Source organism: Mustela erminea, chromosome 20 (genome assembly GCF_009829155.1).
Source record: "Mustela erminea isolate mMusErm1 chromosome 20, mMusErm1.Pri, whole genome shotgun sequence".
Taxonomy (NCBI): domain Eukaryota; kingdom Metazoa; phylum Chordata; class Mammalia; order Carnivora; family Mustelidae; genus Mustela; species Mustela erminea.
Window position 1 is genome coordinate 29,189,374 of NC_045633.1, and position 141,542 is coordinate 29,330,915.

Here is a 141,542-nt window from a genome sequence, read left to right on the forward strand (position 1 = left end):
GATCAAGGGGGGCATGGCCTTCCAACTGAACCAGCCAGGCACCCCTACTTCAGAATTTTTTGTAGTGAGAGCCTGTCAATGGTAGTAAATTCTTTCCGTTTTTGTATCTGAAAATCTCTTTTTTAAAAAGTTTTATTTATTCATTTGAGAGAGAGAGCACAAGCAGGGGGAGTGATAGGCAGAGGGAGAAGCAGGATCCCCGCTGAGCAAGGAGCCTGATGTGGGACTCAATCCCAGGACCCAAGGATCATGACCTGAGCTGAAGGCAGGTGCTTAATGGACTGAGCCACCCAGGCACGCTGGGATTTTCTTTTTTTGTCTCACTTGGGATTCACTGGGATTCCTGAATCCAAGAATTTAGATATTTCATCTGTTTTGGAAAGTTCTTAGTAATTATTTTTCTGAATATTGTTTCTCTCTCATTCTTTCCATCTTTTCTTTCTTCTTAAATCCCAATCAGACATTTTGTTTCTTACTCTATTCTCTGTCTCTTTCATGTTTTCCATCTATTTGCCCCATAAATTCTGTTTAATTTCTTCATATCTAACTCCCAACTCATTAATTCTCTCTTTAGCTGTGTTTAATCTGCTTGATTCACCTACTGAATTTCTAATATCAATTATTATGGCTTTTATTTATAGCAGTTATATTTGGGGAGTGCCTGCCTGGTTGGCTCAGTCAGCAGAACATGTGACTCTTGATCTTGGGGTCACAACTTCAAGTCCCACATTGGGTGTAGATGGTTTAAAAATAAAGTCTTTTTTTGAAATGTTCTATTTGGTTCTTTTTCAACTATGCCAGATCATTTTTTTATACTCTCTTGGTTCTCATTCGTATTTTTCTCCTTTTATCTACATAAACATGTTAAACACATTTAATTTTTTATCCTGTGTCTGCTAATTCTAATAACTAAAGTCTCTGCAAGTCCAATATTGCAGTGTCTCATTTCTGCGTTTCTAATTCACAGCGGCTTTCTCCTTGTGTGTGGTTTTTTGCTTTTTGCTTTTTGCTTGTTTTGCAGTTGTATTGAGATCTCTTATTCTTGGAAACTTGCCTGTGGTCATTCTTTAGAGTCTGAATTTAAAGTGCATTTCTGGGGGTGCCTGGATGGCTCAGTGGGTTAAAGCCTCTGCCTTCCACTCAGTTCATGATCCCAAAGTCCTCCAGCTCTCTGCTCAGCAGGGAGCCTGCTTCGTCCTCTCTCTCTGCCTGCCTCTCTGCCTGCCTCTCTGCCAACTTGTGATCTCTGTCTGTCAAATAAACAAAATCTTAAAAAAAAATGCATTTCTGGGGCACCTGAGTGGCTCACTCAGTTAAGCACCTGCCTTCAGCTCAGGTCATGATCTCCAGGTCCTGGGATCGAGCCCTGTGTTGGGCTCCCAGCTCAGCGGGGAGTCTGTTTCTCCCTCTGGCCCTCCTTCCGCTCATGCTCTCTCTTTCTAGCTCTCTCAAATAAACAAAATCTTAAAAAACAAAATAAAGTGCATGTCTCTTGGTGGTTTTGTTTTGTTTTGTTTGTCACATAAGTATTATGAATTCCAGCCTCAAACTCATAGGTGGGTAGGGTCGTGTTGGAAATTTTTAAGGGAGGAGTGCCTGGATGCTCAGTGGGTTAAGCCTCTGCCTTTGGCTCAGGTCATGATCTCCGGGTCCTCGAATCAAGCCCCAAGTTGGGCTTTCTGCTCAGCAGGGAGCCTGCTTCCCTCCCCCCCTCGCCTGCCTGCCTCCCTACTTGTGCTCTCTGTCTGCCAAATAAATAAATAAAATTCTTTTAAAAAAAAAAACAGAATTCTCAAGGGAGGGGGGCCTGGATGGTTCAGTAGGTTAAGCTGCTGCCTTCTGCTCAGGTCATGAACCCAGGGTCCCGGGGATCAAGTTCCACATCAGCCTCCCTGCTCAACAGAGGAGTCTGTTTCTCCCACTGCCTGTTGCTCCCCCTGCTTGTGCTCTTGCTGTCTCGGTCTCTCTCGGCAAATAAATAAATAAAATCTAAATTTTATTAAATAAAAAAAAAAAGGAATTTGCAAGGAAGGAGTGCCAGGGTGGCTCAGCCAGTTGGGTGTTGGGCTCTTGGCTTCTGCTAGGGTCATGATCTCAGGGTCATGAGATCGAGCCCCATGTAGGACTCCATGTTCAGTACGGAGTCTCCTTAAGACTCTCTCACTCTCTCCTTTTGCCCCTCCCCTTGCTCACTCTCTCTTTCTAAAAATCAATCAATAAATAAATCTTAAAAAAAAAAAAAAAGAGTGATGTCTGGGTGGCTCAGTGGGCTTCTGCCTTCGGCTCAGGTCATGATCTCAGGGTCCTGGGATCAAGCCTTCATGGGGCTCTGGGCTCAGTGGGGAGTCTGCTTCAGGATTCTCTCTCCATCTCCCCCTCTCCCTCTGTGCCTCCTCCCCAACTCAGATAAATAAATAAATGTTAAAAAAAAATTCTCAGGGAGACTTGTTTTAGCTTGTTTGTTTTGTTTTGTTTTGCTCCCTTCACCCAGACCCAAGGCTAAAAGAAGCCCTTCACCCTCTGTGATTTCCACCCTGGTGTACCCACCGAGGGTCCCAACTCTTGAGGGCCCTACTTTATATGCAGATCTCCAACCCTAACCCTCTCCCGTACTGTACAGACTTTTTCTCTTGTGTCCTTCTGAGCCCAGAACCATCAATACAAGCCTCCAGGGCTGATTCTAGATCCAGGCCTTCTATTCTTCTCTGGATTCTCGCTCTTTTATCATTCTGATTTTTGCAATATTTTACCTTTCTTCCAGCTCAGCTGTGTTGTGTAGGTCTCTCCCCATATCCTGACCTCCCTAGCAGGGTAGCTGGAGTCCTCGCAGAGCAGCCCAGGCATCCAAGAAACACATTTCCCAAGAAAGGGGACAGGGAAACTGCCAGTCCCCTTGAAAGCCAGGTCCTGAGCCAGAACAGCATCCCTTCTGTTCAATTCTATGAATTAACTTGAGTCTCAGGCGCATCCCAGAACCAGGCAGAGGAGGACTCCTGAGCACATACCTACCAGGAGGTGTAGTTACCGAGGGTTACCACACGAGGTCGCTCTCCCCGGTATCTTGCCAGCGCGGAGGCTCTGCCCAGCTCCGGACCCCATCTGCTGAAATCCCCGCCCTGCAGCTGCCAGCCTCCCACCTGCCAGGGCTGGTCCTGAGAGGAGCACGTGTTGCCTGGTGCGGTGAGGCCTTTGCATGGCCTTCCAGCTCCAGGGAAGCTAGCTAGCTCTTGGGGGAGGGTGGGGAATGGGCCATTGCTGCAGGCTCAAAAGTTTTAGGGTAGCCCTGGGAGCTAGACATGGTCGAGGCCTCTGCCCACATATCTATGTACCTGGATTCCAGGTGTTTTCAACCAAGGCCCTACCCTTGACATAACAGACTCATTTTGGTTGGGCAAGTTAAAGTTTTCATAACTGAGTATCTCCTTTCTGCTAGGGGCTGTCTGTGCTCCACCCACCAACGGGGTAGCCACAACCAGCCAGCTCCAAATCCCGCATTCTAATCACCTGCTTTCTTGCACCCCTCCCTGTTCCAGCTGTCGCGCGATGGGTTCTCCAGAAGCATCCACTGCCGAGACAGGTCGAGGAATGACAGGAAATCTATATCTGTGAAAGGAAGAAGAAGAAACAGGACAGGGCATGGAGAAGCCAAATGGTCACACAGGCTCCGCAAAGCTCCGGCCACAGGATGGGAGTTCTGGACTAAGTATTGTCTGCTAGAATGTCTCAAGTGAACTGGCCAAACCTTTACCTCCAGCTCATTCAGTCACCGGAAGCAGATATGGGTTGCCCCATGGAAGGGGTGACCTTAGGTGAGGTGGCCCCCCCATAGGTGAGGCCAGCCCAGAAGACACTGATTGCAGGATCTTGACCACACTTCCTACACCTGGGCAGCAAGCTCTTTCTTGCAAGTGTATCTGGGATGCTGGGTGGTGGCGGGGGTGGGGGGTGGGGGGGGCGCACATCTCTGTGAGAGAGAAACAAGTCGTGCAGAATAGAGGGCCAGAAGCTGGTCTGCAAAAAATCCTTGAAGCCAGTAAAAGTGTGAAAGGGTACGTGAGTTCTCTGAGTTAAAATGGAAATTCTCTCCTGCGTGAATAGGTGCAATTATACAGCTTATACAATTATGGACACATGATTCATTTTCCTCTTACACTTTTTCATCCAGTAAGCCTACAGAGCTTTTAAGATGGGGTGCGGGGGAAAATCTCTCACAAGGGAGTGTCATTTCAAAAATTAAAGGAAATCGCTGGCACCCGAGGGGAAGCCGGAAACCGGCAGGGGGAAGTTGGGGAGGGGTCGGGGTCCCGCGGAGGGAGTTCCTGAGCCGGCCCTTCGAACCGGGGCTACGCTGGGCGCGTCCCCTTTAAGGGGCGGGGCAGGGGGCGGGGCCTGGCAGCGGCCTCCCCTCTCCCAGACTGCCCCGCGCGCGCCGGCAGTTCGGCCACGTCCCTGGCCACGTCGCGCCCGCTCTCGCCATCTTCGCCGCTTCCTCTCAGGGGCCGCCGCTGCCGCTGCCGCCGCCGCCGCCGCCGCCGCCGCCGCCTGAGCTGCCGAGCCCCAGGCCGCCGCGCCGACCGCCGCCGCCATGAACATCTTCCGGCTGACGGGGGACCTGTCCCACCTGGCGGCCATCGTCATCCTGCTGCTGAAGATCTGGAAGACGCGCTCCTGCGCCGGTGAGCGGCGGGCCAGGTCCCGGAGAGGCTCGGGCGCCAGGCCGGGTCGCCCCGCCGAGCCGCGGACGTCGGCCGCCCCACGGCCCGCGGGCCCGCGGCGCCCGACACACCCCCCTCGGCTGGCCCGGCGGGGGGTCGGCCCGGGCGTGGGGCGGGGGGGGACCCTGCCCTGCGGCCCCTCGGGGTGGGCGCGCAGGCCGGGAGGGGTGTCGCGGCGCTGGGCCCCGCTGGGCGCTGGGTGGGCTCCCGAACTTGGGCTGTCGGGGCGGGGGAGGCGCCAGCGGGAATACGCGGGACCCCATTCTGTCTGAAAAGTTTGGATGGGGCGGGGGCCGGGGGAGTCCGGCAGGCTCGCCCCGGTGCCCTCGGCTCTGATGGGCGCAGCTCCGCGCGCCCGGGCGCCCGGGCGCCTGGGCGGCGGGTCGGGAGGTGCGGGGAGCCCGCGAATCAATGGGACGGGAGGGAGGAGGATGGGCAGGACCGCGGCCCGCTCGGCCTGACGTGGCAGCCGGGCCAGCCCGGGAGGTGGAGCGGGAGCGGGAGGTCACCCCGCTCGCTACCCTGCCTCTTCGAGGACTGGCCTTTAGGTTAGGGTGTCGCGTCAGGTCTGACCCTAGAGTTCTGTGGCCTTCACCCCAGCTCTGGGGTTTATGATCACGGCCGCCGCGGGAGGAGGTGTGAGGAGGTTCCTAAGTGAATTTCTTGGGGGACCATCAGTGCTGCTTTGAAAAACGAACTAGTCTGTCGAACTCCTAATGCCTCCAGCTAATAACGGGTTCTCTTAAACCTGCGGCTCCGGGGGCCGCCGAGGTCTCCTGTGGTCTCCTGTAATTCCTCACTCCACGTCACCAGTGAGTTGGCGACTCCCTCCTCTGGAGTACACATTTCATGCATGCATTGTTGGGAGGCAGTGGGACAGATCTTTCCCAGATAACAACTGTGAAGTTTTACATTTCATTAACCGCAAAAGTTTCAGAGGGGCAATTTTTTAGATGATTTCTTGAAATGCAGTGTCTTCTTTAAACTTCTTTTTGATGCCACGTTCGAGAGCTTCATTTTTGCAGAGGCAGTAAAAGATGGATCTACCTAGGTGGCAGAGATCCCATTTCCCTGATCAGTCTCTAAAGATTTCCATATCTAGAGTAACACCCCACATCACTGACTGCTGTCTTTAGGACTCACCTATCTCCCCAGAACGTACCTGAGATCGAGGAAGTAAGCAAAAACAAGAGACCTTTGAGCAGTCAAAATGGATGTTCCAAAGTCCATGTACTGAACCCAGTGTTGTCTGGCTTGGAGATGATCTCTCATTTTGTACACATTCTGAGAGATTCAGTCCTTAAGTTTTCCAATTATAGAAAAGTAATTGTGGCAACTGTGACAGCTGATGATTAAGTGCTTGCTGTGTTAGGTAGTGCACTAAATGCTTTACGTAGCTTTTTCCACCTAGTCTTTAAAATGATCTTAAGAGCTAGCTGCTATTGTCCCCATTCTGTGGAGGAGGGAACTGAGCCTGAAAGGAGATGGGGAAATTAGTGGTAGAGCCAGGATTGAAACACAGGCAATTTAATCACAGTTAAGGATTTTGAATCAGTATCTATTTTGGCCAAAGTAATTTTAGTTTAAACTCTGATGTCAGACTAGTAGTTTAGGTCATCTTTTTCATTACACTCAGGAAATGTGCCCCCCGCCGTGGACTTTATTGAGATATAATTGACATATAATGTTGTATTAGTTCTAGGTGTACAACATAATGATTTGATATATGTATATATTGTGAAGTGATCACCACAGTAAGTTTAGTTAACATCCATCACCACACGTAGTTAGCCATTTTTTTTCTTGTGATGAGAACTTTAAAGATCTATTCTCTAACCAACTTTCAAATATGTAATATGGTGTTACTGACTATAGTCATCCTGCTATACATGACATCCCCAGGACTTAATTTATTATATAACTGGAAGTGTGTACCTTTTTTACCCATTTCACCCACCCTCACTCAGAAAATGTTACTTTTATCTTGATTTTTGCTCCAAAACTTTTGTATGAGTCTCTTCATTTTCTTTTGTGTATTTCTCAGAATCCTGTTCTCTGTCAAGTCCTTAAGTATTGAAGCATGCTGTGTCTTAAACGGGTATCTAAACTAAGATTTTGGGGAGAAGCTACTATACCTCCACGTATAAAATTCTTAAGGGAACCTTGAGTAATGTGGAGAAAGTGAGAGGGTTTGCTGTTTTGTTTATTTTTTTTATTTTTTAAAGATTTTATTTATTTATTTTATTTATTTGACAGAGATCACAAGTAGGCAGAGAGAGAGAGAGAGAGAGAGAGGAGGAAGTAGGCTCCCTGCCAAGCAGAGAGCCCGATGCAGGACTCGATCCCAGCATCCTGGGATCACGATCCAAGCTGAAGGCAGAGGCTTAACCCACCGAGCCACCCAGGTTCCCCTGTTTTGTTTATTTTTTAATATTCACTATCTTCATTTGAGAGATTTAGGAGCATTTAGGAAAATAGAAAATACTTTAGCCAAAATAGGAAGGAAGATAGGTATGTTTGTCAAGATGGGTTGTGTGTTTGTCAAGTATCCCAACAGTTAACCTGAAGCACTTACTAAACTATTCTCTTTGTCAGATTTAGGATCATTTTCGTTCTTATACATGAGATTTCCTGGCCTTTTAGAAATCAGAATCACCAAGATCATTTATTCAGAATTAAATGCTAAATTTGATTGGCTGCTTTGTTTTTCCATTCTAAATTATGAAAGTTGTTTAGAGGCTTTTGAAAGAGTAAGAATTCGATATGAGTTTCTCAAATAACTGGAATAAGAGACTTGTACGTTCAGGTTGTGTTTCTCACTTTGACAATACTGGTATTGGGGTTCATTTTAGGATTTGGGCACCTGTTATGAACATCCCTGCAGCCGGAACCATGGGGCTTTTTTTCCCTTAGGGTAAGGGATGAGGCAGATTAGTATGGAAGCTGCAGATTCTGTTTTCCTGACCATCTGATTTGAAGATGGCTACCTATAAGGGCCTGTTTTAATGTGAGGACAGGAGAGCTGATCTTGGTTTAGCTCTCTGTGTCTTTGTCTGCTGTTGTCATTACAAAAGGGTGCAGTTGAAGTGTGATTTTCTCAGATCCCTGAACTGTTGCTGCAGCTGGATCCACAGCACGCTCAAGTTATCACTTTGTCCTTGTCCTAAACACGACCTGGATAGCCTTGGGAGAACAAGCCTTGGTATGTAGATGAAGAACTTCCTAGCAACATTTTTCTGTAGGCTGGCTGATAGTTATTAATAGTGCTGTATCTGTTGTGTTTAAATTACTAGTGGAGTCCTTTTGAGATCCGTCACTCCCAGGCGCCCTCTCCCAGTCTCTCCCCTCCTTTGCTTTGATTGTTGTTAGGTGTTGTTATGTTGGTTTTGTCATAGACTTTTTATCCTTCCAAACATGACAGGAACATCCAGCGTCCCCTCCATTTCTCATAATTGGACAGCATATAATTTTGAATACAAAATCTCATCTTTTTATTGAGGTCACTGAGTACTTCGGGAAGCTATTGTATCACATTCCCAGCTCCCTCTTTGTAGCAGCTGTCTCCTCTGTTCCTTTGAGTGCCAGTCTGTTGGCTAATCATTGCTCTCAAACATCTGTTGGCCACCCATTGTGTGCAAAGCACTAGGATTGCAATTCAGAGAAGCACCTTGTAGCTAGCAAAGTCTCTGGTTTGAAGAAAGTTGCAATTTACTTGAAATAATAAGACATATATAAAAAGATAATCATAAAGGGTATTAAATGTAGATAGTAAATCCTGTGGATGTGAAGTGGCTAGAAGGATCCCAGGGAAGGCTCCCATGACTTCCCAGCAAGGTGTATGTAAGACCTCTGAGAAGAAAAGTCTGGAACTTTGTTAATGGACATAGAAGATGACCTGACGTATCTTTATAACCGTGGTTCTGAATAGGACCAGATAGGCTGTTAAGGAGGCAAGATGATTCATCTCCCCAAATTAACTTACTGATTCAGAATGTCATCAAAATTAAAAGAGAGTAAACTGAGAGAAGTAATCTGCAATATATCTAAGCGACGAAAAGCTCACATACATAATACACATAATATACATAACACACATAATAAAATACTCCTACAAATTTTTTTAAAAAGGATAGAAAAATGGGCAAAGTTGACAGTTCACAGAAGAATAGCAGAAGGCCCATTAAGTGTGAATGACTGCCCAGGCTCACTATAGTTAGGAACTTTGATGGTAAAACAGCAGTGCATACCATTGTTTCCTTACTACGTGAAAAAAGTAAGAGGTTAACTATGTATAAGTAAACTATCTATAAGTGTAAAGATGTTCCTTGTACCTAAATAACTACAGAACACTTTTTATAGATAAAAGGATATTTGTGTAGTATTCATAAAAACAAAATTGCAAACAACCCAAATGTCCGTTAATGGAGTGGTTGCACAAATGTGGTATGGTTGCACTGTGGGAATACTGTGTAGCTATAACAAGAAGGAGCTGGAAGTGTTAACAGGGGAAGATAAATCTGAGAGGTTAAGATTTAAAAAAAAAAACAAATTGTAGGGGCACCTGGGTGGCTCAGCTGGTTAAGCATCTGCCTTTGGCTCAGGACATGATCCCAGGGTCCTGGGATCAATCCCTGGAGCAGGGAGGCTGCTTCTCCCTCTCCCTCTGCTGCTCCCCTTGCTTGTTCTCACTTGCTCTCTCATATAAAATGGTTTTTTTGTTGTTGTTGTTTTGTTATTTTGTTTTGTTTTAAAAAGCAAATTGTAAAGCAAAAGATTCTATGACCCCATTTTAAGGGGCAAACGTATATGCAGGTACAGATGCAAATACATATATAAAAGGAGCTTTTTTTTTTTTTTTTTAAGATTTTATTTATTTGAGAGAGTAGGGGGAGTGGCAGACAGGGGGAGAGGAAGAAGCAGGCTCTCCATTGAGCGGGGAGCTCGATGTGGGGCTCTGTTCCAGGACCCTGGGATCAGGGTCTTAACTGACTGAGCCACCCTGGCTTTTGAAAAGCCTGGAAAGTTTCATTTAAAATGGAGGTGGGAGGGATGTTGAAAGGCCCTTTTGGGTTTTTTTCCGTATATTTTAGCCCAGTTGGAATTTTTAATTAAATAGCATGTATTTCTTTGAAAACAAGAAAAAACAGTGAAACAGTACCTAGTAAGAACTGTCATTTATCAAACATTTCCACTGTGGCAGGTATAGTATAGAGCACTTTTTCTTTAACAGTCCCATAAAGTTGTCATAATTTGTTCCCATTAGACAGATGCAGAAAGTGAGGTTGTGGATGGGGCACAATGTATGTAATGGGCCCAGGCTTACCGTGTGTGTTCAGGGGCTGAGCTTAAACCCAGTCTGTCTGGCTCCAGAGCCTCTCTTTCCCTAAGTCACAAGAGTTGTGTTACAGGTCAGCTCCTGACTCTTAGGCTGCTGGTTCCAGGCACCGTTAATGGTCTTTACGGGAGTATCCACATCCTTAGGGACAGTGGGTTGGAGTATGGTGCCTGGGACCCTTGTTGAATGCTGCCTGTTTGACAGCGCAGACTGTCCTGGTGGTCTGACTTAGAGAACTTGCTTGTAGCTCAGCTGTTACCAGGACAAAACTAAGTCGTGAAAGGCTTTTCTGTTTGGTCGAGGGTTCTGTTCTGTAAACCACTGGAAATAAAAGAAATGCAACTTTCAACCCTCGGCATGATTTAAAGTAATACACACTGTAGTGTATAGTTATAGGATGGTATTAAACCTAACTTGGCCCAATAGGAAATGACAGAAATGGTCTTGGGTTTAAAGACTGATTTCCATTTAAAATGGTATACTCATTAATATGAATATTTGGTGCATTTGGTATTGGGATGGCCATTTCAGAAACATTTAGAATGAGTATTCTTTTTTTTTTTTTTTAAGATTTTGTTTGTTTATTTATTTGACACACACAGAGAGAGAGAGCACAAGTAGGCAGAGGCAGAGTGGCAGGCAGAAGGAGAGGAAGAAGCAGGCTCTCTGCAGAACAGGGAGCCCGATGTGGGACTCGATCCCAGGACCCTGGAATCATGACCTGAGCCGAAGGCAGCTGCTTAACCGACTGAGCCACCCAGGCGACCTAGAATGAATATTCTTTTTTTTTTTTTTTAAGATTTTATTTATTTATTTGACACAGAGAAAGAGAGATCACAAGTAGGCAGAGAGGCAGGCAGAGAGAGGTAGGGGTCGGGGAAGCAGACTCCCTGCTGAACAGAGGGCCCGATGTGGGGCCCGATCCCAGGACCCTGAGATCATGACCTGAGCCATAGACAGAGGCTCAACCCACTGAGCCACCCAGGTGCCCCTAGAGTGAATATTCTTGATAGCTTGTTAACTGCCAGCCTTCACATGCTTTGTTCCCAAACAGGGAGAAAGTGACTAGGTTCTCTCTGGGAAAGAGATTCCTGCCCCTGCCCTCTCGGGCTTCAGCTGGGATCTCTGCCATCTGTGAAGATAGGACAATTTTTCTGTCTTAAAGGAAGAAGTTGCTGCTTCCAGGATTCCAGACCAGGAAGACTAGGGTAGAACTGTATAAGCACACTTAGATTTCCAGCATGGCAGTTCCTACCTTGATTCTGCACCATGAGACAAGCTACAGGCCACATACTGCCTGTCTCTCGCTCCTCTCCTGCTCGGGGGATTCTCCCACCCTCTGGTTGGCAGTAAATTAGGGCAGAGCCCAAAGACCATTGCCTATTTATGGTCATAGGGACAGAGTATGACTTAGATACTCTTTGGAAATGTTATCCCAAAATACCACAAAATGAGAATTTACCCCATGACATAAAAAGAAAATGAATTCTCTTTTTTTCTTTTTTCTTTTTTTTTTTTTGGACCATTTGTTCATTCATTCGGCAGATATTTTCTTAGCCCTGCTGTGTGTCAGGCCCAGAGCTGAGCACAGAGAATACAAAATGGCTAAGACATGACCCTAACCTTTGGAGATCTCATTGTCTGTTGGGAAAGTGGGGAGACAGGCAACCAGATAGTCGCAGTGTATTTCATAAGACCGTACTAGGAGCTAGGGCAGCAGCTGGTGGGAAGTTCCCATTATGTACTTGCTGGATGAATAAACATCACCAAGGGGGAGGTGTCTTCAAAGATGACTTCCCCGAGAAAGTGGTATGTGAGTTGGGTCTCAAAGGGAGTAGTAAAAGCGATATGATAGTCCTGAGTTTGTAGTCTAAGAATGCTGAAAATGAGGAAAAATTGCAAATCTGTCTGGCTTCCAAAGTTCCATTAGAATAAAGCCTTTATAACAGATTTGCCTGTATGTATTCTATAATTTTTTTTATTTAAAATACCGTAGGGCCTCCCCCCCCCCCATGGGGAATAAATAAATAAATAAATAAATAAATAAATAAATACAGCGCCTGGGTGGCTCAGTGGCTTAAAGCCTCTGCCTTCGGCTCAGGTCATGGTCCCAGAGTCCTGGAATTGAGCCCTGCATTGGGCTCTCTGCTTCTCCCTCTCTCTGCCTGCCTCTCTCTGCCTACTTGTGATCCCTGTCAAATAAATAAATAAAATCTTTTAAAAATAATAATAATAAAAATAAAATATTGGAAAGAACCAGATGGGAAAGGAACTGGGAATTTTTCTCTCAAAGCTTCAACAAACACCAGAGGTGAACTGCATGCTCCCTGTCTTTTCCCTTCATCTTATCCTCTCTCTCTCTCCCACGTCTCTATGTGAATGGCAGCCTCATTGTTCTCCTTTGGAACACTGATCTCTGATAAGAAAAAAAGCTCCCCATTACTGGGGAAAACTGAAAGGAGCAAACTGTCTATATCTCCACCTTTGACCCTTGAAATTGGTTACTATTGATTGACGCAGGAGGAGAGAGTCAACTTTTTCTTCAGGTTTTGTTTAGGTATTTTTGTGAATAGATGAGAATTGCAATTATTCATATGTAGAAAGTAACATTCTTGGGGTGTTAAACCTCTGCCTTCGGCTCAGATCATTGATCTCAGGGTCCCGGCATCGGAGCCCTGCATTGGGCTCTCTGCTCAGCAGGGAGCCTGCTTCCCCTGTCTCTCTCTGCCTGCTTATGATCTCTCCTCTGTCAAATAAATAAATAAAATCTTAAAAAAAAAAAAAAGAAAGAAAGAAAGAAAAGAAAGTAACGTTCTTGTATCCCAGCTTTTAGTTTTAACAAGCCACAAAATTATGTTGTAAAATATCATTTAAAAACAGTGTAATTTTCACATTCCATGAGACTGTTGCTAATAATTTGGTGCAGCAACATTTCTGCAAAATACATGCTTACCGAAATGTTTAGTGGTGTGAAGTTTGCAACATAGAGGAAGGTGGGTGGATTCTGACTGGGTAGTCAGATTCTGTTTCCTTCATGAATTCGCTCAATTGTCATCTGAAACCCATAGTTCACATCCTTTGTCACATAAATATTTGGCCAAATATAGATGTCAGAAAAGCTGAGTACTCGCACTAAGTGACCTTCAACACTTCCGCAGATGATCTCCACATGCTGCGGCAGTGCTGTGGAGGAGGGCTGGTGGCTGGAGGTGGGAGCAGATTTAAGGCCGGTGGTTGTTGGGGTGGGGTTTTGGTGGTGGTGGTTGTTTTTCTGTTTTTTGTTTGTTTTTGTTTTTTTAAAGACTGCTGCTTCTGAGGACTGTCATAGTAGGTTCCCACCCTCTTGTTGCCGTGGCATCCAGAGCAACATTTTTATGACTGTGATGAATCTAAGAGATGGACTTTTTAAAAATCTTCACCTGTCCAAGAAATGTGCGCTTAACAAAGCAAGTTACCTTGGGAGGCCATACCTCTGCCTTAGGGAGTGACGTTACTGCTCACCGTGAAGGGCAGCAGTGTTCCTCACTGGGTTCCTTGTCTCCTCAATCAGATTAGACCCCCAGGCGGTGAAGGTTTGTCACCTTGAGAGACATTGTTTTAAAGTGGAAAGAAAGGGGCGCCTGGGTGGCTCAGTGGGTTAAGCCGCTGCCTTCGGCTCAGGTCATGATCTCAGGGTCCTGGGATCGAGTCCCGCATCGGGCTCTCTGCTCGGCAGGGAGCCTGCTTCCCTCTCTCTCTCTCTCTGCCTGCCTCTCCCTCTGCTTGTGATTTCTCTCTGTCAAATAAATAAATAAAATCTTTAAAAAAAAATAAAATAAAATAAAGTGGAAAGAAAGATGCTAAAGCTAGCAAGCAAGTTAGTATCAGCAGAAGTAGTGAAATTATTCTTACCTAAAGTATATATTTGGAAAATACAGCATTCAGAGGCACTTGGGGGGCTCAGTCTGTGAGAGTCCAAACTCTTGATTTTGGTTCACGGCATGATGGTGTCGTGAGATCGAGCCCCGTGTCGGGGCAGAGTCTGATTGGTCCCTCTCCCTCTGCTCCTCCCCCATTTGCACTCTCTCTTTCTTTCAAATAAATAAATAAAATCTTAAAAAAAAAAAAAAAAGGAAAGAAAAATACTCATTTGAACAGTACATCCTGGCATACTGGTGTTAGCATGATCGAGGCAAGTCACCCAGCGTGATGAGACTGCTGGGTTCTTAGAGCCTCCCCCCAGGAGCATGTTCAAGAATGTAAAGTGTAAAGTGACTTTGTGAAGTCATCCCAGATACCAGTCTCTGACCCTGGAACCCGCTCTCCGTATCTGCGCTTCCTGTAGTGTTCTCTGCGGGAAGGGTTCAGCTTCTCTAAGAGAGGCTTTTCTAATACTTTCCTTTTGTTTCCTTAGGTATTTCTGGAAAAAGCCAGCTTCTCTTTGCACTGGTCTTCACAACTCGTTACCTGGACCTTTTTACTTCATTTATTTCATTATATAATACATCTATGAAGGTATGGTATGGCATCCAATTAGAATGCATTTTATCCATAATTCACGGGCCTGTGGCAACTATTAAGTTTGTGTCAGTTGTGTACTTAGACATCTTCTAGAATAATGTCTAAACATGCCATTCTTGACCTAAGCACTTTTAGACCACCTTGTACATAGAAGTGGGAGTAGTGTTATCATTAAGCACATTTTCAGTTTCAGAGAGTATCTGTTTAATTAAAGTGCTTTGCAGTTAGAGATTTTTTAACCTTAAGTTCCTTGAGTATGATAAACTTCTAAAGCTCTTGATAACCCTGTAAGAAAGAGGGATAACTATTATGTTTTCAAGCCGTGCGAAATTACAGACTCCCTGGGAAACCCAGCAGGGTGGCTCAGCACGAGGACTGAAAGCCGGCTCTCCTTGCTGCAGTACCTCGTTTCGCTGTTGTGGGAGAGATCGTGTGTAGGCTTCTACTTCTTTTCTTTCTTTTCCTGCGAAGTCCATGTCCTATAAACTTCTTTGTGTGCCATCTTTGTTACTCTTCCCATGCCTAAATAACAGCTGTACCATAACTTGTTTAATGTGTCTCTAAAACCTTTTAACTTGTCCTGAGCCTTAGTATCCGTGGCTTCGGTGTCCTTCTGTTTTTTCTGAATCCACATGAAAACCTGTAGTTACTAAAACGCAGTGTGTTGGCGGACCACCTCACATCTTGTGGACCCGAGGTGGCGCGTGCTTCCCGCTCGCCAAGGCCTCAGTTTCGCATGGTCCTTGAACTAATACTGAGCACCCAAAGCGCCGGGCACTTCCCTAGTGCTGAGGACGGGGCCGCAAGCAAGCAGAAGACTTAGTGTCTGGCTGGGGAGAGTAGACTGATCATCCCAGTACTCAGTGGGTGACGGCAGTTTGTGATGGGTGCGGGAGGGAGAAGTATGGCACTCTCAGGGCATGAAAGAAAGGCCTCTCCTTTCTTTCATTCATTCGTTCTGCACAGCTTTCTGAGCACCTGCGTGCGGGGCGGTGCCGTAGGCCCTGGATATTGTAGGCCAGCTGAGGATGTCATGTCTAACCTGAGGCCTCTTGGTGTTGTACTTACAAAGCATTTTTTATAAGCACAGGTCAGAGTAGACAAAGCCATATTTGGGTCTGTGGTCTTTACTGAGAAACAAACTTGAGTTACCCAGAATCATTTCATTCTTCGTCACTAAGTGACCGGAGCCTCGTGTCCAGGAAATAATTAGCCTCCTTAACACGGGTAGGTCCCTGCTTGGTGTCCAGGCCAGTTAAAACTGCCGGGATTACAAGCGTGTGAGGGCCTCCTCCGTGGCCCTCAGGATACTTGGCTTTTCGGAAAAATCCTTCTTGCTTGGTTCTGGTTTCCAAGCATGTCCTGAAAGTTAGAGGAGTGAGAGCCAAATTTTATGTCTCGTTGCTTTGACTTTAAATGCCAAGCACAGGGAGAAGGGGAAAGCAGCTGCTCACTCCCGTGGTCGCCTAAGCCGTTATGGACAGAATCTTGGCCGGCCATGTTCTGGGCGCTAGGGAGGGACCCCTGGCTATACCACATGCCTTGGCTAGATGTTGTGCTGGAGGAGACTCTGTGTAAATGTATGTGTATTTTATTGATACATGTAGATTATATGTTATTTTATTCATATCCATGTATACATATATTTGTATGTGGAGAGAACTCTAACAATATAAGGTGTTAATCTCAATTTTTTTTTTTTTTTTGTAGTTTGGGTATGACCAACAACTTTAATACCTTGCCAACTATTTATTTGCAAATATAACTCCATGATGAGGTGCTAGGGATAGTTTAGGATCTTTACTTTGTTTTTAAGCATAGGAGGGCTTGATGATTGCTCTCATTTTCCTGATACGTCATTGGCCCAGATGTCTTCATTAAGTTTCATGAGGTGCTTTTCCGAAGGAGTAGTAGCGGGTAGCTCGACTAATATCCCACTTGTTTCCATTCAGAGACTCAAACTGCCCTTTGGCTCTTGGGCCTAAAATTCTGCATTCTGAAAATTGCTGTAATTTCAGAATAACAGACTTTTCCTTTGGGTCACGTGACTATATGGTGTTTGACCTTTTGAATATGAAAGAACATAACTTGACTGTAAGCCTTTGAACACTGCACTGCTATGTGAGCTCCCTTGTAGGTGGCAGTGTTAGACAAGTTATCCCTTTTGGTTTTGCTTTTGGTATGCTACCAGACAAAATTTTCATAGAATTATCTGAATGTTCTGTATTAAAGTAACACAGTGTAGGTAAAACTGATCATTGTAAAGTTAAACGTGAGCTACATTGTGTCTTTTCTTTAGAGAAGCTGGAGCTAATGGCGCCTGGATGGCTCAGTCGGTTAAGCCCCCAACCTTTGGTTTCAGCTCAGGTCATGATCTCATAGGTTGTGAGATTTATTCCCCACTTGTTGAAGAGTCTGCTGGAGATCCTCTCTCTCTGCCCCTCCCCTCACTCTTTCTCGCTCTCCCTCCCTCTCTCTCAAATAAATAAATACATCTTAGAAAAGAAAAGGGGTGCCTGGGTGGCTCTGTCCTTAAGCTTCTACCTTCGGATCAGGTCATGATCCCAGGGTCCTGAGATGGATCCCCACTATTGGGCTCCCTGCTGTGAGGGAAGCCTGCTTCTCCCTCTCCCACTCCCCTTGCTTGTGTTCCCGCTCTCACTGTCTGCCTCTGTCAAATAAAAAGGAAAAGAAAAGCACTGGCTAAGAAATATCCTCATGCTGGAGGGAAGTGTACTGGTTTTGAACTCCATTGAACTTGGTGGTGTGGTTTTTTTTTTCCTAACCTGCTATCTAATAGTTGTTTTTTTGTTTGTTTGGTTGGTTTTTTTTGTTGTTGTTTTTAAAGTGAGATTAAAAATAAATTCTTGGGCAGTTTCTTATAAAGTTAAAGGTACTCTTTTAACATATGATCCAGCAATCCCATTCCCAGGTACTTACCCAAGAGAAATGAAAAGTTCAGTTCATACAAATGTGTGTGCATAAAGGCTCATAGCAGCTTTTTCCGCAGTTCCCCAAGCTGACAGGAATCCCAGACCACCTGTCCCGAAGCTAGTGGTTCACCTGCACAGTGCAGTCCTCCTTTTACTGCAGTAAAAAGGAACCAGTCATTAATACACGCAATGATGTGGTTGCATCGAGAATGCGTTACGGTAGTTGAAAGAAGCTGGGCTTACAGGGACATACTGTATGATTCCATTTATTTGGTATTCTGGAAAAGGCAAAAACTGCAGGGACCAGGAATATATCAGTTATCCAAAAAGAAAAAAAAAAAAATCACCAGAGGTCGGGCCTTGGGGAACAGCTTGACTGCAAAGGGGCAGCATGAGGGAGGTTTCTGGTGGGAGGGGGTCACACGATAGGACTATTCTGTGTCTCGATTGTGGTGGTGGTTATATGACTAGTAGAACTATGTACCCCCAGAAGTGAACTTTATTGTATTTAAATTTTGAAATAAAGAAGCTAAGGAAAAAGATCTTGCTTTTGTGAACATGTGGATGCTGTAGAAAGCCAAGGCCATTGGAGCCGTTGTAAAGTAGGGATGACTTGTGCTTTTCTTCTGTCCTTAGCTCATCTACATTGCCTGCTCCTATGCCACAGTGTACCTGATCTACATGAAATTTAAGGCGACCTACGACGGAAATCATGATACCTTCCGAGTGGAGTTTCTGGTGGTCCCTGTGGGAGGCCTCTCCTTCCTGGTCAATCATGATTTCTCTCCTCTGGAGGTTAGTTGAGAGGTTATTTAGGGAAACACTCGGGCTTGCAGGTAATGTGGGTGGTTCTGGTTTGTTTGGTTTCGTGATTCGGCAAGCTTCTGGTGCAGCATACACTATTTGGTGTAAATAAATCACAGTCATTAAGCCCCCAGCTATTTGGGCATCTGTTGGCAGATTATTGCTGGATTCTCCTCCAGAGAATAAACCGACTTCTGTAGTAGCAAACACAATGCCTTGCCCGTCCCAGTGCTTAAAGAACATAGTCTTTCTGCAGTCGGACCCAACTTTGTTTCTTCTTTACCTAGGGCTGTTGCACATTGATAACTGTGTGCCAATCCCCTAAGCAGTGTTGCCATACGGCAGGTGTGGAGGAAAAGGTTTGCGCGGTGCCCTGCACTCCTGGGTGCCTTGCCCTTCCCTTAGCATCCTGGGGAAGCTGCTGCTTATGGATTCAGAATGTTCCCAGGGCTACCTGCAAAGCTTTCTGTCGTCCGTGTGAATCACGTTGGGCAGAGTGTTTGCATAATTACAATTCGCGTTACTTGTCCCTTTGATTTAACCACACCAGGAAAGCCCAAAGACTAAGAAAGATGGTGGAAATATTGAGATAGTCTGTGAAGGAGACCAGCTGATAAGGAAAAGCAGCAGTGGGAGCGTAGAAGGCTCTCTCAGCCTCGTGCCCCCGGCAGAGAGCACCCTGGATTCGGAGTGGCACAAGCTTACCCTGGAGAGACACATAGGTAGATTCACAGAAAATTGTACCGGGAAGGAGATGTTGGAGAGATGGGTCACGAAGAGTCACCGAGGCAGAGGTGTCCGGGTCACCCAGCTTGTCATTGGGAATGTGCCTCTTCAGTGTCACTCCGTTTCTGAGATTTATTCCGTTTCGTACTCCGTTGCCCAGACTCCTCACTCTTTGTGCTGCTCCACAGTAAAGCGGGAGTATTTCCTGTGAGCTCGTGGCGGGTGCTGGGTGCCGACTGAAGCCTCTGGTCTCTCTCGCAGATTTTGTGGACCTTCTCCATCTACCTGGAGTCCGTGGCTATCCTTCCTCAGCTGTTCATGATCAGCAAGACAGGGGAAGCGGAGACCATCACCACCCACTACCTGTTCTTCCTGGGCCTCTACCGTGCCCTCTATCTTGTCAACTGGATCTGGCGCTTCTACTTCGAGGGCTTCTTCGACCTCATTGCTGTGGTGGCCGGCGTTGTCCAGACTATTCTATACTGCGACTTCTTCTACCTGTACATAACAAAAGGTACCCCGGGCTGCCTCCTCCCTGCTTTGTTCCCACAGCCCTGTGTTTCTAGGAGCTCCCTGGCCCAGCATGGTCCTAGTCTGGCACTAGGTCATCAAGCACAGCTGGTTTCAGAAAAACATTTCCAAACAAACTCAGGGTTTTCAGCCTTTTTTCTTTTCTGTAGCTTTATTGTTTTTCTATAATAGCACATTTTGATTATAAGAAATTTTATCTGCTTTTATAATTTTGAAAACAATCACCTGAAGCCCTGCTGCTCAGATCGTAGTTAATGTTCCGATAAACATAATTCCAGATAGGTCTATGCATATATGTATATGTGTGTGTATGTGCATATACACAGACACGGGAGTTCAACTGCACATGCTGTTCTATAATCTGTTTTCCCCCATTCACAGTTTTTCAAGTCAGTAGATAGAAATCTACATAGTTTTCAATAGCCATAGAATATTTCATTATGTATATTATATCATCATTTACTTACTCAGCCCCTTGTTTGTGGGTACAGGCTATTACTGATTTGCTGCTATTAAAATCCAGTACTTGGAGCGCCTGGGTGGCTCAGTTGGTTAAGCATCCAGCTCTTGATTTCAGCTCAGGTCATGACCTCAGGGTCATAAGATTGAGCCCCGTGTCGGGCTCTGTGCTGAGCATGCAGCCTGCTTAAGATTCTCTCTCTCCCTCTGCCCCCACCCCCCAGCTTGTGCACACTCACTCTCTCTCAAAAAACAAAAACAGTGCTTAGATGAGTATCCTTGTGTATGTATATTTTCACGTTTATATGAATATAGGACATGCAGATGCCACAAATTTGATGAAAACTGTGGTCCTCATTTTTTAAAAAAAGGCATATTAATGCATGTACACACAAATGTATGCCTATAGTTTTAGGGGATTCAGGAGGCCCTGTAACCCAACCACAGACTCAGGCTAAGAACCTTTGCTATACAGTATAATTCCTAATGGTAGAATTAGGTACCTACAGGAGATATGTATTTTCTCTCTTTTTTAACATCCCAAATTTCATAGATCTCTGTACATATTAACAGTTATATTTTACTATATGTTGATTAGGGGGGAAAGTAATGAGAAGAAAATGTGAATTTAGTGACAGTTTCAGTCGAATTTGTGTTTCTTAAATTTAATTGCTGTGACATCAAGGCCCATGAAGAAAATTCCAGTATATGTGTACATGACATACTCATAGTTCATGGGGCTTTTTTTATTGACACCAAAGTCCAATAACTTTTGGTGCCAAAGACTTTCTTTGTACCTTATTCTGTAGTGTCGTGAGTGTGACAGACCTCTAGGAACAGGAAGAAGGAAATGATCAGCTAGTCAAGACAGTAACCTTTTGTTTTCTCTTCCTCTCTTTCAAATTCTAGTACTCAAGGGAAAGAAACTCAGTCTGCCAGCGTAAGTGCCAAAGACCGTCACCAGCATCTGTCCTTCAGGGTGCTCGGACAGAATTCTTACCACAGCAAAGGCACAAGATGCTTGATACGGAAAATCAGAAACTTAACTCTTTCGTTGCAGATAGTCATCAGTGGCTCTGTAAGAACCCAGAGGAAAAGAACCAGAAGGTTTCTGTTTAATGCATCTTGCCTTATCTTTTTTTATTACTATGTACAAAGATTTTTTTACACAAAGAAACTTAATGCTGTATTAATAAATTCAGTGTGTAGCTTCAATTGGGGTAGTTCTAAAAGTGAAGATTTTGTGAGGAATAAGTGCAAACTTTTTTTTTTTTTAAATTCTTTGAAACTGTTGATTCTTTGTGTCTGCAGTGAAATTGTACTCCTTGACAGTTGGTAGATTATATATTCTTCCATCTATCAAATTTGCATTCCACTATATTTATTTTTTGCCAAAAGATGAGTTATATTTGTTTGAAATCTGAGACACTATGTTCAATCTGGTCTATCTTCGTTCAAATCTCTTCGCACCGAATGTGGAAATCCTTCCTTGGACGTCACAACACTACATGTAAGGCCGGTAAGGATGACTCACAAGCTTATGGTTTTCATTACCAAAATTTTCAGATTCTGAATGTAGATGGAGTCTCGTTTAAGAGTCACCAAAGGTGCCTGCCCCACTCTCTTGCTAAGAAGAGTGACTTTGAGATTGTGCCAGGGGTGTCAGAGAACTTGGATGGCAGGGGTTCTGGGCTGCTTGCCATCTAAATGTGGGGTGTGAGGGATATTAATGATTATGTTGGATCCAGGACTCTACTCCTCTGAGGACTGGAACACAAGTTAGTCACCTATCACTTGGATTAACAGTTCCAAAAGATTACTACAACCATGTCCCTGCTCAGATTCAAAAGGTTTTTCGTATCACTTTCAGGTAGTAAAATGATTTACATTTTTTTCTTAATTGGCAGCACCAATTGCCATTCCTTATACTCTCTGATTATTTTTTGTTTTTGTTTTGTTTTTACTGAGCTCTTGCATGATTTGTCTTGTGTTACCATCCTAAATAAACATTTTATTAAATGTAGAATAAATTGTCTTTTTTTTTTTTTGTGAATTAGGCTGTTGGAACATCCTATGTCAGGATGATTTTTTTTCATTTTTCAATTGGCAACAGAAGCTCTATATGGGGCCGCAAACGTTTATTGTCCACAAATTTCTAAAACTTGCTGTATTTTGAGGGAAAATTATAATTTTTCCTCCTGATTTTGCCATTTTATTGATTTGCTACATTTTTTTGATTTGTGCAAAAGCATATGACTTTGTTTTTATGTGATGCACCATAAATGTTGAAGTGTTGAATACTAACAGTGCTTACTACAAGAAGGCTGTAGTATTTTTGCTTGCTGCATTAAAATATCTTGTGGAAGAAGGGAGCTAGATGGGTTTTATTTTTATCTAGTGTGTCTCTTAACATCTTTCTAAATTGGCAGCGTGGCTGCATAGTTGAACCTCTTGTCTCGATCTCTCACCCCCCCCCCATGGTTGTCCTTTTGTGGATCTGTATCTTCCCAGCATTCTCGTCTCGGTTTAGTTTCTGTTTTCATCCTCCTTAAAAGATTCTGAGATCGTGGAGGAAGGGTAGGAAATCTCAGCAGAGTGGAGCAGTCTGTGACCCACACTGGGGGCGGGGTGGGGGGCTCGCAAGGTTTCTGTGCATGTAAATTAAACACGAGCTGGGATCATTGTGGGAGAGCACAATGCGGACGACAGGGATCTGGGACCTCAGCAGGCTGCCTGACTTTGGAAGTACCAGTGTCTTCTCTAGTCATTCTGCCCATGTAAAAGTGAAGCTGGCTAAGGTGTTACCACCATTCTGTGGCCAGCCAGGGTGACATCTTATAAACTGGGTGGCCGAGTGGGAGTGCGGGACTGGGGCAGCGTCCTCACACACATAGAAAACAAAGGCCTTGTATGATGCGCCTTACAAAGCACTGTTTCAAAGTTCCTTTCACTTCTCCAATAAAGGTTGTCAGGTAATGAATATTTTTTATCCAGCTGTTTTATTCGTGTGAATTTTTTTTGATAAAAGCATGAAGAGAAGGAAAGTTCTATGAACTGGGCTAAGTTGGGGGTTTACAGACACCAATCCACTCCCCCATCCGGTTCAGTCAGTGTCAGAATAACGTTTCCTGCTTCCTTACAAGCTGGTCAGGAGAGGAGCAGGTAGGGAAGTAGGTGACGGGGGCCAGGGGGGAGGTTGGGGAGAAAAGGTTGTAGGTGGAAGGGAGAAGATCCTGCCCAGCCTTTCCAGAGGTGCCACTAGGTTGGACGACTTTCTGGAAAGGTCAAGCAAAGATTTTTGTTGCAAAAGAAATCGTGAGGGGCGCCTGGGTGGCTCAGTTGTTAAGTGTCTGCCTTTGGCTTGAGTCATGATCCCAGGGTTCTGGGATCGAGCCCTGCATCTGGCTCTCTGCTCAGTGGGAAGCCTGCTTCTCTCTCTCCCACTCCCCTTGCTTGTGTTCCCTCTTTGTGTCTCTCTCTGCCAAATAAATATATAAATTCTTTAAAAAAAAAAATTAGAAATCGTGAGTGAGTGGTGGGAACCCTGAGTAAGGAAGGCATAATCTTTGGGGTCACTCCTCACACCCTAGCTCCGTGACCCTAGATTTTTTTTTTTTAAGATTTTTTTTATTTATTTGACAGAGATCCCAAGTAGATGGAGAGGCAGGCAGAGAGAGAGAGAGGGGGAAGCAGGCTCTCTGCTGAGCAGAGAGCCCGATGTGGGACTTGATCCCAGGACCCTGAGACATGACCTGAGCCGAAGGCAGCAGCTTAACCCACTGAGCCACCCAGGCGCCCCCGTGACCCTAGATTTAACATGAGTCTCCATCTCCCTCAGTTCCCTTCAGAGACTCCTACCACAGGAGTTTCGTGAAGGTCAAATTAGAGCTTGAGGCACAGACAGTAAGTGCTTCCCCCTCCCTTTGTGCTTAGTTTGGGACAGCTGCCTCCAAAGCTGGCTGGAAACTACTTCTGGCAGGAGACCCTGTGACCTACTTGATGCTATTGATCGAGTTTGCCCTCTTTGGGAAAGTACCACAACTGTAGACATTGATGGCTAAGTACCTCCCCAAACCACCTGAGTGACCTCTACTGAGGGCTGATGGGACTGGGGCTCCAGGTGGGGTTTTCCTGTGTGCCTCGCCCTCTAGTGACTGAATGTGGAAATAGCAAGGACCCCGCACTCATACAGGCGGCCCTCCTTCACCCCTCTCTCTGACCGAGCCTATGTCCTGTGGTCCTGTGTGGGTGCTGTGGGCATTTCTCCTGGGGTTCTGAAACCATTCCCTCTTAACCCTGCCATTTAAAATCAGGTTGCCATATAATACAGCACGAATGTCTTAATGACAGGGATACTTTTGTATCATACTAGGATGCTCCAGGTTTCCATCTCTAGTTTCCCCGTGGGCACTGAAAAGGGGAGAGCCTCTAGGCAAGTGCTACACTACACTTGACTCTGTTACCGAAACAGAATGGAAAGACAGAATGTATTGATTCCTCCAATAAGGGATCTAAGACAATAAATGGTTGGGTAATAAGGAAACTGGTATGTACTGAAATGAAAAAAAGTCACTTGTTTACTTCGAATTCTGAGAACTGGAGATCCCAGGGCTGTAAAGAAGGGCTTAGAGAAACAACTATCCAATTTCCTGAAAGATCGCCTAGCTAACACTGCCCCACCTCCACCGGACAGAGACTAAATGCAAGGATATTAACTTTACTCGGGACACAGGCATTTACTCAAATCAAAGAAAATTAAGTCCCAAAGGGGAAAATAGGGGAGGAAATGAACCAATTGATTTGGAAAAATGAAAGAGTAAAGATCACAGTTTCTCCAATAGGAAGATAAAATGAAAAGCCAGGAAAGTATCCAAAGAATACTTAATGCATTTTGCAAATACACAGTGAAATTAACCAGAAAGAACAAGTAGAGAAGGATATCGAAGAAATTTTCTTTTCTCCAAAAAGATGGAGCATCCATGGTAGGATGTTATCCCTTGTTACATCCGGTTGGTAGATCCTTACGTGTCAGGCATCTCTGTATTTAAAATCTTCATTTAAAAAAAGTGATGATGGCCTGTTTACCTTTTCAAGAGCTGTGCTTTGGTCTTTTGGAAGTGCAGTTGACCTTAAACAACATGGATTTGAACTGCATGGGGCCACTTATACACAGGTTATTTTCAATAAATACAGTACAGAACTGTAAATGTATTTTCCTTACGATTTTCTTTTCTCCAGCTTACTTTATTCTAACAATACAGTATACAACGGCTCCCGGTTGGCTCAGTCGGTTAAGCATTTTCGCTCAGGTCATGATCCCAGGGTCCTGGGATTGAGCCCCATGTGGGCAGACCCCCTATTTCTTTTAAAAAAAAATAAAAGTTAATTTAAGGGCACCTGGGTGGCTCAGTCAGTTTATTGTCTGCCTTCCGCCCAGGTCATGATCCCAGCATCCCAAGATGGAGTCCCACATCAGCGGGCTCCCTGCTCAGCGGGGAGACTGCTTTTCCCTCTGCCCTTCATCCTGCTTGTGCTCTCTCTCAAATAAACAAATAAAATCTTTTTTTAGAAACTATTTTTTAATAGAAGATTGAAAAACTTGTCTAAAATAAGGAAATTAATATGTTCCGTATGAGATACTAGCATGATGGGATAATGTTTTAAAACAGCTCTAATTCAATAAATGGAATAATGTTTCAAGGAAATAGCAAAACATACTCGCAGAGATTAGAAATACATAAAATACAGGGGCACCTGGGCGGCTCAGTTGGTTAAGCGTTTGACTCTCGGTTTTGGCTCAGGTCATGAGCTCAGGCTCCTGAGATTGTGTCCCCTGTTTGCTTTCTGCACTCAGCACAGTCTGCTTGGGTTCTCGCCCTCTCCCCTGCTTCTTCACCCCCACACACAAATAAATCTGGAAAAAAAAAACCTATACAAAATACATTTTCTTTTCTTTTTAATGTGTATGCTACCTGTTTGAAGTCATAGTTTTGTGGGTTGTTATTGTTTGTGACATGAAGTCATCAGTATCTTTATCTTTACTAACATAAGCTTATGTAGAAAAATTAACTTAGTGGTAAGCCTTACAAATTCTGTCTGCAAAAGGGAACTATTACATTTGAGAATATTCAGATCATAGGCACAGTCCTGTAGCATCTGAATTACTCTCTTCCACTGAACTCCTTTTCTTCCTCCAGATCTCATTTTAGTATCTTCTTCAGGGAAGCCTTCCCTGACTTTCTGAGTAAGTCACTTCTGGCCAAACCAAGTACCCAATGAATACTTATTTTATAATGAATGGTTCTCTTTTCTGTAGAAACCTTGTAACTTCCCCATCTACAATTCCCTGTATGATTTCCACAACCATCAATATAATTTCGATATTATTTTTAACACTGAAATCCTGCCCTTTAGCAGATCCCTGAAGGAACTTCAGACTTAGAAAACCTTGATAATCGGGGCGCCTGGGTGGCTCAGTGTGTTAAAGACTCTGCCTTCGGCTCAGGTCATGATCCTAGGGTCCTGGGATCAAGTCCCTCATTGGGCTCTCTGCTCAGCAGGGAGCCTTCCTCCTCTCTCTCTGCCTGCTTCTCTGCCTACTTGTAATCTCTGTCTGTCAAATAAATAAATAAAATCTTTAAAAAAAGAAAACCTTGATATTCAATGAGTTTGTTTATTCATTCATCAAGTATTTAATATGTGCCTGTAATTTGCTCTATTATGTGCATAGCAGTGAACAAGACGGACAAGGTAAATTGCTCATGCAATTTACACTCTAAGGTGGAAGGAAAGAGGTAATAAACATGCTACAATGTCAGGGAGTGATTAAGTATCAGGAGGAGAACTGAAGCCGGGGGAGGGAATGGGAACTGGTGGGTGTGCTGTTCAGATAAGGTGGCCAAGGAAAGCCTCTTTGCAACTTGAGCTGAGCCCTGAATGACCTGAGACAGAGACATGGAAATAACTGAAGAGGAACATCCCTGGCCGAGGAAACAGAATGTAAAAGTCCTGGGGTGAGAATGAGCTTGATGTACTTGTGGGGTGAAGGGTGGCGGCAGGCAGTGGGATGGAGAGACAGAATGGTAACCCAATCTCATGCACAAAAGTGCAGCCTTGCAAGATCCTAAACGGAGGATGGGGCTGCTCTGACGGTTCAACCAGGTTGCTCCGGCTGCCGCAGGGGAAATGCACTGGGGGGGGGGGGGGGCTGGATGGGGGGGCGTGCTGGCGGGAAGCAGGGCAGAATGACGGAGCGCAGTGGGGAGACCCGTGCAGGCACAAAGGGGTCTCGGACTGGGCTGGGTCAGAGTGCAAGGTGCTAAGTACTCAGTGCCTTACGCTTAGAGGATAAGGCTCCTCCCCACGCCCCAGCCCAGCTGCTCCGTGGTTTCAGACCCTGAACTCGAGAGGCGTCCTAACGCGGCACTCCTGACCTGGAAGGAGCCCACAGATTGGCCATCACCACCCGTGGATCTCTGGGGTGTTCATTCCTCCGGGCCCCGAAGTGTCCTTATCTACAAAACTGGAATATTATCAGAAAGGACCTCGCACACACAAAAAACAACCACCGTGCTGATCAGCGCCATCCGGGTCAGCGTCTCTGCGCAGGCGCGGAGGGGCCAGCGGCGGCGCGGGGCTCAGTGCGCGTGCGTTGGACCGCATGACCCTCGCACGCGCCTGCGCTGAGTCGCAGTTAGTTTGGCGTTGGATCCGGGAGGGTTCGGGGCACCCAGTGGCTACCGGCGCGCGGAGGGCCGGCCCGAGGCCGGGCAGCAGGACCTCCGCCATGCCCGGGATGGTGCTTTTCGGTCGGCGCTGGGCCATTGCCAGCGACGACCTGGTCTTCCCGGGGTTCTTCGAGCTGTCCCTGCGAGTGGTGTGGTAAGGGCGGCGGGCTGGGCGGCCGGGCGGGCGGCCGGGGCTCGGAGGGAGCGGGTTCCAGCCGCCCGCGAGGAGCGGCAGTGTCGCCGGGTCTGTGCGCGCGGACGCGGAGCCCACGTTCCCTCGTCTGGGCCTCTCCACCGCGCGAAGCTTCCGAGGACGTGCGTGCAGCCGTTCTGCCCACTTCTGGGAGGGCACACTGAGGCCGGGTCTGGGGACCCCCCGGTCGGCCCCTGTCGCGTGCGGCGCGGAGGCCTGGCTCCGGGAGCCTCCGGGACGTGGTTACGGACCAAAGGCCGTGCCCTTCGGGATCAGCTTCCTGGAGCCAGGAGCAGCCACTTGGCATTATTCGGCGCTCGGCATGGAAACACAGGGCATGCAGGGTCAACCAGAGGAAAGAATGGGAAATAGTAGCCTGCTTGTCGTTCCAGAACTGAATTCCCTGAGGAGCAGCCAGGCTTGGCACAAAGTCTGCAACCGATGGGAAGTGGAATTGGGCTCCTCAAGTCTGCCCCCAGAGGGGCTGAGCAGGGAATAAATACAGCACCACTGTAATCGAAGAGTGCATTCTTGAGGGGAAAGGAATATAAAAACGTGAAATCCTGGAAGCAGCTTCTCAGTAGTTCCATAGTTTTCATAGCCGGGTCTTTCTGAGATTATTTCCCATTGTTATTTCCAGACCCAAAGTCCTAATATCACAAAACTGACAAAAGCATAAAATGTTCTCTAGTCCCAATTCCACACCTGGGCTTGAATCCTTCATGCTGCTCAGCCATTTCCTGAAATACAGCCCTTTGGTGCTGTCTTTCCTTGTTTTGCACTGAATTACAAAAGATACCACGTCTGCAGTACCTGGCCTTGCAAGATTATCAGTGTTCCCTGTGGAACATCTTGGCATATCTTGATTTACCACTTCCCGGTTTTTTGCATTACATTTTTTGCATTACACACAGCTGACCACAGTGTGTGATTGTCAGTTCCTTGTTAATCCCCAGAAATAAACATATCTTGTTAATATTTTAGCAAGCCTGCATTTTGTTGGTTTACACTTGTGTATTTCTGAGTCATGGTAGGGCAGCTGTTTTTCATCAGCCCGCATTATAGTTGCCTGCTTACGGCATTAAGTGCCTCTTTGGTATGAGAGCAGGCATAGAATTAGGAACGATCATTTCCGCACAGGAAGTATAAAACTCATTTTTTAAAAAATTGGCTTTAGGGGCACCTGGGTGGCTCAGTGGGTTAAGCCTCTGCCTTCGGCTCAGGTCATGGTCTCGGAGTCCTGGGATCAAGCCCCACGTCGGATTCTCTGCTTGGTAGGGAGCCTGCTTTCCCCTCTCTCTTTCTCTGGCTGCCTCTGTCTGCTTGTGCTCTCTCTCTCTGTCAAATAAATAAAATCTTTTGAAAATTAATTAATTAATTAATTAATTGGCTTTAAAAAAAAAGTCACACTCTTTAATTGACTTAGTAGATCTTTTATTATTTTTCTTAGTAGGTCTTTTATTGGAGAAAATTGTATTCCAAAGCAGACTTCACCTTGCCTTGGGAAATTAACTCTTTTTAAAAAATTTTAATTAAAATTAAAAAATATATATTAACTCCTTTTATTTCTTTCTGTAATTAAAAAATTTTTTTAGAAGATTTTATTTATTTATTTGACAGACATGGGGAGAGAGGGAAAAGCAGGCCTCCTGCTGAACAGGGAGCCCGACTCAGGGCTCGATCCCAGAGATCACGACCTGAGCCGAAGGCAGACCCCTCCCAATGACTGAACCGCCCAGGCGCCCTCTGTAATGTTTTATAATGTAGTACCTTGGTTTCCATTTCTGACCCTCCCTATCTCTCGGCAGGTGGATTGGCATTTTGACTTTGTACCTCATGCACCGAGGGAAGCTGGCCTGTACAGGCGGTGCCCTGCTCAGCAGTTACTTGGTCGTTCTTCTTGTTCTCCTAGCAATTATTATATGTACAGTGGCCGCCATCACGTGTGTCAGCATGAAAGGTATAGGGTATCCTTTTTTCTTTGATACCTGTTCTTTTTTAATTGCTTTATTGAGATATAATTCGTGTACTGTACAATTCACCCATCGGAAGCATCCAAGACCGTGATTTTTAGTATATTCCCAGAGTTTTGCGGCCTTCACACAATTTTAGTACATTCTCCTCACCCCCAAAAAGAAATCCTATGCCTGTTAGCAATCACTCCTCATTTCCCCCCAATTTCCTCAGCTCTCGCCATCTGCTGACCTATTTTGTCTGTAGATCTGCCTGTTCTGGGTCATACAGGTGGAGTCATCCACTATGTGGCTGTTGGGTCTGGCCTCTTAAACTTAGCATGTTTTCTGGGTTCATTCATCTTTTAGTGTGTGTCAACTCTTCATTCTTCTTATGACTGAATAATATCGGCTCAGTTGGCTAAGCATCCGCCTTCAGCTCAGGTCATGATCCCAGGGTCCTGGGATCCAGCCCCACATCAGGCTCCCTGCCTAGTGGGGAGCCTCCCACTCCCTCTGCGCCCTGCCCACCCCTGCTCCTGGGCGCTCATGCTCACGCTCTCTCTCTCTCTCAAATAAATAAAAATTTTAAAAAAAATTTCATTGACTGGTTTGCCGCATTTTACTTACCCATTTGTCAGTTGGTGGACATTTGGATTATTAACACTTTGGGGCTATTCCAAATAAAGCTGCTGTGAACGTTCACATAGGTGTTTTTGTACAGACAGAGGTTTTAATTTCTCTTGGATGTGTGCCTAGGCATGGAATGGCCAGATCATGTGGTGACCCCATGTTTAACCTTCTGGGGAGCTGCCAGACTGGAGTCCAAGCAGCTACACCATTTCTCTTTCAGTTTATAAAGAGTTTCGGTTTCTCCCCATTGTCAGCAGCGCATACCTTTGTCTGACTTCCTGATCCTAGCTGTCCTTCCTGGTGGATCTCTCTGAGGTGGTGATTTTGCAGTTCCTTCGTGAGCATCCTCTTGTAGCTTACTGGCCATTCGTGTATCTACGATGTGTCTACTTAGATCCTTGTTTGTTTGTTTTTAAGATTTTATCATTTGACAGATGGAGATCACAGGTAGGTGGGGGTGGGGGGAAGCAGGCTCCCTACCAAGCAGAGAGCCCTGTGTGGGGCTCCATCCCAGGACCCTGGGATCATGACGTGAGCCGGAGGCAGAGGCTTTAACCCACTGAGCCACTCAGGCGCCCCTGGCCTCATTTTAAATTGAGTTATTTGTCCTTTGTTATTAATGTTCAGTAACAATTCCATCTATTTTTATTTTTTAAGATTTTACTTATTTATTTGACAGACAACAAGAGAGGGAACACAAGTAGGAGGGGTAGAAGAGAGAGAAACAGGCTTCCTGCCAAGCAAGGAATCCAATGTGGGGCTCGATCCCAGGACCCTGAGGTCATGACCTGAGCTGAAGGCAGATGCTTAACGACTGAACCACCCAGGCGCCCTCCATCTATCCTTTTTTCTTTTTTTTTAAATATTGTATTTATTTGACAGAGAGATCACAAGTAGGCAGAGAGAGAGAGATGGAAGCAGGCTCCCTGCTGAGCAGAGAGCCCGATGCGGGGCTCGATCCCAGGACCCCGAGATCATGACCTGAGCCAAAGGCAGAGGCTTAACCCACTGAGCCGCCCAGGCGCCCCCCTCCATCTTTTCTTAATGATAATTTTTTCTCCGTATTACAATTTTCGCAGTCACTTTGCTGAAAATGTTGGGAGCCTTCCCTGTGAGTGCTCAGGTTCATAGGAGGAGCTGAGCACTGTGGTGCATTAGAAACTAAAAACTCGGCAGTCAAAGGCAGGGCTAAAAGGCACACTCCCCTCCAGCACGTTTCATCATTGCTTGAGTGGGGCTGGGGGAGGCAGGCTCACACATTCCAGATGATGATGAAAGCACTGGGAAGAGCTGACAACACTGGGCAGCAGTCGTGATCTCGGCGGTGCATAACCAACTGAAACTGAAAAGTGGGGGTAGCTCGTGGGGCGTGATGGAGAAATGTTAGTGGCCGAGTATTTCATGAGAATGACCACAGGGTTTTAAAAATGTCTAAGAGGTGGGGGCATGTGCCCACTTAAAGAGACATGTATGGAAAAGAGAGCGCTCTGTGTTTGAGCATGCCCGTGAAAACACAAATGTGTGCATGAATGTCTAGAGCAAAGAAGATCCCAGTTCTGTTCTGTGTCAGTCCCTACTCTGTGGCTTTAGCACTGTGGAGTTGTGGTTTTAATGTTGTGTTTTTGTTGTTTCTTAGAGTGTGTGGGTGGGGGTTCGCAGAGGGAAGGAGAGAACCTCAAGCAAACTCCGCACTGAGTGCGGAGCCCGGTGCAGGGGTTGATCTCACGACCCTGAGATTATGATCTGAGCTGAAACCGAGAGTCGGTCGCTTAACCAGCTGAGCCAGCCAGGTGCCCCAGCGCTGTGGAGCCTTTCGTGAAGTCTGAGTTTCTGCAAGGGGAAGTATTTGGGTTGGTGTCACTTCATCTGTGGCATTGTCTCATCTCTTGGTCCTTTCTGTTCATGTCCTGTTCTGGTTAGGAGACTCAGTGTTCAGATCTGAAGCAGGAATATGAGGTTTTTTTCCTTGAGTATTTTTTCTTCAGATATTTTTGGTGGTGTTGGAGCATGTACATTCATGGCCGTGTTTGCTTAGGCTTCTCCCCTTAAGCTCTTGTGTAAGGCCTGCACCGTCTCCCACTCACGGTCAGAGCTCAGAAAACATCCGATGGTGTACGTGTTAGGCGTTATGTGCCAGCAGTTTGTGTTATGGGTGGGTTGCCCGTCCAGCAGCCTCTTCCAAACAACCCAGTTTTATTTGGGACATCCCCCATCCCTCACATATGAAGTAAGGGTGTCAGAGAAGCCAGCTCCCCACCCAGCTCAGGAATGATCCTCCCATGTCAGTGACTGGTTCCGGAACGGACATGTGACCCAGCTGGAGCCAGTGAAACTCAGGAATTTTCTGGAAGGTTCTGGGGAGTCTTGATCCTCGAGGAAAGACGCAGAAGTAATACAGTGTTTTCAGCCTGGTGATTCTGTGGAGGGAGGAGCTGCTGAAATCCTGGTGTATCTCCACTCACAGCCAGGACGAGCTGACAGACAGGAGGGCAGAGTCGTGAGAAGCCAGAGAGCCGGGACGCCTGGCCCAGCGCTGCACTTCAGTCCCCGAGTCAGGGCATGTCCTGGGTCCTTCCTGTTTTTCAACTTTTGTTTACTTGTGGCAAGAGGTGCCACAACTGAACTAAACGCAATATTTTATGAATCACGTTAGTTTAAGTGCCAGCCCTGAGATCATGATCTGAGCCAAAATCAAGAGTCAGTGCTTAACTCCCTGAGCCACCCAGGCGTCCTTGTTAATTTTATTCTTGATACGTGGGTAACTTCTGTTGCCCCTTTTGTTCCGTGAGGCGTCTCAGTAATTAACCTGTTGCTCGTGCTGGAGGGCCATGTTTACGTAGCTTTGGGCTGGTCTTACTCTCTCGGAGAGACACCCCAAGCTGCAGGGCCACATGTGGGACCAGCGGGGTTCGGTCATCTTGATCTAGGACACTGAGGCGCATGCGCTGCTCTCTCTCCCGGTCATCAGTCATCGGTGCAGCTGGGGAGAAGCTATGCTGCGGTTTCTGGTGTTGACCTGAGAACCGCCCTGGTGAAACCCTGCTGTTCCTACCATGGGGGAGGCTTAGTTAAGGGAGGTCCAGCCTCACGACTACCCCGTTTTCACGGCGGAGCACCCTCAGCCTCCAGGGTGTGCCGTTTGCTGTGTTTGATGCGGATTCTGGGCCGTTTCCTTGCGTCACCTTTGTGCTCGTCTCCCGCCAGGGAAGGTTGGGGCAGTGTGTAGAGCCGTTGAAGCCCAGATGCTGTGACACGGGCCTGCCTTCTGTGGTCTTCTCATCAGAGTCTGTGTGGTGAAGCCCCAGAGGCGCCGCAGTCTGTTCCGCGAGGAGGTTCTGCTCCGCGGTCATGGGGCCTCCGCGTCCCCGCACCCCGGGAGCAGCAGGTCCTCGCCGGGCCCTCCTTGCCTTGAGAGGAAGAGCTCTTATCTAAGTAAATAACCATGTTTTCATTGGCGGGCTTGACTAGAAAGGAGGTTTTTTGCAGTATCTTGATTTCTTTTTGGAATCTTAGAATTCCATTTTCCGCTTCCTTATTTACAACTGTATTTCACGCGCGGGGTGTTGGAGTGCCGGGCCGGGCGCTGTGGGTGCTGCTGGGGGCGGGCCCAGCCGGGCTTCCCTGCTGCGGGTGGTCGGCTGATCGCAGCAGGCTGTGGGCGGGGCGCGGGGATTTTAGGCCCGCACTCTTAGTCCCTCAGGGAGAGAGAGTTGTTTTGGTTACCTTATATTTTGTCTTTGTGCCAAACAGAAACTTTAGAACATGAGTCTAATTAGTTACCCAGTCTAATGGAAGGTGATTCTTGGAACATAAAAGCTGTTACCTCCGGGCGCCTAGGAGGCTCAGTGGGTTAAAGCCTCTGCCTCCAGCTCAGGTTGTGATCCCAGGGTCCTGGGATCTAGCCCCGCATTGGGCTCTCTGTTCAGCAGGGAGCCTGCTTCCTCCTCTCTCTCTTTCTCTCTCTCTCTCTCTCTGCCTCCCTCTCTGCCTGCTTGTGATCTCTGTCAAATAAGTAAATAAAATCTTAAAAAAAAAAAAAAAAAAAAAGCTGTTTCCTCACCAGATCATTCTTTACATCTTAAGATTGTCTTCACTCATGGTTTTGGGTTTTTGTGGGTTTTTTTCACTGTTTTGTTTTAATCATTTGGCATTTTTGTGTCACTTCAGTTAGTATTTATCACACCTTTTCCCAGAGGGAGAGAGCTGAGGTTTTACATGGAGAATTAAAGCACACGGACCTCAGTAGGCCACTTGGGTTTGTGGGAGACACATGGTGAAAAGGTGGCGTCTGTGTCTTGGGTTTCTCCACGTGTTCCCACGCGTCAGAATTGTTCACTTTCCAAGAGTGCGGACCCTGGTGAACTGGAGAGCCGGGACCATGGAGACCTGGATTGTGGGGTTTTGTCGTTGTTGTTGTTGTTAAGATTTTGCTTATTTATTTGACAGAGTGGGGGAAGGGGCAGAGAGAGGGAGAGAGAGAATCTCGGGGAGACTCCCCGCTGAGCACAGAGCCAGAGGTTGGGCTCCATCTCATGACCCTGAGATCATGACCTGAGCAAAAATCAAGAATCAGAGGCTTAATCAACCCTCTCCCCCAGGCACCTCTTGGGTTATGTTTTAGAAAGTAGTTACTAAGCTTTCTTAGCCTCAGTTTCCTCATTTGTAAGATGGGGCGGTAACTATCTTCAGAGCTGTGAGGATTACAGAATAATGGGTGTTAAGTGTTTCACGTGGTGCCTGAACGCCATAAATCTTGAGCAGATGGCAGAGTTATTTTCTAGAGTCGGGTGACCGTGTATCTCTGTATCTCTGCTGGCCCGGGACAGTTCTGTTTTGTGCCCGATGTCCCAGCATAATTATTCGTAGCACCTCCTTCCTCTCTCAGAAGCGTCCCAGCTTGGGCAATGATTGTGTGGCCATCCCAGTTAGAACGCTGGAGTCTCTTGAAACCCTCATAAGTCTAGGAAATGAATCTGAGGCTGTTTGCCCTATTTCCACCCCTCACTTGGTCACTTGCTCTCAGCCTTCGGCACTGGTTTCCAGTGAAGAGTAGAAACCATCTACAGTAGTAACGGATGCTCTCCGCCCTCTGTTTCTGTGGAAAGGAAGTCTCCGAGGAAGCCAGGTGCCCAGTTTGAGTATCTTCTGTGTTTTAGGAACCATCTGTAATCCGGGACCACGGAAATCTATGTCCAAGCTGCTTTACCTCCGCCTAGCACTCTTTCTGCCAGAGATGGTCTGGGCTTCTCTGGGGGCTGCCTGGGTAGCAGACGACGTTCAGTGTGACAAGACGGTGGTGAATGGCATCATTGCCACTGTTGTCATCAGGTGAGGTCTTCCGTCTTCTCTTTCAGTTTCTTGTCTCAGATGCATTTGAGATGTAAGGAAATAGACTTTTCTGAATCACTGCAGATAGCCCAATGTCATGCGGGCTTCCTCAAATTGTTAGAAATTGGACTTCTTTTTTTTTTTTTTTTTTTTTAAGATTTTATTTATTTGACACAGAGAGCACAAGTAGTTAGAGCAGCAGACCTCTCAGCAGAGGGAGAGGAAGAAGCAGGCCCTCTGCTGAGTAGGGAGCCCAGTGTGGGGCCCAATCCCAGAATCCCGGGATCATGACCTGAGCCGAAGGCAGATGCTTAACAACTAAGCCACCCAGGTGCCCTGAAACTGGACCTTTTTGAGTAAATCATAAAAATTGAGACATGTATTTATATGTAAGGAATCATTTATCTCCCGTTAATACATTTATTGATCACATTTTTTTGCTTGCTGGTTCTTGTTCTTCTCTGTTCACTCTGTTACTAGAAGGAAGAAAACCCAAAGACCAAATCAAGGGCAAAAACTAAAGGCAGGATGAGAAGAAACAAAGTGTCAGGAATTGTGAGGGACTAATGGGTGGGATTGGGTTTTCCCAGTCTCCAGGCTCGCAGTCTTAGGAAGGATCTAGTTACTTCCCCTGCTGGAGACTCGTGCTGACGCTGCCCTTCCCACGCCGCACGTGCAGGGGCAGCAGAGTCCCTGCACAGAGGTGCATTGTCCTGTGGTGCACGTGTTCGTGAACCATGATGTCTGGCACATTGTGCCCTGAAGGTACGAATGAAAAACCCATCAGAGTATCTCATGATGTGGCAAAGTTCTTTGGGTTTTACCAAGCATGGCCTGGGTCACGGCCAGTGGACCATGGAGAACAGGTTCCAGCTACTTCCGTGTCCAGGCTGCAGCTCTGCCTACCAGGCACCCCCTTTTCTCTTTTGTGGTCTTCACTTCTAAGGCTCTGACTTCGTGGGATCAGGGTCAGCCACAGGCCCATAAAGAACTTTCTAGAAAAAACAAGTCGCTCACCTCCACCTGGTTCTGGGAGAGCCGCATCTGAATGTGGGACCCAGGGTCCTCACGCCTTCTCTCTCTGTTTTGCAGCTGGGTTATCATCGTCTCCACCGTAGTCACCATCATCATCGTCTTTGACCCCCTCGGGGGGAAAATGGCTCCGTATCCCTCCGCTGGCCCCAACCACCTGGATAGTCGTGAGTCCAGCCAGTTACTTAATGGCCTCAAGACAGCCGCTACAAGTGTGTGGGAAACCAGAATCAAGCTGCTGTGTTGTTGCATCGGGAAGGACGACCATACTCGAGTAGCTTTTTCGAGTACGGCAGAGCTTTTCTCAACCTACTTTTCAGTAAGCTGAAGGGGTCTGCTTTCGTCTCTTTCTCCTCAGTAAATGTCTCATGTTAACATGAATACTCTCTGTTCATGCCGAAGAGCTCTTGCACACGTGTGCTCTGTGGCATGGCGGGGTCGGGGGTGTTAGCGCAGGGCCTTGCGTTCGCGGACCCGTCTCCCTGGCCGCTGCATCCTGGTGTGGCCACCTGTTTGTTATGCTGTCGTGATTCTTAGTTCATTTTTTTTTTTTTTTAAGATTTTATTTATTTATTTGACAAATAGAGATCACAAGTAGGCAGAGAGGTAGGCAGAGAGAGGAGAAAGCAGGCTCCCCGCTGAGCAGAGAGCCCGATGCAGGGCTCGATCCCAGGACCCTGAGATCATGACCTGAGCCGAAGGCAGAGGCTTAACCCACTGAGCCACCCAGGTGCCCTCTTAGTTCATTTTTAAGGAGTTCCGTGATGGAACTTGCATGTTGTGGGGCCGATTTGCCAGCTGGTCCCCTCTGCAGGCGCCAGGTGCGGGCGGTGCCGTGTGTCCAGGGAGCTGTCAGGCCCCGTCTGCTACTTCATAGCGTGGTAGACGTGATAGATGACTCTACTCCTGAAGGAGAGTTTGAGTGTCTTACTACCGTGTGGGCAGGCGTCTTCATTCTAGAGCGGTTTCTTCAGTGACTCGGGAACACTCATTTTCTTTCACATCCAGCGTTTTCCAGTACTGTTCTCTGGGAAACTGTTGTGTTCAGTGTTGAGACCAGGGAAGGGAGAGGAGTTCTCATGACGTCCTGCGTGACTGCTGGTCCCTCCTTGCCTCTCTGGTGTCTATGTCTGTGCGGCCCAGGGCTGGCCTGTAGGTTGGCCCCAGGTGGCTGCCTACATCCAGGGACTGGAGAAGTGTTTCTTCCTAAACTAACCTTCAAGGAGTGCTCTGGTCTGGGCCTAAGACGGTTGGAAGAACCGGTGGCTCAGGCCGAGTGGCCAGTGCCTGGTGCTTCCTTGTGGACCGGAAGTGGCTAGAGGCAGCCGAGGATTCCTGCTGCTCCAGATCCTGCCTGAAAGACAAGGGGAAGGCGGGCACAGGAGACCTCCCCCTGCTGCTTTCCTTGTCTGAGGTTCTTTTGGAGGCTTGCTGTAGCCACAGAGTCTAAGTTCAGTCTCTTAAATCTCTAACAGGGACTCTTGGGACAAAACCACAGCATCTTGAGCAAGAGTCTAAATTTGGGCTAAAATTGGCCATTTAGTACGAAGATGGTGAACTCCTTATCCATTTGCTCCCAACTCGACAAAAGCTGTAAAGTCAGTTAAGTAGTTACAGTAACTTGAAATGAAATTTGAAAGTAAGAGCTCAGCAGCACTTCTCTGTTTTCCCGTGGATTTGTCTGAGGGCAGGATTGTAAAAATCAATCTCAAAGACAGATGGAATCTTGAAAGGAAAATACTCTTAAGGAACATCTTTACGTGTAACTGTGTGTGTGCGTGTGTGTGAACTGTAAAAAATAAACTGACTTTTAAGGAACTCACAGGCCATCCCAGTGAAAACAAGCCACTGTTTTCATCCAGGACACAGATCTGGTGCCCAGCGACATTGCGGCGGGCCTCACCCTTCTCCATCAGCAACAGGACAACATCAGGAACAGCCAGGAGCCAGATGAGGTGATCAGCCATTCCCCAGGTCCCCCCCAGGTAAGGCCCTTCCTGTTGGGTGATCAGGCTTCGACATTTACTCCTATTCATACATCTTCAAGAAACAAACTGGCCACAGCGAATTCAGGACCGTTGGCTTGGAATGTGATGTGTGGCTTGTGCTGGCTGTGGTCGCTTCCTGGCCGCTTCACCATCCATTGTATTTTTAAAGCATTTTCTTTTAGGAAATTGACTGTTGAAATCTGTACAGCAAAAGTTTTTTCTGGGATGGGCCTGATTCCCCCGAGTGCGTTTGCTCTCTTCTCTGGGCCGAGGGAGCAGAAACAGTTGGGTTTTGCTGGAGGAGTTTTCCTGCCGCAGGTGTTGATGCTTCCAAAGGAGGTTGCACCTGAGTGGGTGTCGTGCAGGGGCCTGGTGCTCTGCTGTCCTCACGCGCCTCGTGCTCCGTCACTGGCTTGTTCCAGCAGGGGCCGCAGGAGTTGTAGTAGGAGTTCTCGCTGTTCACGTCCACCGTCCTGGCTGCAGTCCCGTAAAACCAGGGTCTGTCTTCGTCCGGTGTTCCAGGACGAGTTTTCCCTGTGGAAGTCCCCTGAGGTCTATTCAACGAGGAAAGAAAGGGGCGTCATCAGGAGTTGGAGTTCAGGGTATGATCTCCGTGAGTTGGTCCCGTCCGTGATGGGCTCTGTTGTTCTTCTCTTCCAGGAGGCTGATTTGGACACCGAGTTAGCCAACTGTCACCATTACATGCAGTTTGCAGCCGCGGCCTACGGATGGCCCCTCTACGTCTACCGGAACCCCTTCACCGGGCTCTGCAAGATTGGCGGGGACTGGTGGGTGGGCGCGCCCGGCCCCACGGTCATGCTGCTCAGTGCCCCTCCGAGCCCTCGCTGTACTTTCTAAAAATAATCTCGTTGCCCCTTTCCAAAAATGTTCTGTTTTAAATATTTCAAAACCACAAGGGCAGTACCAGGAACACCCATCGATCCTTTATCTGGAGCCACCAGTTGTGACTCAGTGTGGTCACATGTGCTGTGTCACCGTTGCTCTGCTGAAACTCCAGCAGCAGAGGGCGCACCCCTTACCCCCTGCCATTCCCGCCATGTTTCCTGAGAATGAGGACCTTCTGCACGTGCTCAGGACGCTTCTGCGCCAGCATAGCTAGCATTAAGCAAGAACTCACTTAGGTTCTGGAGTCATGGTTTCACATTTGTCCCAGGAGTGGCCTCCAGAGCAAGGTTTCCTCCACGTGACGCTTACGCATCGCACTTGGTGTTTGTCTGGCACAGCTCCTCGGTGTTTTACGTCTTGTGTGAGGCTGACATTGCATTGCGTGGTAGCCTAGGTATTTTGTGAATGGCCCTCAATTTGTATTCGATGGTTTCTTCCGGATTAGAGTCAAGTTACACATCTTTGGCAGGAATTCCCCAGAAGCAACATTGCGCACTTCTTGCTCCGTCGTATCAGCAAACAAGATGCCAGTTTGCCCCATTCCTGGAGATTTGAGAGTCTCTTGTTCTTAATATAATTTATTTTTTGGAAAAAAAAAAAAAATATATATATATATACATATATATATATATATAATTTATATTTTGATTATGTAAAACACAAACACGACTCCAGAACTCAGAACTCTAGTAACAGGTGTGCCCAGAAATGGTAAAGGCCATTATTCGGGAGCCAGAGTAAGTGCTGAGCGTGGTGAACTCTGGTTCTTGTGTGTGCAGGGGAGACGGGACAGTGGGGGTGAGGCTCCCTGTTCAGTACTGTAACTGACACGTTCGCCGTGTGTTTAGTTGTAGAAGCAGGACAACGGACTACGACCTGGTCGGCGGCGACCGGCTGCACTGCCACTTCGGCTCCATCCTGCACACGACGGGCCTGCAGTACAGGGATTTCATTCACATAAGCTTTCATGACAAGGTCGGTACAACGGTGCCTCGCCACTGCTCTGGGGTCCTGAGGTCCTTTGGGAGTGTGGCGGAAGTTATAAATTACCTCCCCCAGAGATAGCGCCTTGGGTTCTAGGCGGCCCACCTTCTGTGGGAGAGCAGCACCACTGCCCAGCTGCTAGAGACGCTGGGCGGCGCGAACTCGGCCCCGTAGCTGCGCGCTCTCACTCTCCAGAACTCATGCTTCTTTCCTCACCCTCAGGTCTACGAGCTTCCCTTTTTAGTGGCTCTGGACCACAGGAAGGAATCTGTCGTGGTAGCAGTGAGAGGAACCATGTCTCTGCAGGTAAGGAGCCCCGTGCTCGAGGCCCCGGGACGAGGGGTGGGGTGCCAGGAGACCCACCTTTGCTGGAACAGGGGATAGAGTCCTCCTCAGTTAGAGCAGTAGGTGTAGCAGAAAAGACCAGGATAGAAAGTGGAGAAGCCGACCCGGGGCTGTTACATGCTGCCTTTGGAGAAATTATTGGATTCGGTTCTTTTCACTGAGAAGCGTCAGAAACAGAGTAGCAGGCCTGGGTTCCCCAATGGAGGACTTCCTCCAGAGGCGCCCCCCAACTCGCTGTGTAGCCCTGTTGCCCCGCCAGCGAGCCCTGTCCCGCCTGCCCGCCCCCGCCTTCCCTGCCCCCCGCAGATGAGTGGGCAGCGGCTACGTTCTTCCTGTGTCGTGCTCTCTGGTCTGTTCTTGGCCATTCCTCAGTCTCGTTTCCTGATCCTCACTTCCCTGCTGACCCAGAAAGTGTAGTGAGACGCCACAGTAGGAGCTCTCGGCCTCCTGCGGCCAGGTGGCCACCTGGTGACCACTCTGGGTGTTGGCCAGGACCCCGCACCTGCCCAGGGCTCTGCCGGAGGTACTGAGGAAAGCAGACGCCTCACCTCCCCCGGCCCCCACTTCTCGTGATTCTGCAGCCTCCCCCAGCTGGCCCCGGAAGGAAGCATGGACTTATTCTTGCTTTTTCTCCTGGCTTCCTGCCCGGATCTCTCTGGCTGTCTCCCCATTTGCAGCCCGTGGCCCTCATTGTGGCCCCGCCTGCGGCACCACTTCCCCCACCCCCACACGCCTGGGAAGCAGTTTACTGCCTTGGTTCCTGTCTCTGGTCTCTTATCTGCTCAGTCAGTCCTTGTTCCGTCCACAGACGGGTCTTTCTGTCTAGACCATGGGTCAGATGTTACCACTGCTTCTTAAAAACGACTCTTGGGCGCACCCCACCCTGTTACCTTTTTTTTTTTTAATATTTTTTACAGAGAGGAGAGACAGTGACAGAGGGGAAACAAGCAGGGGGAGTGGGAGAGGGAGAAGCAGGCTTCCCGCGGAGCAAGGAGCCTAATGCAGGACTCGATCCCAGGACCCTAAGCTGAGCCGAAGGCAGACATTTAACAACTGAGCCACCCAGGCGCCCCAAGATTGATTGGTTGATTGATTGATTTAGAGAAAGCAAGCTTGTGAGTGGGGGAGGGCGGGGCAGAAGGAGAAGAGAGAGAGAATCTTAAGCAGGCTATGCATTCAGCACAGAGCTCGACACTGGGCTCACTCTCACGACCCTGAGATATGACCTGAGCCAAAATCAAGACGCGGATGCTTAAGCAATTGAGCAACCCAGGCGCCCACCCCATTACTTTTTAATAGAAAATTCATGTGTCTTATCACAGCTCTGTTGGTGCTTTGTGACCTCACCCCAGCCTGCCTTTCTGGTTTCTACCCCGAGCTCAGCCTGCCAGTGGTTCTGCAGTATGCCAGAGTCCCCCCAAGCTTTGCAGGGTATAGTTATGGGGTCCACTCCCCAGTGGGTTAGCTGCTCTGGGTCCTGGGGGGACACCTGCCTCTTGGGCTCTGCCAGTGGCCCATCTGAGCACCCATGTGTCTGCCCTTCTGTCTGCTTCCTGTGCTCAGATGCTCTCTGCCTTGGGTCTTCCTGGTCCCTTGGGTGGGGTTGCTGTCCCTGTTCCCTGAAAGCAAGATTTTCCTTAAATCTTCTGCTCAGATGCCACCTCCTCCAGGAAGTCTACCCCCACCCCAGCTCTGTAGTGCACCCCCCCCCACGCCCATGAATCTCTTACCCTCCCTTAGGTTTCTGTGAGCTCTTGATAGTCCCTCGAGGATAGGAACCATACTTTGTTCAAAACCCAGGTACAGGGCTCTGTGCTTCTTGAGTACTCAGAAGAGGTGTGCAGTGAGGAAAGGCAGAAGGTGTGCCTTAGCCACGTCACACACCCGCTGCTTATGGTGGGTCCCTCAGGAGTTTCCTGGCTGCCTGGGTTTCCCTCCTGAGGTCGGGTGTCTGGTTCAGTCCTCAGTGGTCTGACCCAGGAGACCGTAGTGCTCCACGGTCCCTCAGAGGAACCTGCCCCGCCGGCCTCTGCGCACAGCTCGTCCCAACAGCCTCTTCCAATGCACTCTTTGTAGGACATCCTCACGGACCTGTCAGCGGAGAGTGAGACCCTCAACTTAGAGTGTGGGGTGCAAGACTGTTCGGCACACAAGGTACAAGCCCTGGGGTGTGTGTTCAGGAATGTTCCATTAGGGAAAACCTCTAGGGGGTCAGGATTTTTCCAAGTCTGACGGTCTCCTGGGGGTGCTAACCACACGGCAGGTAGCGACCAGCTGCCCGGTGCTGTGCACAGTAAGGCTTTTCCTTCTCTCCGTAGAAATCCTCATGGCAGCCTCACGAGGTTGCTCTGGTTTCTTAAGAGGAAGGAGCAGGTTCAGAGCCATCAGGGGACTTGCCAGAGGCCACAGATAATTGGAATGTGTCCGTTGGCACTTGAACCCGGGTTGAACGCTCTTCTCCCCTTGATGGGAGTCGTTTGTGGTCGTGGAGAAGAGAAGCTGCAGCTCAGCACGGGGCCCCCCCGCCCAGGAGACCCCCCCAGACCCTCCCACCTCTGGAGTGGCAGGCACCCCAGGCACTTCCCTGTTGCCTGGTGGGTTCCCTCTGCCGGTGTCACAGCACGCAAGTTCTCCTTTCGCTTTTCCTGTGCCTGCCGCGGGGTTCAAGTCTCCTCCAGGGACAGAAATGGCCGGTCGGGGGCAGAGTTGTTTTTTTTGTTTTGTTTTGTTTTGTTTTGTTTTTTAGATTTTATTTATTTATTTGACAGAGAGAAATCACAAGTACACTGAGAGGCAGGCAGAGAGAGAGAGAGAAGGAAGCAGGCTCCCTGCTGAGCAGAGAGCCCGATGCGGGACTCGATCCCAGGACCCTGAGATCATGACCTGAGCCGAAGGCAGCGGCTCAACCCACTGAGCCACCCAGGCGCCTCAGAGTTGTTTTTTAATAGGATTTTAATTACATAACATGATGTTGATTATCATAACCCTTTTTAAGTATATGACTCTGTGACAGCAGAGACATGCAGAAGGCTGTGTCCCCACGACCACCATCTGCAGTCAGAGCCTCCTCGATTGCTCCTCCCCGCCCGCCCCCCAGCCCCTGGGACCCGCCATTCCAGTACCCCCCAGTGTGCCTGTTCTGGGCCCTCCCAGAACCGGAGTCAGGTGTCACCTGTCCTCTCACCAGCCATGCCCTCGAGGTCGAGCCAAGGCAGTAGCACGTGTCAGAGTCCCCTTCCCCTGCTGGCTGCTGGACGCCCCACCGTGTGCCAAGACCACGCAGATGGACGTGGGGGCCATGTCCGGGCTGTGGCTGGGAACAGCCGTTTGGGTCCCTGCCTCCATGCTCCGGGGACGCTGCCCGGGAGCGGAGTCACCATGTGTGCTGGTGGCGCCTGGGACGAGTCACAGAGGCCCCGGCTGTGTTCGCACAGTCCGGCCTTGTTCTCCGCGCGCTCGGGGCTGCTTCCTTGCTGGCTTTTGATGCTTCCAGTTGTCCTGCTGGGCACAGGGCAGTGTCCCACGGTGGCCGGGCAGAGCAGAGTGCTTGCACGTGCGAGGGAAGGACCAGCCCTGGAAGTTACAGCAGCTCCTTCCGGGGAGAGGGAGGGATGTTGGGGTGGAGGGCGGGGGGCCGCTGCTGCTCTATACACAGTGTGTGTTTTGTGTGATGATCATTTTTTAAGTAAAATGCCGAATCTTTGCAAAAGTATGTGTCAGAACCAGACTGTAGCCGATAAAGCCCCCGTGTCCCGCTGGGCAGTTTCAGTATGTTCCTTCTGCCACCGGTTAGCCGCGGGACGGTCCCGGGCATGTGAACTTTCCCATCAACCCTTAACTCTGTTGATGAGCCTCACGTCACAGAATAGCCCTGTGTCACTACAGGGCATGTGTGTAGAAAAACAAAGAAATGTCTTACTTTCTCACAGACACAGTTAGTAGCCGGCTGCATGTTCGCGTCAGGATCCTGTGGGCTGGGCTGTGGCCTTGTTCTTAGAATCCGCCCTCAGGTCAAGGCTTTATGCGCTCTGGGCCTGGCCTTCTGCAGCCCCGGTCAGGCCTGAGGGCGTGAGTTCAAAGTGGTGCCACTGAACGCAGTCTTGGCCTTCCCCCTGTGTGACGCACGCAGGGCCTCCTGCCGGCGCTGCTGTATCCAGGTCACCTTTGGCTCCACCTGTCCCGGAGTAGGTCCCTGTGGGGGGTGGGAGGCGGCTGCACTGCTGGCCGGAGTGGAGGCTGGGGAAGCCTGCTGGTCCGTCAGGAGGTGCTCCGTGCAGATGGGAAACCCGTCGAACCTCCTCTTAGCTTCTCTTGTATGCAGCCAGACTCGGCCTTCTCACACCGAACTCGGTAGTGACCGACTCGGGAATTTGCAGGAGCTTTCGAGGCAGTCCGGCGTGTCCTGTCTCAGCACAGGATCTCTCCCAGTCTGTGCCGGGAGAGAAGGCAGGCCTGTCTCATCACGGAGGGCGCTCTCGTCCGTGGAGATGGCTTCATTTTCAGGAAGCCTGTCTCTTAGGACGGCTGTATTTATTAGGTTTTATGTTTGTTTGTTTTTTTTTAAGATTTTATTTATTTATTTGACAGAGATCATGAGTAGGCACAGAGAGAGGGGGAAGCAGGTTCCTGCTGAGCAGGATGTGGGGCTTGATCCCAGGACCCTGGGACCATAACCTGAGCTGAAGGCAGAGACTTAACCCATTGAGCTACCCAGGTGTCCCCTGTTTTATATATTTTTTGAAATTAAACTAAAACCTAACCTTCCTAGAACTCTGCTTCCATGGTCTTAGTTTTGTGTCTGTGGGAACTGGATGCTTAATCAGTTATTACCAGTTCAGAGCTTTTTGGTTTTGACATCACGTTGAAAGATCAATCCTCTATCAGCTAGGTCGGACCGGCCATCGGGACTCAGCAGAAGTGTGGTCAGCGCATACGGCAGGATACCGTGTAGCTACAGAAAAGCCGTAGAAAGATCCACTGGCCGGGAAAGGTGTTGTGGATGTCACCCCTTCCTCCGTCCCCGGAACCAGTCATGGAGCACCCGCTCCATGCCCGGCCCTGCGCTGGGGACCGGGAACACGGCGGGGCGCAGTACCCACGGCTGCGGATCCCTGATGCTCACCTCGGCTCTGGGGACACACGGAAGCACGCATGCCCTAGTCCTGTCCGACGACCAATGGCCGCCTTCTCTTGTCTGTGTTTCTAGGGGATTTCTCAAGCCGCCAGATACGTTTACCAGCGCCTCGTCAATGATGGGATTTTGAGCCAAGCGTTCAGCATCGCTCCTGTGAGACTCTGACTTTTCATTGATTGTGTGTCTTCCAGCCGCGGGTCGCCGTGTTCCGCTAACGCTGCCGCTCCTCTCTCTCCGCAGGAGTACCGGCTGGTGGTGGTGGGCCACAGCCTGGGGGCGGGCGCCGCGGCACTGCTGGCCCTCATGCTCCGGAGCTCCTACCCGCAGGTCCGCTGCTACGCCTTCTCCCCGCCCAGGGGGCTGCTGAGGTGCGTGCCGTCGGGGCGCCGCGGGCGAATGCCAGTCCCCGCTCCGCACTGCTCGCCCCTGGGCTTCCGTCGCGCTCTCTCCTCCGCAGCCCCCGTTTGTTTCCAGCGCGGTTGGGTTTGCAACAGACCGAAGAGGCCCTCGCAGGTCCCTGAGCGGAGCTCTGCTTCCCTAGACGGTGCGGGGCTGAGATCTTTCTGTAAACGGAGATGCGCTTGGTGTTCGTGTCGGGGGCACAGGCAGTCATTTGGTATTTGTACAGATTGTGCAGTGATTACAAGAAATAGAGAAGCGAACATCTGCCACTGTATCTAGTTACGGAGGTTTCTTTTCCTCTGGTGGTAAGAGCCTTGAAGATTTATTCTCTTAGCAACTTCGAGGTGTGCAGCCCAGCAGGTGAACTGTGGCCGCCGTGCTGTGTGTTCTGTCCCTGTCTGTGTCCGTGACTTACTAATAACCAGGAGTTTGTGCCCTTGGACTCCCTTCTCCTGTCCCACAAGCCCTACCTCTGCAACCACCAACCCACATTCTCTAGCTCTGCGAGCTTGGTTTTTTGGTTTTGGGGTTTTTTCTTTTCTTTTCTTTTCTTTTTTTTTTAAGATTTCACATGTAAGTGCGGTCTTCCAGTATTTGTAAAGATAAGTCTGTCTTATTCCGTGTAGCATAATGCCCTCTGGGTCCATCTGTGTAGCTGCAGATGGCAGGACTTCCTTTGCTTTATTCTGCGTTAGCCTGTTTCCGAGATTTGATGGCCGTTGTGTATGTACGTGCACATCCACACTTAGTGCCAGCCGACACTTGGGCTGCGGTCCCGGCTACTGGAGATGGTGCTTCGGTGAACGCGGGGTACGGGCAGCTGTTCAGGTCAGGAGAGTTGTTCCCTTTGGATCCGTGTCCAGAAGTGGAATCGCCAGATGATACGGTAGTTGTACGTCCCTCTTTTTGAGGAACCTCCGTACTGTTTCCTAGTGGCTGCGCCGATTTACCTTCCCCCAGCAGCGCACGAGGGTTCCCTGTTGTCCAGGTCCTAACCCACACTGGACGTTTCTTGGTTTGCGGGGCTTTTTTGTTCTTGTGTTTGATACTACCTGTGCTGACGGGTTGGGGGTAGATCTTACTGTGTGTTGTTTTTTTTTCTTAAATATTTTATTTATTTGACAGAGAGCTAGAGAGAGAGCACAAGTAAGCAGAGCGGCAGGGAGAGGGGGAGAGAAGCAGGCTCTCAGCTGAGCAGGGAGCCCGATGCGGGGCTCGATCCCAGGACCCTGGAATCATGACCCAAGCTGAAGGCAGCCGCCCAACCAACTGAGCCACCCGGGCGCCCCCTTACTGTGGTTTTCATTTGCATTTCCTGCCAAGTAGTGATGTCACGCGCCTTTTCATGCCCATGGGTCGTGTGCGGGTCTTTGTGCAGAAAATGTCTGTCCGATCCTCTGCCCGTTTTTGAGTCTTACTGGTTTTTGCTGTTGGCTTGTGTGAGTTCTCTCTGTATTCTGGGTATCAGCCCTGTGTCGGGGTAGGCACAAGTTCCCTCCTGTTCATTTCGTTGGGGGTTTCCTTTGCTGTGCAGAAGCTTTTCAGTTGGATGCAGCCCCTCTTGGTTACGTTTGTTTTTGTCACCTTTGCTTTTGGGGTCAAATCCAAAAAACTGTCACCAGGACCAGTGTCAAGGAGGCTACTGCCTGTTTGTTTTCTTCTTGGAGTTTTCTGGGTTCAGGTCTCTAACCCGTCATTAGTTCTTTCTGCGTGTGTGATGTGAAGTGGGGGAGTCTGGCTTCATGCTGCTTCACGGGGCTTCCGTTTTCCCATCACTGTCAGTCGAAGAGACTGTTCTTTCCCCTCCGCGGGTTCTTGGCTCCTCTGTTAGAGACTTGGGTGTGTTTCTGGGCTCCGTGTCTGTCTTTATGCCAGGACCATACAGCTGTGATTACCATGGCTTTGTAACATAGTTCAAAGTCCGGGAGCACGAGGCTGCCCGCCTTGTTTTGCCCCTAAAGATGTCTTTGCTGGGGCGCCCGGGTGGCTCACTTGGTGAAGCGTCTGCCTTCAGCTCAGATCATGATCCCGGAGTCCCAGGATCAAGTCCCACAGCAGGCTCCCTGCTCAGTGGGGAGTCTGCTTCTCCCTCTGCCTCTGCTCCCTCCCCTGCTCATTCTCTCTCTGCCAAATAAATAAAATCTTTAAAAAAAAGAGAGAGAGATGACTTTGGCTAGTTAGAGCTTTTTGTGGTTCCACAGAAATTTTAGGCTTATTTGGTCTATTTCTTGAGAAAATGCCATTGGAAGTTTGATAGGGTTTGCCCGGACTCCAGGTGGCTCTGGCTGTTGTGGACACTGCGACGGTATCAGTTCGGCCGACCCGTGAGCGCAGAACATCTTCCCGTTCATCTGTGTCTTCTGTTTCTTTCATCATGGTTTCCTGTTCATAGGGTACAGGTCTCTACCTCCTTGGTTGATTTCTTCCGTCGTATTTTTTCAAGGCATTGCAACTGGGATTGCGTTCTTCTTTTTCTTTCTGATAGCTCATTACTAGTTTATAAAAGGAACAGATTTCTGCACAGGCATACCTTGTTTCATTGTGTTTTGCAGGTAATGCTTACTTGCTTGCTTACTTTTTTTTTTTTTTTTAAGTAAATTGAAGATTTGTGGCATCTCTGCCTTAAAAGCAAGTCTCTCGGGGCCATTTTTCCAACAGTATTTGCTCACTTTTTGTCTCTGTCACACTTAATAGTTCTTGGCAACATTTTAAATTTTTTCATTATTTCGTATTTTATTATATTGATCCGGGATCCGTGATCATGACTTGCTGAAAGCTTTTTAGACACGTTACTGCACACTTAGTGGACGGCAGGCCTTGTGTTGTAAACATACCCTATACACACTGGGAAAGCAAACAGTTCAATTTCCCCGCTGTGCCGCGATATTTGCTTGACTGCAGCAGTCTGAAACTGAACCTGCAAGTGATGTCTCTTGAGTTGTGCCCTACACAAATTTACTGAATTTGTTTACTGATTTTTTTTAAGTTTGAAAGGTACATTTTTTTTCCTACTCAATCCTATATAATCTTTTGCCCTGATTATAAAAGAACTTTGTGCTATAATTAAAAAAGGAAAAAAGAAATTCATATCCATCATACAAATTTTGGAAAATATAGAAAAGTGGAAAGAGCGAAACTCTTCTACCTGGAATTCACCAGTGTAACTATTTAGGTTTTTTTACTTCCTGCTGCATGTGTGTGTGTTTAAGATTTTATTTGACAGAGACAGCGAGAGAGGGAACACAAGCAGGAGGAGTTGAGAGGGAGACGCAGGCTTCCTTCCCACTGAGCAGGGAGCCCGATGTGGGGCTCCATCCTAGGACCCTGGGATCACGACCTGAGCCGAAGGCAGGCGCTCAATGACTGAGCCACCCAGGCACCCCCATGTGTGTGTTTTATAAATTAATATAATATTCTGTATACATTATATCCTTAAATATGTTTGAGAACGTGTTTTTATAGAGTTGCTTATTAGTATTCTATCATCTGATTGGCATTTTTAGTCTACTGATGGATATTTACATTAATTTTTCTCATTATCACAAGTCAGTTACATATAAATACTGGTGTACCTTTAAAATTTTAAGATTTTTTTTTTTTTAAAGATTTGTTAGAGCACATGTGCTCAAGAGAGAGTATGGCATGGGGAGGGAGAAGCAGGCTACCCCCTAAGCTGGGAGTCCTATGTGGGGCTCAGTCCTAGTACCCCAGGATTATGACCTAAGCTAAAGGCAGACACTTAACAGACTGAGCCCCCCAGGCACCACTAAGTTCTTTTTATATTAAAATACATACTTGTACATGTGAAAAGACATGAGTAACTCTTAAAAAAATAACTGAATTTATAAATTGTGGAACAATTAACATAGAATGTATTTTTGAGACTAACCAGCAAACATCCATACAGCTTGGATGCATTTTGCTGTCTGAAAAAAGCCCTGCACCAAAGACCTATTGTATGATTCCGTTTATATGTCCTTCCAGAAAAGACAGAGGCATATGATGACAAAGCATACCAGTGGTGGTCTGGGCTTGGAGTGGGATTGATGGGCACGGGACACAGGGAGCTTCCTGGGGGTGACAGACATGCCCTTCTTCTTGGGGGTGGTACTGGGAGTTCTGTGCCTTTGTCAGAACCCATCGTCCACTTAGAGTGGGAGGTTTTGCCGCGTATACCTAGTGAGGCTCGTTTGAAAGTACACACACAGCTCTGTACCCACGTGGAGAGAGAGAGTCAGTGCCTGCGAAATTCCTCACGCATCCTCTCCTGTCCGCGGATCGTCACCGCCCGGATCGTTGTGCAGGCTCCTCCTTTGCTTTAAAAAGTAGTTGTACCTCCTATACGCAGGTCTCCACAGAATAGTTTGGATTTGTATGGCTTTGAAATTTTATTTCTATTTTTTTGAAGTTTATAGAGCTAGAATAGTACTAAATTGTTATTTTGTGACTTCCCTTTTTTCGTCCACATTATGTTCGATGCCTATAGGACGTGGTTCTGTCCATTCTGGTTATATTCCGTCCTGTATCGATCACAAATGGTCTGCGTCACTGGCGTTCACGGCGGTTGTGTGGACCCTCTCCGGGTGTAGGTCACGGCGTGTGCACGTGCTGCCCCCTTCGTGTGTGAGGCCGGTGCTCCCTCTCCAGAGCGGCTGTGCGAGTGTATGCTCGCCCACAGTGTATGTGAGTCCACCACGCTCCACATTCTCACCAACAGTTGCTCAGATATAAGAGATTTTTGCTGGTCCGACTGGTGTGTGGTGATGTTTCATTGTGGTTTAATTTGCATGTCCATGATTGCTAATGAAGTCGGGCCTCTTTCCACTTATTATTGGCTGTATTTCCGCTTTTGTTCTTTTTGGCCATTTTTCTGTTGGGTCACTGGTTTCTGAACACGTGTGTTCTGTAATCGATTCTTTTGTGGCTCCAAGGATGTGTCACGAATATGCTCTCCCATTCCTTGATGCGTTTTGTATTTTCCTTAAGTCCTGTCTTCAGGTCACCATTTCTTAATTTTAACACTAATTTGTCAGTCTTCTCATTTATGATTTTTGGATTTTTGTTTCTTATTTAAGAAATCTTTCTATGCGGCACCTGGGAGGCTCAGTCAGTTGAGCGTCCGCCTTCAGCTCAGGTCTGATCCCAGGGTCCTGGGACTGAGCCCTGCACCAGCCTTCCTGTTCACTGGGGAGCCTGCTGCTTCCCCTGCTTGTGCTGACTTTAAAACAAACAAAAACCTTTCTATATTCTAAGGATATGGAGCTTGTTTCCTTTATTCTAACAGCTGTTAGTCTGCCCTTTCAACTTTATGTAGGTCTGTAATCCTTTTGTGTTTTTGTGTGGTGTGAGGCAGGGCTCCAGTTTCATCCCCAACCCCCAACACCGCCCATTATCTTAGCCCTTTCCCTACTGCTAAGGCGAAGTATTGGCATCTAGTAGTGCAAATCCCTGTGCCTTTTACTTTTGAAAGACCATGTTGGCTCTTAGCCCTTCACACCTCCATGCCAATTTTAGAATCAGTTTTGCAAGTTCCATAAACAGATTAGAATTCTTTCAGCTGCCTTTATTTTCTAGTTCAGTTTGGAGGTAACTGACAGATGCTGTTTTTTTCACGTTTAAACATGAAATCAGTTTTCAGATATTCAGGGCCTCTTTAATTTTAGTATCTTTTCACTTAAGTTTTATGATTTTCTCCAGTCTTACATATCTTTTGCTGACATATATCAATCTCATAGAAATTTGTGTTTTGATCTTATATCCAATAGCCTTGTAGACTTGTTTATTATAATTCATCCACAGTGATTTTTTTTTTTCTTTACTGTGTAAACTAATTTCATGTATCACAGCTTTGTCTTTGGCCTTTTGGGGCTGATAGGATCACCATTAAGATGTCCTGTGTCCAGGGACACCTGGGTGGCTCAGTTGGTTAAGCTGATACATTAGCTTGGGTCATGATCCCAGGATCCTGGGATCAAGTCCCGCATTGGACTCCTTGCTCAGCAGGGAGCCTGCTTTTCTGCCTCTGCCTGTTTGTGCTCGCTCTCTCTCTGACAAATTAATTAATTTTTAAGAAAAGATGTCCTGTGTCCCTTTGCAGTTGGTCCCTTCCACCCATCCCCAAGTGCACAAGGACCTTTTTTGTCACTATAGTTTTGCCTTTCTCAGAATGTCCTATACATGGAATCCTACGATATACAGGATTGTGTTGCATTTTCTTTTACTCACTAAGATGCATCCAGGTTACGAGGATGCTTGCTTCATTCGTAAGTGTATGATCTTCAGTGTCGGTATATCTTGCTCAAGCAAGCTTCAGAGTCTCAGATCTGTGAGGGCCTCGTCACACATGACTGCCTCTGCGCTCCCACTTTCAGAGCCTCCCGTCAGCATCGGGCCCCCTTGTTCTCATTTTGCATCTCCAACCTCTCATTCATACCTCTATGTCTCTGCTTTTCGTGCTACAATTTGGATAGTTCTTTAGATGTGTTTACTAGTCAACTGATTCTTCGTGCTTATGATGATGTTAAAACTGTTGCCTTATGGTGGAATTCTCCTATACAAAATTAGAAATTCGAACCGAAGTAAAGAGAATAGTGTAATAAGCCAGCATTTCATCAGCTTCAGTCGTTTTGTTAACTTGACCAATCTTCACGTACCCCACTGTACCCACCCCATAGATCCCCATGGCCAGAGTGCTCTGAAGCAAGTGAGACCTGTCATTTCATCTGTAGCTATCCTAATATGTGTGTAAAGCATAGAGCACTTAAAATTTGATTCCAGTATGTTCTCCCAAATATCTTGTGTTTTATAGTAGATTTCTTTAAATTCCAGACAGGGTTCTCGGATTGGATATAGTGCATTTGTCTTGGAACTGTATTTTTGTTTTTAAATCAAATTTAATGGCATGTGTACAGGGGATCCATAGATATGGAAGTTCTGTAATTCTCCTCTAATGTATAGATAGTTCAGTTCCCTCTTTATTTCTGAAACCAGGTTAGTTCTGGAGAATCCACATTCTGGATTGGATAGTCACTGTGTCATTTAACATGTTCCTCTGTACTGTTGGCTGGTGTCCTAGAAAATGGTAATCATGTCTAGGGATTTGATTGATTCAGGTTGGTTTGTTTTTTTAAGATTTTATTTCTCTGACAGAGAGACAGCGAGAGAGGGAACACAAGCAGGGGGAGTGGGAGAGGGAGAAACAGGCTTCCCACCAAGCAGGGAGCCTAATGCAGGGCTCGATCCCAGGACCCTGGGATTATGACCAGAGCCGGAGGCAGATGCTTAACAACCCGCCACCCAGGCACCCCTCAGGGTCAATTTTTTGACAACAGTATGTGGTGGCCACGGTGTGTGGTTCCTGCCGCACCGTGTAGGGAGGCACGTCTGCTGGTCTCTGTGATGTCGGCAGTACTAATTGAAAGATACGTGTTCTAGTAGAGGCTGCAAAATGCTGATAGTCTGTCATTCTTTCTGCATTCAGTAGCTGAAGATCAGAAAGTACTTTTCTTCCAAGTAGTCGGTCACTCTGGTCTCTTATTTCTCACCACGTAAGCTGGAGACACATGAATGCGTGAGTCTTTCCTTTCTTTAGCCGCGTTCTGAGTAGTGGATTGGTGTTCCAGCAGCTTCCAGAGGCGGACAGGAATTTTCAACTATCTCAGTCCCTTGCAGTTTCGCTTTCGTGTTCACACTGTCTTGTCTTTAGCCTGCGGGAATCCCTTCCAACTAGGCTTCTCACCCTGACACAAGGCTGGGGGTCTGACAGTTGGCTGTGCTGGTACGCGGACTCCACCGTTTCTCCACACGGTGTCGGCTGTTCCAAGTGGGAAATGGTATTTAGAGACCATAAGCCAGACACCAGGTGTCTCCTCACCACCAGGCAGGTCACGGTTTCTAGGCCTTTCCCGCGGGTTGAGGTCAGAAACGGTTCTTACTTCAAAGAAAAAATGTGTCTTTAGTTCACGTTGACACTTTCAACTTAAAGATCAGGGTTTTTACTGAAATTACATGATTACATACTTGGTGTTTAATCTGCCCACCCAGCCACGCGTGTGCACACGTGTGCACGAACTGGGGGTCCGTTTCTCGATGACTGCTGCAGGCAGTGCGGAGTCTTTTTGCAGCTGCTTTAGTTCTTATGTGATAGCCCCGCTTAGGGACGTGCAGCCACGTTTCTGTTGCTGTCGTCACTTGAGGTAATTCTTCTGGTAGTAGCACTGTTGGGCTTGTTTCATTTGGCTTTTGATTTTAGGAATTGCTTTTGTTTTCATTTTTACAGTTCTGTAAAACAAGGACATGTTTCCTCAGACAACTCTATAAACAAGGTACACTCAGAAATCTCCCTTTCTTGGGGCGTGGCTCAGATGGCTAAGCGGCTGCCTTCGGCTCAGGCCATGATCCCAGCGTCCTGGGATCGAGTCCCACCTCGGGCTCCTTGCTCGGCAGGGAGCCTGCTTCTCCCTCTGCCTGCCATTCTGTCTGCCTGTGCTCGCTCTCTCTCCCTCTCCCTCTCTGACCAATAAATCTTAAAAAAAAAAAAAAAAGTAATCTCCCTTTCTCTGTCCTTCCCTCAAGTAGGCATTAGGTTTTGACTTAGCTTTCCATTATCCTCACTCAGTTCTATGTGAGAGCAAGTGTGTCTGTACCTGTGCATCCCTCCGCCTCCTGGGTAAAGGCAGCGTCCGCCTGACCCCGTGTGTCGGGCTCTTCTGACTTGGCCACACATCCCGAGGTCGCCCCACAGGGCACAGGGCAGCCGTGAAGGACTCGGTGCTCTGCGGGCGGGCCGTGGTTTGTGCCCTGAACTGCTCTCCACAAACAGCCCTTCGCGTTCCCAGCCTCTGCGGTGAAGAGCCTTTTGCCTCTTTCTACCGCCGGCCCAGCACGTCTCTGCGAGTCCCCCGAGCAGGGCTGTTGGGTCACAGGACACGAGCACAGGCGTGATCTGCCGTCTTGATTTGACTGTGGAGGTTGTGGCTTTCCTAGAATCTGGCAGATAAGTTGCTCTGATCAGAGTATGTCTGTTTGACTTCGCATCCCTTTTAAAGGGAAGAGAACAGTTTTATTCTCTGGAAACTCCTCACTGACCTGGCAGAGTAACTTGATTTCTCTTTGGAGTTCTTTGTGGGCAGTATAATCCTAAAACCTCACTAATTTCTATCTTTCTGAAATTTCAGCAAATCCCTTTACGAATACTCTAAGACCTTCATCGTGTCACTCGTCCTCGGCAAGGATGTCATTCCCCGGTGAGTCCGCTGGATGCTTCGTCTGGGCTCGGGGCGGCCGAGACACCGAGTACTGAGCCTCCATCTGGTCTTTTGCCAAACAGGTTAAGTGTGACTAACCTGGAAGACCTGAAGAAGAGAATTTTGCGAGTGATCGCTCACTGCAACAAGCCCAAGGTAAGTGGGGGGCCTGGGAGCGCATCTGGGGGGTCCGAGGCTGGACGGGCCACGGGGAGGTGCTTCCAGCTCCTGAGCCTCTTCGCCCAGGGCCTTGGATGCTGTTACCTGGAGCGCTTCGCCCTCCGTGCAGACTTGGGCCTGGCGTCCCACAGGCGATGCCGAAGGTGGCACGCGCTCGGTTGGTCACGGAATGCCACAGTGAGAAGCCTCCAGTAGAACCTTCCCTGTCCTAGCGAGGGGACTTGCTATCTGTCGTACTTTGTTGGCCTGTCTTGTGACCAACAGTATTTTGATGCTTTTGGTCCCAACGCTGAGAAAACAGATCTGCCAAACAGTTTAAGAAGTCCAAGTACAGGTGTCCCGGGGACTGTTGCAGTCGTTAACAGTGGTGGCCGGAGGTTGTGTTTACCACTAGAGAAAGACAGCCATGGCGTAGTGAAAGGTTTTTTAAAGGGCAGATTTAAAAATGATTCTGCGAGGATATATCCCCTAAGGCAGTGGATATGAAGTTTTTAGAAGGGATTTTCACTTTTTAACTGTTTTTCTGACATTTTTGGTTGTTGCTCCTCAAAAAAATTTATTTAAAATAAGCTTCTCCTTACCAACTGTTCCCCGCTCAGAGTTCTAAAAAAAATTAATGAGTGTCATTAAGGGAAAGAGTAAAGCTGGTTGGCAGGACTGTCTGAGAAGAATGAGGGTGATTTTCCTCAGAGTCGGCAAGGTTTGGTTTCTCATACTGCTTCCTGTTTGATGTGGCTTCACAGCCCAGGAGACACAGGAGTTGAGGCCCCTGACATTCCCGCCCGTAAGATCCAGGATTTAGAGAGATGGCCGGTCTGAGCTCTGAGGGTCACTGTCCCCCAGCATGAGCTTCAGGGGCCGAGGTCCGAGTGACCAGCAGGCTGCCTTCTCGGGTCTGTCCGCCAGTACCAGATCCTGCTGCACGGGTGCTGGTATGAGCTGTTCGGAGGAAGCCCGGAGAACTTTCCCACGGAGCTGGACGGGGGCACCCAGGGAGACCTGACGCAGCCGCTTCTGGGGGAGCAGAGCCTCCTGTCGCATGGGTCCCCGACCTACAGCTTCTCCAGCGACTCCCCCTTGGAGTCCCCCACCAAGTACCCCCCTCTCTACCCTCCCGGCAGAATCATCCACCTGGAGGAAGAAGGCACGGCAGGGAGGTGAGTGCGGGCATCGCGGGCAGCGCGGGCACGGAGCTGCCGGGGCTCGGTCCACGCACATCGGAAACGCACAGGTTTCAGCCTAAAGGGCCGCCCGGCTCGTTCACCTCTGTCTTTCCCAGGTTTTGCCGTTCCGCTGCTCGGTATAGCGCGAGGTGGTCCCACGAATCACAGTTCAACAAAATACTCATCGGCCCCAAGATGCTGACAGACCACATGCCGGACATCCTGATGAAAGCCTTGGACAGCGTGGTGTCGGGCCGGGCCGGCTACGCTTTCTGCCCCGCCGGAGGCGGCTCGAACGTGGATGTGGTGTAACCGGGGCTCACGCAAGCTGCTGAAGGACGACAGACTCCTGCTTCTGTTCTTGACCGACAAAATCAGAGAGATTCCCATGATGCCGGAACCTCAGATATCCACTGGTAGGAACTGGATGGTCCTCTAAACCACGGGCTCATTTGGGAAGTCGTTCTGATCCCAGTATTAGCAGAGCCAGTTGTCAGGAGAGCACGGAGAAGATGGGACTCACATGGGAAGCTTCGGGAACCTCCAGGGCGTTTCCTTAGTGATCTGAGAACTGTCCCAGGAAAGGGTGGGAATCCAAGACGAGGTTCAGATGCGTTCCCACCTCTGCTGCCACCTTTTCACTGATGGGGTCTTCAGGGTCTTAGCACTGTTGAGAGGAGTCTGAACCAAGGACACAGATGTGCAGTTTATGTTGCAGACGGGATTTTCCTGGCTGCACACACCTGTGTACTCCGTTGTCAGGGCGCACACAGGCTTTCTCCCGGGTGGCCCCGAGGTCGGGCTGGGAACTAGGACCCCTGCCCCTGAGCGCGCCAGTCTCCATATCAAGCTGACTGCTTCATTTGCACAGGATATACTGGCTTTTGGAGGTCAGCCAGTGGATTCAGAGGGAGTTAATAAAGCACTTACATGTGTCATTCGTGTCTGGACAGTGATGTACTCATCCACTGGATGTTTCCAAGAAGGTCTGTTTTACTGGCTGGTTGTGTAGCAATCCTGTTTATAAGTTTTGTCTACTGTAAACAACAAAAATGAAGCCTTAAGCTTTCTTGGAGCTCTGGGCTAAAGGGTGAAGATCACACAGGCGTCTGATGTAACCCTACCAAAGTGCCAGAAAATGACACTAAATGGATCTCTTTAAAAAGCAAAAATCCATAAGGATGGGGAAAGAAGAAAAGGAACGTGGGTTGACTAGAGGTAAACAGACTCCCAGGTGGAAGGGCCCAGCTACCCTGGCTTACAACTCTGCCCCCCCCCCCCAAAGCGCAGCAGGGAATCAGGAAGTCTGGCCCTTGGTTTGCTCTGGGGGAGGGGCCCGGGTAGCAGGGCAGTGGGAGGCAAGGGGATGACGCTCCTTGGCTTACCACACTTGGAGAAGATGCCAGACCCCCACCCCCCGAAGATTGTCCAGGGCAACCTGACCTCTGGAGACCCCTCCCTCAGGGCCTCTCAGCCCTCACACCAATACCACCTTAATCTCTGAGTACCTGCAAAGGCCATTTTAAAAAACTGATTGAAATGCGAAGGTGTTCAGTTGCTACAAGTTTCATTTCTAAACACAATTCCTGTATGTTCCTAGTGGCAGAAAGCTCAAAGATCTTGGACAGGCCTTGCCACCACCTGCGGTGCCGTTTGCAATCTGCCTCCCCTTTCTTAAGATGTACTTATTTTAGAGCGAGCATGAGGAGGGGAGGAGGGAGAGAGAACCCCAAGCAGACCATGCTGAGCGAGGAACCTGACGCAGGGCCTCACTCCTAGGATCCTGAGATCGTGACGGGAGCCGAAACCAAGTCAGACCCTTAACCCCCTGCACCCCCAGGTGCCCCTGCAATCTGCTTCTGCGGACTCTGAACCTTTAAGCACTGGCCAAGGCCTGGCAGGCACTCTTGAAACATGGGACCAGAACAGACTACTTAGATTTAGAGCTTGGGAACAGAGAAAGTGTCGCAACCACAAAACTGATGCCGAGACCGGAAAGTGGAGCATCAAGAATGCCTGGGAATTAGAAGCACGACAGGTGAAGTGCAGAGCTTGTGGGTGGCGCAGAGCTATGGCAGCACACGGAGCCCACCCGGCACAAAGGAGAAAAGCAGACCAGGACGTGCAAGCCAGGGCGACAGTCCCACAGAACTTGTCAACAAAAATTCACCCCACACAACAGAAATGGCCAAGGAGGACCCGAGAGAGCTGCCTTCCAAACTGAGGGGGACTGATCTCCGCCCTGGGATTTCCAACCAGCCAGAAAAGACCAGGAGAGAATGAAGTTATTTTCAAAGACACAAGGGCTGAGAAACAGATTACCACACACTTCTGTCTCAGGAAGCTCTTGGAGGTGGTGGTCAAGATGAGGCAAACTAAAAAGGAGTCGGGGCACCTGGCTGGCTCACTTGATCAAGTGTGTGACTCCTGACCTCAGGGTCGTGAGTTCGAGCCCCACACTGGCCATGGGGATTTGTACTAAAGATCAACAAACACATCAGGCAGTGGTGGCCCGAGGATTCTGAGACTTTAGGAAAATGAAAATCAGTGAAACACGTAACACATGCCGACATCTTGAGAGATTTAGTCTGCAGATGGAGGTTCGCTTGAATCATGAAGCGCACAGGAAATGAAGCAAATCAAGTACAAATGATCCCTGACAAGAAACAAGAAGTTGTGCAGCCAGATTCTGTTATTCCAGGACTGAGCTAGGAATATTCACATGGTCACAGACGCTAAATAGCGACCCAAATCATTCTCTTGAGGGAATGGGAAACTGTTTGGGGGGGGGGGGGCTGCCATGCACAAGAGTATCTGTGGTAACAGCTGAAAATGAAAAATGCAACCAGCAATCAAGTGACTTAGCCAGACCCCCAGGGAGGGGAGGGGCTGGAGAACTGAATCAGATAAACTGCCATTTATTGAGTGCAACAAAGCCTGCGGGATAAAACCCAAAAATGGGGAGTGGGAGGGTGCAGCTTGCAGGTGGGTGAGCAGGTGGAGATTTGGGGAGGGGCTCCCGGAGAGGGCGTGGAGGCTCCGTACCCCTCCCCCATACCTGGCCCTAGGCAGCTCTTCCATCTGGCTGTTCACTTTCTATCCTTTCGTAACAAACTGGTGATCTAATAGGTTAAAACAAAAAAAAAAAATCAGGCATATGGAGATAACAAAGATGAGTTAAAAGGACTCAAACTGGCTGCTTTTCCGAAAGGCTGTGAAGGGAGAAGGCTGCTGTTTCTGTGGCAAGCCTTGAGAACTCCGTGATCTTTAAACTGCCTATCTTTAAAAAATACTCAAAAATAATCTTCAGGTTAATAAAAAGGATAATTTAGAAAATTGATTCTAACATGACAAGTTCATAGTACAGTTTCACGCTCTAGAAAGGATCTTAATTAATTAGATTGATTAGAAATCAGCCTCCTCCTCCCTATCTCCCAGCATCTGCCTCTTCAGCGCAGAGCTCTGGCCTAAGCTGTGCACACACACGCCCCAGGGTGGACGTCACCATCTCCCCAGCATCTGACAGGTGCAAAACCAGCGTGCCCCCACCCGCACCAGTGCTTGCAGACTCCTCCAGCTCCTCCCCGTCCCCCCGCAAGAAAAACAAGCCCTAGGAATGAAGGTTTCCCGTGGCCCAAGATTTTTAGGTGAGACAAGGAACACATACCCCAGGAGGTTGTTCGAACTCTCAAGAATTCAAGTATTACAGTCATATGATTCAAGGATTTATTAAGTCATACATGCAAAACATACCGCTAATTGCATTAGCAAAAGATCAATGTAAAAACACTCCACGATTCTGCAACTGTCAATTTAAAAAATGTTGTTCTAGTGGTTGAGAGGTCCAACCTTGTATTCTTGCCAGCGGGTAAGCTGTACAGAACTTGATTAGCACGAGCACGGGCTCACGGAACCCCACAGACCCGAGGGGACGTGGTCAGGCAGAGCGAGAGGTGTGTGTCCAGGGGGGTGAGGCAGAAGGGAGGGCCAGCGTTAGTCAGGGTACAGTACTGGTGATCTGGCAAGACAGTGATGTTAAGAAAGTTCATAGTTTAGGAATATCTAAAATATTTCAAAAACTATAAAGCGGCAACACATGATTTTTACACCTAGTTACTAGAAAACTAAGGAAAGCGCTTATTAGCTCTGAATAAAGTAACAAGGAAACAGGAATTCACTTTTACTAATCTACAAAAAAAAATTTCTAATGTATTATCAGAAAGATTTTATAATACAAGGAGGCATATTGCTCAATAAGAAGGGGTTCTCTAAGAAAAGCGCTAAGTGAGCAACTATGGGAACGACCAGTTCAAAGATGAATTAAATGCCCAATTTTAGGAGGGATGGTAGGTCTAAGAAAAAAGGAAAAGTTTAAAACACTTAGTGATAATACCGACCTTTCTTCATCTTTTACTGCACTGGACAGAAATTAACCTTTAATGTTTTTACCCGTGACACTTTTACTCAGTTTAATTAGGACATGTACAATGTAGTGTAAATTAACCTCCGTATTTTGTCAAAATACTGTCTTCGTTCTTTGATCGTCCCACGTGCTGCGCACCCCCGGCCGGAGTGGACACTCGGCCCAAGGGACGTGGGTGGAAGGGCTCTGTTCAAAATCTCAGCAAAAGCGAATACACTAACTCTTTCCAAAAAAGTCTCACTACAAAATCTAAGAGAGGGACCCGAAGAGTTGAGTCACTACACTCACTGCGTGAGGACTGACAGTACAGTGTTGGCGGGCGGCGCGGGGTCAGAGGACGGCGGGGCGGCAGCCCGGGAACCAGGCCGGGCCGCCTCCTACCGCAAACGAGCGCGCGTCTGCGGGTGCAAACCGGGACGCCGGCTCTCCTGAAAGACACAGGTCTTGAACGGTTTAGTGCTTAGTGTTCTCAGCACAACAGCGCAACTTAGTTCGCAAGGTATTTTGGCAACTCTTAATCTGAGCAAGAATAGGGGCTTTTGAAAAATAAGGCTTTAAGAAAGCTTCCCATTTTAGGGCTGAATTTTAATATAATGTGAAAGTTTGAAGTCTTACACTTTAAACAAACAAAACCTAAAAATTACTGATTGGTTCAAAATGGTTTTTATGGAAAAACTAATCAGTAACAAAAACTTGGCATTGAGTGCGAAGGCTCCACCATTTTTGAGCAAAGCGTACAAAGGTTCCGAGGGGGACAGGGCGGGGGTGGGGGGAGCGGGCGGACATTTACAACAGCAGGCATTTTCTCTTCCTCTTCTTGACGGGAGGGGGGCAGAGAACCGCTCGGATCGCTTCGTCAAACACTGTCTTGAGGCCTCGCTGCGTGAGCGCTGAGCACTCCAGGTATTTTACCGCACCTGCCGAGAAACACAGCCTCGTACTGCCACGGGGCCACGGCCCGCCAAGCACGCGCCTGCCCTTCTGGCCACCGCGAGGGCAGGGAGCGGCTCCCCAGGCCCTGCCTCCTGCCAGCCCGCCAGGAGCAGCAGAGCAACACCTGACGTGCGCCCCAGCTCCTTAAGGCTCACCCCGAGGGCCTTGGCTGGCTGGCTCCCCAGAAGACAACAGAGCTGGAGTCAGAAAGACTCGCGCTCTCCTTGCCCAGACTGGACTCCCAACTCTGCCACAGAAATAAAGGCACAGACAAAGCAGATGTGACAACACAGGTGTCCTACCGATCTCCTTAGCCATGGCCAGACCCTGCGGGTAGGTGATGGGAGTCAGCTTCTTTTCCTTCAGCTTCTCGATCGTGTCTTTGTCGTCCCTGAGATCAAGTTTAGTCCCCACCAAGATGATGGGGGTGTTGGGACAGTGGTGTCGCACTTCGGGGTACCACTAAAAGGGAGAGAGGAAAAAAAAGTCACAACACGCTCCCTCCATAATGAGCATCCTCCACCTAAATCTCACTTCCACGAGTGCCAAACTGAGTCAGCCACCCCGCCCTCCAGCCCTGCTCACCCCCTTGCAACCTTCCAGAACCATGAGCCCAACTATCGGCATTCGGTTAGCAAGCTGGGTGCCCGAGACCAGCGAGCCTACAGCAGAGGCTCTGCTCACCAGTAAGAGCAAGGGGAGAAGGGAAGGGCCCCCTCCCAAAACAACGATCTGTTTGGTAAAACGAGTCAAGTTCTTAGATCATCTCCGAGAATCCTTCCTATTCAGCAAAGAGTCAACTGGGCGGAGGTCTAAGCTCTGCCACCCTGACCACCCCTGAACACGTCCCTGATTCCAACTGAAGGACATCCGGCCCCATCATGTTTCACTAGGGAGTATGTGAGATCCAGGAGTGCAAAGTCCTGGTCACCATTCTTATTAGATGAGCCCACCGGAGGGGACTCCGAAGTGCTCATTATTTTAACAAGGCACACAGCATTCCTCAATCAAACCCTGAAACTTCAGGACTCTACATAATAAAGTCAGAACTACAAGATCAATTTAAATTAAAACTCCCATCACTAAATAGTATTTTTGCCTCCTGAGAATGGAATGACATCATGAACCAAAATGTTTCTCTAAAATTTCCCCACTTACCTTTGCTCGAACATTTTCAAATGATGCAGGACTCACAAGAGAAAAGCAAATTAAGAATACATCCTACAAAAAGGAAACAGGGAGGCGTTTAGAAATGGTCTTACAATGACGAGTGTACTTCGCTTTGTAAATGCTGTTGGGAATCAATCATGAGACAAAACGCGTATTATGTACCAGCAGCTTGTGTCTAAAGCTCACTCCCCGGTTTCCCCTTCAATTCTGTCAGAAGGCTCCCAAAGCGGAGCCAGCACACAAAGCAGCCAGTTACTTGTGAGAGGAGGGGAGAAGATTTACTGGAATGTGCTAGAATTTACTGAATCCAGGGAGGCCTCAAACCAGACCCCTGAGAGGCTTCTTTAACATCATTCCCAACTCCCACTGGGAACTTAATGGCCCTATTTATATACCGGGACAAAACCAAGTGTCAAGATACCACACTCCGGTATTTCTGTAAAATGTGGTCTCAGTTTATCAAAAAACAGTCTATTTTAAAACCATTTACCACTGGCGTGCTTTTCTGTAAGCCCCCCATGTGCATGTTCAATAACGTTTAATTACCCTGGGCTGCTATTAAACTGCTTCCTTAAGAACTGCCCCCGGAGTCCCTGGCACAAAGTGGGGCGCGGCTGGTGGCTCTGCGAGCACAGCCCACCCTGCAGGAGGGCGCTGGAGCCCGGGAGGGGCCTCTTCCCGGCTGGCGGCTCCTCCAGCCCACGCAGGGTCTCTGGAGGACTTGCAGGTGGGGCCGCCGCGGCCCAAGCAGAGATTCAAAGGAAAGGTCAGTGCTGAGGAAGTGCATGGAAGAATTTCTGACTGACTGCAAGTCATACGTCATTCTGTACGTAAAAAGTCGAATTTAAATATTTACCTGTATTCAAAATTGCCTAAGAGTTTCTAAAATGCTAGGTTTTTAAGACATTTTCCCGGAAAAAGGCCACTATGCTGCTTTGTGAAATGTACCCAGTTCCCAAGCTAACACTTGCAATCATCCCGCTGGTATCTCGTACCTGGAAAGGGAGAGAAACATCCCACACAACAGCTTTTTATAAATGACATTTTAAAAACGCTAGCGCATGCACCGGCTTGTCCAAGAATCACCGTGGCATCTGGGCACCTGATTCCATCATTTCCAAGCGAGGTTGGGTTAGCTCACCAGCACCACAGCCACGCCCCAGACAGGCCCGCTGCACCGGGACACCAAAGCGGGGGGAGCCCCCGGCAGCCACGGTTAGTCCCACGCCGGCTCAAGCATGCGCTCCGGGGTCGGGGGGGAGCCTCCACGCCTCCATCTCCAACCCGCCCGGAGAGGCCCCTTCTGGGAGCTCCTGCTTTCCCTCGGCAGGAGGGGAGCGAGCAGTTCACAAACCGCTTTATTTCAAGCTAGTGGGTAAACTGTCTCGCTCTACTGAAAGCACATTTCGTCAAGCAAAACCCAACCTTGAGTGAATTAAATACAGAACACTCAAGGAACGTGAGGCTCGATAGGAAATCCTGGGAAAACTAAGTGAAACGAGAGAACAGACAGAGCTTGAAACTGAGGGCGACTGAAAGTTTTACATACGGCAATCGGCTTGTCTTTGCCCCTGGACGTTATATCCTTACCATACGTTTCTGCAACCTAGTAATGCATGAGAACTTTGTTTCAGTTTAGTAAAAAGTGAGGAAAATAAAAGTTAATATAATCCATTATTTTTCCATCAGAATCCTGTCTCAACCCTCCCGAACGATCTGAAAGCAGATGATTATCTAACACCTACGATGCCAAATACCGAACCCTCCACCAAACCCTGTGAAGGTCAACGATGGTGGAGACACCAGGTCAGGCAAATACTGGGGGGCTGGGGGAAGCCACTCTTCTCTACCCCAGCAGCACAGAGGGCTCCTCGTCCAGCAGAAGATAGAACACACCTGAGGAAGCACACAGTCACGGCCAGTCATGAAATGTTAGCGAAGGTGTGTCCGTGGGCCACGGCGGGCCCTCCCTAGCAACAGGCACACTTGGCAAAGACCTCCGTCCAAGCTCTGAGACATATGCCCAGCCAAAGCCACTGCAAATGGGAGAAGCACCTGTCTGTAAAAACAGGCTTCTGAGAGGAAAGGTGCCCCAGAAGCACGGCCAGGTATGAGAGCTGTGAAGGCCTCAAGTCTCCCGTACAGAAATGCTGGGAGGGCGGTTTGAATTTGGGGTCCTGCATTACTGGACTGAACAGCACTGCCACACTGGGACCTTTCATCACCCCCCCGGCCCCCACCTCTCTGGATGGGACCGCCCAGAAGGGACAGCATTTCTAGTGTTTACCACAGTGCTTTCAATTCACTCCTTTGTTCCAACAAAAATTGAAAGACTTGCTCTTCAAGCAACACAGAAACCTGCAGTTCTTCGAAGAGACAGACAGACAAGAGAATTGCTTTAATTTCATCTCACTCAAGCTTCTCTGATCTACAATTCTGAGAATATTAAAGTTGTTGTAACTATCCGGGTTTAATCTACAGCTGCTTTTGAAGATGTGTGCCCGAGGCCTTGACATGAAGCCAAATCTTTGTGACACAGAGACTCATGGGCATCGGCCACGAAAACGCAGCTTCAGTTCAAAATATCCTCCAACCACATCTGTTCTGCCCCTTTCAATTTTTAAGAACATCTTTTTTGATGAAAATACACGCTTTGCATCCTACATTTAACACCGGACCATCTGCCTGTTCCTTTCTCCTCCTTCCCCCACACAAAATAGGGCTTTAAAAAATACTTCCAGGGGCGCCTGGGTGGCTCAGTGGGTTGGGCCGCTGCCTTCGGCTCGGGTCATGATCTCAGGGTCCTGGGATCGAGTCCCGCATCGGGCTCTCTGCTCGGCAGGGAGCCTGCTTCCTCCTCTCTCTCTCTGCCTGCCTCTCTGCCTACTTGTGGTCTCTGTCAAATAAATAAATAAAATCTTTAAAAAAAAAAAAAAATACTTCCAGGGGCGCCGGGGTAGCTCAGTCAGTGAAGCATCTTTCAGTTTCAACTCCAGTCATGATCTCAGGGTCGAGGGATCAAGCCCTCCATCAGGCTCCGCACTGCCTGCTTAGGATTCTCTCTCTCTCTGCCCCTCCCCATCCTCTAAAACAAACCAAACAAAAAACAAACCTAGCACTTCTAATAAATAAAAATAAATTAAAAACAAATAAAATGGGCTTCTGATACTTATCTCTTCCAGCAGCAATTCCTTCCAACCTTTACGTTCTACCCCAACACCCTGCGGAGTCCATGCGGCTCTTCACGCGGGTCCCGGAGCCTCTTCATTCCACCCGAGCTGCCCCGCGTCACAGGCTCACATTTCCTCCCGCTGAGACGCCGCCTTCCCTGTGCTGGCAGGGCACTCCTAACCACACAGGCTCCCACCGCGCCTGCAGAGACTTTATCACCGCTCCCCTCGCTGGTCCAAACCACGGCCGCCCCCCGGTGTGTGGAGGGCATCGGCAAGAGCCGGGCCAGCTCGCGGCAGAGCGGCAGTGGGCATCCGTGGACGGCCGGCCGCTCCCAGCTCCCAAGGCACCAGCACTGCTCTCGCCTCTCCTTTCTTCCAAAGGCCTTCCAACCTGGTTTTCCTTCCAGGCTTGGAACATTTTTCACCACAGACATTCTACAAACCCAGGCAAAGGAGCAGGATACACACAAGGCAAAGACACGGTGCCTGTGGCATCCATGGGGAGCGGCTAAGAAAACAAGCACCGCAGAGAGGGGCAGCCCAAGCCCCGGGACGCAGCGTGGCGTGCGGCTCGGCTGCAGCAAGCTCCCGTGGGACGGGACGATGTCCCAGGATGCTGACGCAGACTAAGTCCCTACTGACCAGGCTGAAAGGAGACCGAAAGTGAAGAAATAAAGAGAAGACCACGGTCTTGTCTGAGCACAGGTAACGGTCACTGTGCAAACTGCAGAAACACCAAACACCCCCCTCTCCCAGCCCACAAGCCCATGTTGGCCCCAGTCACAGCTCCGGCCCGGCTTCATCCCCACCTTCTGGAGGAGATGGATTAGAGCACCCTAAAACTACCCTGCTTCCCGCCAGCACCCCATGCAGAGCAAGCCCCGCCTCCTCTAGCCCTCATGGGAATCACGCACCCCAGAGCCTCCAAGGCGTGTGTCTAGCTAGGGACACAGAGGCAAACCCCATCTGGTTTAGCCACAGGTGCGTTCCTAGTGACCTCCGGCTGGAGGACACAGATCTGGTAACAGCCAACTTAACAAAGTAGAAAGCCATCTGAAAATCAAAGCAGCCAAGCTAAATGCTATTGTTTTCCTTCTGACCAATGTCCAGCAGTCTAGCCCTCCTCAGGCTAAGCTCGGCCAGAAGACAAGAGGCCCAGTGTGTCAGCGGCCAGTGGTCCGGTGGGGCAACGTGAGCTTCGGAGACCCGCACAGAGCTCAGGTTGTGACTCTGGCCAGTCACACAGGTTCCCACTCACACCACTAAATCCAGGAACAAGAAGGCAAATACGGTGGGCTGGACACGATGCACAGCGCTGCGCCTGAGCACTGCACGGAGCACACCGCGATGCAGAGCAGGCCACGGAAGGTGCGGGTGCAGAACTCAAGGTATTTTCAAAAAGAGAGTATAAAGGGTACTTATTCAAGGATAGAAGAGCCTAAATGATTACTTGAGAAAAACAGAACTGTGAAGGACAGTTTCTACTCCATCTTTCAGACAATGAAGTAGAAACAGATGCCTTACACAGATCCCACTTCGCTTCCTGGAGCCAGCCCACAAACAAGGACAGCAGTGGTAAATGACCGCAGGAAACAGAACGTCAGAGCGGAGATCTGGGTAAGCAGTCGCCCATGGGCCCTTCGGGGTCCAGTCAGGGAAGAGCCACATAAACGGGCCTGCAGACCAGAGTCAACAACCGGAAACCAAGTTCAGTTGGTGCCAAGTTCAGAAGGGGTCCCCTCTGGCAGCCCGGAACCACCAGGCCTATCCCCCAGGAGTCAAGATAACCTTCTCAGCCCCAAAGGAGTCCAGAAGGAAGTCTTTCACTTCCAGATCGCTGCTCTCCCCTCTTTGCTCTAAGCACCACAACATCCCCTGTGCCGGTGTGTGGTGTTATACCCTGTGTGGGAGGCACCTGAGCAAGAATCATGCCATACCCCCTTTTACACATCCAAGTATCTGACAGGAAAACAGCACGTTACACAGATGGGACATGAAGAGTTTAGAAGTCCTGCCCCAGAAGGACCACACCCCACCCCCTTGGCTGTCAGGCCCCATACCTTGTGGCTTGCTTCGGTCTGTTACTGGACCTACTGTTCTCTCGGTAGAGAGTGGGAATCTGGCCAAGTCACCTTTGACTTACTGTGAGTGACTCCCTCAGAGAAAAAGGCCCCACCCTGCCGGGACCCCTTGAGTCACAGGAGGTGGTTCTCATTTCTCAGAAAGGACACCCCGCCCTTCCAGATATATCCAGTGGGTTGGAAACTCCTATTCTACCAGTCAACAGGTTAGCAAATCCACTGAAAATCCGGAATTATCAAGCACCCATTGGGTCATTTTTAGCTGGAGATTAACTGAGATACAACTCACTCAGCCCTCCCATTTTATAGTTCTGGTCTTTGTTTGGACCGCTACTGTAATTCAGCTAAAGGACAATCCCAAAAATCCACAGCTTAAAGAGATTGTATCCGGTAATTCCTCCAGGAGGAAATAAATACAAAAGACGGTGACCACTGCATAGACAAGCTGTATTCAAAAGCTTAAAACTAAAGAAGGGGGAGGGGCCCCTGGGTGGCTCAGTCCATTTAGGGTCCTGAGCACCCGACCCTTGATTTTGGCTCAGGTTGTGATCTCAGGGTCATGAGACTGAGCCCCACACAGGGGCTCTGTACTCAGTGGGGCGCCTGCTTGAAGATTCTCTCTGCCCCATCCCCCATCTGTGCACGCGCAAACTAAGTTTGGGGGCACCTGGGTGGCTTGGTTGTCTCGGACTTTTGGTTTCGGCTCAGATTGTGCTCTCAGGTCTCGGGCTCTGTGCTGAGCGCAGAGTCCGCTTGGGATTCTTCCTCTCCCTCTGCCTCTGCCTTCCCCTGCTCTCACCCACTTTCTCTCTCATATGAATAAATCTAAAAAATAAAAAATAAGTCTAAGACTATCACTACTAAATAGGAAGTTTAAGGGAAAAAAATGGGGGTAGACTGGAAATGACTGGTTGTTTTCACCAACGCTAACACGCACCCCATGCCCACCTCCCCACCCTCCAAGACCGCGATGGTCAAATCCACCCAAGGGTCAACGCCTGCTTTCTCCAGGATGTCTCCTTAACCCTGACTCTCTGGTCCTCCCGGCTTGCTGAGAGCACGTACAGCAACTTCCATTCACTAGGCCCCATCCACACTGACCTGAAGAGCTCTCCAGATCTGCGGCTCTTCACAGCACCCGCACTGCGGTGTCTGTGATGTGCCTGGACTGTTCTGGGTGCTTTACACAGACCGCTCATCTAATCCTATGAGGAAACAGTTCATGACTAGGACCGTGAAGAAATCTGCCAGGGTCACAGAGCTAGGAGGCGAGAGCACGGGACTTCAACCCGCAAAATTCGCTCCACCGCCTCTAGTGTGTACTCCTTCGGCCACTGAGTCACCTGAGTCTCTTTAAAAGTCTTTACTGTTAAAATGATGAATAAACATATAACAAGATAAGCAAATGGTACAAACAAGACAAGTGCTTATTTTAAGAAAAGGGCTTCTAAGTGTATTTTCACCAGCTATGGACCTGACTCGCTTTGGTATATACATCATTTAGTTGTCTAGAATGGAAGCAAAGCTAATCTCGAAGTTTTTCTGACTGGACACAGTGGACATATTTTTACAAAACTGAAGATTTAGGCACTGGGCGCCTGGGTGGCTTAGCTGGTTAAGAGACTGCCTTCAGCTCAGGTCATGGTCCCAGAGTCGCGGGATCAAGTCCCCCATCAGGGTCCCAGCTCTACAGGGAGTCTGCTTCTCCCTCTGACATTCTCCCCTCTTGTGTTCTCTCTCACTGTCTCTCTCTCAAATGAATACATAAAATCTTTTTTTTATATAATTTTTAAGATTTTATTTACTTATTTGACAGAGAGAGAGAGATCACAAGTAGGCAGAGAGGCAGGCAGAGAGGAAGGGAGAAGCAGGCTCCCCACTGAGCAGGGAGCCCGATGTGGGGCTCGATCCGAGGACCCTGGGATCATGACCTGAGCCGAAGGCAGCCGCTTAACCAACTGAGCCACCCAGGTGCCCCAATACATAAAATCTTAAAAAAAAAAAAAGGATGGGCGCCTGGGTGGCTCAGTGGGTTAAGCCGCTGCCTTCGGCTCAGGTCATGATCCCAGGGTCCTCGGATCGAGCCCCGCATCGGGCTCTCTGCTCAGCAGGGAGCCTGCTTCCTTCTCTCTCTCTCTCTGCCTGCCTCTCTGCCTACTTGTGATGTCTGTCAAATAAATAAATAAAATCTTTAAAAAAAAAAGGATGATTTAGGTACTAAAGCCATAGAAAGATGAGCATGTGCTAAACCCAAAGACAAGTCATTAACTTGATTTTTAAAAGCTCCGTGGTACCAAACTGTCACAAAACAAACTGACCTTGCAACTAATTCCTACTGAAACCAGTCTGCAAGAATAACACAGGACCTATTTCATAAGGTGGTCCCGAAACTGTGATGAGAGCAGGTCAACACACGGCACCACACTCAGTAACCGGTAATGCTAAAAAGGAAACAGACAAATCCTTGGTCTGCATCTAGGACATTCAACTACTGAACTTAACCGTGCTACTACTTAATACACCCAAAAGATGGCAGTATGGCTGGCCCTTGAACAACGCAGGAGGGTAAGGGCACTGCCGCGCCCCCCCATGCAGCCAAAAACTCCAGGTATTACTCTGACTCCCTGAAAACTTTTTAATAAAACACCTGCTGTTGACTGAAGTCTTACTGATAACGTGACCAGTCCATTAACATATGTTCTGCAGGGGCGCCTGGGTGGTTCGGTGAGTTAAATCCTCTGCCTTCGGCTCAGGTCATGATCCCAGGGTCCTGGGATCCAGCCCCACATCGGGCTCTCTGCTCAGTGGGGAGCCTGCTTCCTTCTCTCTCTCTGCCTGCCTCTCTGCCTACTTGTGATCTCTGTCTGTCAAATAAATAAATACATAAAAATCTTAAGAAAATATATATATATATGTTCTGCACGTTAAGTGTAAAACCCACCACATTCCTACACTAAAGTAAGCCGGAAAGAATGTTACTAAGAAAATCTTGAGGAGGAAATATACTCACAGTACTGTAATGTATTTATGGAAAAAAGTCCTGGTCTGAGTGGACCTCTGCAGACCAAACCTGCATGTTCAAGCGCCGACTGTGTAAGCAAACCCACAAGTGATTTGCACCTATAGTCAAAATTATACATTCAGAAGGACGCATTAAAAATCAGCCGTGATCCTTACTGTTTGCGGATAGGATAAGGGACGTAATCGGTCATAATCTTCTTGTCCAGCTGTATCCCATAAGCCCAAGTTCACCGGTTTTCCATCTACCATAACATTCGCAGAGTAGTTGTCAAAGCTGCAGAGGAGAGAAAACACGGTCAGTCCACAGCCCCAGAACATTAGGCACAGGTTGCGGTCTTGAATTACTGTTGTGGGGAGGGTCCCAGAGGTTTGCCAAGGCCAGGAGCGGCCTGGAGGCTGCCAGGCCAGATATAGCAGCGCGCACGCACGCACGAGGTAAGAAGTGGAGGGAAACGGGCTGTGGTGTAAGGAGAAAAACACGCACCTGGAGAAACGCCCAAGAAACAAAGGACAAGCTATTCCATTTAACTAGAACAAGTTACTGTCAAGCAACCGAAAACCTTTTTTAAGATTTTCTTTATTTATTTGACAGAGAGAGATCACAAGTAGGCAGAGAGGCAGGCAGACAGAGGAGGAAGCAGGCTCCCCACTGAGCAGAGAGCCCGATGCGGGGCTCGATCCCAGGACCCTGAGATCATGACCTGAGCCGAAGGCGGCGGCTTCACCCACTGAACCACCCAGGTGTGCCCCAACCTTTGCTTTTAATAAAGAGAAAATTGAGATTTTTCTCCTCCTGCAGCGCCTGGGTGGCTCCGTCTTTGCCTTATTTAAATTCAAACTGGTTAAGTGTCTGCCTTTGGCTCAGGTCATGTTCTCCGGGTCCTGGGATGGAGCTCTGCTCCATCAGGCTCCCTGCTCAGTGGGGAGTCTGCTTCTCCCTCTGTCCCTTTCCCTGCTTGTGCTCTCTCTGTCCAATAAAAATAAACAAGTAATTAATCAATTAAAAAAAAAAAAGAAAAAAGAAAAGCACGAAAAAGCAAGCAAGAAAGAAAAAAAGCATTTTTCTCCCCAGGAAGAAAGAAAGTATAAAATTAGGCCCTCTTTCAAATCCCACTTGTTGACTTCATTCATGTACATATCAAGACTCCTCTTCAACCAGGTGCCACACCACAGAGCCACACCACAGTGCTTCCAGAACACCCGCACTGAGTGCAGGGTGATAATCAGTCAAGCCTGGTCATCCAGGCCTGCTACCAAAGTGCCATGGTAACACAAAACAAATGTGATTTGAAAAGCTCTAGTGTAACGTTTCCAGAGGGAGGGCACCGAATTACACACATACTTAAATTAACTTGAAGGGGCCATGCAAAAAACAGTTAATGATAAGAGACAACCCAAAAGCCTGTCTGACAGGCAGAAAATAAGGTGGACATTAAAAAAAGGGGACAGGGGGCGCTCACCTGGGTGCTCAGTTGGTTAAGTGTCTGCCTTCAGCTCAGGTCATGATCCTGGGGGGGGGGTCCTGTGACTGAGCCCCATGTTGGGGTCCCCAATCAGCAGAGAATCTGCTTCTCCCTCCGCCCCAAACCCCCACTCATGCCACATCGCTCTCTCTCAATTCAGAATTCATTTTCGCATACTCTCAACACTAAACCTAGGGTCTTGCTACACTGCAACAGCAAAATCAAGGTCTGAGCAAGCCTCCAAAGTGGCTTACAGAACAGAATGACAACTAGAGCTCATGAAGAAAAAGCCTCACGTCTTGCAATTCTGCTTCCATGAGAAAAGGAAAAATTATTTAATAAACTATATTCAATAAATAATAAATAATTATTCAATAAACAGTAACAGAATCAGATGCCTGCCTCCCACTATATAAAGAAAGAAAAAATTCTAAATGAATTCAAACTTTAGCCACAAAGTGAAAACTCTAGACACAAAAATCTAGAAAACCTACTAGAGGATATTTTTGCATCACTTAAGTAGGAATGGTCTTTTTTTTTTCCTTAAAGATTTTATTTATTTGACAGAGAGAGAGATCACATGTAGGCAGAGAGGCAGGCAGAGAGAGGTGGGAGGAAGCAGGCTCCCCACCGAGCATAGAGCCCTATGCAGGGCTCAATCCCAGGACCCTGAGACCATGACCTGAACCGAAGGCAGAGGCTTAACCCACTGAGCCACCCAGGCGCCCCAGGAATGGCCTTCATAAGACAGAGCTAAAACTCCATGAAGGTGGAGTGGCATGTTCACATAAAAATGCCAAACTTTCTTTATGGCAAAAGGCCCCCTATAACGAAGTTCAAAGACAAATGAGACAGAGAGATTCATATTTCTTATGAACAAAAGTTCCATCAGTTAGAAAAAATTTCGGTACAAAAACAAGCAAAGGATTTCTGCAGCCATTCAAAGATTGCAAGTGGACAGCGAACATTCACAGGACCTTAAACTCACTGGATCAGAAATGCAAATGAGAAGATAACTTTTTTCAACACCTGTTCCCCACAGTCCAAGTTGAGGGGGCCACTTTAGTCACAGCTGGTCCAAGTGACAGCCTTTTGGCAGCAACTGGGTAGTATCTACCAAAAACTTAAACAACCATTCCCTTTTGACTTGGCACAGTTCCACTTCTAAAAATCAATCACAGGTGCACAAAGACACGTGCAATGATGTTTAACACAGCAAATTAAAAAAAAAAAGAGAGAGAGAGAGAAAGAGAGAGACACCTAACTACCAGTGGTGATAGCACCAGTGGTGTTACCAGGTATTGTAGTTCAAAGTCACTGATAACAGGTAATGATTTAGCTCTATGTAAGTGTAGATTAGGGAAGTCCCTGCCATAAAACCAGAACATGCAGTTATGATCCCACCTCTAGGAAACTTTGGAGACCTCCTCAAAGTACGTGTTGTGTTGTGCTCGAGGAGGTCAACACATGTGGGACCCGTGTGGTTTCCTCTCCACCAGCATGGCAGCCGTCCAGACAGAGCTGACACCATGGCCACAGGGCGATACATTATGAGGCTTGGCTATGGGGACTCCCTAGTAACCCCATCATCAGAAAAGGACTTTTCCATCCCCACCCAATTCTGTTGCCAAGACGGAATAAGCAGCTCAGTAGCCAATTCTGTCCTCCCATAACCGCCAACACACACCCAAGGTTTCAATTCCACGGCTTGATAACTCAACAGCGACCTGCAGCCATCTGATTCCCTGCCAGAAAAGGCCAACTGCAATCTAACAGCCTATTTCATGTTCCAGTTCCTTGATCCTTCACACATAGAGCCCGGAGAGCCAAATTTATCTAAAACTCTTACATTACCCAGTCTTCATACATCAGTTAGTTAACTTTGTTTCCTGAACTTTGTTTCCTAGCTCAGGTCATGATCTCGGGGTCCTGGGATCAAGTCCCGCATCGGGCTCTCTGCTCAGCAGGGAGCCTGTTTCCTCCTCTCTCTCTGCCTGCCTCTATGCCTACTTGTGATCTCTCTCTGTCAAATAAATAAATAAAATCTTTAAAAAAAAAAAAACCAATTAAGAAAGCTATGTGTTTAAAAAAAAAAAAAGAAAAGAAAAAGAAAGCTATGTGTTGGGACGCCTGGGTGGCTCAGTCAGTTAAGCTGCTGCCTTCAGCTCCGGTCATGATCTCAGAATCCTGGGATCGAGTCCCGCATCCGGCTCCTTGCTCAGAGGGGAGCCTGCTTCTCTCTCTGCCCCTGCCTGCTGCTCTGCCTGCTTGTGTGCACGCACGCTCTCTCTCCCTGACAAATAAATAAAATCTTAAAAAAAAAAAAAAAAAACTGTGTTTCATCACAATGAACTTTTTGAAGATTTTATTTATTTGTCAGAGAGAGAGAGGGAGAACATAAGCAGGCAGAGCAGCAGGCAGAGGCAGAAAGAGGAGGAGGCTCCCCGCTGAGCAAGGAGCCCAATGTGGGACTCGATCCCAGGACCCTGGGATCATGACCTGAGCCGAAGGCAGCAGCTTAACCAACTGAGCCACCCAGGCGTCCCTACATTACGTATTTTTTTTTCTTTCATTATGTATTTTTAAAAAGCCCAAGTACATGCCTTATAATTAGACTTATGTGAATGTTTGGAAAGAAAATTAATCAGATCTGTTCCTGTGCAAATTAAGAATGCCTTTATAGCCAAACAATGGTCAAAGAAAAAAAAATCACAGACAAGTTAATTCCCAGTTTAACTCCATACTTACACAGTGGGGATGTATTCTCCAGGAAATGCATTGGTTGTGTAACTGATCAGTAGGCAAGTTTTACCAACAGCTCTAGAGAGAGAGAAAAAAATGGTGTAAGTTGCTTAGTCACATGAATATAATCCTTTCATTACTGTTAAACTAATAGAAAAATCAAGGAGTATACACCAAGTACTTAGCATTAAACGGTTTCCATAATCTTTTACTTAACATTACATATTTTTATCCTGAAATTTATAATAAACTCGAATTTCTCAAATAGGAGCCTTCATGTTCTGTTTAGGAGTATAGCATCAACATTCATGGTCAGAAACAGCTGTTCAAGAAGCCCAGGTTGAACAGGAACAAGATTTTTAAACTGAAATTCTCTCCTGTAAACATCTGTACCAGTTTTCCGTCCAAGATTCTTCAATCCTATCCTCAAATCATTGTGATGAATACTAATATGCAAACACAGCCTTCCTCTATAACTTCCACTTGGTTGCTAAGTAATGTATCTTGCAGACTCGGAGTGGTAGCTCAAACCCACCACCTTTGAAAGCCTTCCCTCTGGCATCAGTAATGACTGCTCTCTCTTAACAGAGTGCTTAGTCACTGACCACCACACACACAACTGTGAACCACAAAGAGCCACACAGAATTCACTTTAATTCATCCGTATTCATTTACCACCTCCCCAACCCCCATCCTCCCCTATCACCATAAGCTTTTAAAGCAACTAACAAAATATATTCCAGACACATTAATTAATGGCTCAAGAATGCTGGCATAAACTTCCAAACAGCTGCAAAGTGGAAAAAGTAGAAAAGAAGCGTGTAGAATCCTCCAAAGACAGAAGGGCCTCCTGCACAACTGGTAGTGGGTACAGCGTACCATCAGGCAGAGGTCAGAGTGGTGGTTCAAAGTTTCCCAATTGTCCGAAATGTTTTTTCATGACAATATCCCCTAAAAATTAGTATCACTGCACCCTTAGCCAAAAATGGTTTCCAAATCTGACACTCTTATGGTGACTTCAAGGGCTTCTGAGAGCCTGTGTCCCTGGCTTAAGGATTCACTAAATGCTCTCCCTAAAGGAGCCCCTCTCCCTGCGGTCTCCTGTTGGCTTACCAAGGTCATGCCCGTCACACAATGAAGTTCTGGGTTTTAAGAGTTCGTTGCTCAATCTCAACTACTACGAATTAGGATTCACCATAAAGAAGTTAAGTGCTTTTCTAGTTTCGTAGCACCCTTAGCTGAAGGCAAAAACCTCTCAGCTAGGACAGAGGACAGGCCCATCCAGTCTTGCCAATACTTGTTTTATTCATATTATTATTAAAATAGGGCTTAAAAGTTGGAACTCCCCCACCCCCAAAGACCTCTGCGGAGTCAAGCATTACATCATGAGGAAGTAGCTTCCAACTCTTAAAGGCTTTCTAAACAAAAATGACTCACTGGCCACACATTTTGTTAAAAGCTTAGAATGTCAAACCTGTACGAGCAGAAGGCTGAGATCTCTCGTCCTCACCCTGGATTTGAAGCCCAGAGCCAGCTCTTATCAGTTACTGGCTGGAATTGTTAGTAAGTTTCAACTTCCTCACACGTCAGTTTTCTCAACTATAAAAGGAATGCAAGACTACCAACTCCGTCACAAACTCCTGAAAGCATTAATTTTATTTCAATCTATACCGACAAAGTGTACGCTATGCAAGGAAGAACTGTAGGAGCTGAAGATCCTGCCATGACCAAGACCTCAGGGAATCTGTGAGGTTAGGTAAAAAAGGAAGAATGCAGTCACTGCATAAAATTACAGATGTGGTTAAGTGTTACTAAAGATGCTCTGGAGGGGCGCCTGGGTGGCTCAGGTTGGTTGAGCGGCTGCCTTTGGCTCAGGTCATGATCCTGGAGCCCCGGGATAGAGCCCCGCTTCAGGCTCCCTGCTCCACTGAAAGGCTGTTTCTCCTGGTGCCCATGTACTAGCATGCTCGCTCTCTCCCTCTCTCTCAAATAAATAAATGAATAAAATCTTAAAAAAAGAAAAAAAAAGATACTCTGGAAATGTACAGTAAAGGGATCTAACCTAGTCTTGGAGGGCCGACGAGGAAACTGCAATGTATACTGAAACTTAGAGAAGGAGTGGAGCCATTACAGGAGGAACATTCTAGGCAGAAGCAACAGCATTTACGGCAAGGCCCAGAAGCGGCGCAGTATACCTAAAGAACAAAGAAGGGGGAAGTAGCAAAGGAAAATATGAGGAAATTGTCATCTCTTCTTGTTAAGGGCATGGGACTTGATCCTACTTGGGAAGTCCCAGAAGATTTTTAGTTGCCAAGAAACCACTAAATTTGCATTTTTAGAAGCAGCCTCTGACTGCAGTGTGGAAAGAGGACAGAGGAAGGAAGCTGGGGCTGGAGGCAGGAAAACAAGAGTGGTGTGAACCAACAAGGGGCTTCAGGGGGAAGAGAACTGGGCCATTTCAAGAGCTTCCTAGCCATGAAGCAGAACAAGATGAAGATGGCTCAGCCATGGATTACATGCGGTAGCTGAGGGAGAAGAGTAGAGTCTAAAGCCGTCACCAGTGAACCTCTTTTCAAAATTACAAATGTTGTATAAAAATGTTAATACATATTGCCTCTTAATGTCAAAAATAAGCAGCTATAAAGGTTTTAATGGTTAATATGCCCTCGTAGCATTTCCTTTAAGAGCCTGTCCTAAATCTCTTCCATATGTATGAAGAACAAAGCCATATTACTATAAATATGACCAACTTTGTTTTAAATACTCTAAAATTTCTTTTTCCTGCAACTTCATCTTTAGCTGAGCCATCGTCTTTGGAAAGATTTAACTGTAAAGGAATTCAAGGTACGGGCATAATCTGACATTGACTGAATTTTTTTTTTTAACCAATCCATTACAGTATTTGCTATAAATCTAAGTTCTATAAAAAATTATTAAATAATAAAATTTTGAACTTTTTTTTTAAGTAGGCTTCACACCCAATATGAAGCCCAACATGGGGCTTGAACTCACGACCCGGAGATCAAGACCTGAGATCAACCAAGAGTCTGACTCTTCACTGACTTGAGTCACCCAGATGCCCCTAAATTCTGTCTTTTTAATTAAGCGCATGTCCAACCTTTGATTTATTTACTTAGTTTTTAAAAACAGACGAAAAGAAAAAAAAAGATAAAAAGAAGATGGTTATTTATCTCCCCTTAGTGTTACTTATTCACTCCTTTTAAACACACTCCACAATCAAACTCTACAGGCCAAAGTAAACAGGCTCAGGCAGTGAGAGCTCCCCACACAGAGGATGGAAGCCACATCTGGTCACAGCCCTAACTGATGTTGCCACAGGATCGCTGGAAGTTACAATCTCCTTTGGAGTTTCCAATTTTATATACTTAACTGCTCAGTTCAACCTCTTTTTAATCTTTGAAAGCTGCCATGAAGTTAACAAATGAACATGAGTCTACTGGAACAAAGTTCACATGAGTACATTTTTTTTGCCCGTGTCTCTCCTGCTCTATCTTGTAAAAATAACCAAGATTAAAGCATGTAACTTATGTTCCTATTATGTTCTTGGTTTTTCCACCAGGAGAACTCTAATGAAACTTTAAAAGTTGGGGTTAGACCTCAGTATTACCAAAATCTATAAACCAAATCTTTTTTTTTTTTTTTAAAGATTTTTTTTTAATTTATTAATTTGACAGAGAGAAATCACAAGTAGACGGAGAGGCAGCCAGAGAGAGAGAGAGAGGGAAGCAGGCTCTCCGCCGAGCAGAGAGCCCGATGCGGGACTCTATCCCAGGACTCTGAGATCATGACCCCAGCCGAAGGCAGCGGCTTAACCCACTGAACCACCCAGGCACCCCTATAAACCAAATCTTAAGAAGCACAATCAATAACTCTGGAAACATGGTTAATCTTCTCATGTTAGAAAAGTAAGGGAGGGGCACCTGGGTGATCTGACTCTTGATCTCAGGGGTGTCAGTCTGAGCCTAAGCTGGGTACAGATTACTTAAAAATAAAATCTTTACCCCCCCCCAAAAAAGGGAAGGGATACAGTATAGGAAGTACAAAAATAAGAACTTTCTGCACTGCCTCATTTAAAAAAGATACACGGGGGGGGGGGGTGGAATGAGGGGGTGCCTGGGTGTCTCAGTCAGTTAAGGGCCTAACCCCTGGTTTCAGCTCAGGTCCATCTCAGGGTCATAAAATCGAAGCCCACGTCAGGCTCTGCACTAAGAGCAGGAATCCACTTGAGACCCTCTCCCTCACGCTTGCTCTCTCCCTAAAATAAAATAAAATAATTTTTAAGGAATTACTTACTTGACAGAGATAGCACAAGTAAGGAGAGCGGCAGGCAGAGGGAGAGAGAAAAGCAGGCTCTGCTGAGCAGAGAGCCAGGTGCAGGGTTCGATCCCAGGAAACCTGAGCTGAAGGCAGCGCTTAACCAATTGAGCTACCCAGGCGCACCAAGTAAAATCTTTTTTAAAAATAAAATAAAATTTAAAAAGATACACTGATTTTATTAACAGGACTGAAAGACCAGATTTCTCCAATCAGGAAATAAGAAACCTATATTACTGTCTAAAGTACCTAGATCTTGGGTCATCTGGGTGGCTCAGATGGTTCAGCGTCCAACTCTTGGTTTCACTCAGGTCATGATCTCAGACTCTGGGCTCAGGGCTAGTCTGCTGGAGATTCTCTCTCTCCCTCTTCCCCTCCTCCCACTCCTGCCCTTGCTCTCACTCTCTGCCTCTCACCCTAAAATAAATAAAACTTTTTCAGAAAGTACCGAGATCTTAAAGATCTATTAACAGAATGTAGTGAAATGTGAATTCTATGTATTAAATACATATTCATATTTACTGCATAAATGAAAGACCCTAAATCAAAGTCCTCAATTTACCCTGTGAAATGGGGTTTGGGAACCCTCCAACTGCAGGCCTTCAATAAATGCATAATCACGTAGAGAATAAATTCAGAAAATGCATGAACAGAGTAGTTTAGTGCTACAAAACCACAAACTCTAATCTGAAATTCTGATACTCTGTCACTAGCAGGGGACACGACAATCAACTTATAGAAAACCATTATCACCATCGCAGGCTTCAATAAAAATTAAAAACCTATATAGTTTCAAAAACCCCCAAGGCTGAAGATGCTAGCTCTAAAAGTTCAATTCTGAAGTAGCCTTTAGTCTTTAGCCCGCTGCCTTCTATATCCACCAAGCCTAATCCTGGAGTACTTGCTATTTGGATCTGCAGAATATAGAGTGCAAAAACAAGAATTTTTATCTAACTACGTATCACCCCCATTCTCCTTCAAAATCAAATCCTCTTAAAATAAGCCCCCCAGGTGGCTCAGTTATTTATGGGTCTGCCTTTGGCTCAGGTCATGATCCCCTGATCCTGGGAACCAGTTCCATACTGGGCTTCTGCCTCGGCGGGGAGCCTGCTTCTCCCTCTCCCTGCCATTCCCGTATGTGTTCTCTCCCTCTGTTAAATGAATAAAACCTTAAAAAAAAAAAAAAAAGCTCTGATAATGGGGAAGATATGGGATAAGGAAATAGAGCAAAATATACAAAATCTAAGTGGTAGGTGTTCACTGCGTAATTCTTTCAACTTTTCTGTATGTGGGAAACTTTTCATATTAAGATGTGGGAGGAAAAATATTCCTCTGATGACATGTGGTAACTGCCTTGGTAGCAGGATTCCTGGTAAAACATCTCCTTTTTAGTAAGACTAAAATCACAAGAACTACCTGGTGGGTGATGCTGAGGTAAAAAAGTAGTTAAGCACTAATACATTCCATGATTAATGCAAAAGATTATAAAAAGTGGCTTTAAGATTTCTAAAAATTACTGTTACTCCTCTACTGAACCCAACCTCAAACTTTTACTAGGATTATCATTTTAAGGTTAAAAAAACCAAAAAATAAAAAAACGAAGCAGGGGGAGCACCTGGGTAGCTCAGTGGGTTGAGCCTCTGCCTTCAGCTCAAGTCTTGATCCCAGGGTCCTGGGATCCAGCCCCACATGGGTCTCTCTGCTCTGTGGGGAGCCTGCTTCCCTCTCTCTCTCTCTGCCTGCCTCTCTGCTTACTTGTGATCTCTGTCAAATAAGTAAATAAAATCTTAAAAAAAAAAAAAAAAGACATTAAGTATAATTTTAACCACCAAGATCAGAGTCATTAAATAACAAACCAAATTTAGAAGCCTGTGTAGAATTCAAACACCTTTATGGAACCCCATCCCTTGAGACAAAAATACAAAGATAATTCATGAAGCAGTTAATTTCATGGTTCATACCTTCACTGATTATTCAATCGAAGTGAGTGGGGAGTGAGTGGTGTACATTCCTAAAAAGATGACATCATCGTGGAAGGTATTTCTCACACTCAACTAAAAAAATTCCTGGAGAGCAATGTCTAAATTAGACACTGGGCTGGAGACCACTAGCCCAATCTGGGGTGAACATAGGGGGGCTTCAAGTCACTCACTCCCAGTCAACGAAAGTCAAACAACACTACTAAAAATGGTTTAGAAATATCTGAATGTGAGATGCTGTCTTAACTAAGTAAAGCTGGGAGAAAATCTTGGGGGTAGAGATCCCCCAAATAAAAGTGACAGACCCTGTGTTCAGGAAGGGCTAGCAGAATTAGGACCAACAGAAGGATCTGCAGAATTAAAAAGTATCAAAATTTCATTTCATATTTTATACTCAATGCCAACTTAACTGCTACACAGAAAAAATCTATAGAGAATATAAGCTAATCGATCCTACTTATAATACAGTTATAACATAGCTTTTAACTGTACTTTCCAAGAATGTATTTTAGGTAAGCAAGCTTGCTATTTATTCAACTTCAATCAATTTGCCTTTATTGTTTAAACTGCCCTTAACTGTCTCAAATTCCATAGCACTGAGTTCTGTGCCCCACAAAATTTAGACCCACATTTACAGCTATCACAATTTTTCATTAAAAGAACATTCCAGCTATATCATCAAGCATGCATTGTTTGGATAAAAGTAGAATAATATTTTTGGTATGGAATATTATGTATTTAAATTTCTGACTGAAGTCATGTTTGCTATATGCAATCCCTTATTTAAATAGAGGGGGCGCAGGGTGCCTCAGTCCATTAAGCATCCGACTCTTGGATTTCAGCTCAGGTCCTGATCTCAGGGTCATGAATTCAAGCCCCACGCTAGGCATAAAGCCCACTATAAAATTAAAATTAAAAAAAGAAAGTATTAGAGGGGGTACCTGGCTAGCTCAGTGGTGGAGCTTGTGACTTGTGATCTCGGGGTCACGAGTTTGACCCCCACACTGGATGCAGAGATTACTTAAATGAGTAAATCTTTAAAAAAAAATAAATAGAACTTAAATTGTTTATTCCACTTCTAACAGGGCTTAGCCCCAGTCTACATCGATGTCAAACAGAGTACGAAAAAAGCTGAAAACTTAGAGAATTGTGTTTTATGCCTTGCACTCCCCAGAGAGCCCAGCAGTGCCTCAGAGGAAGAGAAACAGCAACAGTATGAGGCTGGCTGTGGGCACGCACATAGCTGGGACCAAGCACGTCCGAGGCAGTTAGTATCCAGCATCTTGTTTAATCCTCCCAACTTCAACTTCAGGCCCCTGTCCTGGCGGATGAGTGATATGCCCAGGGTTTCCTGATTTGAAGGAGGGATCCAGATCCCACAGCAGACATTCAACAAGTATGTGACTAAGATAAAGAAGCTAATACGAACAGCAGAAGTCCCTAATCTGTAAGCATTAAATATATCTGCTACGCTTATGTTTTAGTCTCAGAAATTTTCAATTAACAATATTACATACTATGGTTAGATACTAAATTGGCAGCAAGCTGACTTTTAAAAAAACAGTATTATTTCATACTCTAAGCATACTGCTTCTGCATTTTTAATTTTTAAAGGAAATTCAGTGAGAGCATTCCTAAGACAATGTGACAGAGGTTAATTCATTACACGAAAGAATCAAGCTTCATTTAAACCAATTTACTGATTTCCCTATTATACTAACTAGCTGAATATTTTTTGCCCCAACTGGAAGTAAAGCTTTCTTCTGAAGAGTTTAAAAGACAAAAAAAAAAAAAAAAAAAACCCATACCTATTCCTAAATAGGCGAAAGTTGTTATTTTTAGCTATACACACAGAACCATTAAGTGTTAACGTTTCATACAATGATTCTGACAAATCATACAGATGGGCACCTTTTAAAAATCAGCTCAACTGTCCCTGAATCTGAATTAGCGGCAGAAACAATTTCGAATGTCTAATTTACGACCGTCTAAATAAGCTAATTCACAACATGGGAGGCAAAAAAAGCCACATCAGCCCTAATGACAAGTTTGGGGAATATTAATGAAAAGGAAGAGCCATGCCAAAACTCTTCCTTCGACTTTACAAGACCTGAGAAATGTATCAGTTGCATCCTGAGTTTGATGAAACTGATAGTGATTCTTGGAGCTTCCTTGTTACCCCTCAACACTACTCGAGCCCTGCTGAGACACACGATTTTGCTCGCATTACACTGAGATTTTTGTTTCTGGGAGAGAAAAAAAAAAAAAAAAACTGTATAAGCCAAGTCTTGTCTTCCTCTAGGGCCTGTAACCACCAGACAGTAATGAAAAGAAATGCCTTGAGTCACAGGGCAGCTCCGCTCAGGGAGCCTGTTCTGCTACATCCCATACCTAATGCAAGAAGCGAAAGCCAATTTTTTTTTTTTTTTTAATAATGACCACACCACTTGCAGAGAAAACAACAGTCTTCATCACACCCAGCTCCTCGCAGTTAGAATCTCAAAAGTTTCTCCACGGAAAGAGCAAAAATGATCACCACCTCCCCCAAAAAATGTTTTTTTAAAGCAGCGAAATACAGCGGAAGATACCCCGTGGTAAATCAGTTTAGGGTCACCAAACCAGCCCAGGCATATATTCGTCAAGTCCTACGGACCTGACCGCCGGGACACACGGAAGCGCTTAACCGGGCTCGAGAGGGTGATGTAAAAAGCCCAGAAACGGTCCTTTTTTTTTTTTTTCTTTTTTTTCTTTTTTTTTTACGAAAGGCAACTGCAAGCCCACCGATGGAGGGGCAGACGACCGAGGGTGGCTGGTGGGGTCCCCGCCCGGCGTGCAGCGGGCCCGAGAGAAGGCGGGAGGGTGGAGTTCACTTTTCCCTTCGGTGGCCGGTCGGCAACTCCCTCCCCCAGCAAAAATTTGAAAAAGAAAGAAAGGGAAAAAAAAAAAGCCGGAACCAGGCCCGTGCCGTCTAGTCCCGCAGGGAAGTGAGTGGCGGCCCGCGCCCCACGCCCCGCGCCCCGCGCCGCGGAGAAGCCAGCTCCCGGCCCGCGCCAGCGCGCCCGGCTCCGGCCCCGGCCCCGGCCCCGGCCCCAGCCCCGACCCCAGCCCGGGCCCCAGCCTCGGGCCGCGCACTCACCCGTCTCCCACCACCACACACTTGATGGCCTGCATCTGGGCCGCTCGCTGGGCCGCGGCGGCGGCCGGACGCTGACGCGAGAAGCGGCGGACTCGGGGCGCAGCGGACGGGCAGGCGCGCGACTGCGGGCGGCAGGGCGCGGGGTGCCGGGGCCGCTGTCCACGCCGCCTCGCCCTCCGCCGACGGGAAGCCGGAGCCCAGCAGCGGCCACCACCCAAAGCTGGGGGAAAACTGCGGAGAAACAGGAAATGGCCGCTCCACTCACATCCGGTCTCCCCTCCCCCGCGCCGGCGCGCCGCTCCCAGGCTTTGGGGCGGGGCCGCTCCTGCCCGCGCGGCTCCCGGGCTTCCTGCTGGCTTCGGGGTCGCTCGGGAGCGCTCGGGAGCGCTCGGGAGGGCTCGACTCGTGGGGCGGGGCGCGGGGGCGGGCCGGCCGCCATCTTTGTGCCACCTGGCGAAGGGCCGAAGATTAGCCTGCTTCCGTGATAGGAAGATGAGTTTCTTCCAGAATATTCGGAACCTGAAACTCGAAAGAAGGAAATACCACACACTGTACCGTGTTTCAAAGATAACGTCTGTTCGTTAGGCCAAGAATGTGCTGAGATTTCTTCTCTTACGTATGCATTTTGTTTCCAGTGCGTTGAACATTTACTAGTCCTGCGCTTTGTACCAAGTTCTGGAGATGATGCTCTGTTAGTACACCATTAAGGTGCCAATATTTTGGTATATTTCCTGTTTTTTGTTTGTTTGTTTGTTTGTTTTAAGTTGGCTCCATGCCCACCCTGGGGCTTGAACTCACAACCCTGCGATCAGGAGTCACATGCTCGGGGGTGGGAGCGAACCATATATAACCTTTTGGTTATATATGTATGTAACGACAAATTTAAAAAAGAGAGAGAGAGAAATACATGCGTAGAACTGTTTTTGCTTTTTTGTTTTTTTCCCTTAGGATTTCATTTATTTAACAGAGAGAGAGATCCCAAGTAGGCAGGGGTGGGGGGAAGCAGGCTCCCCGCTGAGCAGAGAGCCCCACGTTGGGCTCCATCCCAGGACCCTGAGATCATGACCCCAGCCGGAGGCAGAGGTTTAACCCACTGAGCCACTGAGCCACCCGGGCAGGCCGCGTAGAACGTTTTTAATGGTCATTTACTATTCACTCCCATTATGCCGGTGGCCCTTAACCAATATTTGTGTTATTGGACAAACCAATATTTGTGTTATTGTGTTATTGGAGTTGTTCCTATTTGAGAAACAATGTTGGGCTGAGCATCTTTGTCCCAGAATCTTTACCGCTTGATTTCTCTAGACTACCCGCCCTAAAATGGAGTTAGGGAGGTCGCAGGGGTGAGCACTTTTTAAAGCTTTGGTACCTGTTCTGGCATTACCCTCCTCCAAGGTAATTACTGATTCACACGCCCATCAGCTCCTAGAGTAGACCCGCCAGGGGAGTTGATTTCCAATGACATTTTCATCCCATAAGGGTTCTGTTCCTGGAATTCGCTCTGCTGCTCAGTATGGTAACAGTGTTCTGAAATCAGACGTTCTCTACACAGATTTGGTTGTTCTTTTGTTTTTGTTTTTGTTTTGTTTTGTTTCTTTTTTTAAAATATTTTATTTATTTATTTATTTATTTGACAGAGATCACAAGTAGGCAGAGGAGCGGTGGCGAGGAGGGGCAGGAGGGGAAGCAGGGTCTCTGCTGAGCAGAGAGCCGAATGTGGGGCTTGATTCCAGCACCCTGGGATCATAACCTGAGCCCAAGGCAGAGGCTTTAACCCACTGAGCCATCAGGTGTCCCTGATTTTGTTTTTAAAGCATCTTTGTCTTCCAGTTATTTTAAAATAAATATGTTCCCAGGGCAAAGGACATCTCCTTTTTGCTCTGTTCATAAAGATCTCCCTTGAAGAGGAATTGCATTTTCTTTTTTTTTTTTTTTTTTTAAAGATTTATTTATTTATTTGACAGAGAGAGATTACAAGTAGGCAGAGAGGCAGGCAGAGAGAGAGAGGAGGAAGCAGGCTCCCTGCCGAGCAGAGAGCCCGATGCGGGACTCGATCTCAGGACCCTGAGATCATGACCTGAGCCGAAGGCAGCGGCTTAACCCACTGAGCCACCCAGGCGCCCAGCATTTTCAAGGGTGTAGAGCAACAGTGTCCTCTTTGCTGATAAAAATTTCCAGTGAATCGGGGCACCTGGGTGGTGAGGTGGGTTGAGCCTTTGGCTCAGGTCATAATCTCAAGGTTCTGGGATCTGGCCCCGCATTGGGCTCTCTGCTCAGCATAGAGTCTCCTTCTCCCTCCGCCTCTCGCTCTGCCCTTCACCCCCACTCATGCTCTCTCTCAAATAAATAATAAAATCTTTCCTAAAAATTTCCAGTGAATCTATGACAAACATAAAAGACTCGGTATAATTACCTCCATGTTTCTAGACTGGGAGCAAATAAACAGGTGGGGCCTCAGGTCAGTAATTCAATTGAACAAACATTTGAGTACGGCTGTTGCATAATGGACTGATAGCCAATGAACCAGATAGGGACATAGTTGCCAGGATACCACGCCCACTGTTTTCAGTGCTGTAAGTGGGGTACAAATATACTGCTAATCAGGGAGCAAGAACTCTACTCACACTAATTTAAAAAGTCTTTTATCACGAAGATGAGAATGGAAACTTGGCTTTGGGTAAGATATTTGATAGGTCTTGATGGAATAAGAAGAAAAGAGTTTTCCACAGGGAGAACAAAGTCCTGGGAGTTAGAGGCTTGGGGCTACCCTGAGATGTGCCTTGGAGGGAGCTATGTCTTAGAGCTGCTCAAGGACTAGAATCCAGAGAGGTGATGACAGGCTGCCTTGGGTATGGACTTTGCTCTGATAGGACATGTGTTTTTGAGCCAACATACAACACAACCCACATTCAGATGATTATTTCTCTAGATTGGTAAGGTGAAAGTCCACTGTCCAAGAGATTTGACAAGGACTATACAGCAACAAAACATACAACTCACATATGAAAATACACTTTGAGGTCTCCTGTGTGGCTCAGTTGCTTGGGCAATTGCTTTCAGCTCAGATCATGATCCTGGGGTCCCAGAATCGAGTCCCACATCAGGCTCCCTGCTCAGTGAAGAGTCTGCTTCTTGCTTTGACCTCTCCCTCTCATGTTCTCTCTCTCTCAAATGAATAAATAAAATACTAAAAAAAAAAAAAAGAAAAGAAACTTTGATTTGAAACTGAATTGGGGGTCTGGCTCAGTTGGTATAGCAGGCAACTCTAGATCTCAGGGTCATGAGTTCAAATCCAATGTTGGGCAAGAAGCCTATTTGAAATAAATAAATAAATAAATACTGAGTAAAAACTGAGTTTGTTTAACACTCAATTTAAAACTTCTCCAAGTTTGACCTTGAGTGTCTATTTATAATGTACTCCATGGCAACAAACAGGCCAGAAAAGCTAAAATTAAAACTAAATAAGCAGATATCAGATCATGTGTGTTTCTGCGTGGGCTACATGGTTATTTCTCAAATGGCCAGTATATATGCATTTATGAAAATTAATAAGGGAAATTTGACTAAAGTGGCCTCGAGATGGTAGGGGGAGCCCTATCCCTCAATGTCATTAACAGGAAAAATTGTCGATTACAGACACCTAATGAAGAATTTGCAACAGAAAAGAATCAGTCATTAAGGGCCCCAACAGGGAAAGGTGTATATTGCATCTCCTACAAGAAATCAACCAGTGCTGCAACTCAGTCAATGGAAAGCCATCAACACCCTGAACCCTTGCTTCTCTCTAATGGACTTTTATTCAAAACAACCCCTTCCAACTTCCTCCTTCTTCTCGATAAAATAGTGTTCCTCCCTTCATTTATTGGACTTACCTGTGGTTTTGCTGTAGCCTAGGTGTCCTCATTTGCAATTCACTTCTATTCCCAAATAAATCCATTTTTACTAGTAAAATAACTGGCAGTTTGTGTGTGTGTGTGTGTGTGTGTGTGTGTGTGTGTGTGTTCTAAAGATTTCATTTTTAAGTGATCTTCACACCCAACACGGAGCTCGAACTCACAACCCAGAGCTCAAGAATCACATATTCTAACAACTGAGCCAGCCAGGTACCCCCTGGCCATTTCATTTTTAAGGTTAACAATCATATCTCCTACTGAGGTCCTTTTTTCAAGGTCGATCAGTTATTCTGTTGTGAAATGAGCCAAGCAGATCCCTGCCATGAGGAAACTTATCTCCTGGTCGGGGAGATTCTTATATGAGCAAATGAACATATTGTATTCATTTCCAGATTAACAGGATAGATTAATTACAAGTACCTAATTTAATTTTGACCCACAACCCCACTAGAACTTCAGAAGAGAGATTAAAAAAAAAAAAAAAAAGACACAATCCTATAACAGACAGTATGGAAAAGAAAGGAGATGTGGGAAGTGGGGATGTGGGGACAGCCTGGTTGTAACAGATTTGACTGGTTGAAACTGGTTTAATCACTTAGACTAGCAGTGGGAAAATTGATGGACTCCAGATTAACACCCGAGGGTCATCAAAGTGCTAAGAACTGGGGTGGAGGAGAGTAGGATGGCCTGAAAGCTGAGAAGCAGCCGGGACAGTCTCCATCACTTTTCATCTTGCACTAGGCAAGATGGCCACCTCCGCTTCCCCTATAAAAGACTAGAGGCTCCTCTCCGGAGAGTATAAACAAAAGGGTTGGTAGTCTGGGCAGAATCCTGAAACTCCCTGACCCCCTCCTCCATGGCTGCTGCTGGCAGTTTACTTCAGAGTCGCGGGTTCAGGGGGGTGGGGGGTGTGAGGTGGGGAGTGGGGGTCGGGTGGGGTGGTGGAGAGCGGAGAGCTCTTCCCTGGGCAACCTGTCCTGCCCAGGAGGATTAGGAGATATTTGAGGAGGAGCGCCTGGGTGACTCAGTCCCTTAAGTGTTTGCCTTCCGCTCCAGTGGTGATCCTGGGGTCCTAGGATGGAGCCGCTCTTTGGAGTTCCCTGCTCAGCGGGGAGCCTGCTTCTTCCTCCTCCCTCTGCTGCGCCCCCCCTGCATGTGTGCTCTCCCTCTGTCAACTAAATAAATAAAATATATTTTTTAAAAAAAGATATTTGAGGGGCACCTGCATGGCTCAGTGGGTTAAAGCCTCTGCCTTCGGCTCAGGTCATGATCCCAGGGTCTTGGGATAGAGCCCCGAATTGGGCTCTCTGCTCGGCGGGGAGCCTGCTCCCCCCACCCCCCGTCTCTGTCTGCCTTTCTGCCTACTTGTGATCTCTGTCTGTCAAAAGAAAAAAGAAATTTTTTTTTTGAAAAGATATTTGAGGAAAACTTGCAGAGTGGAAGCTAGATATCAAAACAAACTGAATAAATGTGGGGAAAACAAAAACAGGACAGGAAAAAAGAAAAAAAATTTTAAAGGCTATCAGTATCTTCAGATTAAAAAAAAAAAAAAAAAGCCAATTCACCCATGAGTAAAAAGGAAGTGCTGTTTAAAAAAAAAAAGGAGGGGCGCCTGGGTGGCTCAGTGGGTTAGGCTGCTGCCTTCGGCTCAGGTCATGATCTCAGGGTCCTGGGATCGAGTTCCGAATCGGGCTCTCTGCTCAGCAGGGAGCCTGCTTCCCTCTCTCTCTCTCTGCCTGCCTCTCCGACTACTTGTGATTTCTCTCTGTCAAATAAATAAATAAAATCTTTAAAAAGAAAGAAATAAATAAATAATAAAACATTTTTAAAAAGGAACATTCAGATGACTTAAAAAAAAAAAAAACCCTACCAAAAAAAAAAAAAATTAAACTAAAAACAAACAAGCAGGAAAAACTCAACAGAAAGTTTGGACCACCAAATTGAGAATACCTCTCAGAGGACCCTAAAGACATGGAGAGTTAGAAAGCAGGAAACCATGGGGACATTCGGGAACAAGCTTGGGAGGTCCAATCATCCTAATAATACCCTGTCATAGAAAACAAAGAACAGGGGCACCTCGGTGGCTTAGAGGGTTAAAGCCTCTGCCTTCAGCTCAGGTCATGGTCTCAGGGTCCTGGAATCGAGCCCTGCATCAGGCTCTCTGCTCAGCAGGGAGCCTGCTTCCCCCTCCCCCCCTGCCTGCCTCTCTGCCTCTTGTGATCTCTGTCGGTCAAGTAAATAAATAAAATTCTTTAAAAAAAGAAAAAAAGAAAAAAGGAGAACAAAGACAAAGCAAAGGAGGAAAATATCCACGAAAAATTTCAGGGAAATTTCGCAGACCCAAAGGACTCGAGTTTAGAAACAGAAAGTGCCAGCCCAATGAATGAAAATAGATTCACCCTTGAGTTCATCACCATGAAAACTTGAGAACAATGGGAGCAGATAAGATTCTACAAGCTTCCAAAGAGAAAACACAAGTCTTGAGGAAACAGGAAATAGAATGGGTCAGATTTCCCAACAGTTGCAGTGGTGAGCCATATGCCTTCCAGATGCTCAAGGAAGATGATTTTTCCACTCACAGCCAAACTATTGATCAAGTGGGTGGGTGAAATGAGAACATTTTCAGACAAGTCAGTGCTCAAAAAAAATTTTATCTCCCACACACCATATCCCAGGAAGCTTCTGGAACATGTATTCCTCCACTAGGAGGAAATAAAGCCAAAGTAACCGAAAAGCAGAAACCAGAGATGAGACACAGCAGAGGGGAGAGGGTCCCCCACCCCCACCCTGGGGATGGTGACTCTTTTATGACCAGCCCACTTCAGAGCAGGGAAACTTTGCAGCCAATAAACCACACACTGTTTCCCTGCCCACTTCTCCCTACTTTCCTCCAGCGTGGAGAGCCAGAGACAGTGAAAGACAAACCAGCACTGCTTTTGAGCAGCTCAGCTCTGGTAACAGAGCAAGGACGTAATAAAAAGGAATCATTACACTCCTCCCCTACGCTTCTCTTTTTCTCTTTGCTTTCCTCCCACATTTTATGATAAAAATTTTGGCACAGAGAAGTTGAAAGGAATATGCCGTGAACATTCCTATATCCATCTAAATGCTACAATTAGCATTTTCCTAGACGTGCTTCATCACGTATCTACTTATCCATTTAACCATCAAATTTCTGGCTGCCTTTCAAAAGAAGTTGCAGAAATCAGAACAGTTACCCCCCACCAAACACTTCAACATGCATAAAACGAATTATCCTTTTTCTTTCCCTCTTAGGTAAAACTGCAGACAATAACATGTACAAATCTTAAGTTTACCATTCCCTGAGCTTTGACAAATATATACAGTGATGCAAAATGCCATCAAGATATAAAATCTTACACTGAAAAGAAATTTTAAAAAAATAAAAAATAAAAAAAAATAAAGGAAGGCAAAAATACATATATATATAAAGTCTTACATCCCCCAAAGGAATTCCTCATGCTCCTTCCTGGTCTCCACAGTCACCCCCAAAGTCATCTCTGTTGTGATCTTTCTCACAAGTCCCTGTTGCCTCTTCTAGAACTTCATGCAAAAGGAATCATACAGTCTTGGGGCACCTGACTGGCTCAGTCAGTAGAGCATGGGACTCTCGACCTCAGGGTTGTTAGTTCAAGACCCATGCTGGGCATGGAGCTTACTTAAAATAAATAGATAGATCGGGGCGCCTGGGTGGCTCAGTGGGTTGAGCCTCTGTCTTTGGCTCAGGTCATGATCTTGGGGTCCTGGAATGGAGTCCCACATAGAGCCCTGCATCAGGCTCTCTGCTTAGCAGGGAGCCTGCTTCCCTCTCTCTCTGCCTGTCTCTCTGCCTATCTGTGATGTCTGTCTGTCAAATAAATAAATAAAATCTTTTTAAAAAAAAATAGATAGATAGAACTAAGAACATTCTCATCCAGGGGCACCTGGGTGGCTTAGTGGGTTTTGGCTCAGGTCATGATATCAGAGTCCTGAGATCGAGCCCCACATTGGGCTCTCTGCTCAGCAGGGAGCCTGCTTCCTCCTCTCTCTCTGCCTACTTGTAATCTCTGTCTGTCAAATAAATAAATAAAATCTTTTTTTTTTCAAAGATTTTATTTATTTATTTGACAGAGTTCACAAGTAGACAGCGAGGCAGGCAGAGAGAGATAGACAGAGGAGGAAGCAGGATCCCCGCTGAACAGAGAGCCCGACGTGGGGCTCGATCTCAGAACCCTGGGATCATGACCCAAGCTGAAGGCAGAGGCCTTAACCCACTGAGTCACCCAGGCGCCCCAATAAATAAAATCTTTTAAAAAATTAAAAAAAAAGAACATTCTTATCCAGATCTTCTTTTTATTATTTATTTATTACTGTTTTAAGTAGCCTTCTCACTGTGGGGCCCAAACTCATGACCCTGAGATTGACACCTCAGCTGAGATCAACAATTCGACCCTTAACTGATTTGGCAACCCAGACGCCCATCCCCCCAATCTTCTCTTTAGACATGCATTTTCACTTACTTGAGGGTAAGTACCCAGAAGTAGAATTGCTGGGTCATAGAGAGGTGGGTTTCATTTTATTAGAAACTGAGACTTTTTTCCAAACTCACTGCCTCATTTCATGTTCCCATCACACTGTATCCCCGCGAATACTTGGCATTATCAGTTTTTATTTCTTTTTTTTTTTTTAAAGATTTTATTTATTTATTTGACAGAGAGGGAGAGATCACAAGTAGGCAGAGAGGCAGAGAGAGAGGGGGAAGCAGCCTCCCAGCTGAGCAGAGAGCCCAATGGGCGGCTCGATTCCAGGACCCTGAGATCATGACCTGAGCTGAAGGCAGAGGCTTAACCCACTGAGCCACCCAGGGACCCCTCAGTTGTTGTTGTTTTTTTTTTTCCTAAAGATTTTATTTATTTATTTGATAGAGATTACAAGCAGGCAGAAAGGCAGGCAGAGAGAGGGGGGGGGAAGCAGGCTCCCTGCTGAGCAGAGCGCCTGATGTGGGGCTCAATCCCAGGACCCCAGAATCATGATCTGAGCTGAAGGGAGAGGCTTTAACCCACTGAGCCACCCAGGCGCCCCGGGCCCCTCAGTTTTTATTCTAATCAGTCTTTTTCTGGTCCCTGAGGGGCTCAGTCAGTCAGGTGTGTGCCTTCAGCTCTCAGGTCACTGTCCCAGGGTCCCAGAATCAAGCCCTGCATCAGGCTCCCGGCTCAGCAGAGAGCCTGCTTCTTCCTTTCCTTCTGCTGTTCCTCCTTCTTTTTTTTTTTTTTTTAAGACTTTATTTATTTATTTGACAGGCAGAGATCACAAGTAGACAGAGAGTCAGGCAGAGAGAGAAGAGGAAGCAGGCTCCCCACGGAGCAGAGAGCCTGATGCAGGGCTCCATCCCAGGACCCTGAGATCATGACCTGAGCTGAAGGCAGAGGCTTTAATCCACTAGGCCACTCAGGCGCTCCTCTGCTGCTCCTCCTTCTCGTGCTCTCTCTCTCTCTCTCTCTGTGTCAAAATCTTAAAAAAAAAAAAAAAAATCAGGGGCATCTGGGTGGCACAGTGGGTTAGGGCCTCTGCCTTCGGCTCAGGTCATGATCCCAGGGTCCTGGGATTGAGCCCTGCATCAGGCTCTCTGCTCAGCAGGGAGCCTGCTTCCCCCGTCTCTCTGCCTGCCTCTCTGCCTACTTGTGATCTCTCTCTCTCTGTCAAATAAATAAATAAAATCTTTAAAAAAAAAATCAGGCTTTTAGATTTTAGTCGTTCTGGTGGGTTTCTAGTGCTTTCTCTAATTTGCATTTCCCTGGTGGCTAACATGTGCATACTTCCCACAGCGCCCTCTTTTAACTAACAATGTGGCAAGAGTCTGCTGACATTTGTGGCCTATGATGCAGAAAAAACCCACAAGTATGTCCAAATAAGACATTTATACATAAATGATTTTTATGTACACATGTTTAGCGAGGCATAAACTCTCTCTGCAAGGAGACACAAGCAGTTAGTAATGGTGCCGGCTTTGGAGAGGGCCCTGACTATGTGGGGAAAGGGATGTGAGAGAGACTTTTTCCTGCTCTGTAGGAAAGGGAAAATTCTCCCTCTACCCCTTGGGGTCTTCCAGCTGGACTAAGAATTAAATTTACAGGAGATGGGTAAACAGGAGGGGGGAAAAAACCCCACATTTTGTTATGCGTGCATGGAGGCCCAGTATTGAAATGGAGACCTACAGAAATGACCAGGGAGGGCAGTTTTTGTACATTTTAGACAGACAATAAATTGTCGAGGGAGTGACAGCATGATGAAAGTGGGTGTTTGGAAGCTTTAATTGGTAGGGAGTTTTTTGAAAAGATTTTAATTATTTATTTGAGAGAGAGAGAGAGAGACTGAGCTGGCCTGGGGGCTCCACCCCAGGACCCCAAGATCACAACTCAAGTGGAAACCAAAAGTCAGTCGCCCAACTGACTGAGCTACCCAGGTGCCCATTAATAGGGAATTCTAAGCAGAATTCTAAGCTGAGGTAGTAGATTAGAAGAAAAGTAACAAGTTTGTTTCTACAGCTCCCTCTGCTTTGATGTCCCTCTCTCTGGTAATAGAGGATGTCTTCTTACTTCTTAGGATAGGGAAGGGATTTTTCATACGGGAGATTTGTTCCATGGTATCAGGGTGACAGAGAAAGATCTGAGTGTCTTTGCATCAGCTGGTTTTTTTTTTTAATATTTTATTTATTTGAGAGAGAGAGAGCACGAGCAGTGGGGAGGGACACGGGGAGAGGGAGAAGCAGGCTCTGCATTGAGCAAGGAGCCCGATATGGGACCCAATCCCAGAACGCTGGGATCAAGACCTGAGCCGAAGGCAGATGCCTAACAAACTGAGCCACCCGGGCATCCCCAGCTGTTTCTTTTTTTTCTTTCTTTCTTTCCTTATTTTTTTTGGTAAAGATTCTAATTATTTATTTGACAGAGAGAGACAGCAAGTGAGGAAACAGCAGCTTCCCACTGAGCCGGGAGCCTGACACAGGGCTCGATCCCAGGACCCTGGGACCACAACCCAAGCTGAAGGCAGAAGCTTCACGAATGAGCCACCCAGGGGCCCCACCCCTGAAACTTTAAATCAAATACTGCCCCTCTCTTCTCTGGTCTACCTACTACCTCTGGATCCTTCTAGGTAAGATGAAGATAACTCCAGAGGTTCAGTGGGGCCGGTAGGATCTGGGCCTGGGCAGTCGGAGAGTGATGGGGGCTGCCCGTGGCCTGCCTGCGCCTCTGACCCAGGGGCAGATGTTGGCCAGGGGCTCGTACTTCATGTGGATTCACCCACTTGGTCCCTGAAGTCAGGACAGGTGGAGTCCTGAAAGTGACCATCCTGTCCAGACTTTGGACGGGAAAGATGTGAACATTATCTCACATCCCTTTAGAGTCTAAGCCAGCTGGGACTTGTTCCTTTGTCTGCTAAGTTTCCTGGGAGTGGTGTGTCACACCAGTTGATTTGCCTAGAAATGACCAACAGAAACCTAACGCAAACCACAGAAGAATGTTTTGGGGGGTGGGGAGGGGAGGGGAGGCACCCAGGTGGTTCTGTCGGTTGGGCGTCTGTCTTCGCTCAGGTCATGAAGGTCTTTATGAAGTCTATCCAGGCAAGACGTGCACTTGTTTGTACAAAGCAAAGAACAGCACAGTGACTCCTGGTGGCCAGCCGAACAAAACCATGGCGTGGTTTGTGCCAAATTCCAAAGCAACCTTCCTGCTAAAGCCATTGGCCACAGAATTGGTGCAACGCTGTGCCCCTCAAGGATTTAAACTTACTGACAAGTAGGGGCGCCTGGGTGGCTCAGATGGTTGGGCGTCTGCCTTCGGCTCAGGTCATGATCCCAGGGTCCTGGGATAGAGCCCCACATCGGGCTCTCTGCTCGGTGGGAAATCTACTTTTCCCTCTCTCTCCCCACTGTCTCCCCAGCTTGTGATCTCTTGCTCTTTCTGTCAAATAAATAAATAAAATCTTTAAAAAACACACACACACACACCTTGCTGAAAAGTAAATAAATAAAGGTATAGATTTGTTCTCTTGTAAAAAAAAAAAAAGAAAAGCAAAAGGAAACAAATGCAACGATTTTTTAAAACCATTTTCTGGAGGTATGATTGACATATGAAAAGCTACATATGTAATGTGTATAACTTGAGGAGTTTGGAATAAGGCAATTAATTTTAATTGCATGCTTTATTTGACTCAGTAGTACTAAAAATTATTTCAGCATGTAATTAATAAAGATTATTATATTTTTATAATATAAAGAGGTACTTTCCATTCTTTTTTTGTACTCATCTTTGAAATCTGGTGCATTTTACATTTATGTCACATTAAGATTCGGACGCTTAGAGTTCATCAGAAATATTTGGGGGTCCCTGGGTGGCTCAGTTGGTTAAGCATTTGTCTTCAGCTCAGGTCATGATCCTGGGGTCCTGGGATCGAGGCCTACATCCGGCTCCCTGCTCCCCCTGCCTGCTACTCCCCCTGCTTGTGCTCTCTCTCTCTCTCTCTCTTTCTCTCTATGTGGCAAATGAATAAATAAAATATTTAAAAAAAAATTTGATCTGTGTTTAGAATCTGTAAAATTTACTGTTCAAAAGGTAGATTCCCACACTCAGGTTGTTGAAAAGATACTTAAAAGTTTTCCAGTAGCTGAATCAGTTTTTATTTTATTTTAATTTTTTTTAAAGACTTTATTTAGGGGTGCCTGGGTGGCTCAGTAGGTTAAAGCCTCTGCTTTCGGCTCAGATCATGATCCCAGAGTCCTGGGATCGAGCCCCACAGTGGGCTCTCTGCTCAGCGGGGAGCCTGCTTCCTCCTCTCTCTGACTGCCTTTCTGCCTACTTGTAATCTCTGTCTGTCAAATAAATATACAAAATCTTAAAAAAAAATAAAGACTTTATTTATTTATTTGACAGAGATCACAGGCAGGCAGAGAGGCAGGCAGAGAGAGAGGAGGAAGCAGGCTCCCCACTGAGCAGAGAGCCGGATGCGGGGCTCGATCCCAGGACCCTGGGATCATGACCTGAGCCGAAGGCAGAAGCTTTAACCCACTGAGCCACCCAGGTGTCCCTATTTTTATTTTTAATTAATTTATTTTATTACATATATGTGTGTACATATTATTTACTTATTTGAGAGAGCATGGGGGAGAGGGAGAAGGAGAACCAAACTCCCCACTGAGCAGAGAGCCAGGCTGTGGGGCTTGTTCCTAGGATCCTGAGATCAGGACAGGAGCCCAAGGCAGACAATTAACTGACTGAGTCCCCCAGGTGCCCCTCCCTCTCTTTTTTTAAGAACGAATAGTATCCCATTGTATCCTATTAGACTCAGCATCTGGATGTTCATTTGTATCCTTTATAGTAGATTTGTAACCATAAGTATAGTGGCTTCCTGAGTTCTGGGAGTCATTTTAGTGAATGATCCAACCTAAACAGGGATCTGGGAATCCCCAAATGTAGAGGCTGTCAGAATTACGAACGGTCCCCAGGGCTTGGGGCTGGCGTCCAAAGAAGGGGCCATGTTGTAGGACCGATACCTTAAACCTGTGGAGTCCGAAGCTAACTCCAGGTAGTTTGTGTCAGAAATGAGTGGAGTTGTTTTACATCCAATTAGCATCAAGGAACGGCTCTGCTGGAAAAAGCAAGAAACCTTTAAGATGACAGCCGGCAAGCACATGAGAAACCCCAGATGAGAACCACTTAGTGGTGCCCACTCAATCCCCTTGACGACAAGAGATGATCACATAATGATTGTTGTTGTTTTAAGCAACTAAGTGTTGGGATGACTTGTTAGGGACAATGGTGACTACGGGGTATCAGAGTGGAGATACTGGCATGACCAGAGCTGGAAAAATGGGAAGACAAAAAAAAATGTGGGGAGCTATGGTTCTTGGGTTGAAGGCGAGGGAAAGCTACTCTGAATTGAGAAAAACAAAACAAAACAAAACAAAACAACCCAAAGATGTTCATGGGGAGAACACTGGCAAGGTCACAGAATCTAAGGAAAAGTTGATTTACTGGGGCTCAGAATGGACAGGATCCAGGGCCACTCCAGGGCCCCCAAGGATGTTCTTTCTGGGATGCTGACATCATAATAACAGACTCACCTGTCTGCAGGTGCCACTCACTGAGGCTTCCATTCCTGGTGAGGGCGTGTGGACTGTTGGGGAAAAGGGAGTCCAGCCAGTGACTCACAGCCCACCACGACCACAAGGAATGGGGTAGAGGAAGTGCCCCTAAAAGAACGGGAAGTTGTGGCTGGTCAGGGAAAATGAAAAGATATGCGCTGTGTTCATTAGGATTTGTTTCAGGGCAAATGACAGAGACCTAAAGTGACAGCAGCTTAAAAGAGATCAAAGTTTATTTCACTGGTTGCAAAACTCCCGAGGTGAGTAATTCAGGCTGGTAAGTTCCCCATCTGTGAAGCCTGAGGGTCCAGCTCCTTCTTCTTATACCCAGATGGAGCCCTAGCCAGTATATTATGCTCCAAGCACAGGATGGAGAAACAGGGAGGAAAGGGAGTGGAAGGCACACACAGGGTCTCTCCAGGATGATCCTGGGGCTCTGCCTTACCTCTTACACCTCATCCCAGAATTTAATCATGTGACCACACCAAGCTGCCTTGCAGGCTGGCAGATACAGGTCCTGCTAAAAAGTCCTCTAGGAGTGGATCTTAGAGGACAATGATCAGGTCCTGCCACACCCACTGCATGCCTTCTGACTGCCTGACGCACGCAGACAGCTTTGCATATGCAAAATATTTTCAGATGCTCCCACCCACCGTCATGTAACCATCACAATCTTACACTCACCTGTCTCGGGGAGAAAACCAGAGAATCAGGTCCCGGTACTGCAAAGCCTCTGAGTCTAGGACCTCTGCAGTCCGCGGTTCAAACAGAATTAGAACCAGCACCAACTCATCTTCTGTGGAGTCATGAGGAATGGGAGGAAGAAAGATGGCAAAGATTTAGAATAACAATAACTCCGTACAGCAAGCAAGAACAGGCAGGTAGACCTCATCCCCAGCCCCCTGTTTCCACAGCCACAAGCCTGTAGCTGACAAATATCACTTCCCCTTTCACTACCCTTTCTAACATCCCCCTTGCCTTTGGCCAACATCAAAATTAGAGTCTTTGCACAAAGCTTTGTTCCTGAAAAATCTGAACCCTTTTAAACCAGCCCATGAAGGGATTCTGGTATCTTTTTTTTTTTAATTTTTATTTATTTATGTATTTGACAGAGTAAGAGAGAGAGAGAGGTCCCAAGTAGGCAGAGAGGCAGGCAGGGGCGGGAGGGAAGCAGGTTCCCCACTGAGCAGAGAGCCCGATGTGCGGCTCAATCCCAGGATCCTGAGATCATGACCTGAGCTGAAGGCGGAGGCTTAACCCACTGAGCCACCCAGGCACCCCCTGGCATCTTTTAAAACCCTGGTCCTTAATGGATCTGTTATCTATTGCTAGGTATTAAATCACTCCCAAGCTTCAAGGCTTCAAACAAGAGACAGTGAGCAGGGTCACAGGGTATGACGACAGCCACTTCCACATTACCCTGTGGAGCTGGGGGAGCCCCACAGACATATACTCCCAGGGCTACGGTGGGGCAGTACTAAGCACGCAGAGAGAAACACTAATAGGCTAGTCATTGTTCACTTCTTTTGTCTTCAAGCAACACTCATAAAAAAGGCATGACATGGACACTTGTTTTAGTAAAAAATAAAAATTTTAAATGAGAATATAGAGAACTACCATATCGATTAAAAAGTAACTTGCGGGGCTCCTGGGTGGCTCAGTGGGCTAAGGCCTCTGCCTTCAGCTCAGGTCATGATCCCAGGGTCCTGGGATCGAGTCCTGCATCGGGCTCTCTGCTCAGCAGGGAGCCTGCTTCCTCCTCTCTCTCCGCCTGCCTCTGTGCCTACTTGTGATCTCTCTCTGTAGAATAAATAAATAAAATCTTTTTAAAAAATCTTTAAAAGGTAATTTGCAATATGCATTATGCTTAGCTTTTTGTTACACTGTATACAGCTTGAAGCATTTCACAGACACTAAATACATTTGGGATTTCACGACAGTTAACATCAAGAAGAATAATCTGTTTACCTAGACAATCCATGACTTTTTGAATGTTGCACATTTGGTCCTGAGGTATCCTTGGAGCGGTTATTCACTCAAAAACTGTTTCTTGTCCATCGGCTATGTGTCGTGAACATTAGTAACTTTAACAGATATTGACAACAATGAAAGTTATTGAAAACTTTCAACGTTTTGCAACTTAACAGAAAGATTATATTTATTGTCCTTAGATTTTATTTTTTTATTTTTAAAGATTTTATTTATTTATTTGACAGACAGAGATCACAGGTAGGCAGAGAGAGAGGAAGGGAAGCAGGCTCCCTGCTGAGCAGAGAACCCTCTGCGGAGCTTGATCCCACGACCCTGGGATCATGACCTGAGCCGAAGGCAGTGGCTTAACCCACTGAGGGACCCAGGCGTCCCAAATCTTTTTTTTTTTTTTTAAGATTTTATTTATCTATTTGACAGACATAGATTACAAGCAGGCAGAGAGAGGCGGAAGCAGACTCCCTGCTGAGCAGAGAGCCCAATTCGGGGCTTGGTCTCAGGACCCTGAGATCAGGACCTGAGCCAAAGGCAGAGGTTTAACCCACTGAGCCACCCAGGCGCCCCGATTTTATTTACTTCTTTAACAGAGAGAGAGAGAGGGAGAGAGAGAGCGCCAGAGAGCACAAGCAGGGAGAGTGGGAGAGGGAGAAGGAGAAGCTGGCTTTCCGCTGAGCAGGGAGCCCAGTGCCACTGGATCCCAGGATCCTGGGATCATGACTTAAGTTGAAGGCAGACATTCAACTGACTGAGCCACTAGACATCCCTATTTTAACTCTTTAGTGTAAAGATAACTTCAAATATACAGAAAAATAGATGGAACATTTGGCTGGCTCAGTTGGTGGTACATGGGACTCTTGATCTTGAGGTTGTAAGTCTGAGCCTCACGTTGGGAATAGAGATTACTTGAAAATAAAAATCTAAAAAAAAAAAAAAAAAGAAGAGCATAACAAACTCTTAGGTACCTATCACCCAACGACAACCATCAATATGTCAGCCATCCCCCTACTCCCCACCTTGGCCTTCTTTCTTCTTCCTTCCTTCCCTTTTTTTCTTCTTACTTTCATTCTTTCTTCGTGAGTGTGAGAAGGCAAGTAGTGGGGAGGGGCAGAGGGAGGAGAGAGAGAATTTCAAGCAGACTTTCCAGCAAGTACAGAATCAGAGAGAGGGCTGGATCCCATGACCCTGAGATCATGACCTGAGCTGAAACCAAGAGTTGGACACTCAACCAAGTGAGCCACCCAGACGGCCCCCACCCTGGAGTACTTTATTTATTTTTAAAGATTTTATTTGGGGCACCTGGGTGGCTCAGTCGTTAAGCATCTGCCTTCGGCTTTCTCACTGTGTCTCTCTCTCTCTGTCAAATACATAAAGAAAATCTTTAAAAAATATATTCTTTATTTATTTGTCAGAGAGAGAGAGAGAGAGTGCACAAGTGAGGGTAGCAGCAGGCAAAGGAAGAAGCAGGCTCCCTGCTGAGCAAGGATCCCGATTCGGACTTATTCCCAGGACCCTGAGATCACGACCTGAGCCAAAAGCAGACACTTAACCAACTGAGCCACCCAGGTGCCCCCACACTGGAGTATTTTAAAGTAAATTCCCCTCATGGTAAGATTTTGTTCATAATTACTTCAGACTGCATCTCTGAGAAAAAGACAAAAAAATGCCTAGGAAGGCATTTAGGATACGTAATATAATAATCTTTTAATATTGGAAATACCTAACTCACAACCAAATTTCTCTGATTGTTTAAAAAACGATTTTAAGCTTCTTTCAACGGAAAATTTCAAATGTATGCAAAAGCAGATAGAATAGTAGAGCACATCTCCGTATGTACAACATCTGATTTGGCAATGATCAATTTTTGGGTCATTTTGGGTCATCTACATCCACCCTTCCCCATCCTCATTATTCGGAAGCAAATTCTGTACATTATGAGAGACATCTGTAAATATTTCAGTATGTATTTATAAAAAGTAAACTTCTTATAAGTTTAACCATAATTCCATTATCAACCTTAAAAAATGACGATTTCAGGGCTCCTGGGTGGCTCAGTGGGTTAAGCCTCTGCCTTTGGCTCAGGTCATGATCTCAGGGTCCTGGGATCAAGCCCCACATCGGCTTCTCTGCTCAGCGGGGAGCCTCCTCCCCGCCCCCCGCACCCCCGCCCACCTGCCTCTCTGCCTACTTGTAATCTCTCTCTGTCAAATAAATAAATAAAAATAAAAATCTTTAAAAAAACCCACGATGATTCCTTGAGATTATCAGATTTTCCCAACATCCTCCTCCCCTACCCTTTTATTTATAGTTGCTTTTTGGAAATAAAGACTTTACATTAGACTTGGGAGATAAATCTCTCAAGTCTTCTGAGATTTGAAAGGTTCCCTTTAATTCTTTTTAAAATACCATTTTTTAAATGTCACAATCCTGATTTCATTGCCTGCCTCACTGTAGACGTTTAATACATTCCTCGGGTAATTAGATCTTCAGGATTGATAGACTCAGATTCAATTTTCTTTTCCAATATATTTCCTTGGGAGTCAGATATTAGCTGGACCCATCTATAAAAAGAAACATACCTTTAACTACAGACCCTGAAGTACAGTTTATACAGGTGAAGTCAGATAAATGGATAAATGCTCCATTCTTTCCCTTTATTTATTAGTTCACCAAAATGAGTTTGTCTCCAAGCATTTTCCAAAGGTAACCAGCCAGATGGGTTTTCTGCTTTGTCTCGTTTTGTTATGAAGGACTGAGTTGGGTTGAGTAGCATCCCAAAAGAATTCCTACCCACCGGGAACCTCAGAATGTGACCTTGTTTGGAAATAGGGTCTTTGTCTCTGTAGTTAGTTAAGATGAAGTAAGTTGGGGTAGAGTGTCCCCTGATCCAGTGACTGGTGTCCTTACATGCAGAGGGCTCACAGATTACACACACAGAAGGCAGCCATGTGCACAAAGGGGCAGATTGGAGCGATACAGCTATAAATCATGGAATGCCAAGCCTAGCTGGCAATCATTGGAAGCTGGAGAAGGCAAGGAAAAATTCTTCCCTAGCACCTTCAGAAGGAACATGGCCATGACAGCATCTTGATTTTGTCTTTTAATTATTATTATTATTATTATTATTTTATGTTTTAAGTGAACTCTTTGCCACACACAGGGCTCAAACTCACTACCCCAAGATCGAGAGTCACAAGCTCTACCCACTGAGCCAGTCAGATGCCCTGACACCTTGACTTTGGACTTGAAGCCTCCAGAACTGTGAGAGAAGACGTCTGTTGTTTGAAACTGGTTTGTGTTGATTTCTGAGGGTAGCTCGAGGAACGAATGAGATTACTGTGACGAACTCAGGGACTGTCCTACTTAGTACATACATTTCATAGCATTGTGGTTACTACCCTGGTTGGTACTCCGATTATTTCATTTTTGGCCAGGGGGAACCTCTTTAAGTTGGCTCCTCACTTTTTCTGACAGAACCCTAGTGGTCCGCCCCAGATTGGGTATCTGCCTTTCAATGGGAAAACACATTTGGAGTCTCCTACCTGGGGACCAGAGGTGCTCATTGCTGCAAGGTTGGTCACTCACCATTCCTTGGCTTTTTCAGCAAGCAGAGCTAGGAAACACACACGCACACACTCCTATTTTTAAAAAGATTTATTTTTTTTCATTTTAGAGAAAGAGAGGTGGGAGAGGGGCAGAGGGACAGAGAGCCCATTGTGGGACTCCATCTCAAGACCTGAGATCACAACCTGAGCTGAAACCAAGAGCAGGACACTCAAACGACTGTGCCACTGAGGAACCCCACACTCATATTTTTAAGATAAAAACATCTGAGTTCATGCCATGCCTCCAATTCAATTTTGGGGCTATAGTGTTTTTATTTAAACTCATCAAACTTATAGAGGCATCTCCTTTCTCCCATGCAAAAACTCCTCATTCTCAATTAACACCAACATAATTACTCATTACAATATAAACACGCAGCGGTTTCATATTGATTTTTTAAAAGATTTTATTTATTTATTTGACAGAGATCACAAGCAGGCAGAGAGGCAGCCGGGGGTGGGGTGGGTGTTCGGGAAGCATACTCCCCGCTGAGCAGAGAGCCTGATGCAGGGCTCGATCCCAGGACCCTGAGATCATGACCTGAGCCACAGGCAGAGGCTTAACCCGCTGAGCCACCCAGGTGTCCCATTTTGATTTTTTTAAATTAGATTCGAAGGTACTATTTGGTAATTTATCAGTTGCATATAATACCCTGTACTCATTACATTTCCCTGATGCCCATCACCCAATTATCCTTTCCCCCAACCTCCCCTCCAGCAATCCTGTTTGTTTCCTAGAGTTCAGTGTCTCTTATGGTCTGCCTCCCTCTCAATTTCATCTTATTTTTCCTTCCCTTCCCCTATGTTCATCTGTTTTGTTTCTTAAATTCCACATATCCATGAAATCATATGGTATTTTTCTTGCTCTGATTTATTTCACTCAGCATAGTACCCTCTAGTTCCATCCACATCACTGCAAATGGCAGATTTCATTCTTTTTTTTTTTTTAAGATTTTAATTACTTATTTGACAGACAGAGATCACAAGTAGGCAGAGAGGCAGGCAGAGAGAGAGGAGGAAGCAGGCTCCTTGCCAAGTAGAGAGCCCGATGCGGGGCTCGATCCCAGGACCCTAGGGTCATGACCTGAGCCAAAGGCAGAAGCTTTAACCCACTGAGCCACTCAGGCGCCCCAAGATTTCATTCTTTTTGATAGCCGAGTAATAGTCCATTGTATATACATGCCATGTCTTCTTTACCTATTCATCTGTTGATGGGCATCTGGGCTCTGTCCATATTTTGGCTATGGTGGACATTGCTGCTAAAGACATTGAGGTGCAGGGGGGCCTGGGTAGCTTAGAGGGGTAAGCCGCTGCCTTCGGCTCAGGTCATGATCTCAGGGTCCTGAGATCGAGTCCCGCATCTGGATCTCTGCTCAGCAGGGAGCCTGCTTCCCCCTCTCTCTCTGCCTGCCTCTCTGCCTGCTTGTGATTTCTCTCTGTCAAATAAATAAAAATTAAACAAATTAAAAAAATTTTTTTAAAAAGTCACTGAGGTGCAGATGCCTCCTTTGAATCACTGTTTGTATCCTTTGGATAAATACTGAGTAGTGCAATTGCTGGGTCCTAGGGTAGCTCTATTTTTAACTTTTTAAAAAAGTTAAAAAAATTTTTTAGGCACCCCTATTTTTAACTTTTTGAGGAACCTCCATACTATTTTCCAAAGCGGCTGCACCAGTTTGCATTCCCACCAACAGCAGAAGAGGAGTGGTTTTTCTTTCTCTGAATCCTCGCCAATGTCTGTTGTTTTCTGAGTTGTTAATTTTAGCCACTCTGGTAACACAAAGCAGTTTCATTTTTTTATAAAGATTTTGTTTATTTATGTATTTGACACAGAGAGAGAGCTCAAGCGGTGGGGAGCAGTGGGCAGAAGGAGAGGCAGAAGCAGGCTCTCCACTGAGCAGGGAACCCGATGAGGGACTCGAACCCAGGACCCGGGATCATGATCAGAGCTGAAGGCAGCTGATTAATCTACTGAGCCACTCAAGTACCCTCACAAAGCAGTTTCCTAATAACAATATCAATGGCACCATCAATAATATGATAATTGAAAATGATTAAGAGTTTATAGCAGTTTTTGATTTTTTTTTTTGTACAGCTTAATTGTAGCTGTAATGTTTCTTGGACTGATTCCTCTCTGTGTTATGCCACCAACTGGATATATGGTTTCATCCGTTTCATTTTGCTTTCGAATTCTAGGGATTAAAAAAATTTTTTTAAAGATTTTATTTATTGAGAGAGAGAGACAGTATGAGCAGGGGGTAGGGTAGAGAGAGAGAGAGAGAGAATCTCAAGCAGACTCCGTGTTGAGCTCAATGTGGGGCTTGATCCCACAACCCTGAGAGCATGACCTGAGCCAAAATCAATAGTCGAACCCTCAACCGACTGAGCCACCCAGGAACCCAGATTTTTTAAAAGCACTTTAAAACAAATAGATGGGTCCCCTGGGTGGCTCAGTGACTAGGTGTATGCCTTCAGCTCAGGTCATGATCCCGAGGTCCTGGGATCCAGCCCCATGTTGGGCTCCTTGCTCCGTGGGAAGGCTGCTTCTCTCTCCGCCCCTCCCCCTGCTTGTGCTCCTGCTCTCATTGTATGTCTCTCTGTCAAATAAACAAAATCTTAAAAAAAAAATAAAACAGGGGTGCCTGGGTGGCTCAGTGGGTTAAAGCCTCTGCCTTTGGCTCAGGTCATGATTGCAGGGTCCTGGGATCAAACCCCGCATCGGGCTCTCTGCTCAGCAAGGAGCCTGCTTCCCCTTCTCTCTTTGCCTGCCTCTCTGCCTTTTTGTGATCTCTGTCTGTCAAATAAATAAATAAAATCTTTAAAAAAAACCCCAAATATATGGTTTATCCATTTATTTAGGGAATAAACAAAAGACCCCCAACCCCTCCACATACATGTATATATATGTATAAACATGTATACAACCCATTTATATATGTGTATATGCATGCAAATATGCATGTGTGTGTTTATTTATATATATATATTCAAGCACACACACATATCCGTGCATAGCTTTTTTTTTTTTTAAGATTATTTATTTATTTATTTGACAGAGAGAGGTGACAAGCAGGCAGAGAGGCAGGCAGAGAGAGGGGAGGAAGCAGGCTCCCCGCTGAGCAGAGAGCCCGATGCGGGGCTCGATCCCAGGACCCCGGGATCATGACCCGAGCCGAAGGCAGCGGCTTAACCCACCGAGCCACCCAGGCGCCCCGAATACCCTTTTTTTTTTTTTTTAAGATTTTATTTATTTATTTGACAGAGATCACAAAAAGGCAGAGAGGCAGGCAAAGAGAGAAGGGGAAGCAGGCTCCCTGCTGAGCAGAGAGCCCGATGTGGGGCTCGATCCCAGGACCCTGAGACCATGACCCCAGCCGAAGGCTGAGGCTTAACCCATTGAGCCACCCAGGCGCCCTCTCCGTGCATACTTTTGTCCTTATCTTTTTTCACATGACTCCGTACTAGCCAGCACTGTGTCATTGATTCACATTCGCCTTAACCTGTTGAAATAATGTGAGTGCCTGAAAAGGACCCTTCAGTGCGAGACGGGAAACTTGAATTTTCTTACAATGGCAACTAAGCTCTCATGGTTAAATCCTCCCCACCCTTCCAAGTTTCCATGGGAAGGAGCAAAGGAATATCAAGGATTTCTGACCAACACTCTGGATCATTTGTGTCTGTCCTCTCTTCCAGCAGCGTAATCAAGGTGCCTCACTCTTCAGGTCGCTTGTGATCCAGAGTGAAATATTATTAATTATAATGATTTTTTCTTGGTTACTATAGGTATATGTTTTTGGCAACCTCCTATTTTTTCATTTCTTTACTTTTTATTATGACGAGAGCCTCAAAATTGAAATCTCTTTTTTTCTTTTTAAGGAAGCTCTACCCCAAAGATGGGCTTGAATGCAGGAACCCAAGGTCAAGAGTCACATGTTCTACCGATTGAAACAGCCAGGTGCCTCTAATTAAAATTATTTTTTAAAAAGATTTTAAAAAATCTTTTTTTTAAAAGAGATCACATGTAGGCAGAGACAGAGGAGGAAGCAGGCTCCCCGTGGAGCAGAGAGCCCGATGTGGGACTTGATCCCAGGACCCAAGGATCACGATCTGAGCCAAAGGCAAAGGCTTTAACCCACTGAGCCACCCAGGCATCCCTAAAATTATTGTTAATGGAGCCACCAAACTTGCATTCTAAGGACTCCGGGGCCCTGAGCATGGAAATAACTGATTTTCTGGGTGCCCTCCATCTGCCTAGGACAGTGCCTGAGGCTGGCCAGACTTGCTCTCATTTATTTCTCACAAATACCCTGTAGGATGGATGTCCTTATCCTCATTTTACAGAACCAGATCATGGAGCTAAAAGTAGATGTCAAATTTGGAACCTTGTATCCCTGTGCTTTTCTCACCAGGTGAAGCTGGAAAGAAAAAAGACAACATTTCTTTCATCTGAGTCATCGTTCTAACCGCAGGAAGGAAGATTGTAGGCAAATGACCTGGGTCCCCTTGATCAAGCCTTCAAAAAATCATTTTCCTATTTGCCATGGCATCTTTTCTCCTGCCTTCTCCTATAACCCTAATGGACCTCCTCGAAAATACGTTCCACACTGACTTATAGTTAATTCTGCCTGGTTCTCAAATTATAATTAACAAGATGTCTTCCCAGAGATACCAGAAAATTGGGGTTGAGTTAAATGTTAATTTACCAGCCTGCTCTAAGGCTCAGGACCAGTTAGCCACAATATATAGTAAAACTCAAATCTTGTTAGCATTCCTCCGTGTTCTCTTTGACCTTCTGTGATGGCTAATAACAGAAGGCTTTTTACCTGCTCAGTGTAGTTTTGTGGTGATGTTTGCCATTATTTATGGCAACTGTATAGCTTATTAGAAATGCATCTTTGGGGGCGCCTGGGTGGCTCAGTGGGTTAAGCCTCTGCCTTCAGCTCGAGTCATGATCTCAGGGTCCTGGGATCGAGCCCCACATCAGGCTCTCTGCTCAGCAGGGAGCCTGCTTCCCCTTCTCTCTCTGCCTGCCTCTCTGCCTACTTGTGATCTCTCTCTCTCTCTGTCAAATAAATAAAATCTTTAAAAAAATGCGTCTTTGGGGGCGCCTGGGTGGCTCAGTGGGTTAAGCCTCTGCCTTTGGTTCAGGTCATGATCTCAGGGTCCTGGGATCGAGTCCCGCATCAGGCTCTCTGCTCATCAGGGAGTGCTTCCCTTCCTCTCTCTCTGCCTGCCTTTCTGCCTACTTGTGATCTCTGTCAAATAAATGAATAAGATCTTAAAAAAAAAAAAAAGGAAATGCCTCTTTGTGGGGCGTTGGGGTGGCTCAGTCGTTAGTGACTTCAGCAGGTCATGATCTCAGGGTCTTGGGATCAAGATCCGTGTCAGACTGCCTCCTCAGTGGGGAGTCTGCTTCTCCCTCTCTGCTTTTGCTCATTTTCTCTCTCTCAAATAAATAAATACAACCTTTAAAAAAAAAGATTTTAAAAAAGATTGTATTTATTTATTTGACAGAGAGAGACAGCAAGAGAGGGAACCCAAGCAGGGGGAACGGGAAAGGGAGAAGCAGGCTTCCCGCCGAGCTGGGAGTCTGATGCAGGGCTCGATCCCACGACTCTGGGACCATGACCCAAGCTGAAGGCAGGCGCCTAACGACTGAGCCACCCAGGTGCCCCAATAAATAAAATCTTAAAAAAAAAAATGCCCCATTGCCTCAATGGCATTTAGAGAAAAAGAAATGAGAAATCAGGAAGGATACACACGCACGCGTGCACACACACACACACACACACATCTCACATCCTTGCGGGCCATCTGGTCTTTCAACACGCTTCTAATAAACAGCATTGCCAAATCTCCACCAGTGAAAATCTTTACAGCCTAAGAATAAACTCGGCTGATCTTGAAACCTGTTCACACATTGTGTCTTTGGCAAATTTTCCACTGAAGACTCCAGCCTTTAAAAATCTTTAGATTATTTTTCTAAATACTGTATGAAGAAGCGTTCATTTTGCTTTTTGGGAAGATAGCCTGAATGACGTTGCTAATTCAGGAACATGTGTTCTGTATCCTCAAAGATAGCATCCACTGAGCGTCGAGAGAAAAAAAATAACTTAGAAAAAAAGGGAAGTGAGCTTTTTACAGAGGCAATAAATGTGGCTATGTCTAATGCTGCAAAAATAAGGGGAACTAAAGATTAGTGCACATACTTTGAAAAATATATTTTAATAACAACAAAATGAGCCAAAAGGTAAAAACCCTGAAATAGGGACGCCTGGGTGGCTCAGTTGGTTAAGCAGCTGCCTTCGGCTCAGGTCATGATCCCAGGGTCCTGGGATCGAGTCCCACATCGGGCTCCTTGCTCGGCAGGGAGCCTGCTTCTCCCTCTGCCTCTGCCTGTCTCTCTGTCTGCCTGTGCTCGCTCGCGCTCTCTCCCTCTGTCTCTGAAAAATAAATAAAATCTTTAAAAAAAAAAACACACACAAAAAAACCCTGAAATATTTAAAATGGTCTTGGCCGGAAAGACAACGGATAGTAAATACAGTATTATGAGCATTAAAAGGTACAATTCTTCCTTTTTTTTTTTTTAGGACTTAAGAAAAAAAATTTTTTTAAGACTTTATTTATTTGAGAGAGGGAGAGAAAGCACAAGTAGGCAGAGTGGCAGGGAGAGGGAGAGGGAGAAGCAGGCTCTCCACTGAGCAGGGAACCCAGTGTGGGGCTCAATTCCAGGACCCTAGGATTACCACCTGAGTCAAAGGCATCCGGTTAACCAACTGAGCCACCCAGGCGGCCCTTAAATAAATTTTTTTTAAAGATTTTATTTGTTTGACAGAGAGATCACAAGTAGGCAGAGAGGCAGACAGAGAGAGAGGGGAAAGCAGGCTCCCTGCTGAGCAGAGAGCCCGATGCAGGGCTCGATTCCAGGACCCTGAGATCATGACCTGAGCCGAAGGCAGAGGCTTAACCCACTGAGCCACCCAGGCACCCCTAAAAATTTTTTAAAGTAATCTCCATATCCAAGGTGGGCTTGAGCTCACAACCCTGAGATCAAGAGTCCCATATTCTACCAACTGAGCCAACCAATCGCCTCCTGCCAAAAAGTACAATTCTTATGCAGTAGATATTCAAAGAAAAATGATAATGCTAAATAATAGTCATAATGACAATACTGATAGTGTCCGCTGTGATTTATAGTCTTTGGATTATAGGTGAGTAAAGTGAAAAAATATTTTTAATGATTTTGAATGTGAATTTCTTTCCTGGTAGAGAAATTTATTTTATTTATTTATTTTTAATTTTTTAAATAAAGATTTTATTTTTTAATAAAGATATTCTCTATTTGTCAGAGAGAGAGAGCACAAGGAGGGGCCGTAGCAGTCAAAGGGAGTAGCAGGCTCCCCCCAAAGCAAGGAGCACAAGGTGGGACTCCATACCAGCACCCCAGGACCATGACCTGAGCAGCAGAAGGCAGATGCTTAGCTGTCTGAGCCACCTAGGTGTCCCCCCCCCCAAAGATTTTACTTATTATTTGACAGGATGAGAGAGATCACAAGTAGGCAGAGAGGCAGGCGCGGGGAGTGGGGGGAGTGTAAGCAGGCTCCCTGCTGAGCAGAGAACCCGATGGGGGACTTGATCCCAGGACCCTGAGATCCCAGGACCCTGAGATCATGACCTGAGCTGAAGGTGGAGGCTTAACCCACTGAGCCACCCAGGTGCCCCAGATTTTTTTTTTTAAGATTTTATTATTTATTTGAGAGAGAGACAGGGAGAGAGAGCATGAGTGAGGAGAAGGGCAGAGAGAGAAGCAGACTCCCCGTGGAGCTGGGAGCCCAATGCGGGACTCGATCTCAGGACTCCGGGATCATGACCTGAGCCAAAGGCAGTCGTCCAACCAACTGAGCCACCCAGGCATCCCTGCCCCAGATTTTTTTTTTAAAGTTAAAGTTCTGTTTATTTATTTTAGAAAGAGAGAAATCATGAGGGGGAGGGGAAGAGGGAGCGGTAATGAAACCTCAGCAGACTCAGCACTCCGGGCAGTGCGCAGGACTGGATCTCACAACCCAGAGACCACAACTGGATACCAGGACTGAGGGGAACCAAGAGTCAGATGTACCTGGAAGCTCCCCTTAAATGACTTCTAAAAGTTATTTAATTTAATAATGATTGTCATTGCAAACCCATTTTAGAGCAAAGAATTTTTACACTTAAATCAATTTTTCACACTGTTGCTTTCTTAAAAGACTTAAGATTTGCTTTTAATTTCATCAGTGAAACTCTTTTTTCCTCACCTGTACCAAATTCCCAGACTTTCAGTGACGGGCAAAATTATTAAAGATTAAATTTTACCTAAGTCAACACTGAACAACAATGGCAGGGGTCCTGAAACCATCTACATGGGGAGCATGTTTTGCCCCTCCGCCCCAGGAAGCCTCCCTTTGTTTGCTTTTTATAATTCTGGTTAGATATATATAACATCAAACTTGCTATTTTAACTGTTTTTATTTTGATTGATTTTTTTAGGTGCAAAAAGGTAGCTTGATTAAAGCACGGGAAAGGACCCGTGGGCAAAAAGAGCTGCCTATTTTAACAGTTTTTAAGTGTACAGTTCCCCTTTATTAAGGACATTGACATTGTACACTGTAATTCAAATTCACTGTTCACCTTCTCGTTTGACCATTAGGGGGCAGACCGAGACAACGCATCGGCGGCTCTGCCGGAGCATCCCGCCCCCGCCTCGCCCACGCATGCGCGTCTCACCTGCGGAAGGTGACAGGGGGCGGGGTAGGGGGCGGGACAGAGGTGCGCAGGCGCGGCGCGGGCATTGTGACGTCAGGCCCCGCGGCCAGGCTTGGACCAGGCGGCGTCTCGCGGAGGCGCTTACCGGAGTGTGACGCGCGGACTACCCTCCCGCCGCCCGCCCGCCCCCGACCTCGCCACCGCCTCCCTCGCTCCCTCAGCGCGCCGAGCGCGGCCCAGTGGCCGGGGTGGAGGCCCGGGGGCGACGCGGCGCCGAGAGGGCGGGCGGGCTTCGGAGCTCCGGGCGGTCCGGGTCCGTGGCCGGTCGGTGCGCGGCGAGCGGGCGGCGGGCGCCGGTCTATATGGCGGCGGCTCTGTCGGGCCTGGCTGTCCGCCTTTCGCGCTCGGCCGCCGCCCGCTCCTATGGGGTCTTCTGCAAGGGGCTGACCCGCACCCTGCTCATCTTTTTCGACCTGGCCTGGCGGCTGCGCATCAACTTTCCCTACCTCTACATCGTGGCTTCCATGATGCTCAACGTCCGCCTGCAGGTGAGTGAGCCGCGCCTGCCTGGCTGGCCCTTTTCCCCCCGACCCTCCCCGAGTGCCGGTCCGCGCCCCGCGGCCCGGCCCAGCCCGCCCGGGACGGCGAGGATGCTGACAGGAGCTGCCAAGCTGGATGCTGAGTGTATGCCAGGCACCGTGCCTTTCTCCTGCAACCCCACGGGAGGAAAACCCGCTGAGGTTATTGTTGTTCCCCGTTCTGCAAATGAGGCTGGGGGCGGGGTGGAGCGTTTTCCCGAGGCTGAGGCCCTACAGCTGGGGCGTGGGGTCCGCGGGGATGGTGGAAACTGGCGCCGGTGGAAAGGCCCTGAAGAAGAAATTTTGCCCGGAAAATTATATATGGTTGGGTTTGCGAGATGGGTTTGTGGTTGACTTTGCTAGTTGCCAAACTTTACGAAGCTCTTCAACAAATTATTTTTGATCCCTAAAAGGAGTTAGTGTTTTGATAGCTGTAGCTGATTAATCCTGGTCGGAATGGAAGTGGGGTGAGGCTGAAGAGGAGGCAAAATGAGGTGGAAGGGGCAGAGACGCAAAAGGGTTCAGAGTCCGGAAACTATTCAGATGTGAGAAAGTGGACACACACTCAGCACCTTGGAGATCGCCTTTGTGGTAAATGACGTTCCTTCATCCCGTGGTAATTACAGATGTCTTTTTCTAGTGGGATGAAAAGTCGTCGGATTGAGAATTTTCCTTTATAAGTGGATCATAGCTGGCCAGATGCCGAGCTCCTGTTGGAGTGCCTGGTGCAGGCTTGGATGGAGGAGGGACAGGTTCTTGCCCTCCCGGAGCTTCCTGTCTGACAGTACTTGTGTGGCTCCCTCATGTGCAGAATGAGGAAGCCCGAGTGCTGGGACAGGGCTGTTGAGACCATGCAGGTGTTGTCCTTTTTGTCCCCTCTGGTTTGATTGTATCAGCATGGAATTGTCTGGGTACCTGGACCCTTGGGTTTTGGTGCTAATCACTCGTGAGGGCTACTTAAAACCAGGTTTGTTTTGTTTTTTTAAAGATTTTATTTATTTATTTGACAGAGATCACAAGTAGGCAGAGAAGCAGGCAGAGGGAGAGGAGGAAGCAGGCTCCCCGCTGAGCAGAGACCCGATGTGGGGCTCGATTCCAGGACCCTGAGACCATGACCTGAGCCACCCAGACGCCCCTTAAAATCAGTTCTTGATCAAAATTGTGTTAAGGGGAGATGAGATGAACCTGCCTTTCTGTTCTAAGATCCAAATTGGGATACTTTTATTTGAACAAGGGGTTCTGGCACCCCTAAGTGAAAGTACCAGAATGGAAGAGTGGAAAAGTGAAATCTTTTTCAAGCAGGTAGTTAGGAACGAGTCAAAGGTGCTGGGTGTGGCGATTGGGGGAAACCAGAAAGCCTGTGCTCTAGCCAGTTGCCACTAGCCAACAGTTGTTCGCTAGATCTAGTGTTTTTCAAGAGGAATTGGAAATACTGATGTTTAGATACCATATTAACTCAAGTTGTTTTTTTTTTTTTTTTTTTAACTCAAGTTTTAATAAAGTAAACTTTGTGGCCAAAACACGTCTGCATTTGACACCCCCCCCCCCAAGCTCCTAGTTTGGAACCTTTTGTCTAGAATTGCATTAATGCTTTGCAGTCACATGCAGAATTACAAGAACTACTATAAGAGAAAAGCTAGTACATAATGGTAAAATTACCATGTTTTGAAAAAAAAAATTACCATGTTTTGTACATTTAAAAAAAAAATCACCTTTGTCATACATTCCTTTACTTGTATATGACTACCCTCTAATCCAGACTACCATAATCACTCACCTGGACCATCTGTTTTCCACCGGGCTGTAGAGAAGTATTTTTTTTTTAAACATAGGTGTCCTTTCCCACAAAACAGCAGAACAAAACTGCTTCTTGTTGCCCACAGGAGGCACTTCACACATATTTTTATCCTGCAGGTCTGGCTTTTGCCCACCTCTCTAACTTCTTACTTGGGTTGCTTCTTGTTTACTGTTTTTTTTTTTTTTTTTAAAGATTTTATTTATTTATTTGACAGAGAGAAATTACAAGTACACTGAGAGGCAGGCAGAGAGAGAGAGAGAGAGAAGGAAGCAGGCTCCCTGCTGAGCAGAGAGCCCGATGCGGGACTCGATCCCAGGACCCTGAGATCATGACCTGAGCCGAAGGCAGCGGCTTAACCCACTGAGCCACCCAGGCGCCCCTCTTGTTTACTGTTCTTTCTCACAGTTTCCTTACTACTCTCTGCCTATCTGCCCCTGGGCATTTGGACAAGCTGTTCTTCCTTTGGTTCAGTCATTTGGTACAGTCTCACACTTCAGTTCTGATTTCAGGAAGTGCATGATCACCATATCCATGTGATCTTGCACTTTGGCTCTCTTCATTGCAAGAGTACTGAAGGCTTGCTTGTTCCATAAGCAATAAGGAATCAAGGACTCCATTTCTAATGTGATGCTTAGGGTTTCCAAATCTCACAGTTGTTTGTAGTTGTTTGAGAACCTCAGGAACAGTTATTCAAGTACAAATTTCATAATAAGGAATTTGCACTGTAATGATTGAGAGTAGATGTATTTAGGAGGAGGGAAATTAACTTTACTTGGAGTGGTTTGAGCTGTCAGAAGGACTCAGTGCTCACCAATCCCAAAAGCCCGTAATGGGTGACTTGGTGTACTTGACAGTACGTGACCTGGATTAGCCGTCCAGGTGCAGCACAGCCCAGGAGTTGAGCTATATAGGGGTAGCGTGTGGGCTGTTAGTCAGGTGAGGGGTGGGGTGGGGGCGGGGGAGCACAGAGTGGTCACCAGGGTTGTTGGCGGCTGTCTAAGAACTCAGGTGCCACGGCAGTCACTTCATGGGCTGAGGCAGGGAGAGGGTGGGAGCGGGGTGTATCTCTTCTTTACTCTCATAGTTAATCTGCTACTTAAAATGCCCTTGCAGGTTTAGAGTTGCTGTTCATTTGTGGAAAATCACTAATTAAATTAACCTGATTTAAGGGTTTAATTACTCTGGCCTCTTGTAAAGGGAAGTGCCATGGGAAATAGCATCCAAGTAAGAGGACAGCTGAGGTGGCTGCCTTTTTACTCACCACACTGTGTCCCCAGCCTCTGCATGGTAGGTGCTGGACTAAAGGATGCTGTGTCCCGTGTGTTTACTTAGGACGTCTGCATCCTTTGCAGACCTTTTCAGGAGATTGATACCTCTTTAACATGCAAGGTGATTAAATGAGAAAACAGATGCAAAAGAGCTTTGTAAACCTAGGAGCTTTATGATCTTAAAATATTGTTTGCAAAAAATAAAAAATACTGTTTGGAAGCCTAAGAAAAAATAAATTTTAAAAATTCTGAAAAAAAATATTTGTAAGCAGCCTTAATCTGCTAGAGTCATTAGCATCCTACTTATGCAGAATCCAAAATACAAGTAGAAAAATGAAAATCTGTATGAAATACTAAGTTAAAAATAGTGGGACATCTGGGTGGCTCAGTCGGTTAAGCATCTGCTTTTGGCTCAGGTCATGATCCCAGGGTCCTGGGATGAGTCCCAAATCGGGCTCCTTGCTCAGTGGGAAGCCTGCTTCTCCCTCTGCCTGTAGCTCCCCCTCTTGTGGTCTTATGCTCTCTCTCCCGTGCTCTCTCTCTGGCAAGTAAACAAATAAAATCTTAAAAAAAAATTAAAATTAGTAAAAACAAGATGATAGACTGTGCGGAGAACCTATGTAACTGGTTATGCCTCCAACTTTTCAGTTATGCTGCCTGAGAGAAGAATCAAGTATCTTGGGCTCAGGTCACCTAGATTTATAAACGATTAAAAGGGAAGGTCAAAAAAAAAAAAAAAAAAAAAAAAAAGGGAAGGTCTCAGGGGCGCCTGGGTGGCTTAGGCAGTTAAGTGTCTCTGACTCTTGATTTTAGCTCAGACCATGACCTTAGGATTGTCAGAGCCCTGAGCTGGGTATGGAGCCTACTTAAGATCCTCTCTGGGTCCCTCTGCTCCTGTCCCCAAGGGGGGAAAAAAAGAAGGCCTCAAAAAGGTTAGAGAAAGGACATGGTGAAGGTGGATGATTGTTGTCACACTGAGCAATGTCCTTGTCTTCCATGATATGGGCCATACTGCCCTGGAGTGATCTGCGCTAACCAGGCCGGGGAAGCTTCCTTTGGTTCCTCTGTGTGTGTGGGCTCTCTCCTCTGGTTCTGACCGCTCTGTCATAGTCTCCTTTCTCATAGACTTTGTCAATCCACAACTCCCTGTCTTTGTGTTCACCTGTCACTTAAAAAATCTGTATTCGTTCATTCCAGTCAAATAAAAGAGTTCAGGAGTGTAGGTGGGCCGGAAGAACTGGTTGCCTTGCTAAATAAAGCAGGTGGGCTTCGTTGATTAGGTGGCATTTGAACAAAAGCTTTTTTTTTTTTTTTTTAAGATTTTATTCATTTATTTGACTGAGACTGCAAGAGAGGGAACAGAAGCAGGGGGAGTGGGAGAGGGAGAAGCTGGCTCCCCATTGAGCAGGGAGCCTGATGCGGGGCTCGATCCCAGGACCCTGGGATCATGACCTGAGCTGAAGGCAGAGGCTTAACGACTGAGCCACCCAGGTGCCCCTGAACAAAAGTTTTTGAAATCAGCGGTGAGGGCTTTAAGCCTTGGGGAAGGGGAGATGTCTGGGTTAGAAGTGTATCTAGTTTTGTGGAGAGTAGGCCCTACAGCGGATGCAAGCCTGGCTTGTTCTAGAACAGGAGGAGGCTGGTCCGTGAAGAAGGAGCTTCAGACTGAGAGGTGTAGGAGCATTGAAAGGACTTTGGCATTGACTCAGGTTGCATGGTCTTATGTCTGAACAGTTTCAGGAAGTAGTAACTATCCCGAGATCCTAGTTGCAGGATCTCCTAGTGCAGCTTGAAATGAGTTTTATTCTTTTGCTCGATTGGGGAAAATTAGAGATTATTAAGAAAATGTTTAAAAGTATATAAGCTTTGCGAAATCTTAATGAGTCAAGTCAGAAGCATCAGCTCAGTTAGGAATTTGTTCTGGCTTCTGAGCTGAGGAACGACTGCATACTTTGAGATGATAAGTACCGAACATGCGGAAAACACACTAGGGAATCTTTCCATTCAAGTGAATGCCTTCATCATGGTTTGTTTTTCATAAACTTTAGAAAAATTTTCAACCTATATAAAATTTGAAAGAATGGTACAGTGAATATCTGTATTTTTGAGTCAGGTTTTTTTGTTTTGTTTTGTTTTTAAGTCTTACACAAAGTCCTATAATGGGTCAAGCAGATACTAAAGTATGTTAGATCTATATGTACTGATGTTAGGAGATACCAACCAGGGACATCTGGGTGGCTCAGTCAGTTAAGCCTCTGCCTTTGACTCAGGTCATGATCCTGGGGATCTGGGACCGAACCCCATGTCAGGCTCCTTGCTCAGCGGGGAGTCTGCTTCTCCCCCTCCCTCTGCCTACCTCTTTCTCTAAAATAAATAAAATCTTAAAAAAATAAAAATACCAACCATATATAAAGTGAAGAAAAGTGGGGGTGCCTGGGTGGCTCAGGCCATTAAACATGTGCTTTCAGCTCAGGTCATGATCCTGTGTCTTGGGATCAAGCCCCATATCAGGCTCCCTGCTGGGTGGGGGTAGGGGTGGGGGGGTCTGCTTCTCCCTCACCCCCTGCTGCTCCTCCCCTGCTTATGCTATCTCATTCTTGTGCTCTCTCAAATAAATAAATAAATAAATAAATAAATAGAATCTTTTTTTTTTTTTTAAAGATTTTATTTATTTATTTGATAGAGCTCACAAGTAGGCAGAGAGGCAGGCAGAGAGAGGTGGGGAGAAGCAGGCTCCCTGCTGAGCAGAGAGCCCTATGTGGGGCTCGATCCGAGAACCCTGGGATCAAGACCTGAGCCGAAAGCAGAGGCTTTAACCCACTAAGCCACCCAGGCGCCCCAATAAATAGAATCTTTTAAAGAAAAAATGTGTTTGCCTATACCTGGGGGGAGCAGCCCTAACTCAGGGGAGAGCCTAGGCATTGCTTCTCAAACGATCTGTGGAGAAGAACCAGTGGTTCTTTACCTGCACAGACAGGGGTGGCTTATAAACCACAAACACATTTCTCACAGCCTGGAAGCTGGAAAGTCCAAGATCTAGGCACCCTCATGGCCAGGCCCTTGTGAGAGTTTTTTTTTCCTAGCAGGTGCCTTCTTGTCGTCTCATAGTCAGGGGGGCTGGGGGTCTCTGTGGGGTGGTTTTGTAAGACCGCCAGTCCCGTTCGTGAGGGCTCTACTCATGACCTGCACACTTCCCAGAGGCTTCCCTGCCTTAGTACGGCCATCTTCAGGTTGGAGTTTCAGCATATGAATTCGGGGGGACAGACATTGAGACCATAGCACCTTCTGATAGTTTTGTAAGGGCCGATAAAAATGAATTGCTTTTACATGGAAAAGGGCAGCGTCTGCTTGAGACCCACCCCCCCATTCATGGGCACATACGCATTTTCTCTCTCTCTCTCTCTCTCCCCCTCCCCCTCCTTCCCTCTCCCTAATAAATAAATCCTTCATTTAAAAAAAAGTTACATGCTCTTCCCACTGAGCCAGCCAGCTTCTTCCCACTCAGCCACCTCTGAGTGTTCTTAATTCTGTTCTTACACGATCACAATAACCAGCTGGGGGATGGGGGTGGGGAGGGACATGGGATGGTGGTGCCTCTTACCTTTGTAAGGACTTTGGCTTGTACTCTGAGCGAAGTGGGAGATGTTTCAGTGAGATGGGACTTCATGTGATTTACTTTTTTAAAGGATTATTATTATTTTTTAAAGATTTTATTTATTTATTTGACAGAGACACAGCGAGAGAGGGAACACAAACAAGGGGGTGGGAGAGGGAGAAGCAGGCCTCCTGCCGAGCAGGGATCCCGTTGCGGGGCTCGATCCCAGGACCCTGGAGTCATGACCGGAGCAGAAGGCAGACGCCTAACGACCGAGCCACCCAGGCGCCCCTAAAGGATTTTTTTTTTTAAAAGATTTTATTATTTATTTGACAGAGAGAGAGAGCGCACGCACAAGCACGGGGAGAGGCAGAGGGAGAGGGAGAAGCAGGCTCCCTGCAGAGCAGGGGAAGCCCGATATGGGACTCGATTCCGGGACTCTGGGATCATGACCCAAGCCGAAGGCAGTGGCGAAGTGTGTGTGGCAGTGGCACACACTTACCTATTTATTTATATCTCTGTCATTCCTTTTCAGTAAGGATAAATAAACTCTTTGCTAATCTTGTTTTATCTATTTCGTCAAGCCTACACCATCTTCATCTCCTCACCCTACACTGGGGTATTTAAAAAAAAAAAAAAATCCAAACCAGAATGAGGCTTTTGGTTCTTTTGTTTGTTTGTTTCACTTTTTTACTTTGAAATGATTTGACTTAGAGAAAAGTTGCAAAAATAGTGCAGAGAGCTCCCATAGATGCTTTACCCATTTTCTGCTGTTGGAGGCTAACTGTATAGCACAGTTAAAAATTCAGAGATGAGGGGCACCTGGGTGGCTCAGGTCATGATCTCAGGGTCTTGGGATCGAGTCCTGCATCGGGCTTTCTGCTCAGCAGGGAGCCTGCTTCCCTCTCTCTCTCTCTCTCTGCCTGCCTCTCTTCCTACTTGTGATCTCTGTTAAATAAATAAATAAAATCTTTGGGGGGAAAAAAAAACCTCAGAGATGAACATTAGTGTGATGCATTGGGGTTTCACCAGTTTTTCCCACTGTGTCCTTTTCCTGTTCCAGGACCCGACACTGCATTTAGTTGCCGTGTCTCCAATCTGTGACACTTCCGTAGACACCTCTTGACTTTTATATCCATCCCTTGGACATTCAGGCTGTTGTCGGTTTTTGGCTATTATGAGTGAGTAAGGCTGCCGGGAACATTCACGAATAGGGTTTGCGTGGATGTGATTTCATTTCTCTTGGGTGTAGGAGTGGAGAGTCGCTGGGTCATATGGTAATCCTGTGTTTGAGCATTTCAGGAGGCTCACTGTTACTGCACTTCAGAGTTGAGGATGGAAGCGGGGAGACTCTGGGGGGGACGGATGGGAGGGACACCATGGCGGCTCCTGATGGGGGGGCAGTGGGGGAGCTACTGGGAGTGGCTGTGTTGTGTTTGTTGTTTGAGGCAACATGCCTCTCTTACGTAAGTACTTCCTTACGTGGTATGTCAGCGAAAGACTCATTCACTTTTTTGGGGGGTGGTGGTGAACTACCCATGTTTTTTGCCCATTTTCCTGTTGGTTGTTGGTGATCGTAATTTCTCAGAGCCTTGTATCTGTTAGTTAAGAGTTGAAAAGTGGGGTTTTGTTTTGTTTTGTTTTGTTTTGTTTTAGTTACATTTTGATTTTGCTTATGATGTGTATTTGACATACCAAACTTTACTTACTTGTTTTTGAAAAAGCTTCTTTGTTTCTCTCTTTTAAGTAATCTCTGCACTCAGTGTGGGTCTTGAACACTCAATCCTGAAATTAAGAGTGGCATGTTCTACTGACTGAGCCAGCCAGGCACCCTTGAGGTTTATTTTTATGTAGTCAGATTTAACAATCTTTTTTGACTTTGGGTTCGCCCTAGTTAGAAGGCCTTCCCAGGGGCACCTGAGCGGCTCAGTTGGTGAAGTGTCTGCCTTTGGCTCCAGTCATGATCCCAGGGTCCTGGATCAGTCTCGCATTGGGCTTCCTGCTCAACGGGGAATCTGCTTCTCCCTCTCCCTCTGCAGTTCCCACTGCTTGTGGGCTCCCTCTCTCAAATAAAATAAATAAAATCTTAAAAAAAAAAAAAAAAAAAGACCTTGCCAACTTTTAGGCTATGAGGAATTCAACCCTATTTTATTCTGGTTAGAAAATACATATACATACATAAAATCTCCTGTGATAAGTATACAGATTGCACTGCCGTGAAGACTGTGTGAGTAACATTTTTGTCCTTGAGTGTATGTTACTAGAAAGTGAGCTTCAAGAAGAAGAGTCCTGTTTGTCCTAACACTAGTGCCTAGAACAGTGCCTGGCCCAGGGTAGGAGCTCAGTGAACACTTCCGGATTGAATTTGTAGCAGGAAATTGTCAGAGTAGAATCCTGAAGGAAAGGTTATTTGCATTTGTAAATAATTCTAAAAGTTAAAATGCTCCCTGTTGACTGGTCGGCCACTGCAGCCGGGGCCTCGGCTTCCACCCCTCCCCGGAAACACGCAGTCTGTGTTGAGGCCACTTCCATGTTGCCATCCGGTGGTCACTCCTGCGTCTTCTGCTTCACAGAACCCCCCCCCACACCCCATTTTGTTGTTCATTCCCTAAAACACTCTTGATGATGATGACAGCTGCTGTTTATAGCATGCCAGTCAGAGAAGTTGCTAGGCGCTCTCACACAGTGAGTCCTCACAGCACGCTGAGGTCAGAGGATTGCCCAAGGTCCCGGAGTCGGGACACAGCCCACATCTGAGCATACCTTTGGCAGGCAGGTGAAAGGGGGAGGAAACAGGGTGGTGGCTTAGCGAGAGCTGCACGGCTGGCTTTTTAAGGGCAGGTTTGATTTAGATGTGCTGAATGATTGGTAACAGGAACTCAGCACTCTTAGTAAGTTTCCTGTGGTTATGATTCAGCTTAATGGGGAGACGACTGAGTTGTTCCTGCTTCTCATCCTCTGAGCTGGGTAACACCTTTTTTCTTTTTTTCTTTTTTTAAGTCTTACTGTTTTTTAAATTTTATTTTGTATTGCCTTAAGTAATCTCTACACCCAACTTGGGGCTTGAACTCAAGACCCCAAGATCAAGAGTTGCATGCTGTACGGACTGTGCCAGCCAGGTGCCCCATGCTGGGTAGCAATTTCAAGAATGTGTTTTGGCCACCTCCTCAGTGTGATTGTTTCAGTCGTGAGCACAGTGATGTTAAGGTATACTGACGTTCACTTCTGGAAGCTCCAGAAGCCAGGCGAGGCCAGGATGAGCCTGGAGTGTGTTTGTGAGCCATTGTGAAGCAGGACCCCACTCTAAGCCCATTGTTGTCCCAACCTGGCTCGTGGAGCTATGTCTTCTTCCAGCCCCCTTTGGAGATAGCCTTGCCAGCTGGCTTTCAGAAGCATAGCGGCCAGGTTATTTTTAGTTCACAGAGCAGTGGTATCCAGACTGTCAGGTCCCGGAGGCCATTAATAGCTCAGGTTAGAGAAGGTAAGGTGACAGCAGTCCAAGAGGGCAGCAGCTGCCTAAGTGGGTCAGGCCTATTGTTGTGCAGCAGGTCAGCTGCCTCCAGCCAACAGGGATTTTGGTAGAGGATGATTTCTCCTGTCTGTACTGGAATTGTGGACGCACCCAGATAATCTTGTTTCCCTGTGCACATCACCCCTCTGGTTTTGTGGCTCCATTTTCAACCTTTTTTACCTTTTTGGGGGATGTGTCGGGTGAGGAAATACGTTCAGGAACTTACTGCCAGTACCACACTTCTTTTTTTCTGAATCATACTGTTTTGAACTTCCAAATAGACTCCTTCCTTTACCCTGATGGTCTCCGTGTTGGTGGATAAGTTTGTTTGCCAGAGTTTATGCTGCTTATTATTTTGTAGCCTTAACACAGGGTGGGGGGAGGATGTGGCGATGAGATTTCTAGGGCTAAGGACAGTTAATTATATAATTATATATGCTGGGTACAATGTGATATATCTATATATGTAGTAGGGTGAGAATAAGTTATAAAAATATTTCACAAACACAAATACCATATGATTTCACTTTGTTCTAAAAAACAAAACAAATGAACAAACCAAAAAAAGAAACAGGCCCATAAATACAGAGAACAGACTGATGATGGGCGCCAGATGGGCTGGTGGGGGATGGGAAAATGGGTGAAGGGCAGTGGAAGGTACAGGCTCTCAGATGTGGAATGAATAAGTCCCAGGCATGGAAGGTACAGCGTAGAGAATACAGTCCGTGGGATTGTAGTGGTGTTGTGTGGGGACAGATGGTGGTTGTGCTCGTGGGGAGCAGAGCACGATGTCGAAGCTTGTTGAATCACTTTGTGCACGTGAAACTAATCTAGAGTGTGTCAACTGTACTTCCATAAAAAATACTTCACTTGTTTAGAAATTATTTGAAAATTATTTCTGGCTTTCAAAATAACATGTGTATCTAGTGTGAAGTTTTTGCTGACCCAAAAAAAAAAAAATAAAGGTAGTTTTTGTTGATTAATTGAGGGATCAGAGCCAAAATGTTTTCACTGACCTGAAGGTTTTTTTTTTTTTTTTTTTAAGATTTTATTTATTTATTTGACAGACAGAGATCACAAGTAGGCAGAGAGGCAGACAGAGAGAGGGGGAAGCAGGCTCCCCGCTGAGCAGAGAGCCTGATGAAAGGCTTGATCCCAGGACCCTGAGATCATGACCTGAGCCGAAGGCAGAGGCTTTAACCCACTGAGCCGCCCAGGTACCCCTGACCTGAGGTATTTTTGTCAAGATTAAATATATAGTTTATTACTGAATTTATTAAAAAAGTAGATCTTCAGTAAACAACATATTCTAACATTACTAAATATGTGATTATATTAGTGGTACCTTAGCTGGAGTATTTTAACACAATTCTGGAAATATTTCATCTTTCTGAACAGCACTAAGTCCTTGTACAAGGACATGCTAAAAGTAGTTAGATAATTTTCCTGAGAGGTGGCCCCTATTAAGTGACATGTTTTTCTTAAGAATTTTTTATTTTATTTTATTATTTTAAAAAATATTTTTAAAAATTTGGGTGTGAGAGGGCATGAGCAGGGGGAGGAACAGAGGGAGAGGGAAAGCAGACTGCCTGCTGAGTCAGGTGCTTGCCTGCAGGGCTCCATCCCAGGACACTGAGACCGTGACCTGAGCCAAAGACAGATGCTTAATGAACTGAGCCAGCCTGGTGCTTCTCAAATATATATATATATATATATATATATATATATATATATATATATTTATTTTAAAGATTTTATTTATTTATTTGAGGGAGAATGAGTGAGAGAGAGCATGAGAAAGGAGGAGGTCAGAGGGAGAAGCAGACTCCCCAAGGAGCTGGGAGCCCGATGTGGGACTCGATCCTGGAAGTCCAGGATCATGACCTGAGCCGAAGGCAGTTGCTCAACCAACTGAGCCACACAGGCGCCCCATATTTTTAATACATATTAAAATAAGGTATTTATAAACATTCTTAAGGAGTGCCTGGATAGGTCAGTTGGTTACACTTCTGCCTTCAGCTCAGGTCACGATCTCAGGGTCCCGGGATTGAGCTGGACTTTGGTCTCCCTCTCCCTCTGCTCCTCCCTCTGCTCATGTTTGCGCGTGCTCTGTCTCTCTCATGTAAATGAAATAAAAGCTAATATATATACACATAAATATATACGAATATGTATTTTTTTCTTAAGATTTTATTTATTTATTTGACACCCGAGAGAGAGGCAGGCAAAAAGACGGGGGAAGCAGGCTCTCCGCCAAGCAGGGAGCCCAATGTGGGGCTCGATCCCAGGACCCTGAGATCATGACCTGAGCCAATGGGCAGAGGCATAACCCACTGAGCCACCCAGGCTCCCCATGGATATGTATATTTGAGAATGCTTTCATTTCAGGAAAATGTTCTTATTTGAAATCAGTAATATAAATGGAGAGTTTGAACAAATATGCTCTGGAAACTTAACTTCAAAGAACTGTCCAGAGAAGTTGACTAGTTTTTGAGGGGGTAAACTTTGCAAGTATATAGGACTCTGAACAATGGTGGGAGTTAGGACCCCTGTGCAATTGAAAATCCACAGATTTTTGACTCCCAAAAATCTAACTTAGCAATAACAGTTAACATATATTTTGTGCCATATGCTGTATTCTTAGAAAAAGCCGTCTAGAGAAAAGAAAATGTTAACTTAAGGAAGAGGAAATATTTTACAGGACTGTACTGTATTTGTGGAAAAAGACCTGCATAAAAGTGGATCTGTGCAATCGAAACCCATGTTTTTGAGGGTCAGCTGTATTGAATTGTAGCCAGAATCCACACTTAGAAGATGGTACCTCTTAAAAGTTCTCATCACAAGAAAAAAATGGTAATGGGTGGTGACGGATGTCAACTCCTGGCGATCATTTTGTAATATATACAAACATTGAGCCCTCATGTTGTACACCTGAAACCAATGTAACGTTATATCACAGTTTTGAAAAAATGGCATCTTGCATTTGTGTATTGCTTTATCCTGTTCAAATACATTTTTTCAGTTCTTTAGAGGATTGATCACATTTCTGTTGGTAAAAATTTTGAATGTATCCTCCAGATAGAGATGTATTTATAAACTTTATGGTTCTCCACCAAAATATGGCATATATTGTAAAACTTAGAAAAAGTTAAAGGGGGAATGAGATAAAATGAGCTAGGCAGAGATCTGATATTTTCTCCTCTACTCCTTGAGTTGGGGTCACCCCATCTAGCACCCGCTACACTAGAAGATCGTATGAAGTTTAGAGTTTATTTGGAGCCAATGAAGTTGTGTAAGAAACACATCTAACTGCCCTCTTTTTTGAAGTGCTTGACGCTCTTGGTGTCTATGACATGGAGTTTCTCGAGTTGCTTCGAATCTTCCCCCTTGGTGGCTTTGGGGTGTCCTCACTAGATCTTGGAGAGCCTGGTCTTCTGTATCTTACTGTCTTCTCTTTTTTACCCATCTCCCCAAAACTGGGGACTTCAGAATCTGGGTTTGAGCTCTGACGTCACTCTTGAGCTAACCACTTGATTAATAATCCAAATGCTTGTCCAGTTCCCACAGTCAGACTCCGTGTGTCCCCATCTGAGCTGTTAGACGTCCCTCCAGACCTGCTGCTCCTCTCCATTCTCCATTCGTGATGCCTTCATTACCTAGAAGTGAAACGAGAGAAACCGGTGGTGGTCTCCCTTTCTACATCCGTCAGCTACCAAGTGGAAAAATATTTTCTCTTTCCTCTTCATCCACAGCCTCAACTCTTCCCCTGTGGAATTGGAATAGCCTCCTCATTGGTCTGTGTGATTCCTTCCCACCCGCCACAGCCGCCACCCTGCAGCCAAGGAGTTAGTCAGAAATGCAGATCTGGCCACCATCTCCTGGCCGAATGTCGCTCAGTCGCTCTGCTGATGGAGGCCACGCTCCCTGCACCACGACCCTTGTGCCTCGTTAGCCCTGGTTGGCTTCACGCCTCTCCCTGTGCCCTTTTTGCTTCTGCTTCAGCCTCCAACAGTTGTTTATTTTCTTCCGAGTGTACTCTCTTTACTTTTTTTTTTTTTAAAGATTTTGTTTATTTATTTGACAGAGATCACAAGCAGGCAGAGAGGCAGGTGGGGGCGGGGAGCAGGCTCGCTGCCGAGCAGAGAGCCCGATGCGGGGCTCAATCCCAGGACCCTGGGATCATCACCTGAGCCAAAGGCAGAGGCTTAACCCACTGAGCCACCCAGGTGCTCCTCTCTTTACATTTTTAAAAAATGTAACACACTTGCACACTCACCTAGCTTGTTCCCCTGGTTAGAGAAACTGCAGCTTCCTGCCCCCCATTTCTCTGTCCCCGCAGCTGAGCCTCTCAGCTCCAGCGGGCTCTCCTTGTCCGGATTTCTCTCACTCTGAATCGCACGCTTGTTGCTTCCTGACTCTTCGTGCTCAGGCTTTGTCTTTCTGTGGGAAACGAGCTGAGCGCTCTCGGGCTTCTGCCTCACGTCCCGCGTTTCCATCCCTCCTTTCACCCAGCAGAGCTGTGTGTCTTCCTTACATTGTTCTTCCGTAGGCTGGCCTTCTAGAAAAATAGTAAATACAGTCGATGTATTTCTTTATTTTCCATGTATTAATGCTCTGGGGTTATGGATTTTTAAAGGAACATGGGTCAGCATTTTTTTTTTTAACTCATCAATTAATGAGGGAACTCATTAATTAGATGCTAACTCATTAATTAGATTAATTAGATGTTCTAATCGGTTTAAAGGAGAATTTAGACAGAACACGCACACACATAATCAGGAATGCCAAAGTGCAGTGCAAATGATCAGTACACGTGGTCAGTATCCACAGGGTAATAATCAATTGTATTCCTCTGAACAGAGTTTTTAATTATTTGGATAAGAAATCTTTTGCCTTCCTCTCACAGTTTTTACAACTCAGAGTCAGGTGCAGGGCCCCCTAAACTCAGGTAACCCAGGGACGCAGTGGAGAGTGAGCCCATTCAGCTTGTTTCCTGGTCTCAAGGCTCTTTCACAGCCTTTCTTGACACATCTTCCCCATTGGGGGCATAATGATGTCAAAGAAAGATGATTCTTGGTCACAGAAAAAGCCTGGTCCTGTTAGCGTTGCAGGTACAGCAAGAATGTTAACTATACGGGCCACCTTGAGTTTGCTCTTGAACCACTGCTGAGATTACAAATCAACTTCTGTCCCGAAGTTTTCACGCAGAATCTTGGACTAGGCGAGTTTGAGAATGGGGATGTAAGCCCAAGAAACTTTCTCCACCCTTTTTTTACTTGTAGTACCTATAAATTCGGTGAATTCTTCTCTTAACGAGACTCTAAAAATTTGCTGAGGTCCCTGCCCTGACAGCCGTGATCTTCCTTACCACATTGAGGCCGTGACCTCCACGCAGGTTTTTCCTGGGAGGGCTTTGTGGACAGCAGATCTGTAAATAATGTTGACCTTGATTCCTTAAAAGTGGCTTGTCATGCTTGAGTCACTGAGACTCAGTCTCAAATAGGACACGTCAGGTAGGGCCTTGGTTTGCATAATCAAGTCATCCAGTTACATCCTGATTAAATAGAGGACAGATTTTTATAGAACCCACAGAAATAACTAAATAGCTGTGAAAACTACAAAGCCTAAGAATGTTTTTTTTTTTAATTTTAAGTATTTTTAGGAAACCCTGCAGTAATAAAGTACTGTTTAGTTTTCTTTCTTTTTTTTTCTTTTAAAGTATGTTCTTTTTGTTGTGATCCCTAATTGGTAGGTTGTCATCCTGTTTTCTGTCAAAATGTAGGAGTCCTTGGTACCAGAGACTGTTAAAGAGATCTTCCTGGGGCGCCTGGGTGGCTCAGTGTGTTAGGCCTCTGCCTTCAGCTCAGGTCATGATCTCAGGGTCCTGGGATCAAGTCCCGCATCGGCCTCTCTGCTCCGCGGAGAGCCTGCTTCCCTCTCTCTCTCTGCCTGCCTCTCTTCCTGCTTGTGATCTCTCTGTCAAATAAATAAATAAAATCTTAAAAAAAAAAAAGATCTTCTTGTTTGTTAGAAGTACCTGGTATGTGTAGGCTCTTTCAAGGCTCTGTCTTCATAATAATACTCCCGATTATCTCTTCCAGGTTCATATTGAGATCCACTGAAGGCCTTCCGCTGACTGACAGAGGCGCGTCGTCAGGCTCACCACATCAGAGAACACACAGCATGAGGGACACCTGCCTCGGGAAGGTGCAGGCGGCGGGAGAGGACTCAGACCGGCTGCTGTATGGACTTGAAGGAGCACAGGGGGAGAGCCCTTGCCCGACAGATACGCCTTCCCCCTCCTGGATGCCTAGGCCTGCCGGTGATGGGGATGGAAATTCACAAAGTGAGGAGTTATCAGTGGAAATGAAAAATGCTTCGAGTGAGGCCAGCCTCTTCCTTCACAATGGCAACAAAACACTTCCATGTTTGAAAGAATCATTACGAAGAAATTCACCTTCTGTAGCGGGTCAGAGCAAGACTGTGCATGTGTTCTGCGCTCCCGCCAGAGAGCGTTCTGCTGGGGTGTGCTGCGGAGCGAGGGAGGCTCTGCTGGGGCGCGGGCTGGAAGGAGGGCCCGGGGCCACCAACCGCCACGGAGGACGGGGCCACACAGCGGCGTCTCAGGCGTCAGGACTACTGCGCTCTCAGAAGCGGTCAGAATCAGGGATTTCTGAGGAGGAACCGCCAAGTGCTCTTCTGGAGGGGCTAGGCTTTGAGTTGGAACTGTCTGGCCTGCATTTCATCCTCTCTCCACTGCTGCACGCACACCCCGAAGTTTTCCTGATTGAGACACAAAGTGTTTTCCTTGGCCACTCAGAGCCCCTGTTTTTGGAGCCAACGGTAGAATCCAAGAAGATGCTTTCAGGTGTAAGAAGTACCTCGGACGATCTGCAGATAATACTGGGGTTACTGGCTCTACCAGCTTTCGAAATAGCAAATTCAATACGCCATAGTTAAGGTGCAAGCCGAACAATAAAAATAGTGAGATTAATTTTAAAACTTGTCTTAGAATGATTTCTTTCACATGAATCTGGATGCGCACGGGGCAGCCGTGAAGTTCCCGCTTCAGTTTGTATGATCAGACAAACTTTGAGTGGAATTTCAACTCACGGGAAGTTGGTTGGTGTGACGGGAGACTTTTGAACGTGTTTTAGCTTGTGCTTGAAAGACATTCAGTATTGGGATGCCATTTCAAGGAGACGTTCATAGATCCTATATAAATGTCAGGTTAGAATGGAAAGGTGTAACAGCATTTTTTATGTTATCTTCAACGCTCATTCCAAAGGGCTACCATCCCGATAGTCTCGCCTCTCTCTGATCCTTGGGTGGAAGCGGCCGTTTGTTCAAGTCAGCCCCTTCCTACTCGCTCTCGGCCTTCTGTAGGATAATTTCGGTCTGCAGCAAAATTTGACTTCTTTTCTCACCTCCCTTTCCTTCCCTTCGAAATGCAGTTTAAATGGAGGCCCTACAGTGAAAGGTGCAACATCCGAAGTCCTTCTAGTATAATCCTTTCTCAAACTAGGAGCCTTAGCTGTGTCGCCTGAAATAAAAGTGACCTCGAGACCATCTGCGGCGGCTCAGTTAAGGAGAGACAGACCTCGTATTGCCCCTAAAGTTGCCAGGAGCCGGGAGTATCTCTGATCCCAATATTTTCTCTGACGTAATGTAATCCCTCTGCTGATTGGGAACTCCGGGAAAGGTCCCTTCAGAGCATGGGTTTCTCAGGCGTCCCAAAGTAAGACTTACCCATTTTCGGGGTTGCTGGTTGCTTCTCTCTGTCTGTGTGCTAACTTACTATGCCATGTGCTATTTTACTGTTTGGGGAAAATGGAGAAGAAAATGTGTTATTTAGCATAATAAATGTCTTCTTTTATGTGTGTGGTCTCGGGTCACCTTTTATCAGTGCCGTCTTCCTCGTACTGAGAAGTCTTTCAGCATCGGTCCAAGTAGGCTGCCGACTTAGAAGACCAGAAGCAGAGCTTGAAAGACAACCTAGGAAGCTAGGTCGGCACTCTGCTCTCACTTTCCTTCCAGAACATAGAACATGTTGTGATCGCAGCCAGTGTGAAGGACGCTGTCCTGGTTGGGCAGTGAGAGCCCTGCTTAGGACCCTCTGGGGTCACCAAGGGATGGTGAGTCACCAAGGGACGGTCAAGTGAGAACACAGAATTCTTTTAAAATGGGAGCTGTGTTCTTGTCAAACCCTTACCCCCCTGCCTTTTGTCTTGTTTTAAATCAAGTCTGTTCCTTTGGGGTAGAGCTTTCCATGACCCATCGAATATTTTATTTCCTTTGTCTTGTAAATTGCAAGAATAGAAATTTTCAGCCAGTTGCAAAGAACAAATAAAGGAATTCTCTATTGAATATCCGTTGCTAAATAAATTTAGAATGTCTTCATGTGGTTATATTAGAATAAGTTGTGTTTTTTTCTGAAAGCCACTTTGGGGAAATGTTCACAGTAACAACTTTTTTCTTTAATTTTTTAATACATGGGGCGCCTGGGTGGCTCAGTCACTTAAGCTTCTGCCTTCTGCTCAGGTCATGAACCCAGGGTGCTGGGATTGAGTCCTGCATCAGGCTCCTTGCTCAGGGGGCAGTCTGCTTTCCCTCCTCCCTCTGCTTGTGCTCTCTCTGTCAAATAAATGAAATCTTTAAAAAAAAAAGATACTCTTTCAGATAAATTGTTTCCATGACTGAGTTATAAATGGGATGTCTTTAAAGTTTTTTAGGATGTTATTTATTTATTTGACAGAGATGACAAATATATTGGCAGAGAGGCAGGCAGAGAGGGGGGGAAGCAGGCTGCCTGCTCAGCAGAGAGCCCAATGTGGGGTTTGACCCCAGGACCCTGGGATCATGACCCGAGCTGAAGGCAGAGGCTTTAACTCACTGAGCCACCCAGGCGCCCCTAAAGTTTTCTTTTTAATTCCGGTTAACATACAGAGTAATAATGATTTCAGGTGTACAATCTAGTGATTCAGCACTCTGTGGGTCACCTGGTGCAGGCCTTTATCCCCATCCCCTGTTTAACCCCCAACCACCTCGCCACTGGTAACCGTCAGTTCTCTATAATTTAGAACCATTTCTTAGTATGTCTTTTAACCCCCTTTGCTTGTTTCTTAAATTCCACAAACTAGTGAAATCATGTCATCTTCTCTGACTGACTTAAATTTCGCTTAGCATAATAGTCTCTAGCTACGACCATGTCATTGCAAACGGCAAGATTTCATTCCTTTTTATGACTAGTATTCCATTAAACGTACACATAACACATCTTTATCCATCCGTCAATCGATGGACACTTGGACTGCTTCCCTCTCTTGGCTATTGTAAATAATGCTGCTATAGATGTAGGGGATGCCTGTATCCTAAAAAGAAGTCATTTGAGATTGTTTAGGTTGTATCATTTTGTCAATGAAAACAGGGAAGTTTGCTTTAGAAGTTAGGTTTAGATGATTTTGTTTTTTTGTCTTTATGGATGAATTCTGCTTTTAAGGATTGAGCACAATCATTATAAATTTAGAAGCACTTAAAGAACAAAATCTTGGACTTGGTTATTCACATTTGGAAATCATAATTTTTAACATTGGAATGAACAGTGAGGTGTTGAAGTGATTATGAAATTGCAAACCAGTAATGAATAAGAAATTAAGAAGCTTGCGTTTAAATGGATCCTAACTGTAAGACTACGGGTTTTGTAAATAAGGCATGTTTATTTGGAACTTGCTGTAAATCACTGTGGATTCAAACATAAGCCTATTTACTGTAGTTTTCCACAGAAAAAAATGTATTATAGAATTTTCCCTTTATTCTCCCATAGATAATTTAAAAATTCTCCCTTTTAAGCCTTCCAAAGAGGGGGGGCCTGGTGGGCTCAGTAGGTTAAGCATCTGATCCCAGGGTTCTGGGATGGATCCCCACATCGGGCTCCTTGCTCATCGGGGAGCCTGCTTCTCCCTCTCCCTCTCCCTCTGCTGCTTCCTGTGCTTGTGTGTGGTCTCTCTCTCTGTGATAGAGGATTTAGTAGGATGCTTGCTTCTATTTGTCTCCTCTTTGCTTCTAAAATGTTAGCTCTTTTTTCTTATTTTTATCAAAACAACCAGGTCAATGAAAAAGACATTCGTTCTTCCAACTCTGCCGACTTCCTCGAGCTCTACATCAGACTGACCAAAATTTGCCTAGAAAAGACCGTTTGCAAAGGGGCTTGCTGCCTGGGAATAGGTCATCTTCACAGGATACACGTTCCCTCTTGGAACAAACGATCTTGCTTTATGGTGGCGTTATGTCTTAAGGGGAGTGTCTGAGTTGCGTTGGGAAGACGTGTGCGGGGCCCCGCTGCTTCCCACCCCCACGTTGCCATCTTTACAGCAGGCGCCTGTTGGGTCCGAGGAGTCCCTGAGCACTGGGTGTTCTGCTGGTAAGCAGATGTGATATTTACGGAAGCAGCAGCGGGCTGGGCTGCAGTTTCCCTCTGCGGGTGTCTTGAGTAGCTCTCTACAGTCAGTTTTTCAAAGTGTTTCTTTCCATAACAACATAAGGAGATTTTTCTAGGGCAGCTGTGCCTGTCCACGGTATTGATGAGAATTCTCCAGTTAACTGACTCACGCTTACAGGTGTTTTTGTTTGTTTGTTTTAAAGGCAGTGGATTTATCCTGTTTTCCCGTCTCCTATCTATTATTTCTGCTCTCAGAAAGTGAGTGATTTGTTTGAAGATTGGGGAATAGGTTCTGTTTTCTCTTTCCGTTCCTTTCCTTTTTTTGTTTAAAGATTCACTGATTTATTTTAGAGAGAGAGTGAGGGGGGAGAAGAGGGAGAAGCAGATTCCCCGCTGGGCACAGAGCTGGATGCGGAGCCCTGATCCCGGGAACCGGAGATCATGGCCTGAGCAGAAATCAAGTGGATGCTTAACCAACTGTGCCAACCAGGTGCCCTTAGGCTCTGTTTTCTTTAAGATTTTGTTAGAGAGAGGGTGAGAGAGAGCTCACAAGCAGGGGGAGCGGCAGGCAGAGGGAGGAGGTTCCCCCCGCCCCCAGCAAGGAGCCCGAGGCAGGACTCTATCTTAGGACCCTGGGATCCTGACCTGAGCCTAAGGCAGAGGCTTAACTGTCTGAGCTGCCCAGGCGTCCTGCCACCTCCCCTCAGCCCCCCGCTCTTTTTTTTTTTTTTTTTAAGATTTTATGAGGCTCTGTTTTCTAACTCCTGAGGCTTATCTCCTGCTATATTGAAGTCTGCCAGTCCTCTACAGCTGCTGATTAGTAATAAGACTTGGCGGAAGCACATGTCTGCTCCCCCTTTTTTTTTTAAAGATTATTTATTTATTTATTTGACAGAGAAAGATCCCAAGTAGGCAGAGAGACAGGGAAGCAGGCTCCCTGCTGAGCAGAGAGCCGGATGCGGGACTTGATCCCAAGACCCTGGGATCATAACCCGAGAGCCGAAGGCAGAGGCTTTAACCCGCTGAGCCACCCAGGTGCCCCAGGTCTCTGCTCCTTTGACATGAGCTGCTGTTAGAGAAACCGAATCAATAGCGTGTGGAGATACAGACAGACAAGGATGGTCCTTAGAGGAGTTGACTCCCGTGATAGCGGAGGCCGAGAAGTCCCCCCATCGCCGGCTGCGCGCTGGAGAACCCGCAGAGTCAGCGGGGAGGGCCTGACAACTGCGGAATCTGACAGGGCTCCTGGTTCGACTCTAAAGGCCCAAGAACCAGGAGCCCAGATTCTGAGGGCAGAAGGTGGAGGTCTGCGCTCAAACTGCCCCTTCTCTGCCTCCTTCCGTTCGGGCCCCACACCAGTTGGTAAAGCCCACCCAGGTTTGCAAGGGGACTCTTCACTCCATGCATTCGCTTCTGGAAACGTTCCTAGAGAGACACCCAGAGTGAACCAGAGGCAGCCAGGCATCCCTCAGCCCCATCAAGTCGATGTAAAATGAACCATCACAGTCGTGCCGCTGCCTCTTGTCGGCAGAGTCCTCAGATGCCCTGAAAAGGCTGCTTTTTGTGGGAGAGGAATCTGGGAACGGAGGGGCGCTGTCTTATCTCCACTACAGGTAGTTTGTTCTGTATGGGGCACGTGCCCCCAGACAAGCATCTGGATTCATCCAGATACTGAGAACGCAGCCGCGAGGGGCGCACCTCCTTTCCTCAGCCTTGTTCCCTGGTGCCTGGGGGTGCCTGAGCGGGTCGGCTCCGTGTCCCTGCACCCAGCTGGGGGTCTGCTGGGGCTCACTGGTAGCGCTGTGTTCACATTTCCCACTCCACTGTGTAAAACCAAGGTTTGGCAGATACGTGATTTACATCTGGAATTTCTGTTAAAATCCAGGTGGTCTGTTTCTCCTGTGTGAGGGATTCTCCAACGGGAGCATCGTGGACCAAACGCCGCCTGTGGGTTCCAGGTGACTGTGGTGTACTGGACTTGAACATGCTGTGTACTCTGGGAATCCATGCCCTGAATTTGTCACACAGTCTTTTTCTAAAAAAAAAGTCCTGGGAGACTGGAACCAACATTTTTATTTTAACACATCGTTTAATATGGTAAATATTATGGCAGAAAAAGTGACTTTGTTTTTCCATCGGCTTCCTGTAGGTTCGCTGTGAGTTCTTGCTTTCAAAACGGGAAGTGGCAAAATACTAGCCCTTCACTCTCGGACTTGACCTTGACCGTTTTACTACTCCGATTTGTAACAGATGGCGCCTTGGGTTTCGGTGTGTTGGGTGGAGGAAGGGTGATCCAGAAAAAGCAACGAAAATGCCCAGGGGGTGCCTGGGTGGCTCAGTGGGTTAAAGCCTCTGACTTCGGCTCAGGTTATGATCTCGGGGTCCTGGGATCAAGCCCCGCATCGGGCTCTCTGCTTGGCGGGAAGCCTGCTTCACCCTCTCTGCCTGACTTCGCCTACTTGTGATCTCTCTCTGTGTGTCAAATAAATAAAATGTTTTTAAAAAAGAAAAAGGAAAATGCCCAGTTCATTCCAGATGAGACTCGTTCAGGCCGAGGAAACTTCCCCTGGGAAGTAAGACACCCCAGGGCTTAAATACTGTGGAGGCCTCCTTTTTCAGTGGGAAAAATGGGTCATTTTTTCCCACAGTTTAAGTATTTTTGTTATGGTTATTAGCATGACCAAAAAGTCCTGGAATTTCTTTTAAAACCCATTCACTGGGACAGGGATTTTTTGAAAGGTATTCCTTATATCTGAAGCTGTGGGGGAGGAGTGTGTGTTACACTTGGAGTTGGCCGATGAGGTCAAATGTGGGAAGAGATCAAGCTGTTCCTTTATTTATTTTAAAATATTTTATTATTATTATCATTTTTTAAAAAACGATTTGTTTATTTGAAAGAGAGAGGGAGAAGCAGACTCCCCACTGAGCAGGGAGTCCGATGCGGGACTCAATCCTAGGACACCAGGATCATGACCTGAGCCAAAGGCAGACGCTTAACTGACTGAGCCACCCAGGTATCCCAGGTTGTTCCTTTACTAAGTAGCCTTTGTGAATCTGGGCACATTTCAGTGGCACATTCTCACCTCCCTCTGAAGGTGAATGAGTGGAGTGAGCCCCAGTGGATGGGATGTTCCTGCCCTAACAGGGTGTACTTAGTGACCCTCAGGGTCATTTTAATGGAGTTGCCTAATCTGGGGGGAATTAAGGGGGTGTGAAGCAAAGTCCCCCTAGTGGTCTGTCATGTGAGGCTCACTTTTGCCACAAGAGGGAGCCACATGTCCACTTAGGGAGAGTTCGGAGAAGACCTTGGTTTTCTTTCTGTTTTGTTTTGTTTTGTTTTGTTTTTTCAAATTCAAACTCAAAAACTAACATAAAAATGCTGGACTTAATCCAGTTTGGTGTGGTTTGTTAAGCTCAGCGAGCAGGATTTATCAACCTTTACAACAAGATTTAATTCTTGAACTCAACACTTGTAGATGATGCTTTAAAACAAGATAAATGTGTTGGAAAAATTAATTTGGTGGGCTTTTTTTTTTTTTAAATTTTGGAAAGTGACTTTCGGTATGAAACCACATTTTATTTTCTTTCTTTCTTTTTTTTCTTAATGGAGCCAAATGCCGGGCTTGAGCTATTGACCCTGAGGTCAAGACCTGAGCTAAGACCAAGAGTCAGACACTTAACCCATCAAGCCACCCATGTGTTCCTGTCACCACATTTTCGCACAGTATCGAGAAGAGCAGTGGTTTTGTTCTGAGAGGGCTTGTCGGAGAATTAAATTATGCCCAGGAATGCAAACAGCTTCCTGGGGCTACTCAGCCCCAATGGGTCCCTTTGGATGGGTCGGGTCAAGGGACTGTGGTGACTCTGCTTGGACCGCAGTGGGTTCGTCCTGAGCCTGACCCATGTGTGAGAGCTTCTTGGAGACCCTGATGGGGTAATTTGCCACAGGAATGAGCCAAGTTTTCACTATAGAACTCGGAACTTTAGATTTCTTTCTGTAGCTCGTAGTGAAATGCTTTTAAAATGTCGGCATCCGTTAAAATATTGGGACATACTGTTGTGCTGTATCCTCAGTGAATTACTGCTCCTTCCAGTGCCTTTTTGTAAAAGATCTGTCAGGGAATTTTCTTAAATGATAAATTGTGATAATAGAGCACATATAAATAGCAGATAAGCTATTTAATTTCTTGGAAATGTTCTGAGTACCACTTAGGACTTATTAAAATAAAGCAGCTTGTTTGAATAAACTCCAGGCTTCCTTTGTTAGATGTTTCCGTTTTATTCTCTTGGGGAAGAATTGCTAGGATGTTGCTCCCTTTCTCTGGCTTGATTCGAAATACGGTTACTCAGAGCTGCTCACACAGATTTTGCAAGGTCACAAAACCTGGCATGACTTTCTTATAATAAAACTCATCTTCAGAGATGCCTGGGTGGCTCAGTGGGTTAAGCCTCGGCCTTCGGCTCAGGTCATGATCCCAGGGTCCTGGGATCGAGCCCTGCATCAGGCTCCTTGCTTGGTGGGGAGCCTGCTTCTCTCTCTGCCTCTGGCTGTCACTCTGCCTGCTTGTGCTCTCGCTCGCTCTCTCTCTGATAAATAAATAAAAAATCTTTAAAAAAAATTAAAAAAAAAAAACCTCATCTTCATGTTACCAGGCTCCTATTTTTATGCACGTAGTTCGCCAGATTGGCTGTTCTTTTAAGATGCTTCAGAATGAGGATGTTTTATTAAAAGAAACTAACAGTCCTGTCCTCTAACTCCAAAGACCTTTTCAGCTGCCATCTGGCAGTCGACTATTTCGATAGCTAATAGCCATTTCGTTGAGCTCCTACCCCTGTCCAGGGGTGAGGCAGTGACTGCCAGGGGACCGCTCTCTTCAATCCTCAGAACGATCCTGAAATACAGTGGTTCTCATTTATGGCTGAAGACACGAAGCTGAGTTCACATAGATTGTAACTGGCAGAATTACGATTTAAACTGTTTGCTGGGCGCTTTTTTTTTTTTTTTTTTTTCCTGGTCACTTCCTTTCAAGATAGTCATTCAACATCCAGGAAATGTTCATTGGGCGCCTACTGTGTAAGTCATCCTTTTAGGTGTTGGAGACAGAGCAGAAAGTAAAACCAAGCCCTGGGGGGCGCCTGGCTGGCTCAGTGGTAGAGCACGGGATGCATCTGGGTGGCTCAGTGGGTTAAAGCCTCTGCCTTCAGCTCGGGTCATCATCCCAGGGTCCTGGGATTGAATCCCCCATTGGGCTGTCTGCTTGGCAGGGAGCCTGCTTCCGCCTCTCTCTCTGCCTGCCTCTCTGCCTACTTGTGATCTCTGTCTGTCAAATAAATAAATAAAATCTTAAAAAAACAAAATTAAATAAAACCAAGCCTGCTGTCCTCTCAGAGCCAAGCAGCTCATATTTTTTCCTCATTAAATAATGAGCAAAAGAAACAAGGTATAAGCAGGTGTGAATGGAGAAGTAAGAAGGTCTTTGCTGTTATAAAACTACTGACATTTGCTATTTGATTTTCTTTTTTTTTTTTAAGACTTTATTTATTTATTTGACACACAGAGAGAGCATGAGCAGGGGTAGAGGGGGAGAGGTGGGCAGAGGGAGAGGAAGAAGCAGGCTCCCCGCTGAGCAAGGAGCTCAATCCCAGGACCCCGGGATCATGATCTGAGCCGAAGACAGATGCTTAATGACTGAGCCACCCAGCCTCCCCTGCTATTTGATTATCTGATTGTGAACATGAGAAAGGCCACATCAGTGAACCCAGATTCTGTCTAGAGAGGGCAACACTGTTTCGTACTGACGAGGTCTCCAAGGATGAAAGCCAGATCCCCCCACTTTGTCTTGAATCTTTTCTAACCTCAGGCTCTATTAGCCATGTCAGCCTCAGACTTTCTCCTGGCTGTCCAAGATTTACAAACAAGAACAACAAACAACAACTTGAATGAATTTAAAGTCATGAAAATTATACTGATACTACCCAATACAGTAGCGCCTACTGCATATTTAAATTAAAATAAACTTTAAAAATATTCAGTTCCTCAATCATACTAGCCACCTTCCAAATACTTCGTATCTCTACATGCAGCTAACGGCCACAGCAGTGAAAATGCAAAGAAAGAGCATTTCTATCATGGAAAGTTCGACTGGGCCAGAAGGCATGCCACAGAGATACATGTGACAATTTTGCTGCTTTGGGATATGAAGATCTTTAGTATATTAGAGTGTGTGACTTTAATTTTAACCTCCCCTTCCCACCCCCCCTCCACATCAAACTAAGACAAAAACACTATTCTCTTGAAGTGGGAGGAAAGGGTATCACA

The 141,542-nt window shown here is 46.6% G+C and overlaps 4 protein-coding genes across 7 annotated transcripts; 3 read left to right on the top strand and 1 right to left on the bottom strand.

Moving 5' to 3' along the window:
* The first annotated feature begins 4,418 nt into the window (after positions 1-4,418).
* On the top strand, positions 4,419-22,983 carry KDELR2 (KDEL endoplasmic reticulum protein retention receptor 2). Of its 2 annotated transcripts, XM_032328339.1 has the most exons (5): positions 4,423-4,676; positions 14,444-14,544; positions 18,120-18,278; positions 19,275-19,527; positions 20,913-22,983. In XM_032328339.1, exons 1-5 carry the CDS (start codon positions 4,586-4,588, stop codon positions 20,945-20,947), a joined length of 639 nt encoding a protein of 212 aa, XP_032184230.1. In that variant the 5' UTR covers positions 4,423-4,585; the 3' UTR covers positions 20,948-22,983. The 2 variants fall into 2 exon arrangements, with proteins under 2 accessions (XP_032184231.1, XP_032184230.1); XM_032328340.1 differs by lacking the exon at positions 19,275-19,527 and having other exon boundaries at positions 4,419-4,676.
* A 4,693-nt stretch (positions 22,984-27,676) lies between these two features.
* On the top strand, positions 27,677-60,369 carry DAGLB (diacylglycerol lipase beta). Of its 2 annotated transcripts, XM_032328335.1 has the most exons (15): positions 27,677-27,884; positions 29,732-29,883; positions 35,665-35,836; positions 36,929-37,187; positions 38,731-38,853; positions 39,517-39,644; positions 40,611-40,737; positions 40,969-41,052; positions 43,168-43,245; positions 46,298-46,378; positions 46,466-46,593; positions 55,804-55,872; positions 55,956-56,028; positions 56,959-57,209; positions 57,332-60,369. In XM_032328335.1, exons 1-15 carry the CDS (start codon positions 27,790-27,792, stop codon positions 57,525-57,527), a joined length of 2,016 nt encoding a protein of 671 aa, XP_032184226.1. In that variant the 5' UTR covers positions 27,677-27,789; the 3' UTR covers positions 57,528-60,369. The 2 variants fall into 2 exon arrangements, with proteins under 2 accessions (XP_032184226.1, XP_032184227.1); XM_032328336.1 differs by lacking the exon at positions 35,665-35,836.
* A 558-nt stretch (positions 60,370-60,927) lies between these two features.
* On the bottom strand, positions 60,928-85,961 carry RAC1 (Rac family small GTPase 1). 2 transcript variants are annotated; one of them, XM_032328337.1, is made up of 7 exons: positions 85,672-85,961; positions 76,228-76,299; positions 72,173-72,290; positions 65,291-65,347; positions 63,730-63,792; positions 62,874-63,033; positions 60,928-62,555 (listed from the first exon to the last, which is right to left on the bottom strand). In XM_032328337.1, the coding sequence occupies exons 1-7, from the start codon at positions 85,704-85,706 to the stop codon at positions 62,425-62,427; spliced, it is 636 nt and encodes a 211-aa protein (XP_032184228.1). In that variant the 5' UTR covers positions 85,707-85,961; the 3' UTR covers positions 60,928-62,424. The 2 variants fall into 2 exon arrangements, with proteins under 2 accessions (XP_032184228.1, XP_032184229.1); XM_032328338.1 differs by lacking the exon at positions 65,291-65,347 and having other exon boundaries at positions 85,672-85,951.
* Positions 85,962-114,193: 28,232 nt separating this feature from the next.
* On the top strand, positions 114,194-131,012 carry LOC116581115 (small integral membrane protein 10-like protein 2A; the record flags this gene model as incomplete). The annotated part of the gene is made up of 2 exons (XM_032328142.1): positions 114,194-114,583; positions 130,887-131,012. Coding segments are annotated over 2 exons (411 nt in total), but the record flags the coding sequence as incomplete, so codon positions are not given.
* Between the last annotated feature and the right edge of the window lie 10,530 nt (positions 131,013-141,542).

Excerpts from the sequence above, each read along its gene's own strand:
- KDELR2 (XM_032328339.1), top strand. The coding sequence starts at position 4,586 with ATGAACATCTTCCGGCTGACGGGGGACCTGTCCCACCTGGCGGCCATC. Across the intron at positions 4,677-14,443 it reads GAAGACGCGCTCCTGCGCCG|GTATTTCTGGAAAAAGCCAG; the intron begins GTGAGCGGCGGG and ends TTGTTTCCTTAG. Across the intron at positions 19,528-20,912 it reads CTACCTGTACATAACAAAAG|TACTCAAGGGAAAGAAACTC; the intron begins GTACCCCGGGCT and ends TTCAAATTCTAG.
- DAGLB (XM_032328335.1), top strand. The coding sequence starts at position 27,790 with ATGCCCGGGATGGTGCTTTTCGGTCGGCGCTGGGCCATTGCCAGCGAC. Across the intron at positions 35,837-36,928 it reads ATTGCCACTGTTGTCATCAG|CTGGGTTATCATCGTCTCCA; the intron begins GTGAGGTCTTCC and ends TCTGTTTTGCAG. Across the intron at positions 41,053-43,167 it reads GAGGAACCATGTCTCTGCAG|GACATCCTCACGGACCTGTC; the intron begins GTAAGGAGCCCC and ends CACTCTTTGTAG.
- RAC1 (XM_032328337.1), bottom strand. The coding sequence starts at position 85,706 with ATGCAGGCCATCAAGTGTGTGGTGGTGGGAGACGG. Across the intron at positions 72,291-76,227 it reads GGAGAATACATCCCCACTGT|CTTTGACAACTACTCTGCGA; the intron begins GTAAGTATGGAG and ends TCTCCTCTGCAG. Across the intron at positions 63,793-65,290 it reads GCAAAGACAAGCCGATTGCC|GATGTATTCTTAATTTGCTT; the intron begins GTATGTAAAACT and ends TCCTTTTTGTAG.